Source organism: Neovison vison, chromosome 4 (assembly GCF_020171115.1).
Source record: "Neovison vison isolate M4711 chromosome 4, ASM_NN_V1, whole genome shotgun sequence".
Taxonomy (NCBI): Eukaryota; Metazoa; Chordata; class Mammalia; order Carnivora; family Mustelidae; genus Neogale; species Neogale vison.
Window position 1 is genome coordinate 177,603,871 of NC_058094.1, and position 142,680 is coordinate 177,746,550.

The following is a 142,680-nucleotide window of genomic DNA, read 5'->3' on the forward strand; positions in this document are numbered from 1 at the left end:
TGCTAGACAGAATTATCCAAAGATCCCCTCACTGTGCCATTAGAGAAGAGATTTTTTGTTTTGTTTTGTTTTGATGATCTCTTTGAAAACCATGATCTGGAACAGAGAGTGTGTGATAGGCACCTGGGACACATACCGCAGAAAGGACATTGGTACGTGAATAAATGTGGGTTTTCTCCAAGTGTCAACCTCCAGGCTGCGTTCTCAGCCAAGAACAGCAGGCAGGGGAAAATATGTCTCTAGATCTTAATTCAGAATTAAGTTAAGTAGTGAAAATTGTAAATGAGATCACTGTTTAGCCTCTTCTCAGCATGCCGAGCGAAGAGGTGGATAGCAAGTTCAAAGTTCTGCTTTTTCACATATAAGTACAATGGCTTTTGAGAGGAAAGAGGAGATAAGAACACTTCCTCATGAACTGACAAAGCCAGTAAAGCTCATATCTTTGATTTTAAGGGTTTGTCAAGTGGTGTATCTTTGCAACTTACTCTCAAATAGTTCAGCAATAATGTATACTTACTATTATAATAATAATTATTATTCATTAAAAACAGAGAAAGCAGATGTAAAATGTTAACAATTGGTAAATCAAGGAAGACTGAATGGATATTCATTGTAATTGGGAGGAGGGGCACCTGGGTGACTCAGTGGGTTAAGCCTCTGCCTTCAGCTCAGGTCATGATCTCTGGGTCCAGGATCGATCCCTGCATCAGGCTCTCTGCTCAGCAGGGGGTCTGCTTCCTCCTCTCCCTCTGCCTGCCTCTCTGCCTACTTGTGATCTCTCTGTCAAATAAATAAAATCTTAAAAAAAAAAAATCAGGAGGAAAGGGGCACCTGGGTGGCTCAGTGGATTAAGTATCATCCTTCAGCTCAAGTCACGATCCCAGAGTCCTGGAATCGAGCCCTGCATCGGGCTGCTTGCTCACTGGGGAGTGTGCTTCTCCCTCTCCCTCTGCTACTCCTCCTGCTTGTGCTCTCTCCTTATAAATAAAATCTTTAAAAAATATATATATTGGGAGGAAAAACTTATGAGCCCCAAATAATTGGTATCTGTGAAACATTCCTAGTCAAGGCTCTAAGGTGCTTTATTCTTTGATTAATCTTATTTCCATTAAGGGAAGATTGTACGTTAGAACAGGCTATTTTGGTGCATTTGGGGATATTCTAAATTGAAATATGCTGTAGATTGGGGCAGAAGCCTCTTTTACTACAGCCTGACTGTATTTTAAGAGTGGATGCAGATTTTAACAGAAAATTCCAATTGTGCTCTTGTCGATACAAAATTATAGATTATTTTTGCCCTTTTAACAGAAAACCAAAAGATTTCAAGTATAATGCACACAGTTAGACCAAATATGAGCAAGTCCAAAATAAATGCACATAACTTTATTGTATAAATAAAAGTCAACCAAATGTGCCTTCAATCACATACATTTATATATAGAATACCTTGGAAGATTAAAAAGAAGCTGGTGATGATGTTGCCTCTAGAGAAGGAAATTGGGTGGCTATAGGACTCTATTGTCTCATTGAGATCTTTGATGCTATTGTAGTATGTGAATTTTAGAAGTTACAAAAATAATTGAAAACACAGAAGAAAAAGCAGTTGATCACCACTGGGGCAGAAGCCCGTAAACCAAAGTATAGGCAGCTTTTATGAGGCTAGAGGTTTAAATAATTTGGGGAGAGGAGAAGTGTTCTTTAAGAAAAGGAATACAAATTTATGTTTGCGAAAATTTATTTAGAATGAAAAATTATAAAACATTACAAATGTTTTGTAATGCTAAGAAACAAAACAAGTATTTCTAAATCTAGAAATATTATATTTTAATTAAATGCTGGCCTTAGTCCACTGAGATTGCCCTGTAACAAAATAACACAGGCTGGGTAGCTTATTCGCAACAGCAATTTATTTCTCATGGTACTAGAAGCTGAGAAGTTCAAGATCAAGATGCCTGCATGCTCACGTCGTAGTGGGACTCTTGATGGTTCTTAGCCAGTACCTTCTGGCTGTGTCCTCACATGGTAGAAGGGACTGGGGAGCTCTGTGGGGTCTGTTTTAGAAGAACACTAATCCATTCATGTGGGCCCCACCTTCATAACCTAACCACTTCCCAAAGGCCCTTCTTCTCAATACCATCAATCAGACATTATGATTTCAACATAGGAATTTAAGGAGACACAGATATTCAGACCATATCAGTGCTGATACATCTCTTTTTTTTTTTTTCTTTCACTTTTCTGACCTGAATACTATTTGATAGTGTCTTTGTATAATGATAATTTGTATAATGCTATTATTAGGGAATATGATTCAGGATTTCCCCAATGTGATTGATCAATTTTAAAAATTACTGTTGACATTTAGATGCATAAAACACATGACCTTACTCACAGGCACAAATGCTATTTGGAATACTGCTACAGATGCGTGACTGACAAAATTCTAGTTTTTGTGATTTTGATCAGAAAGAGGGATAAAAGCTGCAATGACGTCTGCTGCGTTGTCGATTATACTTCTACTTTGACCAGGTAATTTTGAAAACCAAATGCTTCTCCATAGCCTAGCTTTTGTCTCCATTAATTTCAAGCTTTGTTTCTTTTCTCCTATCTACATGCTTCTGGGGCTAGTGCTGTTACAGGACATGCTCGTATCATCATTCTACCTCCCGCCCTGCACCTTTGTGTCAAGACTCCAGGTGAACTGCCTTAGTTGTATACATGTTCCTCATACTCTGAGGAGGCTAATTATTACTTACCTGTGGGGAAGGGATCATCAACCGCATAAATAACCCACTAAACACACACCCAACTTGTGTCCACCTTGACTTGCTTTTAGCTGATTCCCCAGAAGTGACCACAACTACTCCAAAAATACCCCACACAATGGGAATTGTGAGAGGAGGAAAGTCTGAATGGAAAGAGACAGCCATATTTACCAATTACAATTAAAATAGTTTCTCAAAATGTATATAATCGGATTGTTTTGAACACTTGTTTTTAATGCCAAGTTATTTCAGTGATTCATCCCAGAGACAAACCGATGGTGGAAGCAGAATGGAAATATGAGCTTAAGTTTTATAAGGAACAATGTAAAATTTCTAACTACTGAAGAAAATCTTTTTCATGTATTTTAAATGGATAATGATGATATTAAATCTATGTGGTATTTTAGTTGTCTTTTAAGCTTTTTTCTTAAAGATCATATTTTTTTTAAAGATTTTTTAAAAATATTATTTATTTATTTATTTGACAGACAGAGATCACAAGTAGTCAGAGAGGCAGGCAGAGAGAAGAGGAGAAGGAAGCAGGCTCCCTGCTAGGCAGAGAGCCCATGCAGGTCCTGGGATCATGACCTGAGCTGAAAGCAGAGGCTTTAACCCACTGAGCCACCCAGGCACCCCTTTTTAAAAGATTTTATTTATATATTTGTCAGAGAGAGAGAAAGAGCACAAGCAGGGGGAGCAGCAGGCAGAGAGAGAAGCAGACTCCCTGCTGGGCATGGAGCCAGCTGCAGGACTCAATCCCAGGACCTTGAGATCATGACCTGAGCATGAAGGCAGACGCTTAACCACCGGGGCACCCAGGTATCCCAGTCTTTTAAACTTTTAAAAATATGCTGTATAAGTTTGATTTTTAAATGCCATAGTTAAAGCATATGAAAAGTTTCATCATGGAAACTTTTAGATATTAATTTTAAAACGTTCAAGGAGACATGTGACTTTTTTTTTAAGATAATAGTAGCTTTTTTTTTTTTTTTAAGATTTTGTTTATTTATTTGACAGATAGAGATCACAAATAGGCAAAGAGAGGCAGGCAGAGAGAGAGAGGAAGAAGCAGGCTCCCCGCTGAGCAGAGAGCCCCATGCAGGGCTCGCTCCCAGGACCCTGAGCAGAAGGCAGAGACTTCAACCCACTGAGCCACCCAGGCGCCCCGACATGTGACTTTTTGAAATTATTTTAGGATGTATATGAACAAAAATGTCTAAAGATCAATGCCCTAAATTGTCTAAGCTCTTTGCCTGTACAAGGCAATTCATCCATAATCTGTCAGCATGGATGATGGTAATTCCCCATAGAAATTTCACAGAACCATGAGTTAACATTTTATGTTCTTCATTAGTGGTATTGAAATTTTAGAGGGATAAAATTATTCGTCACTTTAAAAAACTCCTGAATACCTTTTATTATGCCAATCAGGATCCCTATAGGATATATACTTCCTGAAGTACAAAGTAGGGAAGTTTGTTCGTCTTAATATACTGGTATGGAGAGTCTATAACACGTCACAATTTCACTCACAATTGACTGTCCCCAAAATGCAGTCAAGTTTAGCTGAATTTAAATAGTTTCCCTTAGGCTAGGTTCCCTAGCACCTAATTAATTATACCTTGGCCCCCTCATTTGTTACTTGCATTGGACCTACTTTACTTATCTTAATGATTTTATGGTTTTACTGTTTCTATGAGAGTGGATTGCTTTCTTTCTTTGACCTCTAACTCACCCACGTGTTAAATAATACACAAACTAGCTTGGATAAATTCAGTTGAATTTATCCATGAACATGAACATATCATGAACCTGACAGAAAGAATAAAAATATTCAAGTTAGATGATGGTATTATTGATTAGATACAATTATAAAAGCTCTAAATTAGCCACGTTTATTAAATAGTCAGAAAGTAAGGGGTGCCTGGGTGACTCAGTCAGTTAAGTGTCGACTCTTGAATTCAGCTGAGGATCTCATGGGTCCTGAGATTGAGCCCTCCACTGGGCTCCGCACTCTGCCCCTTTGCACGGGCGTGCTTGCTCTCTCTCAACCTTTCTCTAAGAAATAAATAAATGAATCTTTTAAAAATAAATAGAAACTTAAATAACAGAAATTATTACATTTTCTTTTTCTGACTGATAATCCAAAATTATTATTTTTTTTGACCAAAATTTAGGAATGAGAACTAGGGCTCACTGGAACATGCTAGATGTAATCAAAAAGGAAACAGTAGCCCTATTATGGATCTTTAAAAAATTGTAATAATAATGAGTATTATTATAAGCCAAAATTATAGTTAGCAGCCCAGTGTTAGTAAATGCAAAAAAGAAATCACCAGGAAGTTAAGTATATTTTAAAACACTACATGGGATTAAATTCTAAAATAATTTGCAGGCTACTTAAAATATTTAAATACAGTCAATTTTATAGTTATAAAACATTACAGAGACTTTCAGTTTAAGAAATGAATGTATTTGTGATAACCCTTCTATAAGGTAATATTATAATGTACCGATTCCCTTTATTTAAGTTGTTCATTTAAATATGTATTTGTAAGAGAAAAAGAATCCACTCATGGACTCTATTGGAAAGTTTGATAAAGGAAGGAGATCGGTTGAGGGGCTAGACCTGTGTCTCTCCAGTGATGATTCCACCTAGAAAGTACAGCCCTCACTTTTAGTTTACTTCATAAAGTCTTTCTGGTTCTTTAAAACCACAACAATAACAAAAATGACAACAAAACACCACTTTAGCCACTCTTGTGTACCATCAGTGTACACTCTTGTGTACCCTCGTTGAGTGTAGGTTGAAAATCTTAGATTTTCTTCTAGAAGATTCCATTTTATCTTACATAATTCTCCATACAGTATACAAGCTATTTTAGGTAGCTCAAGGCATTTGTGACCTGCTGTAGTGAATGTCTCTCGCCAGGAATCACACAATGCTCTTGAGGTGGTTCCTCTTCAAAGGTGTAGGTATTTTATTCGTTCCTTTGACCCTGACAAATAATCCATCATGAAAATTTTCATGCTATCCTTATTCCTTTGCAAAGATAATTTAAAATGTAAATTAAAAGTACCAGGTGCCTGGGTGCCTCAGTCATTAAGCATCAGCCTTCCTCAGGTTACCAGGATGAAGTCCCTTATCAGGCTTCCTGCTCAGCAGGGAGTCTGCTTCTTCCTCTGACCTTCTCCCCTCTTATGCTCTCTCTCCCTCTCTCTCTTTCAAATAAATAAAATCTTTTAAAAAATGTAAATTAAAAGGTGGTTCCCATGCCTTATTTTGGAGTTGTAATTCTTTTAAGTCTTTCTCCTATAATCTAAGCATATAATGCATGTCTCTGCTGTAGCAAAGATGTGCCTTACTTTACCCATATTTTGCTGGTGTAGTGTTTTTATACTAAAATTTTATACTCCAAAATTCCCTTCTTCTCTTTGTCCTTTCTCCACCCCCAAACTACTAGAACTCATTCAACAATTCAATAATGTGGCAGGATACAAAATCAATGCACAGAAATCAGTAGCTTTCTTATACACTAACAATGAAAATACAGAAAGGGACATTAGAGAATTGATTCCATTTACTATAACACCAAGAACCGTAAGATACCTGGGAATAAACCTAATCAAAGATGTAAAGGATCTGTACTCGAGGAACTACAGAACACTCGTGAAAGTAATTGAAGAAGACACAAAAAGATGGCAGACCATTCCATGCTCATGGATCAGAAGAATAAACATTGCTAAAATGTCTATACTGCCTAGAGCAATCTATACTTTCAGTGCCATTCCGATCAAAATTTCACTGGCGTTTTTCACAGAGCTGGAGCAAATAATCCTAAAATTTGTATGGAACCAGAAGAGACCCCGAATTGCTAAAGAAATGTCTTAGGTAGTTTAATGGAAGCTTATTTCAAAATATTCTGCCGCTCCTGATGAACTAGACCAGGACATAATTATAGATATTAGGGCTAAAGAGTGAACAAAACTTACTTGATGTTTTGTAGTTTTGCCCTTCCTGGTATAAATTCTTATTAATGATTGAGAAGTTTAAGGTGTTGGTCTGTTTCCTATTCTTACATTTTTGTGTTCTTAAACAAAAACTCGTTACTGGAAAAAAAAAAAAAAGGCCTGATAACATGTTAAAAGATAAATTGAGGTGTGTGAAATATCTAAGAGTTTAGTTGAGCAAAAACTAATTTGAATTGGGCAGGGCCAGATTGGAAGCTGCTAAGAGCACTCTACCAGCCAGGAGCCAGAGGAAAGAATTTTATAAAGAAAAGGCAGAAACAAAACATGGAAACTTTAGTTTAATTGGCTATAGCTTAAGAATTTGCCTTATTTAGAAAAACTTAGTTGGCTGTTTGTGATTGATTGTCCTTAGTTTTTTATTTCTTAATCTTGAGGCATTTGCTGGCTTAAGTTTTGATTTGACCATCTCAAATTACTTTAATGCAGGCATATGATTGAATTTTTAAGGTTCAAATAACCTTTCCTCAATTGAGTTAACCAGTTCCTCCTCCAGCAAGTAGCTGCCATCACTGCTGAGTTCAGCAGTCATACCTTCCACCCACTAGATCAAGGTAATTGAATAGCAGAAGCTCCATGGAGGCAGGAATCAGGGCAGAGTTTTTCTACAGACTGATGAGGACAGCTGGGTGGATGGCATGTGATAGAGTAATGGCAGCCTCACCACATGGGGAGCATGAGAAGTACTCTGCTCCGTCTGCGGCTGGCTGTGAGACCAAGTTCAGGTCAGGACAGGGTATCATGAGAGGACCTATAAATCAAAATGGAAAGTATTCATTCATACAACAAAACAGCTTAAGGCCTGGGCGCCTGGGTGGCTCAGTTGGTTGGGCAGCTGCCTTCGGCTCAGGTCATGATCCTGGTGTCCCGGGATTGAGTCCCACGTTGTCGAAGTCCCAGCTCCATGGGGAGTCTGCTTCTCCCTCTGACCTTCTCCCCTCTCATATTCTCTCACTCTCTCTCACTCTCAAATAAATAAATAAAATCTTAAAAAAAAAAAACAAAACAGCTTGAGGCCTAAATTTTCTAAAAACAGTTGCCTTGATTTTTTCTTTATGTACGCAAAATATAAAATTGGTAGTTCATGAAAGCAGTTGAAAAGCCAAATTCAAAGGAAGATGTCATCATCAGTTTTCAATGAACCATCCGTAGCTGCCATTTGGTTGTTGCAAGTATTTCAAGTAGCTTAACTCTGATTTCTTCAGAATAAAGTTGAGCATCTTACTATTAGGAAGATAAATAAAAATATTCTAATGACACTTCTTTGAGTAGTATGAATTTGTGTCAGTTAAAAAATGGTATGTAAATTTGGTAGCTTTGTAGAGATAAACAATGTTTTCAAATTATGAGAAATTCCGTATTACAAACACCATTTGGGATTATTAATTTTCAATGGTGTATTAGGCAAATCATACTAATATTTATCCTAACAGTTGTAACAATAAATTGGTGACCCTCTTGACATCTTTTGCTCCTTCTTCATGACTTTTGCCACTATTGTCAAAAAATTAAATTTCTCTTTTTTTTTTTAATAAAGACATTTTATTTATTTGAGAACAGAGAGAGAAAGAGCCTATGTGACCATGAAAGTGAGGTGAGGGGCAGAAGGAGAAGCAGGCTCCCCACTAAGCAGGGAGCCGGATATGGGGCTCAATCCCGGGACTCAGGACTCAGGATCATGACCTGAGCTGAAGGCAGATGCTTAAAAATGACTTGAGTCACCTAGGTGCCCCACAACTTAGATTTCTTTAAAAATTTTTAGTAATAGTAGAAACTAAGTAAGGCTCAAAATATGGTTGTCAGTAATTCATTTGAAGACTGTGAATGTAAACTGATTGTATTATACGTACGTAATTCAACCTTTTCTCATGAAAAACAATCTTTGATTAGTAGTTGTGATATTGTGATCTTTAATAAGAAATATATATTTGATCTACATTCCCCATTCCTGGCACCAACCTCCCAAAACCTTTAGGGTTTCTTCAGTGATGAGAGCAACAAGAGTATCCTTTGTTTTGGTCTTTCCTCTTCAAATAGCTCCAGTGATAAGGGTGAAGGTGTCTTTTGTTATTCATAACAAGACCCTTTCAACTACACCTGAGTTTATGTTAATGAGATGATTTTTGGAAATTCCCTAAAGATGAGATCTGGTTGCCCGGGGAACCAACTTGTGATTATAGGATTGCAACTTTCAGCCCCACCCTCTAACCTCTGGGTAGGAGGAAGGGATTGAAATTTGAATTAATCATCAATGAATTAATCGTCAAGATTTAATCAGTTAAGCCTCTGTAATGAAGCCTCCATAAGAATGCAAAAGAATGGGATTCAGAGAACTTCTGGATTGTTGATAACAGAGGTGCTCAGAGGGTAGGGTGCTTGGAGAGGCCATGAGAGTTCTCTGTCCTGAGCTGAGAATAGAAGTTAAGTGGTAGAGATAAATTTTATTAAAAAGAAAGAAAGAAAGAAATTAATTGCAATGGAGGAAGAGACATTCCTCAGAATAGAACTCAGCTCTATTCCAGATACAACCAGAACAAGTGGAGAATTATAACCAAGAAATTAGTTGAGGGGAGGAGCCTTGGTGGATGGAAATTACTAAGGGCAGACATCAATTCTGGGGCATTCTGACTGAACTGACCTAGTGGGATTCTTGCTGAAGGCAGGCCAGAGTGACCAGATAATGTGTGTGTGTGTGTGTGTGTGTGTGTGTTGACTGGGGGGTTCTAGGGGGATTCAGAATAGTGGGGGATATCAAGGGTGGGGAATTTTCACTAAAATGATTTAACAGGATTCTTGCTGAAACTGGATTCTACAAGGAACTACAGCAAGGGATGGGCTGGGAGAGTAGGTTCAGGGAAGCCTAAAATTTGGTCAAGAAAAGAATCTTTTTCATGCCCTTCGTCCATACTGTGCCCTACACATCTCTTCCATTGGGATATTTATTGGTATCCTTTCAAATATCCTTTAGGTTAAAAAATAAATTTTCAACTGAGTAAATTTGATGATTTAATTGATCATTCAATTATTCATAAATGATGCATCGTCCCATGTGGCAAGTGGAAAGTTGCTTCTAGGAACCATACAAAATGGGGGCAGAAACAGGGTGGGACAAGAAAGTTTTTAGTAAAAGAAAGGCAAGGATCAGTTCAGGCAAGGTCACCTTCCTTTGGAGGAAGAGCAGATGACCTCACTAGTGCTGATCAGGAAATTCCACATTGACTGGTTAAAGGTCACATTCATTCAATTAAGTCTTAGTTTACTGTCTTGGAGCAAGTGATGCCACTGGGGGCCTGATCTTTCTTTTTCTTTTCTTTTCTTGTATTTTCTTTTCTTTCTCTCTCTCTCTCTCTCTCTTTTTAGCATCTGTAGTAAATCATTAATAGTAAGTTACATGTTCCACTGAGTTCTGTGAGCCATTCTAGTAAATAAATTAACCCGAGGAGGGTGTCATGTTCATAGGTAGTTGATAGGTCAGAAGCCCAGATGACAATCTGGACTTGTGTTTGGCATCTGAAGGGAGGTAAGGAACAGTCTTGTGGGACTGAACTCATAATGTGTGGTATGTGATGCTAACTCAGGGTAGCATAGTGTAGTGTCAGAATTGAGTTAAATTGTAGGACACTGAGCTGGTGTTTGGAGAATCAGAGATTTGCTTGGTGTGGGGATATATCCCCACACATTTGGTGACTAGGAGGGTCAGAGTTATAAGTATTCTGTGAGTAGAGTGTAGTATCAAGACTAGAGGAGAGACACAGGAGTTTTTTCCCCCTCTACGGTAATTAATTTCAGGATCTATGTAGTCAGGAATTCTTAGCAATGACAGAAATCCAGCTTAAACTAGCTTACTTAAAATAGAAATATATTGGCTCAAATAATCCATAATGACAAGGGTATTTCTGTTCCCAGAACTGATTTCTGTTTCCAGGCATGACTTAATCCAGGTTCAAATAATATCATCAAGTTCTCTTGGGTCCGCTTTTCTTTGTATAATGGCCACCTCCATGGTACACAGATAATGGTTAATGAAGGCCCGAGAGTTATACCTTTCCACATTAGGAGTCCATAAGATAAACTTGCCCCACTAATTTTTGCTTGGGGTGGTTGTACTCCAACTCCAACCATGTCCAAGGAAATTGCCCAAGTATTCGTTATATACCGACCTCTGTGGGCAGAAAAAAACAGAACGCCTAGTGAAGAAGAGGAAAGGAATAAAAACTTGCTAGCCAAAAAATATAATATGAGTGGGATCAGGAAGCAAATTATAATTATCATAAAACTCAGTGAAATGGCTGTAAATTTAGGAATGTATATAACAGACCTGTCATATCACAAGGGGATAATTTCACAGGGGTAGGAAGCTAAAAGCCAGCTGTAGGATCTCCTCTGCAATGGAGAACAAGTCAAAACAAATTCAACTGGACCAAGCACATTATTAGTGAGGCTGAAGACTAACTCTATGGTCTGGACTCAGGAGTCAGCAGAGTTTCCAAGGGCCCGATGCTTTCTTAGAAATTTAAAATGTGCTATTCCTCAAATTTTAAAAATGTTCCTAACTTAATCTAGAAGTCCCAAAGAATTTATGAGATGTCTGGGGTTCCATGGATCCTCTTGGGAGCTCTAATAGATTGGTTGGTGTCAAGAAGACCCATGGAATTCTATGGATGCTGGCCAAATTAGAAAGGTAGTAGACCAGATACTACTAATGTGTGTCAACTATGTGCTAGGGTAGTGGTTTCCAAAGTCTGGGCTCTGATAAGCAGGGATCAGGAACATCTAGGACTTGTTAGAAATGCAGATTCTCAGACCCTTACCTGGGATTATTGAAGCAAAAACTCTGGGGAGGAGGCCTGGCATCTGTGCTTTAACAGAATTTCAATTATAAAAAAAAGATTTATTTACTCATTTTAGAGAGAGAGACCACAAGCAGGGGAGGGGCAAAGGAAGAAGGACAGAATCCTGAAGCGGACTCCACATTGAGTGGGGAGCCTGACTTGGGGCTCTATCCCAGGACCCTGAGATCCTGACCTGAACAGAAATCACGAGTTGGACACTTAACCAACTGAGCTGCACAGGTGCTCCTCATCCAGCTGATTCTAATGCAACTGAAGTTTGAGAACCACTGATCCAGACCAGACTGGAAATGAACTTTATTAGCTAGACTTTTTTTTTTTTTTAAAGATTTTATTTATTTATTTGTCAGGGATAGAGGGAGAGAGAGCGAGCGAGCACAGGCAGACAGAGAGGCAGGCAGAGGCAGAGGGAGAAGCAGGCTCCCCGCCGAGCAAGGAGCCCGATGTGGGACTCGATCCCAGGACGCCGGGATCATGACCTGAGCATAACTGCTTAACCAGCTGCTTAACCAACTGAGCCACCCAGGCGCCCCGACATTTTTTTTTTTTAAGATTTTTTTTTTCTTTTGATTCCAGAGAGAGAGAGAGAGAGCACACAAGACCGGGGATGGAGGGGAAGAGAGGTACAAGTAGACTCCACACTGAATGAAGAGTACAATGTGGGGATCCCAGGACCCTAACATCATGACCTGAGCCAAAAACAAGAGCTATACACTTAACTGACTGAGCCACCTAGGCACCTCCTTTATTTATTACTGGCTGGACTCTTAAAACACACTTTGTTATGGTTCACATTATTGATCTGTCAGAAGAAAATGGAGTTGTAACTCTGAATAACTCCCCACCAAGTTCATGAAGAATTATCATGTCTTCAGTGTAGATTATACCGTTAGCTGGTCATTTATTCCATAAATAAGTGTACTGTATAATTATGTGGAAACCAAATGTTTTGGTGGGTTTTTTCTTTTTCATTCTGTATAAATAGGCTGTTGTTATTATCCAAATTAATAGCTGTATTACATTCAGATTTATATAATACAATATAAAATTGCCATAATTACATTTCATGAAAAACACAGCTTGTATGGCAATGCTAAAATGATCAATATAATGTGACATCCTGCATAACACAAATACAGGAATGCACCCAAAAGTTAGATCTTGAAAAGTATTAATCATAGTTTTAGATAATAGAATGCACATTAAACAGTACGACTGTGATTATATATTTTTAGCAATAAATAACTTGAAAGTCGATTGCAGACTGGTTCCGATATGAAAGTGAAAGGAAAACAGAGATGTTTATGAGGCAGGTGAGCAAATACTGAGAAGCTACAGTTGGTGCTCATTAACGGCTAACACAGACTGAGCGCTTACATGCATCAGACACTGTGTTAGGAGCTCTAACAAATAGGGACTCAGTGGAGCCTGAAAACTTTCCCAGGAAGTACGTCGCTTGCTTTCATTCACTCTGCTTCAGAGAAGAGGTTTGAAACAAGCCCTAGAAAAGTTCAGTATGCTTTGCCTTAGGTGAGGGAGCTGATAAAGGGGGAGGCACAGCTCAAACCCAGTCTTTCCTTCCTTTGAAGTAGGTGCTCCTAACTACCAAAATATTAGAGTAAAACAGCACATCACAGAACAAAAGTGTAATCTTTAGGACCTTGAATTAGGTAATGATGTCTTAAATATGACACCAAAAGTACAAGCAACAAAAGAAATAAAATAAATGGGACTTCATAAAAATTAAGAACTTTTGGGCTTCAAGAAACATCAAGAAAGTGAAAAAAAAACAACCCAGTATTAAAAATGGCATCTGATGGGGGCACCTGGGTGGCTCAGTCAGTTAAGTATCTGACTCTTGATCTCAGCTCAGGTCTTGATCTCAGGGTCATGAGTTCAAGCCACATATTGGGGTCTGCAATGGGCATGGGGCCTACCTAAAAAAAGAAAAAAAAACCTTATCTGATAAGGGGCTGTATCTAGAAAATATAGAGAACTCTTATAATTTATTATAAGCTGAAAGTTTCTGACCCTGCAAAATTCCTGTATTGAAGGCCTAATGCCTGGTGTGGCTATATTTGGATATGGGACATTTAGGAATGTAAGTAAGGTTAAATGAGATCATAAGGGGTGGGGCCCTGGACCAATAGGATTAGCATCCTTGTAAGAAGAGACAGCAGAAAACGCCCTCACTCTCTCTTTTTCCTCAGAGAAAAGGCCATGTGACTAGAAAGTATTCATTTGCAAGGCTGGAAGGGAGCTCTTACCAGAACTCAAAACCTGTCAGAACTTGATCTTGTATTTTTCAGGCTCCATAACTGTGAGAAAAGACATTTATGTTGTTTAAGCCACACATCCTGTTGGTTCAATCTATGGTATTTTGTTATGACATCCCAAGCAGACTAATACACAACTCAATAATAATAATAATAAAAGATCCAATTAACAATGAGCAAAGGATCTGAATAAACGTTTCTCGGAGGAAGATATACAAATGGCCAATAAACATGAAAATTTGTTCAGTGTCTCTAGTGATGAGAGGTATCAGACCTATAATAAGACACCACTTCACATGTGGCTTTAATGGCTTTAAGAAAAAAATGGCTTAATGGCCATTTAATGGCTTTAAGAAAAGAAAAAAGTTGGCAAAGATACAGAGAAATTGGGACCTTCACAGCACTACACTGTTGGTGGGAATTTAAGATGGGCAAGTCACTTTGGAAAATAGTCTGGCAGTTGCTCAAATGATTAAACATAGAGTTACCATATAACCTAGCAGTTCCATTCTTAAGTATATACCCAGGAGAAATAAAATATGTGTCCACACAAAAATTTATACACAAATGTTTATAGCAGCATTATTCACAATAGCCAAAGGTAGAAACCCCCAAATACCTGTGGACTGATGAATGGATAAAGAAAATGTAGTATATTCACACATTGGAATCTTATTCAGGTGTATGTGCTCCTAAAAAGGACTCATGTTTTGATTTATGCTACAACATGGGTGAACCTTGAAAACATGCTAAGTGAAAGCATCCACTTACAAAAGGCCACATGATTCCATTTATATAAAATTTCCAGAACAGGCAAGTCTATGGAGACAGAAAATAGACTGACGGTTGCTTAGGGCTGGAGGGATGGAGGATAGGGTTTGTGAGGTGATTGCAAAAGGGTATGGGATTTCTTTTTGGAGTGAGAAAATGCTCTGATTCTGGTGATAGTCCACACAGCTTTGTGAGTGTACTTTTCAAAAGTTGGATCATACATTTTGAGTGCCTTCAGTGGTGATATCTCAACAAAGCTATTACTGAAAAAAAGAGCAAGAGTAGAGAATGATTAGTGTCCTTGGGAGAGTGAGGGTTTAAGATAGCTGTTGGCGTAAGTGTAGTTAAGAATTAGCCAAAGATCAACTATTTCTGTCCATTGGTGAGAAACCGATTAAAACTAGATTGTGTGCCTCTCCAGGAATACCAAGCATGCAAAGTCAGAATTCTTTAACCCAGAGACTGGAGGACAGGAAGAGAGAACAGACTGAGAGATTTTGTTCAAAGGGGCCAAAGGTCAGGGTGCAGACCTTGGTTAGCATATGTCCTTCCTGGGGTTCTTTCTTTTTTTCTGAGCCTGGTCTCCTTTCTCTTGCCATCCTTCAAATGTCTGTGTCCTTTGGGACACACACGGGCTGCCCTCCAGTCTTCTTGCTCTTTTGGTGAGCACAGACTCTCTCATGTTTCAACTGCTATGTATGTTTTGCTGGGTCCAAAGTATTATGTCCCTAGCTCAGACCCTCCCCGAGCATAACCCTTGTTATTCACCTGCCCACCAGATATTTCCACCTGATTGTCCCACCCATGTCCCAAAATCAAATGTCCCACATTGCTTCTTCTCCATCCAGCTTATCAGCCTCTACTCCATATCTTGAAAAATGGGAAACACTTTTTTAAAAAATTTTTTTATTTATTTGACAGAGAGAGGGAGGGAGAGCGTACAAGCAGGGGGAGCAGCAGGCAGAGGGAGGGAGAGGCAGTCTCCCACCGAGCAAGGACCCTGATGTGGGGCTCAATCCCAACACTCTGGGATTGTGACCTGGGCCGAAGGGAGTTACTTAAATGAATGAGCCACCCGGGAGCCCCCCAAAATGGGAAAGACTTTGAGAGTCAGCTCAGTTTTGCACACAGTAGAGTACTGGTTTCATAGGGCTCCCCAAAATGGGGTTTTTAGGTTTATAGACCCAAATAGAACAGGGAAATGAAAAAGAGATTCAATAAATTATCCCTTTGATCAAGTCACACCTTTGGAGGACAATTCTCAATTATTCTTTAATGTGAAGAGATGAAAACCCAAATTCTATATGTTGTTACTCATAATTCAAGTTTCTCTGTAAATTTAATTCAAAAGAGCATGTATTCACTATATGAGAAATTGTGATATAGGTAGAGACCTTGACTTCAACTAGTTTATGGTCTAGCAAGGGAAGCCCACAGGTAAATAAGAAATTTCCATACAATGTGATGAATATGAATAAAGACCTAAGTGTAAGATGCTATGGCAGCATATAGGGCATCATAGCCAGTAATTTGGGGTAGGAGGTAGAGGGTAGAAGGTGTCTGAAAAGGCTTTTCTGAGGCTGGAATAGTTTCTGAAACCAATATCAAGAGTAAAAGTGTAGTAGAAGGAAGAATATTCCAGGCATGAGTCTCACCTGCCCATGAGCCCCTTCAGTATGACTGAGCACAGAGAGCTGAGGCTTGGAGAGGGAATCGGGTTCAAGTAGAAGGAGAAGTTCCAGTGAATAATGTCAGTGTCAATGAGAACTGACAAGTGGACATGAAAGGGGATTTAGCATTTTTCCAATAAGCTTGGCTGTGAAAGGGAGAGAAAGATAAGGCAAGAGGCAAAAGAGGGTATGTGTTCAGGGGAGTGTTTGGGGTCATTTTGTGCATGTGTTTCTAAGATAAGAGAGATGTTAGCAAGTTCCAATGCCGAAGGGAAGAAGAGAGAGTCAGGAGAGGCTGGGGGGAGGAGCTCTGGGGCAAGATGTCTACTGTGAGAGAAACTGAGAAGATGAAGCCTTCAGACACATTCTGTGGGGTTTGAAGGAAGGGCAAAGAGGGATGTGGCCAACAGAACCACAGGGATTTGATGGATTTCATTTGTAAAGTCAGTGATGGGGGCAAATCAGGTAGATGGTTTGTGGAGTGTGGAGAATGTTTGAAGTAGTTGTAATGACTGTAGAAGGACTGAGTAGGAATGACTGAGTGAATAGCAAACAAACTGGTGTTTTCCATGAAGCTGGAGACCAGCTAACTTAGGAATAAATAAGCAAGAAAACTGCAAAGAGGAGAGATTGGCATTTGAGAGTGGAATGTGCTGTTTTATGCCTTCAGGAGCAGATCCAACCCAGGTGATGGGACTGAGTGGCTAATAGGGATAACCATGTGAAGGTAACTGGGATTAAGGAAGTCAATGAACCGAGAAGCCAGTGAGTCGAATGAAGCATCCAAGTGTGTGGTAAATTCCCCTGGTTGATGGTAAGTCTTAGAGAGAAGTAGACTGGGAAAGAAAGGCCAAAGCCTCAGGAATGATGGGAAGGAAGAAGAGTTATGAAGGTAATGCTCCAGTGAAGAGGATTCTACAGGTGGATCACATGACCCCTAAAGATGCAGAATTTCTACAAAAGGATGGAAGAATGATTCAGGAACTATCTTCCTGCTTTGGTCTATTCCTCACACAGCAATTGGGTTGAATTTTTTTGATGCACTGCTGATCATGTTGGTCTTCTACTCATGACTTCCCATCTCCCTCTGAGTAACTCCAGTATCTCCACCTTGGCCCTCACTAGCTGGCCTGTCTCTCTTTCCTGTCTGACTTCATCTCATACCACTTTTCTACTTGCCCATCCTGCTCCAGCCCCACCAGCTTCTTTGCTGTCTCCAAACATGACAAAACTTGTCCCTACCTCAGAGTCTTTGCACTTGCTCATGGTATTGCCTGGAAAGTTCTTCCCCAGAGGCCTGCTCATCCCCTCTCTGCTTGACTGTCATTTGCTCAGCAAGGCCTTCCAGCTCTCCTCCTGTGCCCACTCTGACAGGAAGGGCCCATTCTACACCTCTACTTCATTTTCCTACAGAGCACTCATCACTATCCGATGTGAAATACGTTTGCTTTTTTCCCCCCCCCTAGCAACACACTCCCAAGAATAGAAGCTACTTGAAGGCAGGATTTGGGATTGTTCTTTTCACTGCTATCTGCTGTAGGAGGTATAAATTAATATTTTTTTGAATGAAGGCAGTAGCAGAGGGTGGTGAGAAGAAAGTATGTGAGAGAATTGCAGGAAAAGGTGCAGAGGGAAGCATGTGAGCAATGTCAAGGGTAAGCGGTTGTTGCCATGCAATGGCTTTCCAGTGGGAACTCTGGAAAGTGTTGGGGGGTTGGTGTAGGCACAGGTCATTGAGAGGAAGCCTGGAGCTGTTTGGGAACACAAGGACAGCAAGGGTAGATGATTGGAGGAACGTGCCTTCTGGGAAGTCTCCAAAGACAATGACAGGAATGGGTGGTGTGGTGACATTTGCTGGCTTTAGAGTTCCTAAAAGACTTAGAACCAGCAGCCCTTGGATTGTACATCTGGATTGATTTGTACTTCTGAAGAAATCCGTGAGAAAGACAACAGCAGTCACTGGGGTGTGGGAGGGAGATTTGTTGGAAGAAGTTGCCCTTCCTGTTCACAGATGTGTTACCAAGGGCTCCCTGGCAGGCAGAGAGCAGGTGAATTGGTTAGTACCTGGCATTCTACCAAGAGTTCTCCACAGAAGCAGCCCTGAGGTGGGAGGGTTTGGCAGTGAAATCATGTCAAGTGCTGTCAGGCTCTGTGTTTCCGGTTCTTACCTCAGAGGTGCACCTCCAGCATTTGCTTGCCTCCACAATTATGGTCACACTGCCCTCTCTGTCTAGAATGTCCTTCTCCTCCCCTAGAACTACTCACATTTTTGGCATCCTTTAAGACCTAACTCAAACCCTATCTCCAGGACTGTTTTCCTTTACAATCCAAGCCTGGAAAATTGCTCCTTGCTTTGAACTCCTGTAGTGCTTATTGACAGACTTCATCGAACATTTAATTACCTACCGCCCTGTGACATCTCTTCAATGATTGCATTGAACTCTTATTTATACCTTCTGGGTTGCCTTTTCTTTTTCTTTTTATTTTTTTTTTTAATTTTTGTTTTTGGGGCACCTGGGTGGCTCACTAGGTTAAAGCCTCAGCCTTCAGCTCAGGTCATGATCTCAGCGTCTTCGGATCAAGCCTCGAATCCAGCTCTCTGCTCGGCAGGGAGCCCGCTTCCCTCTCTCTCTGCCTACCTCTCTGCCTACTTGTGATCTCTCTGTCAAATAAATAAAATCTTCTAATATAAATAAATAAATTTTTGTTTTTGTGTGCATGTGTGTGATAGTGCCTTGCTGTCTCTCTAGCTTCCTTGTAGGCTTCTTGAAGGCAGGGCAAGTTTTGTTGTCTTTGCAGCCCCACATTATCTGACATAGACCCTCACATGTAGAATATATTTAGATCATATAAATTGATGTATATTGATTTACTAATCATTAATATTCCATGTAGACACCCAAATGATAGTTCTGTTTACCTGCAAATGATTGTTTAATGTGACAGCACTGTAATATTATTATTATTATTATTATTTAACCATAAATGTGTTAGATACTCTTCCTTTTCCATTCACGGATGATTCCCGACAAATGCTGTTGGGAATCTCTGTGAACAATTTGGTCTTAATTTTTTTAGCAGAGGCCAGAAAGCTTGGTGGATAAGAATTTCTAAAATCGAATGTCCTGGTTTGATTATGAGCTCTGCCACTTGCTAGGAGGGTGAGCCTGAGCAAGGTATTTAACTTTAACACACCTCAGTTTGTTCTTCTGCAAAATGGGGATTATAATAATATGCTTCTCATTGATTTATTGTGACTTATTTATGACTAAGTGAATTATATACCATGTGACATTCTTAGATTGACATAGGGGCATGATAAAGCCCTCAGTACTTATTAGCTGTTTTTTTGGTGGGTGTCTAGAAATTTCCATATTTAAAGTATGAGGTTCTCATACCTCTTTCCATCCTATTTTTGCCACTAAGGAAGGACAGTAGGTTGAAGGTTCTGGTGTCTACCTCAGGAGCCCAGGCCGTGGTCTAAACTCTGCCATTTAGTTTGTGTGTTATTTTAAGCACTCAACCTCTTTGGGGTATCATAAAGATTGAGGAGTAAACATCTGTAAAAGCAGCTTGCTTTACCCAAAGCAAGGAACCGTAGTTGAGAACAGGAAACAAATTTAATTGGTTCTGTTTTGAAAATCTTACCCTTAGAAAATTTGCTTCAGGAAAAGAGTAACTCTTTGTCTCACTTTGATTGGATTATCCTGATTATCAGATGTGGCCTTCTTTTTTTTTTTTTTAACTACTAGTGCTGTGGAAGGTTTTTTGTGCAGGTGATACCCTTCCTTTTTCATTTTGCAAATCTGGTTGGAATACTGAACAAACAATTGCAGTCATACATATCTTTGTGGTTTAAAATCTGTTGGGGGACTTTGACAAAGGAGCTCTGTAGGGAATGGTAATGCGATTAGGACAGTAACTGGCTGGGGCAGTATGAACACCCAAACCAGGCAGCCCTCCCTCCAGGGTTTCTAAGAGATGTATGTCAGAGGCAGGTTAAGAGCAAGGTGTCTGGCTCATGTTGCCTGGATTTGAATCCCAGCTCTACTATTTTCTGAGTGACCTTGCAAATGGCTTAACCTCTGAGAACTTGATTTCACATCCATAAAATAGAAACTATAGTACATACCTTATAGGGTTACTGTGAGTAAATATATGTAAAATGCTTATATATAATACAAGTGAGTGCTAAATAAGTATCAACTATTTTTAAAGATTTTATTTGTTTATTTGAGAGAAAGCATGAGTGGGGAAGAAAAGAGGGGGAGGGAGAAAGAACCTAAAACAGACTCTGTATTGAGTGGAGCCTGGAGCCCCAAGTGGGACTCTATCCCATGGAGCTGGAGACCATTACTGGGAGACCATGACCTGAGCCGAAACCAGGAGTTGGGAACTTAACCCCCTGAGCCACCCATATGCCCCAGTATTTACTGGTAATACATGCGCACAGTCATTGCCAGCAAAGGCATGTCCTTTGGTACTAGATAAGCCTCCCCAGATAGCAGTATACCCGTGGGACAGATGGAAGACTCATTTTGTCTAGGCCAGAGGTTTATAAGTAATATAGGCCTAATTGGTTACTCCTCTCTTTCCCCTTTTCTCTAAGGCCATAGCCAAGGCTAAGAAAGGTAGACCCAGAACTCACCAACTTGATAAAGATACAGGCAGTGAGTCTGAGTGCTGCTTGGGTCTGCCACTTGGATCTTCCCAGGGCTGGTGGAGTCATTCCCAAAGAATTTGTTCCCTGGCTTATTTTGCCCAGCTGGTAGAGCAGAGGTGGGGAGTAGATGGTAGGAAGGAGAAGGATGAGAAGGGAGAGGGGGTGAAGTGGTTTAGAGACACTCTGGTATAGGAGCCAACCCCTTGTCCCATCCTTTCTGTTACACTTCTTAGAAAGAAATGCTGTAGCCAGAGAGAAATGGCTGGGCCTTCTGTCAAGAATAATTTACCATTTCAAGTTTGAACTATTTGGATCTCCTAATTTACCGGAAAGGAAGAGAATCCAAAGAATAAAAGATCAACGAGAAATAGGTGGAGTGGGCCGTCTCCCTAGGAGATGCTTCTCTCTCTCTGCTCCTTCTCACCTCTTTGACCTCAAAAGAGGAGATGCATTCGAGAGCCCAAAGGAGAGGGCCTCAACCTTATAGCACTGGGGAAAAGCCAATTGCATTGGAGTCTGGATGAGCACTTCTCTTTTTTTTTTTTTTTTTTTTAATTTATTTATTTGAGAGAGAGTAGAAAAAAATTTTTTTTTAAATTTATTTATTTGAGAGAGAGTGGATGAGCACTTCTCATATTTGCTGTGCATCAGATGACTTGGGGATCTTGGGTAGGCCTGAGATTCTTAATTTCTACAAAGCTCCCAGGTGATGCTATTGCTGCTGGTTGAGGACCTCTCTTTGAGTAGCAAGAGTCTTCTGGACAAATGGTGACTTAGAGTTGTGTGATGCATAGAAACTCCTGCTAAGTTACTATCCTCTAGATAATGTGGCCCATCTGTGTACACTTGAACTTGGCTAACCTGCTTCTTAGGGATGGAGTGACAAGAAATGTCCCAGTCCTTCACTTTGATCCCAAATTTTGAAAGAGTGAAGAGGAGGTAAGGAGGACAAAGATGTTTATCATGGCCTATCACTCCTGTGAGTTATTTTTCTAGTCTGTCCACTAAGTCTGTCTGAAATAAATCTGTCTATTCTGTCTGAAATAAGCCTAATGTGAACATTGCACATTGGTGGCAGTTCATGCCTTAAAGTAGAAGCTGTGGCACAGTGTCGTATTATCTTCAGGATGACAGATGACAACACCAGGTGTCATTAAAAAAAACTTTCCTAATGATTACCCAAGTCTTATTAGTTCTCCAATTTAGCTGTCATTAAATACACAATTTCTATATACCAGTGCTTTACATACAGAACTTTCTTTTTTTAAAGATTTTATTTATTTGACAGAGAGACACAGTGAGAGAGGGAACACAAGCAGGGGGAGTGGGAGAGGGAGAAGCAGGCTCCCCGCTGAGCAGAGAGCCCAATGAAGGGCTTGATCCCAGAACCCTGAGATCATGACCTGAGCCAAAGGCAGGTGCTTAATGACTGAGCCACCCAGGTGCCCCTACGTACAGAAATTTGTTTGATTTTTTCCAAACAATATTTCAAAATAGAGATCATCACTTCCATTTGACAGATGAAGGAATTGAGGCTCAGAGACGTTAAGTAATTAGCTCAAGTTTACCCAGCTGCGAAAACAGAGTTAGGCTAAGAATCTAGGTAAGTCTAATTTTGCTTCTTCTCTCTTTCTACTACCTCCATGATGTCCCATAGATAACAAAATATTTATTTCAAAATTAAGAACAATTGTCCTTTAAAGAATTTAAATCGTACATTTGTTATCAATGGACTCCGTTGATGTGAATTTATGCTAATTTAATTTATGCTAATTTAAGCTAATGAAGCTTAAGTTTCAAGGATTCCTGACCGGTAAAAGTACCTTCCAGGGTTCTCTACTTTTTTTTTTTAAACTGTTTGCTTTTTTTTTTCCTGTAAAGTAGACTCGATGGCCATTGTGAGTCTTGAATTCACCACTCTGAGATCAAGAGTCACTTGGTCTACCAACTGAACCAACTAGGTGTCCTATTCTTTGTTCTTAAACAGGTTTCCTAAACTTAAAAAAATTAGGGCCCCATAAAGTTGAATCTGCTTCTGTTGCTATCAGACACAAAAATCTCTTACAACATTCCAAATAAGTAGTAGTTCAACCTGTACTTGAATTTCTGCAATTGAGAGGAGTTCACCACTCCACAGGACGTTTGTTTCATTTCAGATAGTTCTCATTCTTTGGAAGTTCTTTTTATATCGTGCCAAAAACCTACCTCCTGACAGCATCCACTTATTGACCTCAGTTCAGCCTTCTGAAACTACATAAAGTGAATCTAATTCCTGTCCATCTAATAGGTCTGACAGTACCTAAAGGCTGTTCCAGTACCCTCTTGCAAGTCATCCTCAATGCTTACAATGGTTTCTCATCTCTTGCCATCTTGGCCCACTTTCTCTTCTAGTTGTTGATGTCCTTCTAAAGAGCATTCTAGGTTTATCTTGACTGAAAGAACAAAGCAACTTCCTTGGTACTCTTACTTGTTGAACACTTCGCATTTACCACTGTGGAAATTGATCTTTGCTGGTGTATTTGCCTCTTTGTTGTGGTTTGCCCAATCATGTTGTACCTTTGTTTTCTTTCTTTCCCCAGGCTTCATCTTCTTTTCATGCCCCGCAGGCTTTGTCTTCTCAAAAGATGCTTCCTACTTTTCTTGTGATGATACTATTCATATTACATGATCTTTCAGAAGTTGGATTTAGTAGGACTTAGCAAGAAGGCTCCCTGACACATTCCAGACAGTATGGGAAGACAGCACACCTACAGCTGTCCCTGTGTATAATACGACCATGTCTGTATGTCCAAGTTCACACTCTTAATCTAGGTATACTCAAGCCATTTGTCACATTTGAAAAAAATCTTCATAGGAAGGGCTCATTGAACAAGATAATTGTGATTTTTTTCCTCTTAGTTCCATTTGCCATTTATATTACTTTCTACATGAATTTCTCTCATCTTCCTGCATGTTCATTTATATTTTTTTAGGATTCCCTCTGACCTGTCCTGGTGATGTAGGGGTAGAGCAGCACCCCAATCCCATGTGTCTCCTACACTGAGTGAGCACATCACACTCCACTGATACACCCTTTTTGAGGGAAGCCAAACAGTATATTCCCTGCAGGGTTTCAGCTCTGGCACTCTTGTTGCCCTTTCCCCTGTTTTCTCCCACATTGTCTCGTATCTACCAAAGATTCCTTCCTATCTCTCTCATGCCTTTTATTTTTATCAAACTCCTCACTGTGTCTTTTAGGTAGAGAAGTTAGAAATTCAGAGGTCAGGGTCTTTTGGACACAAGTAGAGGTGTTTTTTTGCCTATTAAATTTTAATTAAATTGCTCTCTATAAGTTTTATAGCAGATTGCTTTAAAAAATGAAATAAGGGGCGCCTGGGTGGCTCTGTCGGTTAAGCGGGTAAGCAGTTAAGTATCCAATTCTTGATTTCAGCTCAGGTCATGATCTCAGGATTGGGAGATCTAGCCCAGCAGCATGGGGCTCTGTGCTCAGCAAGGAGGCTGCTTGAGATTCTCTTTCTCCCTCTTCCTTTGCCCCTCTCCCCTCACTTCTCTTTCTCCCTCTCTTTTTTGCTCCCTAGAATAAGTAATTCTTCTTAAAAAAATTAAATACATACAGATGCTGACACCTGAAAAGGCCACTGATGACCCTACAAGCTACTGTTTGCTCATGGAAAACACTTTTCACTCATTTAGATTGCTTACTATATGTTAGAACTAGAAGAATAGCAAAATAAAGAATTAATTTTTGTGGAAGATAATAAAAATACTGTGAACCAGAAAGGAACGAAATCTGAATTAATTATTAAGTGCCAGCCATGGAGATTACCTCATATAATTTAGTTAATAACCTGTATGGTAGGAATGATTATGAAGACTTTATATATAGATGAGGAAACCTAGAGCAGTTAAGTAACCAACCTGAGAGCCAAGATGGAAGCACTTCTCTCCAGGTTCCAAAGCAGGCAGTGCTTATCCTACCTGGCCTGCCTTACTCTGGAATGGCTATTAGCCAAGCTGCAGGAAGTCCATTATTAATGTTTTTAAGAAACCTGCATTTTCATAACTCCAAAAGAATCTGGGTAGTCAGGCAGAGTAGCAGCTTGACAAACTAGAAAACAATCTTGAGCAAATTTTTAAAAAGATTTATTTATTTATTTATTTATTTGGAGAGAGAAAGAGAGCGAGCATGTGTGCAAGCAGCAAGGGGAAGGAGAGAGAATCTTAAGCAGACACCCCACTGAATGAGGAGCCTGACCAGGGGCTTGATCTCACAACCGAGATCATGACCTGAGCTGAAATCAAGAGTCGGATGCTTCACTGACTTCACTGACTGAGCCACCCAGGGGCCCCAAACCTGAGCAATTTAAAACAAATGCAGGGTTTCACATTCCTCACCTCTTCCTTACACCGTACCTTTAAACTTTGAATTCACTCTTAGGTTACCTGGCTATTTGTTGCCCTGAGCCCTATTTGGCTAATATGCTTAGACAAAGGATTTGGTGTTACCACAAAACAAAGTAGCCTCAGTAAGTAACTGCTCCTGATATTGTAGAAAGAAGAACTAAAACTAAAATGTAAAAATTAAAATCTTTGGCATTGACACAATTTCTTAGATATCTGGTTTTGAGCTGATTCATTTAGTGATCTTAAAAGGTGTGAGTTTTTTTTTTTGAATGTCCAAGGGAGCTTTTTGGATAGTTTGGAACAATAAATTTATAGATTCTTGGGTTTCAAATTAACATTCAATTTATTAAAGTCACACTTTTTTCCTCAAGATTTCAAGTCCAATTTTCAGAACTTCTTGGTCAATTTTTAAATCTAGAAGTATTTGAATAAAATAAGAGTACTTTTACTTGATCTCTGATTAGTGCTCTATTAATTTTAAGCACATAAAATTTGTCTAAATAATCTCATATAGGAATTAAATTCATTAAATATTTCAAACCATATTCTTAAATTTACTATCATTAATTCTCACAAGGATTTTATTTTGTTTTAATTTATTTTTCAGATTTTACTTATTATTTTTTTGTTTGTTTGTTTTTAAAGGCTTTGGGCCCAGCAAGGAGCCCAACACAGGGCTTAAACTCAAGACTCTGAGATCAAGCCCTGAGCTGAGATCAAGAGTTGGATACTTAACCAACTGAACTGTGCAGATACCCCAAGATTTTATTTTTAACTTATCTCTACACACAACATGGGGCTTGAACTTAGAACCCCATGATCAAGAGTTATATGCTCTACCAACTGGGCAGCCACGCAACCCCTTCTAAGCATTTTAAATACTCGAAATTGGCAAATTCACAGCCCTAGCATGCAAGTGACATTTATAAAACAGCTGTCAATCTTTGGAGCTAAGGAGGGCTTCACTTTCTCTGAGAACCTGGCATTTTTCTCTTTTCTGATGAGAATTATACAACTAATCCTGTTTCTCTATATGCTTGAGCTGCCAGGAAGCTCAACATTAAAATTAAAGCTCTGATTAAGAGATACTTGTTGACACTGCTGGTTATTATATTTGTTTTCTCTTTTTTATTGACCCTGGTTTTTATTTCAACTTATATTTCACTATTTTATTACATATGACTCAGGTCTTTATGAAAAGAAAAATGTTACCAATGAAAATAAATAAGGAAATAGAGCTGAATATTATTATTACTAGCTTTTTGGGGGATAGTTGAGAGAATCCATAACCATCATTAAAAATCAATGCTTGGGGCGCCTGGGTGGCTCAGTGGGTTAAGCCGCTGCCTTTGGCTTGGGTCATGATCTCAGGGTCCTGGGATCGAGTCCCGCATCGGGCTCTCTGCTTGGCGGGGAGTCTGCTTCCTCCTCTCTCTCTCTCTCTCTCTGCCTGCCTCTCTGCCTACTTGTGATCTCTCTCTGTCAAATAAATAAATAAAATCTTTAAAAAAAAAAAGAATATTTTAATGAACTAGGAAAAGCAATGACTTAGGTTAGTTTTATCCTTTCTGAAATTGGTTATAAAATAGATTATACAGACTATATGGCAAAGAACCAAAGACAAATATTAGCAACATAAATGATAAACAAAGGCTTAAAATTATCATATATATTCAGTTCCTAAAAATTGATAACAGAAAAACAAACAATACCACAAGAAATTAAAGAGGCAAGGGTAGGAATAGAATATTTGCTGCAGTGGGAAATGCACATGGGCACTAAGCAAATGCAAAGAGGTTCAACCTCTCTAGCAGTCAGGTAAATTCACTCTTCACCCATTAGAGGTATAGTAATTTACAAGGCCGGGACAAATCAGTGCTGAAGGAATTATAGGGAAATGAGTACTCACACTTAACAGGGACATTTGTGAAATGAAATAACTTTCTGTACAATGATCTTACTGTATGTGTTTTAAATATGCATACACCTAGCGATAGCTTCCCACTCCTGGAAATCTTTCTGCTAAAATGAAAATACTAACCTAAAAGACAATCTTTGCAAGTACCAGTACAAGTAAGTTTATTGCATATTGTTTTATGGTGGGGTGAAAATAGGAAACAACTTGAGAAGTTATCAGTAGGGGTATTTTTATTGGATATAATATATTCCTATCATAGAGCAGTAAGATCTATGAAAATAGTGATTTTGATTTCTGTATTTTGAACTGAAGATATGATCATTATATATTAAGATTAAAAAAAGCAAGTTTGTATATGTATATGTATCTATGTCACATCCATACATGAAATTTTACATTAAAAAACACACATTATACATATGTATAATATATGTATGTAATATAGAAAACTCATGTAAGCCAGATAAAAGTGAGGAAGCGTTTGCCAATTTGTTATTACTGCTTAGTGTTTGGAATGGAGGTAAATGGAAAGAGGGTTTTACTCTGTGTTTGGCTTACTGCAAATAATATCTCTTAGGAATGATATTAATAATGATTATAAAAATACAGCAAACATTTAATGAGAGTTTAAGTTGTGGCAGAGACTGTCCTAAGAGCTTTTAATCTCTTAAGATGGTAATCTTCACCATTTTCTAGACAAAGGAATGAGGCTCTGAGGGGTTGGTCACCTGTCCAAGGCTGCGCTTTTAGGAACAGGCAGACCAGAATTTAATTCCAAGTCATTTTTTCCCAATGCTTATCTCCTTAAGCCAAAATCCAATGAAAGATTTTTTTATTAATAAAAAATACAAGAAGCACCTGGCTGGCTCAGTTGGTGGACCATGTGACTCTTGATCTTGGGGTTGTGAGTTCAAGCCCTATGTTGGATGTGGAACCTACTGAAAGTAAGTAAATAAATAACAATAAAAATATAAGTTGAATATATGAAATTGGCATGCTTTGGAAAGTTACACTTGCAAACACACTGGGCAACTGTGTTTCCATGATGTTTAATCACTAAGTTTATACACAGTCTGAGGAAAATTTATCTATGTCTTAACTACCACACTTACCAAATATCTTTCATTTTGTGGCAACAATGAGCCTCATTATACTCTTTTACACATACAAATTAATATAAAAATTAGATACATGTTTATATTATACCCATTAACTACTAATAGCTATAAGGGAATTATGTTATAGCTATAGGGGAATTATACTATACCCATTAACTACTAATAGCTATAGGGGAATTAATTATGTTCTCATATAAATTAACAATAATTATAACTGGGTTAAAATCACAAATATCACACATTTAAAAATCAAGTTAAATCTGAAGTTTTACCTGAGTAATCCATGAAACAGCTATAAGTGTATATGAGGAACAGCAATGCCATCAACTCTTGCTAGAGAAAACACAATCAGTCTGAATATCTATCTTTATTCACTATTTGACAATGTTAGTTACAAATACTGTTTATGGCTTTAAAAGGCCTGCATATGTATAGTCATCTCTTCAACCCATTCCCCTATAAATGTTCTATATCCAGGTCCCAGATACACTACAATTAAAATTTCTAAAACTTTCTCTGCTTCCTGAAAACAATTATTATTGGTACTTAAGATATTATTTTAAAGGTTTTTTGGTACACTACCAGGGTTTTATCATGGTCTCCTAGATGTACTAACGAAGCTACTTGTTCTCTACAAAATCTGCTCATTGCTTCTATGCCTGTTTCATAATTGGCTACCCTCTCAGTTAATACACTTTGAAGCAGAGGTACATGTTAAACTTTGACCTTTCTCTGATTTGGGGTCTCTTCAGACTTCTGCTTTCTGCTTCCCAAAGACAAAAATGAAGTTATTTAACAATTATTTCAGTAAGAAGCAGGACATTTGGAATTGGGCTCTTTCATTCAAGTCACCTCTTATGTCTGGCCCTTGGTTTCTTTTCTGGTAAGTATCCTCTGGAGCTGCTATCACAGCAGCTATCACATTCATCTATAAGTATATTTATTGAAATTTTACTAAATGTATCCTCTGCGTTGTAGGGGATTAAAGCCTTGGCCTTTGCCCTCAATGAGCTAAGGGCCACACTGGGGGCAGTGAGGGAGGGCGGCACCGAGGAGGGTGGTGTTTTCATTGTGATGGTGTGAGCATTCAAGGGTTATTGACTGAATGCTCAGTTGAGAAACCCCCAGTCCTAGAAAGCGAGGACCAGGAGATATTTTGTATCTTCTTTTTGTATCTTCTTTGTATATTCTTCCAAATGTAGACCAAGAGTTGATTTAGGAATGCAGAGCAATGCACAGGATAGTTACCTAGATTCTAGACTTGTTCTGCAGTATAATTGGAAATATGAACTTTCTGCTCCACAAAGGTGATAGGGAGGGGAAAAAGAAAGTCCATAGGACACTGTTCTTTCAAATTCTGAAATGTTACTAGAATTTTTTTTTAAGGGGCCAGAGTAGGAAGAACTAAGTATTTTTTTTTCCTGAAGCTGTTTCAGTTAATGTAATTAATTGATATTCAACTAATATATATTAATATGGCTCTAAAAGCTATTGCCCTGGGCAAATGAAAAGTGTCTAAGGTGTCTAAGTCACCTCCCCATGCCCAATCTTGTTTCTCCACTCTCTGGAGCACTCTACCCAGCAACTATAGGGGTAAGATCTGGCAGGGGGCCTTGAAGATACTGGTTAGATCATGGAGGCAGTGTTTTATCTCAGTAGTCAGTGCTCAGTGTTGTTAAACACTTTTAATAAAAATGTTCATTTTTCTCTGTGTATGTGTGTGTGTGTGTACACATTGGGTCATGATAAAAAAAAAAGTGTGAAAGCCTCTGTTCTCTAGGCAATATGAATGTAGGAAGGAACCTTTTTAAACCAACTACTTCCTCCAGTGAAAAGACTACTCTGACCAGCCTAAGGTGGAGAATTTTGTTGAATTTATATTTATCTTACCTACATAGAGAATGATACTGGCTTTCCATCTACCACGTTGATATCAACTTCTTTAATGATATCAACTTGTTTAATGACATTAAGACTAAAAGTAAAATGATTTAAAAGAAAATTTAAGTATATCATAGTATAGGTGTTTCATAGCTTAAAATAGAAAGGTGGTATAAGAATAAACTGTACATCTAGCTAAACCTTCAGTTAGATAAAATGATGGTACCTGAGAAGTAATTAATTTCACTCCCTGCCCTATGGCCTTATGGCTCAGCCATGGATGAGAAGCTTTGGGTTAACTATTGAAGGGTAGCAGAATATGACATATTGATTATTTTAAGCTGTATGCACTTGAAAAACAGCAAAAACAGAGAGAGGTTCTCTCAACTCACCTTATCTGCCTAAAGACAGATGTCCTGAAAGGAACTCAGTTATCATAAATCTCCCAGGGAGTTTCATCAACCATGGAAGACTGACGCATAGGAGAGGAGACTACGAGTTAAAGCATACCCAGAAAACTTTTTCACAAATTATCATGCCTTCCAACTAACTGGCTACTGGCCAGTTTGTCTGCCCTAAAAGTTACTTGCCTTCCCCCTAAAAGGCCTACATCCCCTTTCCCTAGTGAGATATTTAACACTGAAAAAAAAAAAAAAAGATTTAACCTTGAATTTTAAGCCATTTTGGGGAGTTAGTCATTTTTTCCTGGGTTTCTCCCATGCATACATGAGTTATACATGTTAATAAAATTCTGGTTTTGTTGTTGTTGTTGTTGTTGCTGTCAGTTGTTACTTAAGTCTCTACTAAGAAACCAGAGGGGTTTTCCTCCTCTATGGTGTGTTTCATGAATACCAGCAATACCACTAATCCATAGGGCACAGAATATTTAAAACACTTTGTAGATCTATACTAAATGGATAAGCATTCTTTTTTAAATCGGTGGTTCAGAGCCAGTGACACTGTCCCTCTGAAGGAGGTTTTGTAAGGTAAGAAAACTGCCAAGGAATGCCCCAATTCATAAGACTGCAAAATGTCTTCCTTCATTTATCATAGTGAATAGGAAAAAAAAAAAGATTCAAGAATAGACGGTTTATCTGTAAACGCAAGAAGCACTTTTGAGCTTCTATTTTGCACATAGTATGGGGGGCAGGTTATTTAAGGATCTTAGTCTCATTTTTTAAAGAAGCGGGTAGACAATACTATGTAATTCTTTATTTGAAATGCTTTGTCTTTCTGCACTGCTGGCTTTGTCATCAGCCAATGTTGCAATTACTTTAACAAGCAAAGGAAATGCCAGTCAAGTGCAGCACCTGGGACCTCCTCACCCTTGCAACATATTAAGCCTCACGCAGGAGACAGAAACCACTCAAGGCTGTGTGTGGAGGAGCCCAGGTGAAAAAGGGAGTGGGTGACTGTGAGCCTGGGTGTGTAAGAGCGCCTTGTCCCCAGGGCCAATGTTTATATTAGCAATTCACTTCCACCTTTGGTACACTTAATCAGGCGCTTATTGTATTCCATGGTGTTATCCTGACTTTAGGACTTTGAAGGACAGCTTTGAAGACTCCTCAAGTGCATTTGACATGAAAATGCTTTGTGCAGCCAGATGTCAATTCCACCTGTCCAGAAGCTTATGCTGAACTGTGACCGGGGCTGACGCAGACGGAGCTGGATTTTACTTCGCCCCCAGAACCTTGTGAGAACGGTAAGAGCCAGAGGTCCGCCAACCACAGGGGCTATTGGGCAAAACACGGTGAGCCTTAGAAGGTGGGTCATTGCTCTGTTCCAGCAGCGAGCCAGAGACAACAAATAAAATGGAAGATCCTTCTCTGTGGCAAAGCAGGCCTCTTATTTGAAACGGAAGGCCTGAAGGAGGGAGGCGAGCAAAGAAAGGAAAGGCAAAGGCACTACTCCTGGAAACCGGGTTCATTCAAACCCGGAGGACAGCAAACCCCGCCTCCCCACGCCGCCGCCCGCTCAATCGCCAAGCGCTCCGGGTGTGAGCTCGCCCCGCGGGGAGCGGCTTGGAGCCGAGGAGGCGGTGGCAGAGGTGGTTTGGGCAGCCCCGCGCGGCGGATAGGCCCAGACAAACAACACCCATTCCCCCTCCCCCTCGCTTAGTTCAACTCCCACTCGGCCCCGGCCACGCCCTGCCGCCACCGCCCCCTCGGGCAGCTTTCCGCTCCGCAGCCAGGCCTCGGTCGGGGGCGGGAGAGAAGGCGGTGCCTCGGAGGGGCCGCAGCGGCTGGCGGAAACTACAAGGGCCGAGAGGCTTTGCGGCAGCGAGCCGCCCCCTTTCTCCCACCACTCAGCGCGCGTCACCAGGGGCTCAGCCAATGGGGACCAAGCCAGGGAAAAAGGGCGCCCGGGTCCGGATGCGCCTCAGGAAAGCCATGCTCCCTGCGCAGGGGCAGCAGGCAGTTCACCCGGCACGGCGAGTCGTCGGTGGTCCGCACGCCCCCTCATCCGACCCACTCGCTTCCCTTGAGCGACATCCCTCCTTTTTTCTTTAGTGGCAATTCCGAGGGATGCTGGAGCCGGTTTTTGAGGGGAGGGCGCTGGGAAATGAGTAGGGGGCGGGATATCCTGAGACAACAAGTTTGGCTGTATGGAGGGCCTACCGGCAGCGAGCCGGAGCTAGAACGCCGAGAGAAGAAGCACCGGAGAATCCAAGTGAGGAAAAGAAAAGCGGCTGAAAGGATAACCCCGAGAAAGGGGGTGGAGAGGAGGCGGCCCCAGCGCCCCGGCCCCCGGCAGGTCGGCGGCCAATCCGCTGGGGGAAGGGGTGGAGAGTCGGCGGCTCCGGCGGAGAGAGGCCGAGGGGGGTGGGGAGTCGGCCGGGCTCGCACCGCCCTGGCCCCGCCCCCGGCCCGCGCCGCCGCCCGCGCCGCGCGCCGCCGCTGTCAATCAAGGGCGAGTCAGCCGGGCTCGGGCGGAGAGAGGAGCTGCTACGCCACAGCCCAGCGGCGGCCATTCGCGGAAAAAGAGGCAGAGCCTGTGCCAGCTACAGCCTCCTCCGAGCCACCGCGGGCGGGCGGGACCGGCCTCTCCTCCCGCCTCGCCCCCACCCCCACCCACCTCTATCCCTGTGTCTCCGTCTGAGGGTTTGTCCTGTTAATGCGGGATGAGCGGTACGTATTCTCCACCCCCCTCGGTCTCCTTCACCGCCTCCCTCCCTCCCTCCTTCCCCAGACCCTGCTCGGTTCTCCCCCCTCCCCCGGGGCCGCTGAGATGCTTTAAGGGGAGGAGGAGAGGAAGGGAGGGTATCAGGGGGTGGGAAGGAGGGTTGTGTTTTGTCTTAATGTCTGAGAGAGAACAACCTTCTGGGTGTTGCTCTGGAGCGGATGGGTCGGGTTTCAAACCACGTTTTGTGATATCCCCCTCCTCCCTTCCCTCCTTCTCCCCCACCCCCTGCCGGTGTGCGTGGATCGCGGGTTTATGGAGATTAATGTTCAGGGGGAGGGGGAGAGGAGTGGGGGGGGGAGACGAATAATAATAATCCTAATAACCTGTTGTCGTTGGCCGCGGGGGGGGGGTTTGTTGCAGATCAGAAGAAGGAGGAGGAGGAGGAGGCGGCGGCGGCAGCGGCAGCAGCAGCGGCGATGGCTACAGAAGGAGGGAAAACCTCTGAGCCAGAGAATAACAATAAAAAACCCAAAACCTCAGGCTCCCAGGTAAAAGCAAACATATAAAAAAAATTCATCACGAAACGTTAGGGGAGAGAGGGAGTTATGTCCTTTAATTGCCCAGAACTGAAGAAGAGAATACAAATGTTCATCCACTCAAAGCATCTTTCTGAGAGTGAGGAAGTTAAATTGTAAATTCATAAGATTTCACATGTTTGAGGGATAACGTTGATTAAAATTACACCAGGAACTCAGACTAGTAGAAAACGGTGTGTATTTTCCCAAGGGCATTTTGAATTTATGAGAATATACTTGAAGAAAGTTTGTTAGAAATTTCCTTTTATTTGAACTTTATATTACAGTATCTGCATCCTTATTCTTGTCTTACTGCTTTTGTTACTATTTCTTTTTGATTTCTGTCACTTCCTAAGTTCTGAAACATAGAGCTGTCAAAATAAATAAATAAATAAACCCCCTTCCAACTACCAGCTCCACTAAATCCGCCCACTTTTTTTTCCCCCCTCTCCTTTACCATCTCATTTTTGGGTAGGACTCTCAGCCCTCTCCTCTGGCTTTACTGGCAGCTACTTGCAGCAAAATAGGGACTCCTGGTGAAAATCAAGCAACTGGACAACAACAAATAATTATAGATCCAAGCCAAGGATTGGTGCAACTTCAAAATCAACCACAACAGCTAGAACTGGTAACAACACAACTTGCTGGAAACACTTGGCAACTTGTTGCCTCCACTCCTCCTGCTTCAAAAGAAAATAACGTTTCTCAACCAGCTTCTAGTTCATCTAGTTCTTCCAGCAGTAATAACGGGAGTGCATCTCCTACAAAAACTAAATCAGGTAATTCTTCCACCCCTGGTCAATTTCAAGTCATACAAGTACAAAATCCAAGCGGTAGTGTGCAGTACCAAGTGATTCCACAACTTCAGACTGTGGAAGGCCAGCAAATTCAAATCAATCCAACTAGTAGTTCATCTCTACAGGATTTGCAGGGTCAAATTCAGCTCATTTCTGCAGGTAATAATCAAGCTATACTCACAGCTGCTAACAGGACAGCTTCTGGGAATATTCTTGCTCAAAACCTGGCAAATCAGACCGTTCCAGTCCAGATTAGACCTGGTGTTTCAATACCACTGCAATTACAGACCCTTCCTGGTACTCAGGCTCAAGTTGTAACAACCCTACCAATTAACATTGGAGGCGTGACGTTGGCTTTGCCAGTGATAAACAACGTGACTGCTGGAGGAGGGACTGGACAGGTTGGCCAGCCTGCTACTACTACTGATAGTGGGACTTCCAATGGGAGTCAGTTAGTTTCCACACCCACCACCACCACTGCTTCTGCCAGTACTATGCCGGAATCTCCCTCCTCCTCCACTACCTGCACAACCACTGCTTCAACATCTCTGACGAGCAGTGACACGTTAGTGAGCTCAGCAGACACGGGCCAGTATGCAAGCACATCAGCCAGTAGTTCTGAACGCACTATTGAAGAATCTCAAACACCTGCTGCTACTGAGTCTGAAGCGCAGAGCTCCAGTCAGCTTCAGTCTAATGGAATACAGAATACACAGGATCAATCAAATTCTCTTCAGCAGGTGCAAATTGTAGGCCAGCCTATCTTACAGCAGATCCAGATCCAACAGCCTCAGCAGCAGATCATTCAGGCTATTCCACCGCAGTCATTTCAACTTCAGTCAGGGCAGACAATTCAGACCATCCAGCAGCAGCCTTTGCAGAATGTTCAACTTCAAGCAGTAAATCCGACTCAGGTGCTTATCAGGGCTCCAACTTTAACACCTTCAGGGCAAATCAGTTGGCAAACTGTACAGGTTCAGAATATTCAGAGTCTTTCAAATTTGCAAGTTCAGAATGCTGGGTTATCCCAACAATTAACCATCACCCCAGTGTCTTCAAGTGGTGGCACAACTCTTGCTCAGATTGCTCCTGTGGCTGTTGCTGGTGCCCCAATAACTTTGAATACTGCCCAGCTTGCATCAGTGCCTAACCTTCAGACAGTGAGTGTTGCCAACCTGGGTGCTGCAGGTGTTCAAGTGCAAGGAGTTCCAGTTACAATCACTAGTGTTGCAGGTAAGTTACTGCTGTCTTTTCTCTAGAACATTCTTTCATGCAGTTTTTAATAACAATTAGTTAAACTTTTTCTTTGCTAAGTCTTAGGTTTGATATAGACCTCTGAAGTAAACATTGTAAGAAATGTAAAATCACTGGAATATTAATTGCCATAACTTTTGCCATCAGTGTGACCCATTCACATCTGTACGTTTTAATACTAGGTTTTACGTGTGAAATTTGCTAGACACTTTTTTATAAATTTATTCTTCCATGGAGCAAAACTTCCTAATTAGAGTCATAATTATCTTGTGTAATTTAGAGATCGTATTTGAATACACTTGAACTCTTCAGAAAGAACTCTAATAAAAATGACGTTTACATCTTCTTTAAAGGAAAGTAGGTTTAAAGCTGAATTAGTATACAGTTGTAAATCTGTTGAAGTTTTAATTCTACTTGGTAAAAAGGCTAACTTTTTCTTAAATTGGAAGTTCTGCTTCATTATCTTGTTGCTCGTGCTTTTGGGTTTTATTATACAGTGTTCTTTAAAAGAAGATGTTGATGCAGTTTTGAGATACAATTGTTAAGTTAAAAATTGATTAATTTTTATGTCTGCTTTTCTGCTAAAACCAGGATTTTCTCAGGATTTTTGAATAATTATTCACATATAAAATTATACTTAAATCTTATGGTGGTTATATTATTTATCGGTATTTTTAGTGTGAAGCTGTTGAAAAGCAATTAAAAATGAAAATAGTAGAATGTGGCTAATTCGAATTAATTGTAGTAAGGTCATTTTAAAACCAATTATACAGGAGTTATTTGTTATGCATATGAAGTCATTTCTGAAGTATTTGGAAAAGTAGTCTTACTAAGTATTTTAAATTTTCTTGATTTGTCTTATTTTACCTAATAATACCTTTTGTTTTCAGTAATTAAACATTTTTTACTGATTTTTGGTTCGGTGAAAACCTAGTTGTGGTTTTAGCGCCTTTGATACTGTCAGATATGTTTAATCAAATATTTTTATTTTGATAATCTGAAATGAATAAACACATCACTTTTAATGACCTTTCTTGAAACAAGTTTCAGAAAAATTATGCAAGGGCTTTTGTTTTGTAGTTAATACCTAGAGTAGATGTATATATCTATAATTGGATGTTGCCAGATAGAGTTCTCTGATAATGAAGAACAGAGATTATGTGTTTTATTTAGATGCCCATTGCCTCTAAACTAGATCTATCCAGTAGACTTTTCTGTGATGTTGAAGTGTTGTAGATCTTATCCAGTGTGTTAGCCACTAGCCACGTGCAGCTACTGAGCATTTAAAATGTGGCTCCTGGAACTGAGGAACTGACTTTTAAATTTATTTAATTTTAATTTAAATAGCCGCATGTGACTAGTGGCTTCTGTATTGATAAAACAGTAACCTAATCAAAGTATTTTGTGTGTGGTACTTTTCCCCCTAAAGCTTTTGCAGCACAATTTTATAAGTATTTCTCTGGATTACAATCCATAGCTTGCTTTATTCATTCTCTTTTCCTAAAAATTGACAATATATTAAGTATTAATGAAAAATGTCTGTTTTTGTTTGGTTGTATGACAGTTTGCATTACCAAAAGTTATTTCACTTATATTTTTGATTTGCCCTTTAAGCATTTGTGAATTATTATTAAGAGAATTGAATAATTTGTAATTTAGGTTAGGAATAGTTAATTTTTCTGTACTGTAATTGGTATCAGTTACAACCCAGAGTTTCCCCGCTTAACCATTGTGAGGGTAAGTCATTGATAGGAATGTGGTTTTCTGACTACCTAACTCAGATTTACTTGAATGATGCATTGTTAGGAAGGCAGGATCCACTTTCTGGACCTGTAACTTTTGGGGGTATGGTCAAGGAATTTGCTTTTCACACAAACTTTCCAGGTCATTCTAAATCTCACTGAAATTTGAGAACCAAGGATCTGGACATCAGTAGTGAACCCTAAAGCAAAATATGGCAGCAGATGGGTGTTGGAGCTAGTTCATGTGTGCCTCATAGAATGGATTTTTGATGGCAAAGAGAACTTAAGAGTTATTATTTCACAAGCATATATTGACTAGCCACATGCTGCGCACTCCCAATAGGTATGTTTAGTCTTCATTTTCAGAGCTAATATTTTTTTATTTTTTTATTTAAGGAGTTTAAATTATTTGGGTGTTACTGAGTATATCAGGAGATTTAAACTTTACCTAGTTGATTTTTTTTTTTCTCCTGAAACCAAAGATTTTAAATTTCGTTGATGTTAAAGAGTTTATGTTCTAATAGGTATGCTCAGTCATTTTAAGAAGATAGCCATGTTATAAAGACCAGAATTGTACTAACTTCTACAAGTTAGTGCAATTAATCTGGTCCTAGTTGCTCATAGATTTTTACCTTACTGTTTAGTATAGTAGGTGTTTGACAAATGTTTGCTGAATAAGGTGTAGAAGGTGATGGAGAAGATAGCAGTTTGGAATTGGGAGCAGTGCCCTTGGAGTGGTTTTAATGAAGCTGATTAAATGGCTCTATTTTCATTAATTTCTTTTGGCTTTGAGTTTTTCAGACATTAAGAGTGGGATACCAGGTACTTTACTCTCTCTAGAAGAGAGAGAATGAGCAATAAATGTCCGTATATCTCTTTTATAAATGAGCCCTGGAAGTTCTGATCTTTTACTTTATGTCTCCACCTTTTGGTACTTTTTGATTATTTTATGTGTCTATTCCTTTCCCCTAAATGATATTATTTAATTTTGTTTAATGGAAGATTTTTGCTTTAAATAGTTATGACAGCCATTAACCAGACTTAAAAAAAAATTATTAATAGCTGACTTTGAGAGAATGTAATGACTAGCTCAATAACAGTGGGCTGTAAGTTATCATGCATCCTCATGTCACTCTTCAAGAGATACGGGAAGGGTCTGGATGATATGGACAGGAAAAAAAATTTTATATGATAATCAAATGAAACCAGTTCTTGAAGCTAAGGAGCTTCATACTTGATTTTATGAAATGAGAATGTTAGCGACAACCTAGGGGGAGTCTCTTTCCTTGAAAATGAATTCCACATAATGTGTTTCTGTGATTTGGTCTCCTCTCAGAATTCTGACTTCCAGGCTGAGTATCTAGCATTTAATTAGTTGGAATTGTAGTAGGAACTAAGTACATGTTCCCCCTACATACTTAGGGTTTATTCCTTACTGGGATTATGAGTTTGACTGTGACTGAAGGAAAAGCAGAATTCCCTTTTTAAGAACAAAGGTAACATCTTACTGCTGGTTTAAGAACATCCTTTGTTTTAATTGATGAAAGATTTTTGCTCTAAAAGAACTACCTGTTTGCACAGTGTACTCGGGTAGCTAACGAGCCCTAAATAAAATGAACTTAAGGAGTTATATCTCCTTAGTTAAAGAATTAGAACATGTAGGGACCATTGATACCTAAATCTGTAATTAACTTGCACTGACTGAGGATTTGATTTGGTTTTGGCTTTGTCATCTGTCGTGACAGATCATGTTTTCGGTTGATGGATGGATATTTCTTTCTTTTCTTTTTTTTTTTTTTTTTCCATTTCAGTGGCAGTTCACATTTTTAGGCTAATTCCTACGCAGAGGAAGTTCAAAGTCAAATATGTTGCTGGCCCTTCACAAACTTGACTCTCTAACCTTCATTTTGGGGGGATTTAAAGTATGAAACCTGGGGATGTAGCACAATCAGGAAAGGAAAGCCAATTCTTCATAATTAGGAAAAATGGGGGCCAAACAAAAGAAAATGGGGGCCAAAGAAAATAATTGACATTTGTATTTAATTTAGAAACCTAACAATTTAGTAGAATTAGCTTCTTACACCAGACTTTTACAGAGCTACTAAAAGTAGAAATTGGCTGGAATTTTAGTACTAATGTGATTTTTCTTAGCTATATATGTTAATTTGGGTTTTCTTAGTAGGCATCTTAAAATAACATACACGTGTTGTACCTATGTACAGGTACATAAATGTATACGTGTGTTTGTGTTTGTAACGATACAAATGCCTCCTGTGTTTGGTTGTTATTTCTGTTTTTAAAAAAAGTCAGGTGTGCTCTTATAATTTTGTTTCTTTAAAATCTTATAGTACTGTTTGTTACATATGGAATTTGTTATGGAGAACTTGTATCTTGTACCCTGTCTAAGTAATTTAGATTCTGAATTAACAAGTTGGTTTTACCCATTAGATGATGTATGGCACATAACATTTGTTGATGATGATGTAACAATATCATTACCAATTTTTAAATTTTTCACAGAAGATGAAAACATATCCATTGCAAAGCTACATTAATTTTTAGAAGGGCATCTTTGAGAAGGATTTCAGGATAGAGAGAGGTGCAGAGGAAAATTAGAGTTTTAATTACGTTTTTTGAATCTGAATCAGGGAACAATATAATAAGTAATACTTAAGGATATTGGAACGGACATAAAAGCAAGTTGAAGAGGAAAAAGAAGGAAGCTTGATTAAGAAGGAAGATGGGGGAAAAAAAAGAAGGAAGATGGGGGAAAGTGCTGTACATTCTTATGTGCATTCTTAAATAACGTAGATTTACAGGATGACAGAATTTTAGTTTGAAAGTATCGTTGAGGTTACTGCTTACCAGTTGTAGCCTTTTGGTATCGCTGCTAAAGTCTCTTTATAAAGGAATTTTGTATTTTATTTTTCTCTTATTAAGTAAGAGCAGAAATACGGATCAGAGGTTCTACAGCACTACATGAAGTGCTTGGGGATGACATAGTAATGATTGAGGGGGTATGGATGGGCTCTTCTGTACTCTTAGTTTTAAGATTGGCTGTTCATAAAGCTTGTCAGTTTGCTACCTAATGAATGAGCAGATTGTGGCAAAGGGAAACCTGTTGAACCACAGATTGCTTATGTATGTATGTGGTGAGATAAGAACTTAATGAAATTGTAGTTAACTAATATAATTTAAAGGTAATTGAGTGTCTCTTCCCCTCCCTCATTCCTTAGTGGTATTTTAGAAATGAAGAAACTGAAGCCCAGAAAAGTTCAATTTCTTGTACTTTTTGGCAGAGTGATGACTAGAATCTTGACTGCTGCTCCAGTTGTCTTTCTGCTATATTGCTGGCTTTGTTAACCAGTCTTTTGCTAGTAAACAAGTAAATGTAGTTGAAGTTTAGGGACCAGAGAGAATCTTGACTTTGTCTTTTCCAGGTGGACTGTGTCTGTTGTCACTGGATATTCAGCTTTAGTAATTTGGATATATTGTTGGTAAAGGCACAGTTCCCTAGATCTCCTTGTTACTGAGCTTAATGGTGAAGTCTTAGTGGTATTGTTTCGTCCTTTCTTGAAAGAGCAAATTCAGAACTAATGAGATTAGTAAATTCTATATGTAGGTAAGCACATCCTCAGGCTCTCCAGATACTGAATCTTGTCCCAAACTATATTTGGAAATGGCTTTTTTTTTTTTTTTTTTTAAACGAGACTTGTGGAGGAAGAAAGCAAACATTTATTATTTACCTTAGAGTGTGTTAGGTGCTAAGATAGGTATTTTATATTATCTCATTAAAACCCCAAATATCTTTGTAAGATGGTCTTACTGTGCCTATTTTACAGATAGCCTCATGAACTTTAATTTCTTTGAGAAAATTTGCCCTCCAGTAAGTGGTAGAACCATGATTTAAAGTCATCTGTGATCCTGAGGTTTTTGTTCAGGAGACATGAGGTAGAAGGATGAGTTCACAGGTAAAGGCTATTTTTTATCCTTTTGTGTCTGATATGTCCTTATATCCCATAAAGGTTGGAAACAGAAATGTTGACTATATGTAGTTAAAGTTTGGTCTAGTCCTAACATTCTGTGGCACTGACAGACAATTATGACTAAAAGTAGTTAAATGGTGAATAGAAACTGTTGTGGCTGCATGGAGAGCTCTGTGTTAAACTCACATTTTAAAATACTATATGTGGAAGGTAGAAGGAAGGACATAGGATTAAGAATGAAAACAAAGAGCAGCTTCACATTTTAAGAATAATGTCAGGAAAGGGGCACCTGGGTGGCTCAGTGGGTTAAAGCCTCTGCCTTCAGCTCAGGTCATGATCCCAGGGTCCTGGGTTCGAGCCCCACATCGGGCTCCCTGCTCAGCGGGGGGCCTGCTTCCTCCCCCCTCTCTCTCTCTCTCTCTCTTTCTCTCTCTCTGCCTGACTCTCTGCCTACTTGTGATCTCTGTCAAATAAATAAGTAAAATCTAAAAAAAAAAAAAAAAAAAAAAGAATAATGTCAGGAAAGCAGAAACTATAATAAAGTAGGCTTTTAAAATAAGTAAGGTTTCAGATCACAGCAAAAGACACTGCTTGAGCAAAATGGTGCAATATGAAGAAAAGACGGAGATGCTCCACTATGCTTCTGTTAACCAGTAAAGAAAATGCACTTCCAGCTGAAATGACTAGACTTGTAACTCACTGAGATTATTTGCCCAAGGTAAGTAAGGAGATAAGGGACATTTAGTTGCTTTTTGGATGTCAGGATGATCCAGATAGATGACATCCTTGGGTCAGAAGGAACTTTCAAATTCAGTTTCAGGCTGGTATACATAACATAAAAGTTACGCAACATGGAAAAAATGAGCATGAATTAAATACCTCACTTTTTGAAAACAATCTGTATTGCAGACAGATGAATTTGGTAACATCTTTAACAAAGTCCCTGAGTGGATTATCCAGTAGTTGGCTTCTGAGCATTTAAAAAAGATTTCAGGGATCATTGGGAACCCTTATGGGTTCACTAAGAAAGTATGTTTATGTATTCTTCCTCTAGGGTGTCCAGAGGTGTATAGAAAAGAAATAATGGCACCACAATGTATTTTGATTCCAGCGTTGATAGTCATGATTTCTTTAAAGGCTCATTCATACCTGGTTGCTCAGTTATGTGAAAAATGACTGTCTACTTTAGTAGAAGTCATTGGTATTGCATAAGGTTCTATCATTGATACAGTCCTGTTGAATATTTTTTACAAATACTATAGTGAAAATGGCCTATTTAATGAATTTAAAGATGAGGCAAAGCTGGGAGACTTTGCTAATAATTATGATGGGGATAGACTTGAGATTTGAAGTGATCCTAATACTCTGGAATGCTGGGTCAGAATTAGCAAGATAAATACAATAGATCCTGTGTTTAAAGGGGTAGGGAAAATCGTATACCCACAAGATGAAAAACCTAGGTTGGCAGCAGGACATGTGAAGGTGATTTAGGATTTATTGGCTTAATATGAACTAAGTAGAGTAAAGCTCCTCCTTTACTTTGTGTTTGTGAGACCATTTCTGCAAAATTGTGTTCATTGCTAGGTGTGGCACATTTTAAGTGAGACACTGACAAACTGGCAAGCATATCAGGGATTTCTGAAATGCAGAGTGTGGAAAACATTTCATTAGCAATAACTTAAGAGTGAGGGGTTTAATTGTTAAAACAAGAGAAAGTGTGACCACTGTCTGCCTTTTTTTTTTTTTTTTTTTAATCTGTTTTGCTTGGCCTGGGAAACCAATAGAATATGTATATTACACACAAGGACTGGTGCTGAAAATAATGAAAGGGTTTGTTTCAGAGAGTAGTGCTTTTCCTGTTTTAGATGCTAGATGTCCATCTATCAGAGACACTGCAGAATATAGAAGAATTTCTTGTATAGAAAGTTTGATTAGGTAAACTGTAAGTCTCCTAATCTAAAATTGAAGATTCCGTGAATATTTGATTATATGGTCCTATTCTGGGTATTTCCATCCAGCATATGGTGAGAGGTCTCTGTCTTAGTTAAACTTACATGACTGACCAAATATTTAGGGATTGGGGATGGTGTTAAGGGGCACATTTACAATTTTTCTTCCTATAGAGGGAGTATATTTAAGGTGAATTCTATTAAATAATAAGTATAATTTAATTCATAAGAGTAGATTTCTGTTCTTCACTGTTAGACTTAACTGCATTCTTAGATGCTATTTTTCTATGTTACTTTGCACTTTTATTTGGTCGTGCCAGAGTATTAGTATTTTTAAACATACATTTCATTGTCCAACATTGATTTGTAGTTAAGATATTTTATCTCAGTAGGTCTTAACCATGTTATGTTTCTGATACTGTCAGTTTAGTATGAATGATGTGATTACTTTTTCTTTAGTGAAATTGGAGAGAGTTTGGGAAATCTAGGATCCTTAACAGTGTTCAAACTCTGGAAGCACTCACAGCTTCGAATTTGTTAATTTACCCTATGAAGTGAACAGATCCAATATCTCTTACTTTTTGGCTCAGAATATCCAGGACGTAGGTGTTTCTTAAAAAATTATGCAGAAAATACTAAACCCATTAGGCAAGATCACTGTGTGTTGAAATATTTTCATATCAAAATAAAATCACAGCATTCTACAATCCATTGCTAAAATAAAAAGGAGAAAGGCTTAAAAACAGTCATTTGAGACTTGAGACCTGTTTAAATAGAAAACGGATTAACTGAGTATGAAGGTTCTCCTTTCCTTAGGTATGGTAATAAAGTTAGGAGTAGGGACTATCTGTTTTATCGGAGAGGTATGGTTCAAGTAGTAGGTTTATTCCTACTGCAGGCATCTGTACTGAGAGGCTGCCTAGAAGACAGGAATTTTGTGTTCTAGGTGATAGTTAGGTGTGGCTGAAAGAGGAAACAGGAGAGGCAGAGGAAAAAGAAAGTTTATTATACTCACATATGCTAGAGAGACTGTCACTGTACACTGAGAGGGGATCGCATCAGAGGGAGTGCCAAGGGAGCTGGCTCAGCTAAGCAGGTGGGGAGCAGAGAGGGAGGACCCATGGGCATATGCTTTTTTGGGCCGGGGGGAGGTCAGGATGAAGTACACAAGAAAAGGCATGAGGGGATTTCATTTAAATATTACTAGGTCACAGTCAGGGGAAGGTAAGAAGGGAAACCATGCGGCAGGAGGCCCCCTTCCCATGCTGGTGCATGTGATTGCCTGGGCTGGGTGCTTACAGCTTGCTTGAGAAGATGTAAATGCTGCAGTAAAACACTTTAAAATTTATAGTACAACAGGACTAGGACTTAGAACTCCTAAATTTTTGCTCAGGTGCTGCTCCCCGTAAGCTTATCCATCCTGGGCAAACATGTTAAAATTGGAGTTTTGTCCTTTTCTCATTTGTAAATTAGTCTTACTAATTCCCTTTTTACCTCATAGAGTTACAAAGATCATTTGACATAGTATGTACAAAAAAGGTTTGAATATTCTAAAGAAAATTGTACAGTTGACCCTTGAGCAGCGTGGAGATTAAGGGTGATGACCATCACATAGCTGAAAATTAGCATGTAACTTTTGACTCCCCCCAAACTTAACTACTAATAGCCTATTGTTGCCTGGAAGCCTTAGCTATAACATACAGAGTCACTTAACACTGTTTTTTATGTCATATGTATTATGTATACTATATTCTTAAAGTAAACAAAGAGAAGAGTAAACGAAAATTCTTAAAGTAAAAAAGAAAAAAATCATAAGGAAGAGAAAATACAGTGGGAGAATGAGTAGTTTTAGATGTGGATATTAGCTTGAGTTAAATATCAGATACAAAAGAGAAGGTTGTGTAAATGGACTATCAGAAACCTTTGAAGTTCAGCTAAGGATGGAGAGAAGTGTATCTACAGGTGAAAAAAAATGTGATTCATTGTAGAAGAGCTAAGTGTCTGCTGCATGCTCTGTGTTAGACTCTGAAAGTACTCACTTGTCTTAAAAAGGTGCTCATGGGGAGGTGAGGCTTACATGTGTGAAACAATTACAGAGCAGCTACAATTGCATGTGAAAGTTTGTACTTAAATACTGGGCTTTGAGATATGGAAAACAAGTTACAAGAATTTGGAGACAGCTGAGATCAGTGGATTGGAGTCAACAAGGAAGGTTTTCTATGGTGAAGACTTGAAACATGCCTTGAAAATTGTTGTGGAAAGTGGACATTTGAGACTGACGACTGAGAGGTGAAGAGAGGATGTCTTGAGCTAAGCACCTGAACTTGAAATAAAAAGCATGAAGTCCTCAGGTGGAAGCAGGGAACTAACCCAGCAAGTGGCGTTCTCTCATCTGTGCTCCTTAGTGTAGGTCTCAGAGAGTAGCTCAGAGTACCCCGAGTGAGCAGCCTGCCACCTCTGCTTCAGGGAAATTGTGTGTTTATTGGACTGCTTCCTAATGTTTTGTTTGAAGAAATAAAAATAAGTTTGAAAAACAGTCTAGTGGATGGAAGGGTTTTGAATGGAAAGATTGGCAAAGCAAATGATACTATTAAAGTGTTTCTCTATAGATAAAAGTGTGGAACAGTTAAAATCAGGAGGTCAGTAAAAAAAAAAAAACAACAACACGTTTTTGGAGTGATTTAATTGTTGAATTCACAGTGGCCTTTAGAAACACTGGCAATGAACTTGCTTAATACAGAAAACAGGTTGTCAGACTTCGCTTTAGTACCGAGAATGTTGACCTGAAAGAAGTGGTAAGGGATTAGGCAAAAACATCAGGTTTGCTGGTTCTTTTTTTCTACTCCATACCAAGTATAGTAACAGGCATTCAGGAATTGAAGATGAAGTGAGACATGTTTGCTGCTCTCACAGAATATATTATCTGTTGCAGAGACATACTGTATTTTATTTCTTTGCTTTTAAGATGTACTTTTTTTTTTTTTAACATTTTAACATCTTTGAAATTGAAATGCATCTTATAGTCAAAGACATGTCATAATTTTATTAGCAGAATTTTTTTGTCCTTACAGTCACTTGCATCTAGGACTCAATGGGATGTGATGAATATATAGTTAATTACAACATGGCATTTGGTTTATAAAGGCTATGAGTGAGGTGTTCTAGAAGACCACAGGAAAAAAAAAATGGTTCTGCTTCTAGGGTTCCAGAAATGTTTTCATGGAGAGGGTTATAACTGAGCAAGGCCTTAATGGGTTATTGAAGTTTTGCCAGGTCAGGATGAAGAAGGCCGTTTTACATGGTTATGTTGGATTTTACATGAAGTTTGGAGGTCCGTTTAAGAAGTTCTCTACAAATGTTACAAAATTCAGACTGGGATCAAGAAATATTAACACACATTAAAGGTGAATTGTAAACCGATGGCAGGGGCTGTGTCTTTTAACAGTATTTTTCAACTTGCACATTGATGAATATTGCTTGGTACCTTATAATCCTGATAATTGAACTAGGGGAAAGGACACAGGTAGAGAACTTTGATTTCCTATGAGAATGAGATCAATAGGTCCTTGGAATAGATTCACGATACATATTTAAAAAAGGAATGAGAGAGTTTATATTCGTAAAAGGAAAATTGATTAGTAAAATGAAATAGAAGGAACTTATATCTGACTGTTTCATATGTTGTGGTGGATAGTTACAGGTGAGAATCTTAGCAGTGAAGGGAGTTTTGAGGAGAATCCAAAGGTATTTAAAATTTACAGGTTGTTTCTGTCCCTCTGAATTTATTATGTAGGTGCCTCAAAATGTAGCCAGAGAGGTTTTAGAATAGTTCTGTAAATAATGAGTCAAGTCACCATAGCTTTTTGTTCACAGAAGCGGAGCTGCTTTTGCACAGAAGTATAGGAACCAGATAGTGATCTGTGCTGTGGTAAGTGGGTACCTGTCACTGGTGTGGGGGTGGGAGAGGGGGTTGGAACATCCTTGTTTGCTTGTAGTTGAGGGTGCCTAGGCCAGGGAGCTGAGAAAGAAGAGGGAAGAAGAAAAGAGTAGGTACATATGGTGACAAGTACTAACTGAATTTATATAGGAGAAATGATTATAATTAAAGTGGTTTGTAAGTCCTATACAGTTTCCCATACATTTAAATCTACATGTGAACCTATTTGAGATGTTAACATTTGACGGATATTTTTCAGAAGTGCCACAAATTATGATAATATGCTTGTTGAAGCAGTAATTTGATTATTTTAATTTTATCACAGTTGTGATTTTATTAATACAGTTTTATAAAATTAAAACACATTATATTTTTATTTCTAGAATTTCTCTCATCCTTTGTTCTCATTGGCAGGATATCAGTACCTAAATTGATTCTTATCGTAGGGCAGATATATGGTTTTTGTAATATCTTGATAAACTTTTATCCATTTCATGAACTATCAGCTAGGAGACTATATTCATAAATTTAGTAACTGGGTACTCAGCATCTGTATCGTGAGGCTTGATGTGTTCCTTATATGATCAAATAACATGGGGCTGAACTCCCTTTTCCATAATGTTCTAATGGGGAAAGAAATTAGTTCATTTTTCTTTTATGAATGAAACAAGTAAAAGGGTTCTTTAACTCTTACATTTGGCTCACATTTATTGCATATTTGTAGTGTGCCAGATACTGTATGCAGCACTTGATTTATTGACTCATTTACTCTTCAGAACATTGTATATAGTTAAGCATTGTGGTCATATCCAAAAACTAAGGCCTAGAATGGTAAATAACTAGGTCACATAATCTAAACACTTTTTTTCTCTTTATGCACAATGTACTTTGTCCATTACCGCTTAAATTATCTCTAACTATGTACTCCCCATGTTCTACAGTGTGTGTTTCCTGTGATCATTTGTGGAATTAATTCATTGTTTCTTATATGTCAAACACTGCGCTTAAACATTTTATGCATATTAACCCGTTTAATTTTTGCAATTCTATGAAGAAGGTAATGATGGTGACTTCAGTTTATATAACAGGAAACCAAGGCTATCAGAGGTTAATACCTTGGCCAAGGTTATGCACCCCGTATGTTAGATGGCTACTAAGTGAAAGTACTTTTGATAAGGCTGGTCTGGGTGAACAGCACCATCACCTACCTTTACAGCGAAGCAATATTGTTTTAAGTAATTTACTGTAATTCGTGTAGTATATTCAGTAAGGCATTGATTCCTGTATCTTTAGCTGAGCACTCTACTCTTTAGGGGCACAGGGCATAAATGCCACACAGAGGATTAGGGGGGAAAAAAGATTTTATTACTTTGTGTATCCTATATTGATTGGGAATTTGAGGTTAGCAAGAACATTTCCTTTATTAACTATATGTGTACCATAAACAATTTTGAATGAGTTTTTTTTTTAAAACATTCTAAGAATATAAACCATAGAGGAGTCTTATATTTCGTTTTCACTAATACTTATGATACAGTAATACTAATATTCACTGCAGTGTATTAATAATATTTAATATGTAACATCACTATTTATATTAAGCCTTACTAAATACAATTAATATAGAGTAATTATTTATATATAAATTTTATGTTATTATACTGATAGAAAATTTGATAAAATTATCAGGTATGTAAAAAAGTGTATGCTTTATGAGGCCTATATTTTCTGACTTGCTTCCTGATCAGCATGTGACATGTCAGTAGATAGGAATTTAATTTCTGAAGGTAATATTAAGAAATGACTTTAGGAGACCCAAAGACAATAAAAATTTTATGTGTTGAATTTGTGTTCTTCACATAATTCTTTTGTCATTTTTGTGCACCATTAGTTCAATTGACAGGTGCTTTAACTTTATTATTGTTGTCTAGTGGATAAATAATAATAAATAGTTGAATATCTGCTATTGTGTACCAGACATTGTTCTAGGTGCTGGGGAAGCAAAACAGACATGTTCTGTAATCATGGGTCCTGTTCTTTATTTTAGGTGAATTTTGTTTTATCTCAGTGTTAGATTATTGCTGTTTTTTAATAGATGAGGAAATCACAGCTCGGAAAGGTTAAATGATTTGCCTAGTGTTGGAGAATTAGTGCATGGGCATATTGGGAAAAGAACCCAGATTCCATCTGGCTTCAAAACTCTTACTCCAGTTTAATCCTAAATCTTTGCAGCTAGGAAAATTAGTTTTTAGGAAAAGTTAAAAAAAATTTTTTTCCCTCTTTTTTGAAGTAACTGCCTGGATGGCTTTGTTGGTTAAGCTTCTGCTTTCAGCTCAGGTCATGATCCCATGGTCCTGGGATCAAGCCCCACTCTGGGACCCCTGCCCAGTGGGGAGTCTTGCTTGTCCCTTTCCATCTGTTCCCCCCACCTCCCACTCATGCTGCTCTCTCTGTCTCTCTTGCAAATAAACGAAATCTTGTTTTAAAACTAAAATGAAGGTGCACCTGGGTGGCTCAGTTGTTAAGCGTCTGCCTTTAGCTCAAGTCATGATCCCAGGGTCCTGGGATTGAGCCCCGCATCGGGCTCCCTGCTTGGCGGGAAGGCTGCTTCTCCCTCTCCTACTCCCCCTGCTTGTGTTCCCTCTCTCGCTGTGTCGCTCTTAAATAAAGTCTTTAAAACAAAAAAACAAAAAAAACCTAAACTAAAAGTAACTGGCAATGAAAATTAAAGACTAGTTCACGTTTTACAAGAGCTGGATAGATTCGAGTGAACTTATAGTCAATGAGAATGGAGTAAATTTAGTTTAGTGTCTTGATTTTGAAAAGATATGATTGAGTTCATTTTGCCTATCTCTAAGTTTGTGTCTGTGTACACATTTACATATATACATTCACTCGTAAACATTGAGTAAAAACTTCAGGAGATTATATTCTATATTTGTGGGCCTATTCATCACCTTCCTTGTTCTCCCAACACTGTCTTTTAATTAAAGATACCAACTCATTTTGGGGTAGTTCTAAAAAATTAATGTGTACTTCCTCACACTCCCACCCCTACCCCAAATCACAAAGAAAACTTGATTGTTGAGATCAAATTATTCACAGCTTTCATGTGCTTTTAAAAAGATTCTCTGGTAGTTCTCTGAACAGGTAGTGTTAACTATGTATAATTTTCAAACTGGAAGACAAACGTGTTTCATTCCATAAGCAGTTTGATGAGCAGAGGTAACCATGATATATTTAAGAAAAGAGTTCTGTTGCTGGGTAGCAGATTAACTCTGCCACTAAATAGTTGTGTCACCTTTGAGAATGGAGGTCTTAGGTTTTTTTTGTTTTGTTACAATGAGATGTTTGTTTATCTATGTATTTTGTAAAATAAGATATTTGAGATATTTTTTAGTGTTAAAATTTAAAAATTTTAAGCACAAGCATGTGAAAACCAAATTGAACTTAGATTTTACTTTATTTCAGTGAGCCAAGAGGAAAACAGGAAAAATACCATTTTACTGTGTTTCTAGTTTTTAAGTCAAGTGATTAGTTTTGGGAGTAAAACTGTTAATGAGATATGTCTGTATTTCTAAATATGTAAGGTTTTGTTTTTGTTGTGGCAGATTTTTGAAGCCAAATGTAATATCGAGTCTAATGTTGTTGTCCTTTAAAAAAAGGTCAGTCATTTAAGTTTGAGTCATTATTAAGGATTTGCAGAATTTTTAGAAAATGGCAAGCTACCATCCTTTTAAACTAAGCACATGCCTAGCCTTCAGCAACAGCAAAAATGAGGGCCAGGGCTCTCTACCCTTGGGCATTCAGATTGCCATCTGGGAGCTCATCTGACTCCTCAAAATGCCCTTGCCAGTGGATGTAGACATTAAAGATGCCTGATCAGAGACCAGCTGCCCTTTAAGCCAGGGAGTATGCTTGCTTAGGACTGAGCTCTTCTGGCCAACAAGCAGCATAGATAGCCCTATGAGAATAAATGTTGTAGCCATAGTAAACTTCACAGAGAGCTCCCTTGCCCAGTATTACCTCCTAACTTTTCCCAAAGCTAGATCCTTATCTTCAGACCAGTGATTTACTGCAGTCCTTGTCAACTCATGACTTAGACTTTTAGTCAGCCTGCCCCAGGGATAATAGAATCCAATCTAGAAATATAGAAGTAGAATAGTTAGGTGGATCTTTATATCTTAGTTTCAAAGGAGAAAACTTTTTTTACTGCCTGTTCTGGAAGGTGGAGGATATGACAGCTGATTTCTAGTCCAAAGTTGTCTCATAAGAGCAGAAGTATCTTCATCTGCTGGAACATTAAAATTTTAAGTTTAAAAGTGTTAGAGCAAGAAGAACACCATTCTCAGCCCCATTTTCAGCGCAATTGGCATTTAATAACAGATTCCAGTTGTTACCTTGTGAAGAAAGTACTTTAAATGCTGGATCATGCTAATGTCAAAACGCATTTGTAGGATGTCTCCTGTGGAGGTTTTTTTTTTTTTTTTTTAAGGGTGGAGGGGCAGAGGCAGAAGGAGAGAGAATCTCAAGCAGACTCTCTGCTGAGCTCAGAGGCTGATGTGGGGCTAGATCTATCTCTTGACCCTGAGACCATGACCTGAACTGAAATCACAAGTCAGACCGTTAACTGAGTGAGCTACCCAGTGCTTTTTTTTTTTTTTTAATTACATAGTGACAAGATGGATTTTTCTTAAAAATTAGTTTCAAAGGTACTTATAATATTTGCTTGATTTCATTTGGTAAGTTCATTTAAATTTTATGGAAACACTCAAAAGTATTTAGTTACTCCTGATTACCAAGAAATAAAAGGTACTTTGGAAATTATGTCTTACGTTATGTGGGGTCGAGCACTCTACTATCGTACAGAAGTTTAAAACACACACACACACACACACACACACACAGTACTCTCAAATACTGTTAAAAGTACCCCAGTAAGTTATTTATGTTTTCTTTAGTTATTAAGAATCCTGCATGCTTTTCTGTGTGTTAGGGCCATCGAGCAGTCAGTTCTCAATGGTTAGGTTAGCATTTTTTTCTACATGATAATACAGTAGCTTTAACTTAAAATTAAGGAGATGTTGTGAGTACTGGTGAAAATAGCAATGGATAAGAATCAAGACCCGGCTCTGGTCCCCTGGTCTGCCAGTTACTGTCTGTGAGATGGTGATGTCCTTTAGCTCTCTTGAGCAATTAGTAAGCACCTGTAAAATGAAGACTGTGCCTATTGCACAGGGTTTTTCTGAGGATTAAATGGAATAATATGTGAAAATGTTTTTGTAAATACTAAAGCATGAAATAGATGTAAAGTATTATTATTATTATAAATTTACCGTTATTCTTTTCTTCTAAATTAATAGTGTGTGTATTTAGCATTTTGCAGTCTCATTTTCTATTACAAGGTCATTTTTATATCTGTAGCATATAGTACAGTGCTAGTATATACGAGTGTTCAATAAATACCCAGAAGAAGTGAGACTTCTCTGTTACCCAGCTTAATTGGATATGTTAACTGTGATTTTATTTTCTGTATTCTCATGTTTTGACATCTGGGGCCTTGCTGCCTCTGGAAAGGACTGCCCCTTCCAGGATTAATCATTTCATAGATAGTAAACAGCTGCCTCTTGTATGTGCTTTTTTTTTTTTTTTTTTTTTTTTTTTTAAAGATTTTTTATTTATTTATTTGAGAGAGAGAGACAGTGAGAGAGAGCATGAGCGAGGAGAAGGTCAGAGAGCGAAGCAGACTCCCCATGGAGCTGGGAGCCTGATGTGGGACTCGATCCCGGGACTCCAGGATCACGCCCTGAGCCGAAGGCAGTCGTCCAACCAACTGAGCCACCCAGGCGTCCCTTGTATGTGCTTTTCAAATACCAACCAACCAATCCCCGATTTATCCTTTTTCGGCTCTCAGATTTCAGGCTACCCTCTACCTGCCCAAACCACCAGGACAACCTCAGTGCCCCAGGGCCCTCTGAAATTATTCAAACTAGCCAATTCTAAACCTGTTTTCCCCTGTCTTATCTTGTCCTTCCTGTGGGAATCACAGTTAAGGCTCTTGTCCATTGGTCCCCCACTCCCTGCCTTGTAAATAATTCTAGTGTTTCCCTTGTGGCCCCCTGTGGCATGGCTTGCCCCCTCCTCTTGGGAATTGAACAACTGACTTTTCAAGGCCTTTTTCTCATCTACCAGCCTTACTATACCCACATTTTCTATTAACACATTATATTTTAAAACAGTGAGCTCCTGATTTCTTTTATAATGCTTATAGCAAAGAATCTTATTAAGAAAATAGAATTGGGGGAAATTGGAAGGGGAGGTGAACCATGAGAGACTATGGACTCTGAAAAACAATCTGAGGGTTTTGAAGGGGCGGGGGGTGGGAGGTTGGGGGAACCAGGTAGTGGGTATTAGGGCACGGATTGCATGGAGCACTGGGTGTGGTGCAAAAACAATGAATACTGTTACGCTGAAAAGAAATTAAAAAAAAAAAGAAAGAAAAAAAAAGAAAATAGTATTGGGGTTCCTGGATGGCTCAGTGGGTTGAGCGTCCGACTCTTAAGCTCAGGTCACAATCTCAGGATCATGAGATCTAGCCCTCTGTCAGACTTCTTGCTCAGTGTGGAGCCTGCTTAAGATTCCCTCTATCCCTCTCTCCCCTTCTCCCCGCTTAAAAGGAAAGAAAGAAAGAAATAGTATTAAAATGGAAGTTTTCTTTAGAAGTAACTTGAATATTCAGGATTATACTGAACTATATGTGCATGTAGGGAATGTGTGCCTATATATATATATATATATATATATATACACACACACACACACACACACAAATACGTATGTATGTGTATATACAACTATTTTTAACCTCATTGGATGATGACAAATTCTCATTTCCAAGCTACCTTTACAGATACATAGTTTACCCAAATCATACCTTTAGTGTTGGCAAACCCCAGGTAACTTAGATCTAACTCTTTAAGGCTTAAATAAACATACAAGTTTTTTTATTAGAAAGAAAATTACAGGCAAATTTTTCCTCCCTTTCTCAGAGGAATAACGCCTTAAAGTTAATTTTGTTTTTCTCTTGTCCCAAGTGGCAATGGTTTGGTTGCTAAGTAATTGTTCCTATTGATACAGTTTTTTTAATCTAGCAAAAGTAAAACTTAATATATTTATTTAAATTTTATTTCATAAACTATTTTAATAGATGTATTATGTCCAGATCCATACATTTTATGTCCAAAATTCACCGATTTTTGTATCTCTGCTCTTTTCTCTTTTCTCCCCCCCTTAATTTTACTTTTGGTATTAGAGTTACAAACTTAGAAATTGTAATGGCCTTTACACTAGTAACTACTTTCTTTCTTTCTTTTTTTTTTTTGAAGATTTTATTTATTTATTTGTCAGAGAGAGAGAGAGCGCATATGCGAGTGCACAAGCAGGCAGAGCAGCTGGCAGAGGCAGAGAGAGAAGCAGGCTTCCTGCCGAGCAAGGAGCCCGATTCTGCGGGACCATGATTCTAAGATCTTGCGATCATGACCTGAGCCGGACAGCGGCTTAACCAACTGAGCCACCCAGGCGTCCCTAGTAGCTACTTTTTTGTAAATATTTTCCCATTTTCCAGTATTTGTACTTTTATGATACATTTGATTGGGTCAAATGATCATACTATGAATGAGATAATATGGGGAAGAATTGTTGAGAGTGGTGACTTTAACAAAGAATGGGTTAGGGCTTTTCATGGGTTTTTCTCTTAGCAGGGTTTTTTTTGTGTTTTTTTTTGTTTGTTTGTTTCTTTTTTGCTTTTTGGTAAATATAATATTAAGAGGTAAGTCAACAAGATTTGGGATGAAATAGTTTTCTGCTGTGTTCGTTTTGCTGGATCTTTATATAAATACTGTATCAACTTTGGTTTTCCACATCAAAGAAACAGAAAGGAAGGAAAGCATGAGAGGTGGCTTTAAATTGGTTCTCCATACAGATACTAGTGATAGTTCTCCATATTCTTAGAAAACTGAACAAAACGTAATTATATTGGAAGGTGAAATTGAGGTTAAATTAAGGAAGTATATTAAGTAATTGAACAGGATATAACTTACTGAGGAAGATTGTTGAATCTGCCCATGGAAATCTCATATTCTTACTGCCTTCTAGCTTGTTCTAGAATTGGATGTCACCTGCTCCACAGGGATCTTCTAATTTTCTGAATAAGAGAAATTATACTTTTTATCCTAGAGTAAAGCACTTAGCAACTTTTTATAGTATGACCTTAAATCATGGAGGAGTGATCTAGAATAATCTGGTTCATTTGGATTTTCAAAAAAATGTTCCATTCCTTGTCAGATTTCCTGTCTACCCTTTTTTTTTGCCAATCCTTGTACCTGATCTAGAGGCCCTGAGATGCTCTTATTGCCAAAGCTTTCAGTTTTTGTAATGGCAAACAGTTTGGGATGGGAGGGTAACTAAGTTATGGTCCACCATGCTACTTCTGATAGCACTGTGATCATCTTGGCTTCCTCCAGTGTGCATGGATAATGCCTTGCATATAGTTGGTATTTGGAAAATATTTCTAATTCTTTTAAAAATTGCTTTAATGATTTGATTTCATTTTCCCTAAGTGTATGGGCATTCTTTAAAATTTTGTCAGTTATTTCAAGGACTGATACTTCTTTTTATTTCACTTGTGATGTACAGAAACTTTGAATTTCACCATTTGGAATGCTTTGCCTTTTTTCTTAGTTGAATAAAAGATAATTATTTGGGGGCGCCTGGGTGGCTTAGTTGTTAAATGTCTGCCTTCAGTTTGGGTCATGGTCCCAGGGGCCTGGGATCTAGCCCCGTATCAGGCTCCCTCCTCAGTGGGAAGCCTGCTTCTCCCTCTCCTACTCCCCCTGCTTGTGTTCCCTGTCTTGCTGTGTCTCTCTCTCTGTCAAATAAATAAATAAAATCTTTTTAAAAATAATTATTTTATTAATCCTTTGATAGTATTAAAAATATCAATATTCTGTTATTGTAAAATTCTCTGAATTTATGTAATATGTATCAGTTTTAAGTTGACCTTGTGTTTTGTTTTTTTTTTTCAAAGATTTTATTTATTTATTTGACAGAGAGAGATCACAAGTAGACAGAGAGGCAGGCAGAGAGAGAGAGAGAGGGAAGCAGGCTCCCTGCTGAGCAAAGAGCCCGATGCGGGACTCGATCTCCAGGACCCTGAGATCATGACCCGAGCTGAAGGCAGCGGCTTAACCCACTGAGCCACCCAGGCACCCGACCTTGTGTTTTATAACTGCTAATAGTTAATGTTAAATAAGTTTTTTCTTGTGTTCCTTTTTGTACTAAGGCATTAGATCCTCAGCTGGACAGCTATACTCCAGATATTGAAATCAGTCAAAATTTACATTTTCTTATTGAGGATTTTAAAATCATTCACAGTTTTTTGTATATTAATTGAAATAAAAAATTTTAATATGGTACAATTCTGGTAGCCTTCAAAAGAACCTAACTTAAGAACTTTTTAGGCTAAGAAATAATTAAATGCTTTTTTCCCCAAGCTGTTCTCTTAGTTTATATGGTGTTTACTAGGTCTAGAAATGAATGTGTTCCTTTCCTTTTCAGAATCATCAAGGATATTCTTTTTTTTTTTTTTAAGATTTTATTTATTTGATAGAGAGATAGCGAGAGAGGGAATACAAGCAGGGGGAGTGGGGGAGGGAGAAGCAGGCTTCCTGCAAAGCAGGGAGCCCGATGCAGGGCTCGATCCCAGGACCCGGCGATCATGACCTGAGCCAAAGGCAGATGATTATGACTTAGCCACCCAGGCACCCCATCAAGGGTATTCTTTGATAATGGCAGAGTATTCTTTGATAATGACTAGATTATTACTTGCCCAGGCTGTGATAGAGCACATTGAATTCTTCTGGGACAGCCAAATAGAAATATAAAATAATAAACTCCCTAATGTGATAAAGGGGAAAAGGATACAAATGTGATGCAATGTTTCTTCTTTTCAGTAGTTCTTTTACTTTATATAGTTTCTGTCTGTTGCCGTATAGCATGGTTAAGTAAGCATGTATGTGGATAGAATCTTGAGATCTAATAATCTTAAATATGAGCAATTACTGAAATAAACCACTCATTGAAAAAACAGTAGTAGAGGTATTATAAATTCATTGTCTTCTGAGCTTTATTTTAATGGAGAAACTGAAAGGACAAAGTAGTTAAACTGAAGAGTTCTAATAACTTTTAAAGATTTATTATTTATTATAAGAGTGACATTGTGAGGGGTGGGGTGAAGAGCAGAGGGGGAGGCACAAGCAGAGCCTATGTGAAGCTTAGTCTCAGGTTTCTGAGACCATGCCCTGAGCCAAAACCAAGAGTAACTGACTGAGCCACCCAGGCACCCCTGGGTGTATAAGAGTTCTTATACCTTTTGAAGAGAAAATATAAAGAATATTTGTTAAAAGTATTAGGCTTTGACTATAATTTTACGGTGAAGTGTATTTTTTCCTTGTCATACATTTTTATTTAAGTTAGTGTCTTCTACCAAATGCACAGTTGTCTTAACTTAAGGTTTATTTCTATAAATGAGGTTTCTTTTAAATCAGATTGTGAATTTATGTAAGTAAATAAAACTTTTTCTTTGTATTCTACCCTCTCCCAAATGTGCCAAAATTTATACCCAAGAAAGTTAGTGTAATTTTAAAAAATCTTTTCCCTACAAAGATGAACTTATAGTTTTCTCATCTACATGGAAAGTGAAAAGAGATGACTAGAACTGAATTCCCCACAACCTTAGATGGGTCTGGATTGCATGGCAGACTATGTATGGTTCTTATATGGTTGGAATGATCTGTCCACGTTTTTAAGAGATCTTTGGCTTGTTCATTTGCATTTGAAAGTAGAAAACTAATATTTCCTGGTTGCTCAGTTTGCTGTTTAGAGATGTAGCTTAAAATAGACGTCTGTGGGGTTAGACTGATCCATGACAGTCTAACAGTATTGGCCCAGTCTCTGTTGGCCCTGAATTGCATAACTATTTTAAGCTGTGACCTTAAGAGCTGACAGGGCATACTATACCCTCATAGCACTGAGTGCCAGTTCTGTATTTCCAGGGCTGGACAGATCAGCTATAAATTTTTATGCAATTAAGGCTATCATTCTAATATTTTGGGAATTCTCATACCCACATATATATATACACAAACTGCTAGCCTGCCTTGATTTATATGATTTCATTAAAATAAATAGCAGTGTAGGAAGAAAAAATAAAACACAAATCCAGTGTTTTACCTATTTATTTTGAGCATTGCTTGTTTGAGTGAACTGCCTATAAAACAGGAAAACCTGAGTCATTTGATGATGACCATTATAAGATTTTGCTATTTTTAGGTGGTTATTGCAACTGTTGCCTCATTCTCTGATTGTCTTTGCCCGTGTTCTCGGCTCTTGTGTTAGGTTACTTATTTTCCCTCTTATTTCCCATTTTAGCCATTTAGTAGTTAGTGTCCTTGGTTGCTCATTTTCTTTTTGTCTTATTACTTTACAACCTCTCAACATCATATCTGTTTTTTGTGATTATTCCTTAATTCCTACTAAGTGTAGGCACAAGGTTAAGTTCCTAGAACAGAAAGGTGGTATAAGACATAGTATTTGCTTCCTAAAAGCTTCTGTTCTAATTGAGGAGAGAATATTCATTAAAATTAAAGATAGTCGTGATTCACAGGCCTGTACTCCTGGGGATAAAAATACAATATATGTTTATAAAAAAATAATAAAAAATTTTAAAAAATCAAAGATAGTGCATAGAAGTAATATGCAGTGGTATATGCTAAAAGTAGACTGAATGGTAAAAGGTAGCAGTGTTGAAATTAGGAGCAGGGAAAACGAGAGCCAGGGCAGAAATGAAAGACTTCGAGACGCTTAGGAGGCATGAACTGATTCTTGAGGGAAAGGAAACCACCCCACCCCCCAGAAAAACATGAATAAAGGAGGAAGGTATTATAGGCTCAAGAAAAAACAGGTACAAAAGAGGAAGCTGGAATATGCTTTATGTATTTAAGAAAGAGTTGGTAAGCCATTTGAGTTAGTGGAGACTTTGAGGAAAATAATAGAAAATGAAGTTGGCAAGGTTGATAAAATCTGATTTTAGAATGACAGGTGACAAAGACAGGTGACAAAGCATTGAAGGTATGTGTGACTGTATTTGTGGAGGGTTAGGGGAAGGGAAGTTTCATGTTTAAAGAGGTGTTTTTGTTTTATCACTTAGCAGACATAGGAGATACAGGAAAGCCAGTTTTGGGGCCAAAGAGTTACTTCAGATATGAGAGATAGGAAATCTGAACTTCGCTGTAAAGCATGTGACTGAAGACTTTACGAAAACAGTCGACAAGATTTAATTTGTGAATATAGAGAGGAAAAACAACTTAAAGGTAATTCTTAAGAATTTGAGCCTACAGTGAGAGTGATTCCACCATTAAAAGAAATAACATTGAGAAAAAGAAGGTGATAAACCTGAATTTTTGTTTGTTAAGTTTGACATCCATTAGAGGTGTCCAGTTTGTTTAGAGTGTGAATCTGAGAAGAGGACCCAGACTCAGTATCTGGATTTGGAAGTCTTGTACATATGGGTGGTGTTAGAAATGATGGCAGTATATGAAATTGATGAGGGAGTTAGTTTTGGGTTTGAAGTGCAGAAGGGTGCGACCTAGCCTTAGGGTTACACTCAGTCATTTAGGGACAAAAGGAAAATGTTGAGTCAAGAAAAGTGAAAATAGAGATAGGAGGAGTACAGGATGGTATGTCAGCAGCTAACAGGAGTCTCCGAGAGTGTTGAATGCTGGAAAAATGACTTGGAGAGTGAGCATTGGGAAAAGTTCACAGATTTTGTTTGGATCATTTGATAAGACCCGAGAACAGTGCTGTTCATTATGAAAGCGATCAGCCACGTGTGACTAAGGTAAAATTAATAATAATTAAAAATTCATTTCCTCATTGGCATTGAGCATCTTTCTTTCTTTCTTTCAATTCTTTCAACACTTGGCTTAACTTTAAGTTAGTTAACATAGAGTGAGTATTCATTTCAGGGGTAAAATTTAAGTTTCATCGCTTGCATGTGACACCCAGTAGTCATTACAACAAGTGTCCTCATTAATGCCCATCACCCATTTACCCCATCACGCACCCCCGACCCCTGCAGCAACCTTTAGTTTGTTTCTTACAGTTAAGGGTCTCTTACGGTTTACCTCCCTCGCTGTTTTTTTTTTTTTATCTTACTTTATTTTTCCTTCCCTTCCCCTATATTCATCTGTTTTGTTTCTTAAATTCCACATATGAGGGATGCCTGAAGGGTTTGGTTGATTAGGAATCTGCCTTTGGCTCAGGTCCTGATCCCAGGATCCTGCGATTGAGTCCTGTATCAGGCTCCTTGCTCAGTAGGGAGCCTGCTTCTCCCTCTACCTGCTTCTCCCTTTCCTCCACTCATGCTCTCTTCTCTCTCTCTGCCTCTCTCAAATGATAAAATCTTTTAAAAAAAAAATTCCACGTATGAGTGAGATCATATGGTATTTGTCTTTCTCTGACTGACTTACGTATAACACATCTTGACACATTCTTCAGTTGGTGGACATTTGTCCTCTCTCCAGATTTTGGCTATAGTGGGTAATGCTGCTACAAACATTGGGGTGCATGTGCCCACTGTTTTTGTATCCTTTGGATAAATACCTAGTAGCATAATTACTGCTGGTTCATAGGGTAGTTCTGTATTTAACTTTTTGAGGAACCTTCATACTGTTTCCCAGAGTGGCTGCACTAGTTTGCATTTCCACCAAAAGTGTGAGAGGGTTTGCCAGCACCGACCACATTTCAATAGCTAATAGCCACATGTGGCTAGAGGCCACAATATTGGACAGTCCTGATTCAGAATATTTTCATTCTTGTAGAAAGTTTTATAGGATAGAACTACTTTATAAAATTTAGGGAATACTACAGCAAAACTGAAAGCATTTATGTGAATGAATGGTGAAAATACTGACCTGGCAAGTATAGGATACATTTGGAAAAGATTGATGAAAACAGGAAAAGGATAACTATCATCTTGGGAGCAAATAAAAGCTTTTTAAGAATATGATTTATGTTTATTCATATAATAAGTATTTATTGAGGGCCTATTATTTACCAAGTACTTTGCTAGGTATAGATATCACAAGCTTAAGTTACTAAGGAGTATATGCTCATATAATTGGAGCAGGAATTTGGGGGGTTAGAAATCAGATGAGTTATGATATACTGTGATAATGCTTTAAATGCAGGACCCATCTTCTGTGAAAATCAAGTGTTCTGTTTAATCAGATGAGGGAACTTGTGAGGAAGGTTTCCTCGAGGAGGTGATTGATACAGGATAGCTAAGGTAAGATGACTAGAAATTAGCCTGGTTGGCAGAGAAAGGATATTCCAGACAAAAGGTCAGAGTCACGTAATAGCAAGATGTGATCAGGGAAGGGAACACAGTTTTATGTGTTCAGACCAAGACTTCATGTGTGGTAGTCACGGTGGCAAGCACCACATGGTAGGAGATTCTTCCCTTGCCATGATGAGGAATTCAGATGGTATTCTGAAAGCAATGGGAAACCTTCCAAGGACCTTAAGAAGTAGAATATCATGGTCAGATCTACATTTTGGATTGCACAGTTTGGACATGGGTGAGAGGAGGCTTATCTAGTTTCAAGGAGGTTGATTAGTTCAGTAGGAACACAGAAGAGAGGGAAGGACTAGAGAGTGGAGACTCAGAGAACAACTGAGTATGTTTTCTGAGGCAGCAAGCGATAGGAGATGAAATTGTATTGTTTCCTAAGGCATTTCTGAGGAGAATTGCTACTTGATACGACAAAAGTTCAGAGAGGCAAGGGATTAGCAAAGGATGTCCAATGAAGTCAGGAGGGTTGCTGGATTGAGTGTGTGTCCAGTCAAGTGACAGTGGAACGAAGTGAGGATGAAGTTCAAGAGTATTGGAAGAGAAGATGGCAGAAGGTTAAATGATAGTGGTCAGAGAAGAGGCAGTGCTGAACTTGAGTTCTTGAAGGTGGAATCTAGCTGGTGACGAAGTTTGGTTGGGTTTCTGCTCGTTGGGAGACATTTTGAGCATAGAACTGATTTTCCTTCCCAACCTGCTTTTGCTCCTTAGTTCTTTTTCTCAGTGGAAGTGTTCATCCTCTTTCTTGTGATCCAGATCATAATTCTTACAGAGCGATTTGATCTTCTTAACAGTGATTTTAAATGAAATTTTTAGTTTTAGGTCTGAATCCTGCAGTTAGAGTTAGACCTTGATTCAAGTCTTGGTATTGCCACTTAAATCTTGATCAGGTGTTTTCTCTAGATATGAGTGTCATCTGTAAAATGGCAATAATCAGTATTGCTTCAGTGGGATAATGTATGTAAACACAGTGCTTAGAACAGAGAAAAGTTTTCACTGAGTGTTAGCTATTTTTAAACTATTATTATTATTATTATTTTATCTAGGTATTTCTCTTGTCAGTGTTCTTTTTCAGGGCCCTATTATCTAGAAGGTAGACTAGCTTCTTACTGGCTTCTCGGCCTCTAGCTTTTCTGTCACATACTTGGCATCCCAAAGTTTTCCTAAAACCCAGATATGATCGTGTACTCCTTTTCCCTTCCTCAGAATCTTCCTAGGTTTCCAGCTGTAGACTTTACAAGGTATTAAACTTTTATACATTTCATTTTCAAGAAGTGGAAGAGCTAATGTGGAATAGAGGTTGTGATAGAGGCTATTATATCCGTTCAGGATGATCTGTGGTAACTCAGTTTACCACTGAAGAACTGAAAAAAGCTTCAGATCTTTAGAAACTATGAAAGTTCCATGTAGAAGTAGGCAGATTTTCCTTTGATTTTTTTTTTCTTTCACTTTCTTAAGTGGGTATGGTTCAATAAAGAATGAATGGGATGCTAGGAAGTTGGTTTTTTTCCTTAATTTTGCAGTTTTAAAGGGGATCTTCAGATCCTTCTGGGTTAATTGTTTGCCTCTTGGGGAAGGGTTTCTGTAACTAAACTTTTCCCTGTGTAGACAAAGAGTTGAGAAGAGTTGACCTTTAATTTGGATTAAGACCAGAATAAATAGAAATAAGTAGGAGTTGAAGACAAGTGTATGTCTTTGTTTTGACTGAGCTTTTCTCTCCAACTCCTGTGTTACTCATCTGTGTATTCCTCATCTATGGGAGGCACTCAGTAAACACTTACTGTAGTAAATTGAACTGAATACATGGAGTGGAGCTGCTTTTTATGTTGGATTATTTGTGTGTCAAACTTCTAAATTATGAAGAGGGAAAATACAAATTGAGTCCTTTTGTTTGTGTGCCAGTTATTAATTTGTAGCCCCAAGAACTGCCTAATATTCTATAATCAAGTAGTGTTAGAGGAAACTGTTTTATTTGAAAATGTGAATTTTTATTACAAAGTAACATCAGATTTTTTTTTTAAGATAGAATTTTTTTTTAAGATTTTATCTATTTATTTGACAGAGATCACAAGTAGGGAGAGAGAGAGGGTGGGGGGTGGGGCGAGGGGGGGAGCAGGCTCCCTGCCAACCAGAGAGCCCAATGCAGGGCTTGATGCCAGGACCCTGGGATCATGACCTGAGCTGAAGGCAGAGGCTTTAACCCACTGAGCCACCCAGGTGCCCCACATCAGATATTTTTATTATTAAAAAATCATTATCGGTGGTAGATCATAGGAACAGTACTGCTACAAGTTAAATATAAGAAAATACATAAGGAACATGGGCTTTAGGAAATGAGTGGGACACACTTAAATTTATTTAAAAACCGGTGTCATATTTTTAAAATTAGGCACTTTGGGGGGTCTGTTAACTTTCTCATGACACTAGGGTATTGGTAGTTGCTGTGGTATTAATGAGGGGGTCCCTACCATTGTTTTCCCAGAGTTCTTATATAGGTGCATTGAATCCTTATGACTCAAAACGTATTTTGTATGTTTCTGTGTAATTTGAAAACTATTTATACTTGGTCATATAAACTTAAAGTTGTCAGCCTGCTTTTAAACTGATTTATTATTATTGCATCATTGAAGAGTGTATGTATGTGTGTGTGTGCATACGCATGTAATTGTTGGTAGTTAAGATGATTAGGTACTTTCCCTCTTTTAGAGTATGGTTTCCTAAAGTGTTCTGTGATAGAGTCAAAATAATCTATGGTTTAGTTTTTGCAGCTTTGAAATTTTAAGACTGGTTTTCAGGTTTAGATCCTAGAGAAATCATTTTATAAAATCAAGATTGACAAGAGGCTGACTTACAAAGTAGAATACTGTTTTTTCTTTCTAATATAAGCTAAGAGATAAATCTCTCCAATTACCGGAATGCTGTTAATCTAGTCCTGGTATCAAGGCACCTGAGAGACCAAGTAATAATCAGAATTAATTGGTGAGCATGGAATCAGAGCATTAGGGGGTAGATAGTTTTTTGGAGTAATAACCTGTCTCAGCAGGTTATGTGTGAAATAGTGGAAGTGCTTAACACAGTGCCTGATGTGGTTATGATTTTCCTTGGAATTGAGGCTGTATCCATCTTTCTACATCTAGTAACTAGGATACTGTTTCCTTCCAGTTAGTGTTTTTCCTTAATATGATTGTTAACAATAAATAGTGATAAGTTCTTCTTATTGGGTTTTCCCATATTCTAAACCAGACATTAAAAATGTCATTAGATTCCCTCAAGAAGAACATCTTAAAATTAAACTTTTTAGTAGGGGCGCCTGGGTGGCTCAGTGGGTTAAAGCCTCTGCCTTCGGCTCGGGTCATGATCTCAGGGTTCTGGGATTGAGCCCTACATCGGGCTCTGCTCAGCAGGGAGCCTGCTTCCCCCTCTCTCTCTGCCTGCTTCTCTGCCTACTTGTGATCTCTGTCAAATAAATAAAAATCTTAAAAAAAATTAAACTTCAGTTATAATGCTGCTTATGAAATTCTGTAGGAAAAATTATTTTCTCATTGACTATTTTAATGTTTCTTTTTGTCATAAGCAATTTTACATGCTGATTTTATTTTAGCAATGTCCTCAAATTTTGGTGTGACATCTCTGGGAAATATACAGACTCCTGTGATGACTGGGCTGCTTTTATTACTTAGGTATTTATTCAGGTGTAGTTGACACGTGTTATATTAGTTTCAGGTATGCAACAAGGTGATTCCTACAGCTCTTTAGTTAACTCTATACATTATGCTCTGCTCACCACAACTAAAGCTACCATCTGTCACCATATGACGCTATTACAGTGCCATTGACCATATTCCCTATCCTCTACCTTTCATCCCCGTGACTTATTCTATAACTGGAAGCCTGTACCTCCCACTCTCCTTCACCCACTTTGCCAGTGTCTTCATCCCCCTCCCTTCTGGCAGCCATCAGTTTGTTCTCCGTATTCATGGATACACTGTTTTTTTTTTTCCTTAGCATTTTAGATAGATCTCAAAATCAAATCATAACCATCTCAAACCATATCAGTACACTGGGTTCTGAGCAGCTTTAGTGTGAGATTTTAGCAGTTTCCCTGGGTGAACTTTTGCCAGTGTGTGTCTAGTTGGGTTTTATTTGTTTTTTAATACTTCTCTGTTTATATCTTATTCATGTTGTTTGGAAGGACATTGATCTCCAAAACAGGAAGAAGAAAGAAAATATTGGAGTTTATTTTTCTAATCAAATAACTGCAAATGTCTGCTTCTTGTGTTATAGTATAATGTTTACATAGATATGCACTTACTATATGCATGTAATTAATAAATAGATTGTAAAGTTAACATATTTTTACTGTTGGGGTTATATAGTAAAGAAAGTTTGGAGTCCACTGGTGTCTGTTTTCTTAAAATCGGCATTCTGGGGGGGACAAGATGGCGGGGTACTAGGAAGAGGCGTCTTTTCAGCTGGTACCCCAAAGTGAGCTGATTACCTACCAAAGAACTCTGATCACCCATGAAATCAGCCTGAGATCAGAATTATACACGTCTGGATCTCTACAGGGGCAGAAGACGCCAGTGAGCAGGTAAAGCGGAATGGGAACAGCGGACTGATATCGGAAGATAAACAAAAGGGGGAGGGAGCCACCAGAGGCAACCGGTGCAAAAGTAATACCCCGATACGAGCGAGAGTGCCCTGCGTCTGGGGACCAGCATTAACTCGGAGACTGGTTGAAAGCACTCCAAAAGAGCAAAGGATCGCGGGGGCAAACTGTGGGAATCGGGGCGGCTAGGGACAGGGGCTTGAGTCCCCGGTCCCAGACGGCCTCCCCGGCGCGGAGGCAGAGAGAGTGCGGCGGGGAAACCGGCTCCTGGTCCCTAAGCCGCCAGCGTGCCCCAGAGCGCGGGGTTCCGGCTCCTGTGAGGGGATGGGAGCTGCGCCGGTCTGCAGAACGCGCGCTAGCCCTACCACAAAGCTTGAGATGCGCGTGCACGTCGCTCCAGCTCTCCTGGGTTTCTAAGGCCCTGGGGCGCTTCTTGACCCGGGCCATTGTTTCAAAGTCTAAGCCTCGCGCCCGCGAAACTCTTCCCCGGACAGAGGCGCGCAAAAGCCCAGCCTGCGGCTTACGGACCAGCGCCCCGTTCTCAGTGCCCCAGACGCGCGCCCGACCCACAGCCGCCTCTGAAAAGAGGTGCGCGCAAGCCGGGCACTCCCAGCCCCGGCCAGCGGCAAAATCTCAGTGTGCGATCGCTGCTTGGAACCTCTCTGGCGGTCAGGAGCTCCCAGACAGCCGCCACTGCCTTGGCTTTGGGGACGAGCAAAAGATCCTGCGCCCCCAGGGTCTTTAACTTGGAACCTGCACTGCCAGCATCCAAGGGGGAATTTATTCAGCTTCTGCACCCAGACTGAGGCTTCTGAGACGGAGATCAGGAAGTGTTCCAGGGTGCACCTTGACTGCACCAGAGTTGATACATCCAGCTACATCTGTTCAGTCTTCTCCCACCAAAATGACTAGGAGGAGGAATGCCCAAGAGAAGAAAAATACAGAGGATGGACCTTCCGCAACAGAGCTAACGGCTATCAACATAGACAATATGTCGGAAAGAGAATTCAGGCTAACAATTATCCAGGCAATAGCTAGGTTGGAGAAAGCCATGGATGACCAAACAGAATTGATTAGAGCCGAACTGAAAGCGACCAGACAGGATGTTCACAATGTTAGGGCGGAGCTTAAAGCTACCAGGGAGGAGGTCCACAATGCTCTCAATGAGTTCCAATCCAATCTAAACTCTCTCAAAGCTAGGGTAACTGAGACAGAAGATAGAATTAGTGATCTGGAAGACAAACAGATAGAGAGAAAGGATCAGGAGGAAGCCTGGAACAAACAGCTTAGATCCCACGAAAGCAGAATTAGGGAAATAAGTGATGCCATGAAGCGTTCCAACGTCAGAATTATTGGAATTCCTGAAGGGGAGGAGAAAGAAAGAAGTCTAGAAGATGTCGTGGAACAAGTCCTTCATGAAAACTTTCCGAATCTCGCGAATGAAACCAGCGTTCATGTACTAGAGGCTGAACGGTCTCCACCCAAGATTATACACTCCAAAAAAACATCACGACACCTGATAGTCAAATTGAGAAATTATAATTGTAGGTATAATCTCTTGAAAGCTGCCAGGGCAAAGAGGCTCCTTACTTACAGAGGGAAGCCCATCAGAATAACGTCAGACCTGTCCACAGAGACCTGGCAAGCCAGAAGAGGCGGGCAAGATATATTCAGGGCACTAAATGAGAAGAACATGCAGCCAAGAATACTTTATCCAGCAAGACTGACATTCAAAATGGATGGAGAGATAAAGAGTTTCCAAGACCGGCAAGACTTAAAAGACTATGCAACCACCAAGCCGATACTGCAGGAAATATTAAGGGGGGTTCTATAAAAGAGGAAAAATCCCAAGAATAGCATTGAACAGAAATATAGAGACAGTCTACAGAAAGAAAGACTTCAAAGGTAACTCGATGTCAATAAAAACGTATCTATCAATAATCACTCTCAATGTGAATGGCCTCAATGCACCCATAAAACGGCACAGGGTTGCAGATTGGATAAAACGACAGGACCCATCCATATGCTGTCTACAAGAGACCCATTTTGAACCTAAAGATACACGCAGACTGAAAGTGAAGGGGTGGAGAAGCATCTTTCATGCCAATGGGACTCAAAAGAAGGCTGGGGTAGCGATTCTCATATCAGATAAATTAGACTTCAAACTAAAGACTGTAGTCAGAGATACAGAAGGACACTACATAATCCTTAAAGGGACTATCCACCAAGATGATCTAACAATTGTAAATATCTATGCTCCCAATATGGGAGCAGCCAATTACTTAAGAAAACTGTTAATCAAGATAAAGAGTCATATTGATATGAATACACTAATCGTAGGTGATCTTAACACGCCTCTTTCAGAATTAGACAGATCATCGAAGCAGAAAATCAATAAAGAAACAAGAGCATTGAACGACACATTGGACCAGATGGACCTCATAGATATATACAGAACATTCCACCCTAAAACAGCAGAATACTCATTCTTCTCAAGTGCACACGGAACCTTCTCCAGAATAGACCACATACTGGGTCACAAATCAGGACTCAGCCGATACCAAAAGACTGAGATTATTCCCTGCATATTCTCAGATCACAATGCTTTGAAACTGGAGCTCAATCACAAGGAAAAGTTCCGAAGGAACTCAAACACCTGGAAGCTAAAGACCACCTTGCTTAAGAATGCTTGGATCAACCAGGAGATCAAAGAAGAACTGAAACAATTCATGGAAACCAATGAGAATGAAGACACTTCGGTCCAAAACCTATGGGATACAGCAAAGGCGGTCCTAAGGGGAAAATATATAGCCATCCAAGCCTTGCTCAAAAAAAATTGAAAAATCCAGAACACACCAGCTGTCTCTACACCTTAAAGAACTGGAGGATCAACAACAAATCAAACCAACTCCACACATAAGAAGGGAAATCATCAAGATTAGACCTGAGATCAATGAGGGAGAAACCAGAGATACAGTAGAACGTATCAATGAAACTAGAAGCTGGTTTTTTGAAAGAATCAATAAGATCGATAAGCCACTGGCTACACTAACCCAAAAGAAAAGAGAGAAATCCCAAATTCATAAAATTATGAATGAAAGGGGAGAGATCACAACTAACACCAAGGAAGTAGAAACAATCATCAGAAGTTACTACGAACAGTTATATGCCAATAAGCTTAGCAACCTTGATGAAATGGATGCATTCCTGGAAAAATATAAACTACCAAAATTGAACCAGGAAGAAATCGACAACCTGAATAGACCGATATCTAATAACGAGATTGAAGCAGTGATCAAAAATCTCCCAAAAAACAAGAGCCCAGGACCTGACGGATTCCCTGGGGAATTCTACCAAACCTTCCAAGAAGAAATAACACCTATTCTCCTGAAGCTGTTTCAAAAAATTGAAGCAGAAGGAAAACTTCCAGACTCTTTCTATGAAGCCAGCATTACCCTGATCCCCAAACCAGGCAAGGACCATACCAAAAAGGAGAATTTCAGACCAATATCACTGATGAATATGGATGCTAAGATTCTCAACAAGATCCTAGCCAACAGGATCCAACAACACATTAAAAAGATTATCCACCATGATCAGGTGGGATTCATCCCTGGGCTACAAGGATGGTTCAACATTCGTAAATCAATCAATGTGATACAACAAATTAATAGGAGAAGAGAGAAGAACCACATGGTCCTCTCAATTGATGCAGAAAAAGCATTTGACAAAATCCAACATCCGTTCCTGATTAAAACGCTTCAAAGTATAGGGATAGAGGGAACATTCCTGAACCTCATCAAATCTATCTATGAAAGACCCACAGCAAATATCATCCTCAATGGGAAAAAGCTTGCGGCCTTCCCGTTGAGATCAGGAACAAGACAAGGATGCCCACTTTCACCACTCTTGTTCAACATAGTATTAGAAGTCCTAGCAACAGCAATCAGACAACAGAGAGAAATAAAAGGTATCCAAATTGGTAATGAAGAAGTCAAACTCTCTCTCTTCGCAGATGACATGATTCTTTATATGGAAAACCCAAAAGACTCCACCCCCAAACTACTAGAACTCATACAGCAATTCAGCAGCGTGGCAGGATACAAAGTCAATGTGCAGAAATCAGTGGCTTTCTTATACACTAACAAGGAAAATACAGAAAGGGAAATTAGAGAATCGATTCCATTTACTATAGCACCAAGAACCATAAGATACCTGGGAATAAACCTAACTAAAGAGGTAAAGGATCTATACTTGAGGAACTATAGAACACTCATGAAAGAAATTGAAGAAGACACAAAAAGATGGAAGACCATTCCATGCTCTTGGATCGGAAGAATAAACATCGTTAAAATGTCTATACTGCCTAGAGCAATCTATACTTTTAATGCCATTCCGATCAAAATTCCACCGGCATTCTTCAAAGAGCTGGAGCAAATAATCCAAAAATTTGTATGGAATCAGAAGAGACCCCGAATCGCTAAGGAAACGTTGAAAAACAAAAATAAAGCTGGCGGCATCACCTTACCTGATTTCAAGCTTTATTACAAAGCTGTGATCACCAAGACAGCATGGTACTGGCATAAAATCAGACACATAGACCAGTGGAACAGAGTAGAGAGCCCTGAAATGGACCCTCAACTCTATGGTCAATTAATCTTCGACAAAACAGGAAAAAATATACAGTGGAAAAAAGACAGTCTCTTCAATAAATGGTGCTGGGAAAACTGGACAGCTATATGTAGAAGAATGAAACTCGACCATTCTCTTACACCGTACACAAAGATCAACTCAAAATGGATAAAAGACCTCAACGTGAGACAGGAATCTATCAGAATCTTAGAGGAGAACATAGGCAGTAATCTCTTCGATATCAGCCACAGCAACTTCTTTCAAGATACGTCTCCAAAGGCAAAGGAAACAAAAGCGAAAATAGACTTCTGGGACTTCATCAAAATCAAAAGCTTCTGCACAGCAAAGGAAACAGTCAAAAAAACAAAGAGGCAACGCACGGAATGGGAGAAGATATTTGCAAATGACAGTACAGACAAAAGGTTGATATCCAGGATCTATAATGAACTCCTCAAACTCAACCCACACGAAACAGACAAACACATCAAAAAATGGGCAGAAGATATGAACAGACACTTCTCCAATCAAGAAATACAAATGGCTATCAGACACATGAAAAAATGCTCATCATCATTAGCCCTCAGGGAGATTCAAATTAAAACCACATTGAGATATCACCTTACACCAGTTAGAATGGCCAAAATTAACAAAACAGGAAACAACATGTGTTGGAGAGGATGTGGAGAAAGGGGAACCCTCTTACACTGTTGGTGGGAATGCAAGTTGGTGCAGCCTCTTTGGAGAACAGTGTGGAGATTCCTCAAGAAATTAAAAATAGAGCTTCCCTACGACCCTGCAATTGCACTCCTGGGTATTTACCCCAAAGATACAGATGTCGTGAAAAGAAGGGCCATCTGTACCCCAATGTTTATAGCAGCAATGGCCACAGTCGCCAAACTATGGAAAGAACCAAGATGCCCTTCAACGGATGAATGGATAAGGAAGATGTGGTCCATATACACTATGGAGTATTATGCCTCCATCAGAAAGGACGAATATCCAACTTTTGTAGCAACATGGACGGGATTGGAAGAGATTATGCTGAGTGAAATCAGTCAAGCAGAGAGAGTCAATTATCATATGGTTTCACTCATTTGTGGAGCATAACCAATAGCATGGAGGACAAGGGGCGTTAGAGAGGTGTAGGGAATTTGGGTAAATTGGAAGGGGAGGTGAACCATGAGAGACTATGGACTCTGAAAAACAGTCTGAGGGGTTTGAAGTGGCGGGGGGGGTGGGAGGTTGGGGTACCACGTGGTGGGTATTATAGAGGGCACAGCTTGCATGGAGCACTGGGTGTGGTGAAAAAATAATGAATACTGTTTTTCTGAAAATAAATAAATTGGGAAAAAAAAATCGGCATTCTGTGTGCTTGCTTCTTAAGTCTGCTTAGATATCCCTCGTAAGTGTATCCATTCTGTTAGGAATATGTTAGTTCTTCTTTAAAGTTTCTTGAATTTGATAGGTATCAAAGCACTCATGAAGTTTAGGCTACATTTTCAAAAATGTCCACATCTGCTCTTCATGGACCACATCTGCTCTTCATAAATAATGGCAACTTCTCTGTGACTTGAAATGGGAAAAAAAAAGCTTAAGTACCACCTACCACCCCTCATCAGGAGCAGATTCTAAGTGACTGGAATTGCCTTTCCTTCCTGGTTTGAGGCTCAACAGAGCAGTATCTAAATGAGTCAGAATTGATAAGCAGGTTTTGCCCATGTATACCTCTGAGATATTTGCTCTAGAAATGCAGCCTACTGTGTATTAGGCAAGGTTGAATTTCTGATCCCTAATTTTAAGAGGTGTTTGGCCTGTAAGTCAAGCTTGACCTAGTCACTTTTTAAATAAAAGAAAAACCCCACATCTTGAATTTATGCATATTTTTGGTCACAGCAACTTTCTTATCTAATCTAAGATCATATAAGCACACTGATTTAATCATGTCTATAATGTAATGTAGAGGATACAGTAGATCTTCTACAGGTCTTACTTAAAAATGATGAATAGAACTTCATATTCTGTTCCATTCAGAGCAGTTGGCAGTGTTGTATCTACAATGTGGATTTGAATCCATTAATTTCCTACTTAAAACCATTTATAACCCAGTTGCCTCCAAAGCCCAAATAATATCTGTGGTTCCTAGGGAGAATGGTATAGCCTATAGATGAGTAGAGGGCTTGGCTTTGCTACGTGACAGTGAAGTTTATATAATTTCTCAAAGCTTTAGGATAGAGCACTAGATAACAAAGTTAAGTGTTAAAGTTAAGTTAGTACAGTTCTGGCTGAATTTACTTAGTAAATTCAGTAAACACAAGTGATTATTATATGGCAGGTATTGTCTGAATAGTCTGAAGTGGGAGGGATGGGCATGATACCTTAATAAGAACCCACTCCTCAACTTCCCCCAAAAGTCACTGCTTTAAGAAATTGAATAAGATCCTTCTTGATCTGCCTCCAATTCTGTCTTTAGCTCCTCACTTCTTTGAACTTTAACTCTGCGGGCATGTTGTCTCAAAGTTAGGCCTCTTTTTTTTTTTTTTTTTTTTTTTAATTTTTATTTATTATTTATTTACTTAAAATTTATTTGTCAGAGAGAGAGGGGGAGAACACAAACAGGCAGAGCAGCAGGCAGAGGCAGAGAGAGAGAAGCAGACCCCCTGCTGTGCAAAGAGCCTGATGCAGGACTCGATACCAGGACCCCGGGATCATGACCTGAGCCAAAGGCAGCGGCTAACCAACTGAGCCACCCAGGCGTCCCAGAGTTAGGCCTTTAAATATACTCTTCCTGTGGCCTTCCTACTTGCTTTTACTCTCCATAAGTTAGTGGTTTCTTCTCTTCCATGAAGCCTTCATGTTTCTTCTTGACAGTGAATTGCTTTCTTCTGTACTACTTAAGCATCTTGTGCTTTTTGTTGTTGTTGTACATATTACAATTATTTGCTTGTCTCCCTTACAGGTGAGAGTTTCAGGTCACATCTTATTTAACCAGTGGTGTTAAGTACACAGCAGGTACTCAGGAAATGTTTGTTGAATGAATCAATCTTACTTGTACCCTAAGTTCTCCTTCAAAGATCTAAGACTTATAAAAATCTGAATGGCTCTTATAGTTATTTGTACTTAATAAATTATGTAATTTCAAATGTACTGGAGTTAACATTTCTCTTGAGTGTTCATCTTACTGCAGGCATCGCGCTAAGTGTGTTACATACATTATCTCAGTTAATTCCCACTACTCTGAGGTCCTCAAAAAAAGGAACTGTAGAGAGAATTAGAACTCAAAGATAGGCCTGCCTGACTCCAAATCTTTGTTAAATTTATATGCTTTGCTAAACTGTCTGTTGTGCCTACTCAGAAACTTGATATTAGTTTAAAATGTTTATTTTGATATTGGTTTACATGTTCCATGATGTGTAAATAGTCTCGGAAGTCATTGGGTGATATGGTTCATCTTCATTTAAAGAATGCAGACAGCACTAAGTTATTTCTTAATATTCTCAAGTTATGGTTTTTCTATAGGAAACACTTGTTACAGCTTTTTGAATAAAGAAGTATTTTGTGGGACGCCTGGGTGGCTCAGTTGGTTAAGCAGCTGCCTTCAGCTCAGGTCATGATCCCAGCGTCCTGGGATCGAGTCCCACATCAGGCTCCCCGGGAGCCTGCTTCTCCCTCTGACTCTGTCTGCCACTCTGCCTGTGCTCGCTCTGGCTCTCTCTCTCTGACAAATAAATAAATAAAATCTTTAAAAAAAAAAAAAGTATTTTGTAACTAATGAGCACAATTTCCAAACTTAGGATATTATTTTTTGTGTTTAATATGCAATCTATCCAAGTCATTTGTCAAAGCTGTCAAAGCCCATTCCCAAATTTATATTACTCTCTTTGTAAAGGCTTGAATTGAGTCATGTAGTTTCTGTTTTTTTTTAGTGGACATTCATATGGTTTTTTATAGTTTTTATGGGTATCGTACAAATGTGCCATATTTTAATTTTTTGTCATTTCAATTTTGGTTATAGTTGTTTATAAAGATATTAATATATGAGAGCCACAAACGTTAGCTCTTTGGGAGCTTAGTTTAATTAGAGTTTTTAAATCTCAGCACTATTGACATTTTAGGCCAGATATTCTTTGATTTGGGGGTTAGTCCTGTATATGGTAAATAAAATGTTTAGCAGCATCCCTGGCCTCTACTCACTAAATACCAGTAATGATCCACCAAGTTGCAACAACCAAACATGTCTCCAGACATTCCCAAATATCCCCTAAAAGACAAAATTATCTCCCATTGAAAACCATTATTTTGAAAAGATTTAGAACCAGAAAAAGTACTTTTTTTTTTCTAGTTACCCCTGTTTAGAACATATTTCTTGAGGTATGATTCTTATAGAGGACAGCCAGTTAAAAATTACATTCACTGGTTTTTAGTGTATTTACAGAGTTGTGCAACCATCCCCACAGTCTAATTTTAGGACATTTTCCTAGCCTCATAAAGAAACCCCAGTCATATTAGCAGTCACTTCCCACTTCTCCCGCCTGTCTTCTACCCCAGACATACCTGGTTTTCTTTTTATGTTTAGGAATATACACTCTCCTTGTCTTATAAAGCAAACCAGCTGCTTCTTCTTCTTCTTTTTTTTTTTTTAAAGATTTTATTTATTTATTTGACAGATAGAGACCAGAAGTGGGCAGAGAGGCAGGCAGGGAGAGAGAGGGGGAAGCAGGCTCCCTGCGTGCGAGCAGAGAGCCCAATGGCGGGGCTCGATCCCAGGACTCTGAGATCATGACCCGAGCCGAAGGCTGAGGATTTAACCCACTGAGCCACCCAGGTGCCCCTACACAGAGACTTCTGTTTTTTCCTGTGTATAATTTTAAAGGCCCTTAGATTTGTTTAGGTAGACACCAAATTAATCTCTAGAGGAAATAAACCTAAATAGGTTGAGTTGAGAATCATTTTAGTATTATTCAGAAAAGTAAGACGTCTAGGGCACCTGGGTGGCTCAGTGGGTTAAGCCTCTGCCTTTGGCTTGGGTCATGGTCTCAGGGTCCTGGGATTGAGCCCCACATTGGGCTCTCTGCTTGCACGCAGGAAGCCTGCTTCCCACTCTCTCTCTGCCTGCCTCTCCGCCTACTTGTGATCTCTGTCTGTCAAATTTAAAAAAAAGAAAGAAAGAAAAAAGTAAGAAGTCTCCCTGGCCCTCTGTGGCAAGTTTTATGTTATAGAAATAAACAGTTTTGTTTTTTTCTGATTAGTTCTAGTAGACGAACATGATTTCTAGTCTATGTATAAAAAACACAACTATGAAACACATATACCTAAAGTAGCATCATGAACCTGTTGCTTCATTATTATTAAGTAGATTATTTTCAGAATAATTTAGAATTATTAGTTGAATTGGTAGTTGGCTTAATTTTTTTTAAAAAGATAGATCTTTCTGTTTTTCAAATTTGTGGGTCTATTTTACCTACACAGAAATGTTACCTGGTGCTCACTCTGAGAAAAAAATATGTAAAATGTTTTTTTTTTTTCTTATAAGAAGTAAGGGCCAGTTGGATTATTTTGAGTCTGTTTCTTATCAATAATGTGGAAATATTAATAACTGCCCTGTTTACCTCAAAGGGTTGGTAGGAAATGCTAAAAGAATTAAATCAGTAATAGTTGAAGGAAGTGGATGGTAAGATTGTACCTTCATTTTGTTATTTCTACTTGCCCCTCATGTTTCTCTTACTTTTAAAAGTTATTATGGAGTCATAATTTCATTAAATGTCATTTAAATTATAGCCGAAATTATAGCCGACTTCATAGGGGTTGACCAAGCCCTGTTTCCTTTGGTTTTCATGTCTGTGGTTACAAACTATGTAAAATATTTTCAACAAATAAGACAAAGTTTCCTTAATAAGTAGAGCTATTCAAAAGGAGAATCCAAGTAGACAAATGGCAAAGGACATGAACACTTAATTCAGAAAGAGTATTCAAATAGCAAGTAAACATTTCAGCTCCATTAGGAATTTTTAAAAATGCAGATAAAAGCAATAATGAAATGCCATATTGGGTTTATGAATTACCAACTTTTTTTTTTCTTTTAAGATAAATCTTTAATTATGTTACTAATACATGGAAACATTGTCTTTATTTTTTAAAAATGTACCTAGGGTAAGTAAAGCTAAAAAAGCTCCTGCTGATTAATTCCATTCTTCAGATCCCCTTTTGGAAGTAAGCACTCTTAATCAGTTTGTCACATGTCCTTTCAGAACTTTTCCCTTTTATTTATTATGTGTGAATATCATTGTAGGATATCTGTAATGCTTGTAATGTAATCATCAGGAGCTTTTTGATTGTTTAACTCAGTCATATATTTTAGAGATCTCTCTTAGGTTTGTATGTAAAGATTTTTCGCATTCTTTTTAACTACTACACAACATTGTTGTAGTGCTAACTATTTTACAGTTGCTCAAGTATTCCCCAATTTATAACTATTTAGGTAGTTTCTGATTTTTTTACTGTCCTAAACACTGATACAATGTATTCATATTTTCATAGTCTTTGGAAAAAGAAAAGCTAAGCAGAACAGGATTGCTGGAGAGGGAGGGCCATAACTGTTATAAATAGAGCATTCTGGGTATAGAACACATGGAGAAGGTGACACTAGAATAAGGACTTGAAAGAAGTAAGAAGGTTGAACATACATGTGCTGAGGCAAAACTGTTCTAGGCCGAAAGAACAGAGTTCAAGGGCCATAAATTGGGATTATGCCTAGTGTGTTCAAGGAATGGTAAGGAGGAGCCAGAGCATGAGATTGAAGAGGTGATGGGTGGCCAGTTTATGTATAGGACTTCGTAGGTGATTATAAGGCCTTTGGCATTTGCTCTGAATACAGTAGGATGCACTGTAGGATTTCAGGTAGAGAAGCAACACTGTCTTTCTGGGAACTATGTTAAGAGTGAATTTATGGAGTAGGACAGTGGTGGCAGTTAACAATTAGAGTAGTCAAGCAGGAGAAAAGCTTGGATTAACTAGCTTAGAATAAGGTGCAAGTAGTGGAGTGGGGTGGAGAAGGGGTCGGATCCTGGATTTGTTTTGAAGGAGCACTCAACAGGGTAGGGAATAAAGTATGAGAGAACGACAGGAATCAAGAATAAGAATTATTCAACAGGTTTTGATCTAAGCAAAGGTGAAGATACATAGGTAAAGTTGTATCTTTGTCTTAAAAATTACAGAATTCTGATAATGATCAAGTTTATCAATATTTTCCTTTGTTTTAGAATCTTGCTTAAGAAAACCCTGTAGTTTGGGGCACCTGGATGGCTCAGTTGGTTAAGTGACTGCCTTTGGCTCAGGTCATGATCCCGGAGTCCTGGAATTGAGTCCCACATCAGGCTCCCTGCTGGACAGAGAGTCTGCTTCTCCCTCTAACCCTCCCCCTTCCCATGTGCGTGCGCTCTCTCTCATTCTTTCTCTCTCTTACTCTCAAATAAATAAATAAAATCTTTATTTTATTTTTTTTAAGATTTTTATTTATTTATTTGACAGACAGATCACAAGGAGCAGAGAGGCAGGCAGAGAGAGAGGAGGAAGCAGACTCCCTGCTGAGCAGAGAGCCCGATGCGGGACTTGATCCCAGGACCCCGGGATCATGACCCAAGCCGAAGGCAGAGGCTTTAACCCTCTGAGCCACCCAGGTGCCCCTAAAATCTTTTTTTAAAAAAAAGAAAGAAAGTAAACCCTGTAGTTCTTCTGTATTTTCTTTTAATATTTTTTGTTTGTAGTTTTATTTTGCTTCTACTTTCAGTTTTTTTTTTTTTTTAAATACCTGTTTGCAGTTTACTTTTGTGAATGGTGTCAGATTGAGATCTGAACTTTCTCACCCCACTCCCATCCGCACAGCACACCAGATAGCCAGTAGTCCCAAGCCAAAATAAATAATTTTCTTCTTTTCCCTCTGATTTAAGACGTCATTTTTATCATAAATTGAAATCTCATATGGACATGAATATATTCTAGAACCTGTATTCTAATTGCTAATTCTCTTTCTAAGCCATTATTACTTTGTTTTTAATTACTATAGCTTTGTAATACGTTTTTATTCTACTATTTTACTTTTTGAGAATTGTCTTGCCTGATCTTTCACATGTTAAATCAGTTAGTAGTGTTTCTTGGAAAATTTATTATTTTAATTTATTATTGTGTTCGTATGAGTTGATTTTAGGAAAATTAACACATTTATAATAAGGAATCTTCCCTGTAAGAACATACATTTCTTTTATTCAGGGCTTACTTTATGTTTTTTATGTCTTCTTCCCCAAGACTTGCACATCTCTTTTTTTTTAAATTTATTTAAATTCAGTTAATTAACATAAGGTATATTATTAATTTCAGAGACAGAGTTCAATGATTCATCAGTTACATATAACACCCAGTGCTCATTACATCCCATGCCCTCCTGTAATGTCCATAACCCAGTTACCTCATCCCGCTAAACCCTCCCCTTCAGCAACCCTCATTTTCTTTCGTATGGCTAAGAGTCTCTTACGGTTTGCCTCCATTACTTTCATCTTATTTTATTTTTCCTTCCTTTCCCCTATGTTCATTTGTTTTGTTTCTTAAATTCCACCTGTGAGTGAAATCATATCGTATTTGTCTTTCTCTGATTTACTTCACTTAGCATAATACCCTTTAGTTCCATCCTGGTCATTGCAGATGACAAGATTCACTCTTTTTAATGGCTGAGTAATATTCCATCACACACACACACACACACACACACACACACACACACACATTCTTTATCCATTCATCTGTCAATGAACATCTGGACTCTATATAAATAGTTCGGCTGTTGTGGACATTGCTGCTATAAACATTGGGGTGCAGGTGCCCCTTTGGATTGCTACATTTTTATCTTTGGGGTAAATACTCAGTAGTACAGTTGCTGGGTAGTACAATTGTTGGGTCATAGGGTAGCTCATTTTTAGCTTTTTGAGGAACCTCCATTCTGTTTTCGAGAGTGGCTGCATTGGCTTGCATTCCCACCAACAGTGTAAGAATGTTCCCCTTTCTCTGCATGAGACTTGCACATTTCTAATTACATTGATTCTTGGGTATTCATGGTTATTGTTGCTATTACAAATGGATTTTTTTTCTTTTTTTTTAATTGAAAATTGCTGTTATAGAGGAAAGCTGTTGATTTTTTATGTTTATCTTGTATTTGGCAGTCTTGCTGAAATGTCTTATTTGTTCTAATAATTTGTCAATTTTCTAGAGTTCCCTTCCTCATTTATTTATTTTATCTTACTGGATTGACTTGCACCTTCATGGTATATAGAATATTAAAGGCAGGAATTGGAATCACCTCTGTTAAAAACCATAGTGAGATATCAATTTTTTGTCTATTAAAGGTTTTTTTTTGTTTTCATCTTACTGAATTTCTCTTGTGCATGAGATGCAGAAGTACTCTTGTATGCTTCTAGTGGAAATTCAAATGAATGCAGCTCTTTATATATGCTCCTGTGGTTTTTTAATGGGTATGTAAAGTCTTTTAAGAGTGTTTCCATATCCTTTGACCTAGTAATCTCACTTCCAGGCCTTCATCTCTTGGAAGTAATAAGAAAGAGTATTTTTGTTCAAGTTGTTTATTATTTATATAGCTCTGGGTTACTTGTGTGTTTCAAAATAACCTTAATGTTTAATACCAGGGTAATGGTTTTGTAAGTTCTGGTATATGTGTATGATGGACTGTTATACAATCATTATACTATTTTAAAAGGATTTGTAATAACTTGGAAGCATTTACATTATTAAATAAGTAAAAAAGAACAGAATACAACAGATTGTTTATGTAGTAGTGTTGCATCATTATCAAAATGCAGAATAGATTAGACGCAGATACACCAAAATGGTAATAGTAATAATCTCTGGGTAATAAATATATGCATGATTTTATTTTCTCTTTAATATTTTTCTCTGGTAAGTATGCATTGTTAAAATCAGAAGAAAAAACTTAAAGTGTATGTATCTGTAATACTAAACTGTATTTACCCTCTTCGAAATATGTGGAAAGGAAGAAATCTTGGCCCATTTCATTAAATGTCAAGGTTGGTTATAATTATTTTTTAAAGTATATTCTATTATACAGCAGGTTTTGCTGAATGTCCTAACACCTGTCACAGGCTAAAGAATAAATGTGAGAGAAAAAAAACACAGTAGTTTCAGTGGCAGGTTCTGACTTACACTTTGGGATGTACACTTAAATGATCTGAGTTCCATATCGATGAAGTAGGAGATAATTGTGGTATATGTCCACCTAACTCTTTTTTCTTACTGTCTTGCCACCCATGTTAACGGGTCTTTTGCAAGCTAGATATCATCTAGTAGCTTTGTGACCTGCTGCTGGCCTACTTTAATAAGAAAGCTTGTTGTGTTTATATGGATTTTAGATTGCCATTCACTTTATTTAAGAAACATTCATTAAGTACTTCCAGTGTGCCACTAAGTTTGCTAGCCAAAGGACATAAAACCACACAGAGGCCCTCTGTCCTGAGCAGCTTTGGTTAGAAATAACTTGTGATTAATATTTTGATGGCATGAGAGGCTATCTAATATGAGAAACCAGGAATACTCAGATTCTAATTCAATCCCTAAGATCTCTTACGGAGCTAAATATACTGAAACTCAAGTCAGAGTAATACATTTATGGCTTAGGAGTAGGCCCCCTGTCTCAAAATTCAGAGAACTAGGTTACAGTTTATGGAACATGCTGTTTTTCTTTACTAGTTAGATCTACATTCCTTTCTTACTTTAAGCTTAAATTCAAGTCTCTTAGTACTGTTTTGAGGCAAAAGACCACTCTTGCTGTTGCTCAAGGAAAATGTGCAAGAAACAGTTTCTTCTAAATACCCATTCTAGATGTTCCTGAGTATCTAGTGACCTAATATCATGTCACCTACCAAACAACTGGTGCCCGTTACCCTTGGCCCACATTTGTACTTGGGGAAAAAAAAAGGAGCAGAACAAATAAGGAAAGGAATAGGAAAGATGGCCTGGTTGTTCCAAGCAGCCTTGGAAGGTTTTGTTTGTTTGTTTGTTTTTACCTCTGATAGCATGTAAGGAAAAGAAAAGAAGGGTCACTCTCCATTCCATCATGATGCATAGTTTGCATAGTTACAGCACCAAGAAATCTCGAGTTATATGTAAGATTATGTGGTAACAGAAATTTTACAGACTAGAGTTTCAAAAGGGCATTAATTTTTCTTCAGACATTTTAGTAACTATGTCAGTTTGTTTCTGTAATTACTTGTCTTTCCCATTTTCATCAGCACTATCATTGGCACAGCTTCTTTTATTTTTTAAATCTTTATTATTATTAATTTTTCCTTGACAAATTGAACGCAAAGTCATTGCAACAAACCAACTGCTTTTCCTATGTAACAGCTTTTTTGTGTGCTTAATTTTTTTTATAGTCCTAACTTTACAGATTGCATTATAAGTAAAATAGTGGTCTTATTGATACAGATTTCATTGTCTAATTTATAAGTCATCCCGTACCCAGCTTACTCGATTAAAAAAGTGACACTTGAGGAGAAATTTCTGTACTCATAATTTCAACTCAAAACAGTGACAACATCCACTACCACATGGACCAGTCATTTGTTCTTAAATCTTAGCATTCTCAGGCAATCCATTTTTAGGAATGGAAAAAACGGGAGGTGTATTTTGCTCCTCAGAGACAAGAGTATATGATCTCTTGGGAAGACAAAACAAATAAACATTTACAGTATATGTTCACCATGTAGTTTGCCCATTGATATAATGAAATTTATGTACAGGATGTTATGGAAAAAGAAAGAAAAGGTTTCTGACCTAGATTCAGAAGGACACCTGTCAGGAAGACTTCCCAAAGGGAATGACACATGAACTGAGTTCTGTAAGATGAATTGAGCTTTTCTGAGACCAACAGAGATGGAGATTTGGAATGGGAAAATATGTTGGATACTGGCTACATAAGTCAAAGGCCCAGAGACAATTAAGCATGGAACATTAGAAGAAGTAGGAGTTCAGTGTAGCTGGTGTTGAGAGTGGGGATGGTGGAGGATTCCTGAGATGAAGCTATAAAAGTAAGCAAAAGCTAGATTATAAAGAGCTTTTTTACATCCTGTGCCAAGAAATGTTGACTTTACTGTGAATGTATTGAAGACTCATTGGGGAACTAGATTTGCATCTGCATTATGAAATTGGAAAGGGCAGAACTGGTATAATGGTGATAAGAACCTGTTCTAATGTATAGGCAATAAGGATGGAGAAAATGGACAAATCTGAGATAACTTGAAGAGGTATACTCAACAAGGACTGCTGATATTATAAGTAATGCATGCAGGGGAAAGAATAGCTTCTGGAGTTCTCTAGACCTGGATTCAAATCCCAGCTCTGTCACTTACCTGTTTTGTGACCTTGGGTGTTTTATGTACCTCTCAGAATTTGAGTTTTCCTTTTTCTTTTCTTTTTTGAAATTTTGTTTATTTGAGAGAGAGTAAGTGAGAGAGAAAGTACAAGTAGGGGAAGAGGGAAAGGGAGAAGCAGGCTCCCCCACTAAGCAGGGAGCCTGATGTTGAGCTTGATCCCAGGACTTCGGGATCATGACCTGAGCCGAAGGCAGACACCCAACCAACTAAGCCACCCAGGTGCCCTCAGAACTTTAGTTTTCTTAACTTAAAATAGGGACAGCAGTACTCAATCTACAGGGATGTGAGGAGTAGGTAAAATAACAGATGTCAGACATCTAGTAACTAATTATAAAATGATAGCTCCTATTGTGGGGGTAGAAGGAGATGGAGGAGAGTTAAGAATGGCTTCAAGTTTTCAGTTTGGGCAGTGAGAAGGAACTAGTTTATGAGAGTAGGATAATTGGTCTGATTCCTAGACACATTGCATGTGAGAAATCTGTTGGACACATTCCCTGCCAGATGACAGTAAGAGTATGACACTTGAGAGTGATTTAAGCAGAAGATACAGATTTGAGAGCCATCAGCTCACACATAGTAGTAAAATTTATGAAAGTACATGAGATAACCCAAGGAGAGAGTGAGAATGAGAAGAAGATTCAGAAAACTGGAAAAATGGCCTAGGAAAGACATCAGTGTGGGGATGGTTAGAGAAATAGGAGGAACACCAGTGGTGAGTAGTTACCAGTGAAGGACAAGGAGAGCATTTCGAGGAGAGTGTAGCATAAACAGCTTCACATGCTCCAGAGAGCTGAAACAAGATCAAAGAGTATCTTTGGGTTTACAAATTATGAATTGTTAATTCTGATTGTCATGATTTTAGTAGAGTGATGGGTTGGCCATACAGTTTTAGTAGTTTGAGGAGAGAATGGGAAATGAGGAGTAAAGGCAACAAGTGTGGATAAATCTTTTAAATATATGACACAGGTACCTGGCAAGCTCAGTCAGTGGAGCTTGTGACTCTTGATCTGTAGGTTGTGAATTTGAGTTCCATGTTGGGTATAGAGATTACTTTAAAATCTTTTAAAAAATTAAAAATGTCATAAAAGCTTAGATTTAAAGGCTTATAATGCCTAACAGAGAGAAAGGGGTTTCTCAGAATGTAAGGAGCTAATAGCTCATTCAGTCAAATTTTAAGGAGAACAGAATGGTTGATTGTGTCAAATGCAGCAGTGAGAAAATATACATTGGATTTGACTGTTAAGGAGGAAGTCTGCGAGCCAGGAGTTAGGTCTTTGTGGTGGAGTCCTTTGAATGCCAGACTTTGTCTGATGGGGAATGACTAAAAGTTAGTGAGCATGGAAGTGATACGATCAGAACGGCATTATAAGATTTTCTGGGAACAGTTTGAAGGATGAGGTAGGAGGTGTGAGTCCCATGTAGGCTAGTAGAGGCGTAAAGTAATACCAACCTCGACCAGGGTGATGGTTCTGGGAGCAGAAAGATAAGATGAATGTAAGAGCTATTATTATGCTTTTATGTGCCTCTTAACTTGGCTATCATATGGATGTAATTAATGGGTAAAGGAGAACTTTAGTTAAAAGTTGATGTTTTAATGTTTCAAGTGTAGGTAATAAGGAGAGTGGTAGTTAACATTTACCAAAACAGAATTATTAGTAGAAGCAAGTTTTTGAAGATGAATTAATTTTTAAACATTCCTTTAGTAAGCTTATGTTATTGAGTGGGTACTGTGTGTTGAGTAGTGTTCCATATGCTGGAGACAGCAGTGAACATGACAGGCAAGATCTGTGTTCTCATGGAACTTAACATTCAGAAGTGAGGTGAAGACAAAAAAGTTTAAACAAGGACAAGATAATCTAATCCAAGTAAGATGAAACTTGGTGATGATACAGAAATGGTAGTCCATTTTAGATGATGTGATCAGGAGCTTAGAATATTACTAAGGAGTCAGTGGTGCGAAGATTTGGGTGCCTAGGCATTCCCACCCAGACTGGAGAGGATGTGCAGAGGCCCCAAGAAGGGAATGAGCTTGATTTGTTTGAGGGCTAGAAAAAAAAGGCCAGTTTGTCAGGAGCAGAGTGAACAGGAGAGAGACTGATAATATGTGATGGGGTTTGAGGGTGTGTAGCATTAAACTTGAGTAACCTGGAAGCTTTGGTAAAGAATTTGGTGATTAGGGTCACCTAGGTGGCTCAGTCGGTTAAGTGGCTACCTTTGGCTCAGGTCATGATCTCGGGATTCTGGGATTGAGCCCCATGTTGGGCTTCCTGCTCAGCCGAGGGCCTGCTTCTCCCTCTCTCTGCCACTCTCTCTACTTGTGCTGTATCCCTCTGTCAAATAAATAAATTCTTAAAAATAATAAAATGAAAGAATTTGGTGATTTATACTTGACTGGTAGCAGTGGAAATGAAAGAAACTAACACTGAGCAATGTTGAACTGTCTAGGACAGCTAGGTGAAGAAGTCCAGAGAGTTGTCAGGCTTAAATATATAAATTCAAATATGACTGGCTTAGTACTATTCATTGGAATAACTTGCCAGGTTGTTTAGGCATTGAACAAATAAATGCTCATAATATGAAGGGTTGAGAAATCTATCACGGAAATGGTCTAAGAGATCTAAAGATCTAAGGAAGGATCTAAGAATGACCAGGCAGTGATCGGGGATTCCTAGCACTTCTTTGATGTAGTGAAGGACATTTTAAATACCACTGCAGCCTGAAAGGAATGACCTAGTGTTGTATGAACAGCAGGAAAAATTAAGTATTCAGAAGATACATAGAGATATAAAAATTAAACTTTACATTTGTGTATTGTTTTAAAGTTTACAAAGTCTTTACCCTTTAGGAAATCAACTTGATCTTCATAAAGAACTCTCTGAAGTAGATGGGAGACAGAAATTTTAGAGAGGTCAGCATTATTAAGAAGTGAGGAAGCTTAAAAAAAAAAAAAGAAGTGAGGAAGCTTGAGGATATTCGAGTGCATGATCTTTGAATGGTGCATGAATTTACGACATCTGACTTTACTTGCGTTGCTTTACCTATCACAGTATGTTAATTCAAAAGTGATCAGAAATTTAAATTCAGTAGAAAAACAAAAAATGTATCCTTACTAAAACAGTACAAAAGACATATATTTTTTATTTGTATTATAGTTATTGGTGCTATCCAAAGGTTTCAGAGTGTTTCGAATACACAGGAGAATGAAACTGACTTTGGCTGAGACAATGAGAGGTTTAATCTTGTTTAGAAAGTGTGTACTCTTTCCTCATGTACTAATTTTCTTTTCCTGGTTGCTCTGTGTGTTTCAAGTATTACATATGCAGCTTTGAAATAAGCCCTTTTATTTTACACTCAATTCTCACGTGTTTATTTCTGCTACCATATTTTATTCTTGTGTTGCCACCCAATTCAGTGGTAACTCAGCAGTAATGCTTAACAAATGAACAGTTCTGTGCCAGGCACTGTGGTAAGGGGTTTGTAAAAATTAACTTGTTCAATTCTTACATCAACTCTCAGAGGTGGGAGCATTAGTTTATAAATTGGGTGTTTTCTGCTATTCCAAACCTAATACAGAGAAAGAACCATGATGAAAAGAAAGGATCATTATAAGGCATACTCACTTGCGCTTCAGGGTCAATTTAAACCATAAAGTAGATGGGGCTTTTTGGTTATATTATATATTATTTATCATAGTTTGTTTTAAGTGAAAAAGCCAAGTTGGTATATGTACTAACCTGAGAAATAAAGTTAAGTCCTAAGCTACATGAGTGAATAAAGTAGTAATACCCAAAATGTCTGTTTTATGATTATAGCAATAGTATGTAATAATCATGGATGGTTTTACATTTTAAAAAACTACTTAACTCACTGTGCATAATTAAAAAAAGATTCCTAAATAAAGAGATGTTTGCTTAATTTTAAATTATGGAGGAATGAGAAATATCTATAAAACTTAATCATTTGTTTAGTTAACTTCTCATTCCTATATTTTCTTGGAGTGAATGGGTCTGTTGCTTACTGTGGAAATGGCTACAGCATCTTTCATCTGAGGATCTCAGAGTGCTTTTCAAATAATAGCTCATGAATTCCCAGAGCACTTTGGTGAGGTAGGTAGGTGGCAAATATTATTATCTTCATTTTACAGATGGAGAAAGTAAAGCCATCAGGGGGTTAAGTGATTTATGTATAGTCCCACCAACCTGATACAGAGGCAGCCTGAGCTACTTAAATGAGAATATTATAATTTAGGAGGATTGGCGTAGTAAAAATCAACCCCTTTGCTGTTGTATTTTACACAGATTAACTATTAGAACAAATATGTTAGCTTAAAAATGTCCACATGGATTTTTTTTTAATCCTTTCTTTAGAAATAGAAAACATTATAATACTCTTTCCCCCTCCCCCCAATTTTTAGGTCAGCAGCAAGGACAAGATGGAGTAAAGGTCCAACAAGCCACCATAGCTCCTGTAACTGTAGCAGTTGGAGGAATTGCTAACGCAACGATAGGTGCTGTTAGTCCTGACCAACTCACACAAGTGCATTTGCAGCAAGGCCAGCAAGCTTCTGATCAAGAGGTGCAGCCTGGCAAGAGGCTTCGAAGAGTTGCCTGTTCCTGTCCTAATTGTAGGGAAGGAGAAGGAAGGTAAATGCTCTATTACCAACTTTATCTCTCTGGAAGGCATAAAATAGTTAAAACCAAGCCATTGGCTGGGTACTTTGATCACTAGAATATCACTAATTTTGTACTATGAAGTTGAGATACAGTGTTGTTATGACAGGGATTAAATTGAGCTAGTCTAGGAGTGGAGTACCTGCCATGTACCTTGTACTTTTTTAAATGGTCTTCTTGTTTCATTTATTATGTAAAAATTTTAATTTTATTGATACAAAATTCACATACCATACAATTCCCTCAGTCTACATTTCATTAGTTTTTAGTATGTTCACATAGCTGTGCATCCATCATCACAATTTTAGAACATTTTCATTACCTCAAAAAGAAACCCCTGTATTCCTAAGACCTCACCCCCTCATCCTCCAATCCTCCAAGCTCTAGGCAACCATTGAACAAATTTCTGTCATTTCTGTCATTTTTGCCATTTTGGACATGCATACAAATGGAATCACATAGTATGTGATTTTTTCGTGACTGGTTTCATTTACATAACGTAATATTTTTTAAGGTTTATCCATATTATAGCATGTATTAGATATTGGTACTTCATTCTTTTAAATGAACAAATATCAAATACTGTGTATGGATACACAGTATTTTACTTATCTATTTATCAGTTGGTAGACACTTGGAATTCTTCCATCTTTTGGCTGCTGTGCTGCTGTAAACACTACAAATTTTGGTGTGGACATAGGCTTTCATTTCTCTTGGGTGTATACCTACGAATGAAATTAATGATCCATATAGTAACTCTTAAGTCTAACCATTTGAGGAATTGCCAGGTTGTTTTCCAAAGTAGCTATACTGTTTTTACATTCCCACCAGCAGTGTATGAGAGTTCCAGTTGTTGCCAACACTTGTTCTAATTTGGCTTTTTGATTACAGCTTTCCTAGCGTGTGTGAAATGGTATCTCAGTGTGGTTTTAGTTTGCATTTTTTTGATGACGTCGTTTAGTCAAGTATGTTTTCATGTGCTTTGCTTATTGGCCATTTGCATATCTTTGGAGAAATGTCTCTTAAGATCTTTTGCCCATTTTAAGAAAAAAAAAGTGTGCGCCTGCATGGCTCAGTTGGTTGAGTGTCCAACTCTTGTTTCAGCTCAGATCATGATTTCAGGGTCCTAGGATTGAGCCCAGTGTGGAGCTCCACGCTCAGTGGGGAGTTTGCCTGAGGATTTCTCTCCCTCTCCCCCTCCCCCTGCTTGGGTGCTCTTTTTCACTAAAATGAATGAATGAATCTTTATTAGGTTTTTAAAATTAAATTGTAATAGCTCTTTATATATTTTAGATACAAGTCCCTTATCAGTTACATGATTTGCTGATAGTTTCTCCCGTTCTGAGAGTTGTCTTTTTACTTTCTTGATAGCGACAGAGACAGTTGTAATTTCCCTGTGAATTTTAGAATCAGCTTGTTAGTTTCTACCAAGAAGGCAGATGGAATTCTGACAGGGGGTGGTATGGAAGCTTTAGATCAACTTGAGGAATATTGCCAGATCAGCAGTATTGTCCTCTGATACTTTCCATGGTATGTTTTTCTGTTTATTTAGATCTCTGATTTCCTTTGACACCGTTTTGTAGTTTAGTGTATAAGTTCTGTACTTGTTTTGTTAAATTCATTCCTAAGTATTTTATTCTTTTTGAGGCTATTGTAAATGGAACTTTTTTCTTTATTGTTCATTGCAAGTTTATAGAAATACAGTTAATTTTTGTTTACTGATTTGTATCTTACGACCTTACTGAACTCTTTTTATTAATTCAAATAGTTTTTTAGTGGACTCATTAGGGGTTTTCTGTATGTAAGATCATGTCATCTGCAAATAGAGATAGTTTTACCTTATCCTCTCCACTTTGGATGATATTTATTTCTTTTTCTTACCTAATTGTTTTGTCCAGGCCTATTGTATAATGTTGAAAAGAAGTGGTGAAAATGGACATCTTTGTTTTGTTCCTAATCTTAGGGGGAAAGGGTCCAGTCTTTCACCATTAAGTATGACGTTAGCTCTGAGCTTTACATATATGCCTTTAATTAAGAAAGTTCCCTTCTATTCTTACTTCATTGTGTTTTTGTCATGAAAGGTTGTTGGATTTTGCCAGATGCTTTTCTGCATCAGTTGAGATGATCGTGTAGTTTCTGTGTTTTATTCTGTCAGTATGGTGTGTTATATTGGTTGTCAGATGTTAAAGTACTTTTGCATTTGTGAAATAAATCCAACTTAGTCGTGGTATATAATTTATATATTGCTATTTTCAGTGTGCTAGTATTTTGTTAAGGATTTTTGTGTTCATGTGTTCATGAGGGGTAATTGGTTTGTTGTTTTCTTAAAATGTCTTTGTTTGCTTTTGGTAAGGGTAATACGGGCTTCATAGAATGAGTTGGGAAGTGTTCCCTCCATTTTTTATTTTATATTTTTTAATTTTGGGAAGAACTGGTAATAATTCTTTAAATATTTTGCAGAATTCACCAGTGAAACTGTCTAGGTTCTGGGCTTTTTTTATGGGTATTTATTTGACTACTAATTCAGTCTCTTCACTCTTAAGGTTTTTTTTCTGATTGATTGATTTTTCTTAAGTCAGTCTTGGTACTTAGTGTCTTTTTGGGAATTTAATCTATCTCATCTAAGTTATTTAAGTAATTGCTATACGGTTATTGGTTATTCTTGGTATTCTTTTATAACTCTTTTTATTTCTGTGAGATTGATGATGAGTTTTAGATTCTGATTGTGTCTTCTCTTTTTTTCTTGGCCAGTCTACCTAAAGGGTTGTTCAGTTTTGACCTTTTCAAAAAGTCACATCGGCTTTTGGTTTCATTGATTTTTCTCTGTTGTTTCTGCATTCTCAATTTCATTAGTTCCTGCTCTATTCTTTATTATTTCTTTCCTTCCGTTTGCTTTATTTAGATTTAATTTGCTTTCTCCATTGTCTGAAGATGGAAGGTTAGTGATTTAAGATCTTTTTTAATGTAGGCATCTGTTTACAGCTAAAAATTTCTCTCTAGGTATTCTTTACATGTATCCCTTGAATTTTGGTATGATGTATCTTCATTCATCTCAAAGTATTTCCTGCTTTCACTGTGGATTTCTTTTTTGACCATTGGTTATTTAGGAGTATATTGTTTAATTTCTAGATATCTGGGAATTTTCCAGTTTCCCCCAATAGTTGATTTCTACTCTCTTGGCAAAGTGGTCATACTTTGCATTATTTCTGTCTTTTATTGAGATTTCATAGCCTAGTGTATGATTTATCTTGGGAGAACATTTTATGTGCACTTGAAAAGAATGTGTATTTTGCTGCTGTTTGGTGGAGTGCTTTGTGCATGTCTGTTAGGTCAAATTTATCAAGTCTTCTGTTTCCTTACTGCTTTTCTGCCTAATTGATTTACTTTAATCTACCTGTATCTTTCTGTCTTTAAGTGTGAACTATGTCACATGTAGACAGCATGTAGTTGGATCTTGGTTTTTTTTGTTTTGTTTTGTTTTAAGATTGATTTATTAGAGAGCGAGAGCAAGTGAGAGTGAGGGAAGGGGTAGAGGGAGAGACTCTTCAAGCAGACTCCTGGCTGAGTGTGGAGCTGGATGTAGGCTAAATCCAGTGGCCCATGAGACCATGACCTGAGCCAAAACCAGGAATCTGATGGGCTCTTACATGACTGAGCCACTCAGATGCCCCTGTTGATTTTTTGGGTTTTTTTTGTTAATCCAATCTGACCAAATGTGTTTTTTGATTAGATTGTATAATCCATTAGATGTTGTTGATATGGTTGAATTTATGTCTTTCATTTTGCTTTTTGTTTTTTTTTTTTGTCTCATGTCTTTTTCTCTCTTCCTCCTTTACTGCTCTCTTTTGCATTAAGTGAATATAATATAGCACTTTAATTTGTAAAGTAGTATTTTAATTTTGTTAATAATTTTTTCACTGTATTATTTTAGTTATTTCCACAGTAGTTGCTCTTGACCTCACCATGTATGTCTTGTCATAATCAACTTAAGGTTAATAGTAATTTACTTCCAGTGAATTATAGAAGTTATTTCTTTTAGGTCTATTCCCTTTTGTTTCTTCTTGTGATGTTATTTTTATATATTATGTACTATTATGTATATTGTTACAGTATATATTATGTCTATAAGTGTTACCAATTCAATAATAACATTGTTATAAATTGTTACTTTATATAATGTTATGTCTTTAAAAGAAGTTGAGAGACCAGAGGGTTATCAGGATCACCAAGAATAATTTGGAGGTTGCTAAGGACTTTTTTCCAAGTGTTTTCACATTTGACCAAGAACTCTGACATTTGGGTTGGGGGGCAAGAAGTTGAGAGAAGATTAGCAAGTATATATAACTTTTCCTATGTTAATTTTATCACTAAAATTTTATCACTTTTTCTTTTTTCCTGATGCTTGAGTTCCTTTCTGGCATCATTTTCTTAGCCCTCTGCAGTTTTGCTCCCACCTTCCTGCCTTGTGCTGTTACTGGAAAAATATTTAATATATACATTTCTATAATGTTATGTGTTTGACAATACATTTTACACATATTATTTTATAAAATTACTTTTTAAATCTGCTAAAACAAGAAATAATGCACTTATGCTGTCCTCTGTAATTACATAATTACCCTTGCTGGTGCTCTTTTGTTTCTTTGTGTACATTTGAATTACTCTCTGGGTTCAGTTGCTACAACCTGAAGAACTTTAATTTCTTGCATAGCAGGTCTGCTCAAACTCTCTGTTTATCTGGGAATATCTTTATTTCACCTTCATTTTTTAAAGGTAGTTTTTGCTGGATAGAGTCTTCTTGTTTCAGTTTTTTTTTTTTTTTTTTTTTCTCTCTTGAGTACTTTGCACATGTTTTTACCCTGCTTTTTGACCTCCATTGTTCTGCTGAGAAGTCAGTTCTTTCTTTTACTCCGGTTCCCTTGTAAGTGAGGAGTTATTTTTCCTTTGCTGCTTTCAAGATTTTATCTTTGGGTTTCAGGATTTTTAGCATATACAGTATCTCTTTGTGGAGATACTGTGCATTTACACTACTTGGAGTTTGTTGAGCTTCCTGCATGTGTACATCCATGTTTTTCAGTAAGTTTAATAAGTTTTCAGCCATTATTTCTTTGAATATTTTTTTTTGCTGCATTCTCTCTTCCCTTCTCTCCCGCCTCTCGCCGCTCCCTCCTCTCTTCTCTGCTTCCCTCACCTCTTCTTTGCTTCCCTCACTCATTACTTGGTGTCCCACATTTCTTAGGTACCCTGTTCATTTTCCTTTGTTCTTTTTCTCGTCTGTTTTTGGATTGCATAATCTCTATTGATCTATGTTGATTTTTGTTATTTTTTCTTTTGAGTTCCTCTAGTAAATTTTTCATTTCACTTGTACTTCTCATCTCCACAGTTTCCCATTTTTTTTTAATCATTTGTAACTCTTCATTGATATTCCCCATTTGATGTGACATTGTTATTCTTTGCTTCTTTAATCATGGTGTCTTTTAGTTCATTATAGCAACTTAGTACTGCCTCCCCTGCCTTTCCTCATCTCTGGCTTATTGTTATTGTTCACTTGCTTATTTAGTGACTGGCTGGGTTATTTTGGTGAAGACCCCTTCGCCCCCCCATGAAGCATGTTGCTCCTCAGTGGATGCAGAATCAGGTTTGCTTAGTGACCCTTGATGACAGTGGTTTGGGCAAGAATCTTTGACAGTCCTGTCCCTGACCACACCCAGCTATTAAACTCTGCTAATTGTCAACTGATTGCATTACTGTTTTCAACAGTGCCCTGTAACATATATTACTCTACAGACTGATCTGTTCAGATTCTTTTTTTTTAATTTATTAACATAATTACATATAATATATTATTTGGTCTGGGGTACAGGTCTGTGAATCATCAGTCTCACACAATTCACAGCACTCACCATAGCACATACCCTTCCCAGTGTCCATAACACAGTTACCCCCTCTCTCCTTCCTTCCCCACCCCCCAGGAACCCTCAGTTTGTTTCCTGAGATTAAGAGTCTCTTGTGGTTTCACTCCCACGATTAAGTCTCTTATGGTTTGTCTCCCTCCGTGGTCCCATCTTGTTTCATTTGTTCCCTCCCTGCCCGCCATGACCTCCTGCCCTGCCTCTCAAATTCCTCCTATCAGAGAGATCATAGTAATTGTCTTTCTCGGATTGATATATTTCGCTTAGCATAATACCTCTAGTTCCCATCTACTTCATTGCAAATGGCAAGATTTCATTTTTGATGGCTGCCTAGTATTCCTGTGTGTGTGTGTGTGTGTGTGTGTGTGTATGTATGTACACCACATCATCTTTATCCATTCATCTGTTGATGGACATCTAGGTTCTTTGCATGGTTTGGCTATTGTGAGCATTGCTGCTTGTAAACATTCAGGTATATGTGCCCCTTTGGATTCCTACATTTGCATCTTTAGGGTAAATACCCAGTAGTATGATTGTTGGGCCATAGGGTAGCTCTGTTTTCAACTTTTTGAGGAACCTCCATACTGATCAGCAGGTCTGTGTTTGAGATTTATTCTGACTCTAGAGGACTACTCCCAGCTGCCTCTTTTCTCCTTTCTGACAACCTAACCAGCCTGTATAGTTCTGCCTGTTTCTCCAGTGTGTCTATTAGTTTCCTCCCATTTGTGTTTTGCAACAGTCTCCACTATTTTTAAGAGTGCCCTTAGGTTCAAACTTTTTCACACTTTGTTTGCAAATTAATTCAATTCCTTGGGAAGAAATTTGGAGTTCTGTTTTATGCTGTGTTCTCTCTCTGGCTAGGATCTCTTTGTTAAGGCTCCTGAACTTGGGGTTGGGATAGTGGCACATTTTTATCTTGAGAGTCCCTGCTCTAGGAGCTGAGTGTTTGGTGGCAAGGGAGAAGCAGTAGCTTCAGGTTTTCTTGGCTTGCTTCTGTTGATTTTACAGTTCTAATGTATACACTAAAAGTGACCTTGGTCAAGGATGGTCTGTACTGCACTACTCTCATTGTGCCCTATCTAAGGCAGAGCCAAGGTCTCAGGACTTGGGTTTGGGCGGGAGAGGAGAGTTCCCTGTTCCCTACCTGTCAGCCATACTTGCCCAGAACTTAGCCTCAGCTGTTGCTGGGCTAAGGTAACTGGGAGTAGAATGAGAAATTCTGATGTCTTGCCCCTTACTGGGGAGATAACCCTCCAATTGGGAGGTGAGAAGAGGAAACCCTGCTCTTGGTTGTACCAGTCTAGAGTGTTTTATGTCAAAGGAGGTGACAGGGCAAAGGGAGAGAGGGTTGGGTTTTGGTTCAACTACTATAGACCATCACTGTTCTTACTCTTTTTTTCTTGAATATTTATTTGTTTATGTGCTGTATGCTCATGGAACCATTTCCAGAGACTACATGGTATTTGTTGTGTTTTTTATAATTTTCACTGGGGAGTAAGTCCATGGAGCTCTTCGTGCTTTCTTGCAGGAAGTGAAACTCTGAACCTTACTTTTTAAAATGGGGATTACCATTCTTTTTGGTATTTAGACAAGAATTTTTAAGTGTCTTAAAAAGCTTACAGATTTCCCCCCCGCAAGGGAAGAGCCTATTAGGGAAGGAACATGAATTCCATGGTGAACATGAACTCTGTGGGATAAACATGTTTTCACAGCAGTTTTGGGTTTAGTACATAACTCTTTTTTTAATTAAAAATTTTCTGATTTTTAACTACAGTTGCAGCATCTTGATTTGAAAAACACATTCAGATATGCATCATTTAAAAACCTTGATTCCCTTTTATTTTTCCATAATTACAAGGTTGGTGTTCGGGAGTGTAATTAATGTTTGGTTTTTGTTTTTGTTAGAGGCAGTAATGAACCAGGAAAAAAGAAACAGCATATCTGTCACATTGAAGGATGTGGAAAAGTTTATGGCAAAACATCTCACCTACGAGCACATCTTCGCTGGCATACTGGAGAAAGACCTTTTGTATGCAATTGGATGTTTTGTGGCAAAAGATTCACAAGGAGCGATGAGCTTCAGAGACATAGAAGAACCCATACAGGTTAGTTGGTTTATTTTAGGGCATGTGCATTTTACTTATTTTTTAGTGTTTAGATGAAAATTGTAGGATAGTTTAGCTGTCAGTTTGGAAATACACAAATTAAAGAATTCACTTTAGTGATTTTATGGAAGATGTCTAAAATCAAGTTTTTTACCTCATTTCTGAGATCTATTTTATTCTGCTTTTTTAGGTTTATCAACATAATGATAAAACATGAAGTATATTTATTTCCATTTGCTTATCTTGTTGTATTAGCATATATTATTTTTTATGAGTATTTAAATAACTGAAGAGAATTAAATTATGATGTTATTGGTGACCTTTATTAGTTTTGGATTTTTTTGTGTTTTTTTTTTTTTTTACAATTTAGAAAAATAAAGTGTCAAGGATAATATAACAACAAATATATACCTCTCACTTAGAACTGATAGCTGTTAATATATTATTTTTTAATAAGACAAATTATACAAAGTTGACATTATCTTTGTCCCCTCAAAGGCAATAGCTACTATGAATTTATAAGTTTTTAGTACAGTTTTAATACTCTTACATATATTATTGATGGATTTATATGTAAAACATTATTTTATGTGTTAAGGAAGTTTACATAAGTGTTACAGTATCATAATTTTATTTATCATTATGTTTTAAGATCTGAGTTCATATATGTGTACATATAAATGTATGTATACGTTTATAGTACTTTCTAACTGCTATATAGTATGCTGTTACGTAACTGTACCATACCGTGTTAATTCATTCCCTCTACTGCTTAAATTGTCATTAGGCTTTTTGCTACCACTTTATTATGTGAACATACAGTGAACATGTATGTGAAGTAGAATTATTGGATCACGGGGAATTTATGTGTTTTGCTACGTAACTGCTAAAGAATCTCTGAAATGGCTGTTAACACCTCTGCCTCACTAGCAGTGACTGAGAGTTTCCCCTTTGCCATGTGTTCATCAGTACTCAGTAGTGTTAGCCTTTGAAAATTGATAGTCTGGGGCGCCTGGCTGGCTCACTTGGTAGAGTATGCAACTCTTGGAGTAGTGAGTTCAAGCCTCACGTTGGGTGTGGAACCTTTAAAAAATAAATAAAGCATGCTTACTGCTTAAAAAGAGGAGAAGAAGAAAAGAAAGTTTTTGTGTATCTAAAATGATTTCTCATTTTTTTAAGTAGCAGCTTTCTTGGTTATCTTAGAGATTAAGTATCTTTTCATGTTTATTGGTCAGTTACATATATGTTTTTGTTGATTATTTCTTGCTCATTTGGGGGGGGTGTTTTATTTTTCTTTCTGATTTATATGTTGTCATTATATTGCTAGTCTTTTATCTTTTTGCTATTTTTTGTTACATGAAAGCTTTACATTTTTGTTTAGTCAAATATATGTTTTCTTTTGTCCTTTGCTTTCCTTATTTTTAGTGAAATCTTCTCTTATCCCAAGATCATAAAGTTTTTTTTTAAGTATTTTATTTATGTATTTGAGAGAGAGGGAGCGTTCAAATGCATGCAAGATGCAAAATTTGTCTCTTTTTCTAAGTCTTACATAGAACAACTACCCTCTCTACTTAGAATGGGTTTGATAGACATTCGAATTTCAGTATTTAATTGTTGAATAAATTAATGCTTTGGATAAATTTTCTAATTAGACCTTAACCTTTAACTAATACCAGGGTACATGTGGGAAAGAAGAGGAAACAGATTTGTTATGTATTGATCAGCTCCTTTGATTCTAACAGTAACACTGAGATAGATAATAGCTCCATTTTACAGATTAGAAAATGGTCTCAGAGAAAAAAAAATAGTTGTTAAATTTAGTAAAAGTTTAGTTTGATATGTACATATATTAGTAGGCAGATGAGTCTTAGTATACTGGCTGAATCCCTGAGTTTGTATAATACTAAAACTAAGAATTTTAGTTTAAAAAAAAAAGTTTTAATAGGTTTCTTATGGCATTGCATTAATAATGCCACCTCACCATTGATATTGGCAGCCATTGATACTGGTGTGATTAATCCCATAACAGTGTTGATGTCTGTTTTTTAAAAAAAATACTCTGCTGTTTGTGTCGGTATGATAGGATGCAGTATTTCCACTCTGGATTAGCAGTGGGTCAAGTTAGGGAAGACAAGAAAAATTACCACTTTCTTTGATTTAGAACCTCACATTGTGATTTCATCTTTTTTTTGAGAAATAAGTGTCTCTAAAGTCTCTATTATTGCCTATGCACACTCAAAGAGATACACAAAACAAACTTATCCAAGGATTTATATACACATATACTTAAAAACCAAATTATTAATGGTTTGAAGGCATATTTTCCTTTTTTAATGATTCACACCATTATAATCTTCTGCAAGCCTAAACAATTCAGAATTAAATGTATTTTAAGCTTACTTTCAGTGTTTCAAACATCTTAAATATATTATACACAAAACTGTGTAAGTAAACATGTTACATTGAAAACAGTTAAGCTTAATATCACTATGCTTAAATTATTTTTAGTGACTAGAATACAGTAACTTCTAAGTATTAAAGTTTTTGAAGAGAATATGAAACAGTATCTTTTGAAACAAATAAGTATCGATTAAGCATATAGTACTTTAGTTGAAAGACTTGGTCATTCATTGCAAGAACGGTGTTTTATTTAAAGGCCAACCACTACACTAAGTAGAAACTCAGTACATACTCTGAATGAATATATGAGTTATTTTTATTCACTGCTGAAAATAATGCCAATATTTTTGCTTTTTAGAAATAAGTGTTTTAATTTCCAAATGATACATGTATATGGTACTTAAAATTCAAATCATAGGGACACCTGGCTGGCTCACTTAGTAGACCACATGACTCTTAATCTCAGGATCGTGAATTCAAGCCCTACATTAAGCTTACTTCAAAAAAAAAAGAAAAGTACAAAAAAAATTAAATCATAAAGAGGTTATAGTATTAAGGGTCTTTTTAAAATTAATTTTTATTTGAAGTATAGTGGACATTATATGTTAGTTTCGGGTGTACAACACAGTGATTTGACATTTGTATACATTATGAAATGCTCACCACAATAAGTAGTTATTGTCTGTCACTGTACAAGGTTATGACTATATTCTTTGTGCGGTACTTTACATCCCTGTGACTTACTTACTTTATAACTGTAAGTTTGTGCCTTTTAATCCCCTTCACCTATTTTCCCCGTTTCTACCCTACTTCCATGTTGCAAATACCAGTATGTTCTCTGGATTTATGAGTCTGTTTCTGTTTTGTTTTGTTCTTTGTTTTTTTTTTTTTTTTTTTTTAACATTTTTATTTATTTATTTGCGAGAGAGAGAGAGATCACAAGTAGGCAGGGCAGCAGGCAGAGAGAGGGGGGAAGCAGGCTCCTGTCCCTGCTGAACAGAGAGCCTGATGCACGTTTGATCCCAGGACCCTGAGATCATGACCTGAGTCAAAGGCAGAGGCTTAAACCACTAAGCCACCCAGGTGCCCCTTTTTTGTTTGTTCTTTTGTTTTGTTCTTCAGACTGCACCTACTGGTGAAATCCTATGGTATTCATCTTCTGTCTAACTTAGGACATTTCTCTTCCGATAGTGTTCTCTGGTTTCGTCCATCTTTTGCAGAAGGCAAGATTTCATTCTTTTTTGGGTTGAGTAATATTCCATTGTCAACCTATACCACATTTTCTTTATTCATTTATCTGTCAGTGAACACTTGGGTTGCTTCCAGATCTTGGCTATTGTAAATAATGCTGTAGTAAATGTAAGGGAGCATATGTCTTTTCAAGTTAGTGTTTCTTTTCTTCCCAGAAGAGGAATTACTAAATTGTATGGTATTTCTATTTTTGTTTGTTAAGGAACCTCCATATTATATTCCACTATGGCTATGACAATTTACATTTCTGCCAGCAGTGCACAAGGATTCCTTTTTTTCTACATCCTCACCAACAATTATTATTATTATTATTATTTGATACCAGTCATTCTGACATTTGTGAGGTGATAGCTAATTGGAGTTTTGATTTGCATTTCCTTGATGATGGGTGTTATTGAGCATTTTTTCATATATCTGTTGGCCATTTGTATGTTGTCTTTGGAAAAATGTCTATTCTTGTCCTCTGCCCATTTTTTAATCAGATTTTTTTTTTTGTATTAAATTGTATGAATTCTTTATATATTTTGAATATGTCATTGACAAATATTTAAGGGGATGCTTTGCCCCATCCCTTGTTTAATCCACAGGAGAACCATACTTAATTTTGTAACTGTTTTTGCATTTGTGTTCTTCCTGTGATAATTGTTATATATCTAAATATGCTTATATTGTTACTGATCTATCAATAGTAGACACTAGCTCTTGACTTCTTGCATTGAGAGTTAAGAATTTACCTCACTTTAAAGACAATTATCTTATGATCTCTCTGATATGAAGAGGCAGGGTGGGGGTGTTTGGGAGGTAGGGAAGGAAAAAGTGAAACAAGATGGGATTGGGAGGGAGACAAACCATAAGAGATTCTTAATCTCACAAAACAAACTAAGGGTTGCTGGGGGTAGTGGGGTGGGGAGAGGATGGTTGGGTTATGGACGTTGGGGACGGTATGTGATATGGTGAGTGCTGTGAAAGGCGTAAGCCTGATGATTCACAGACATTACCTCTGGGGCAAATAATACATTTTATATTAATAAAAATAATTAATTTTTTAAAAAAAGAATGTACCTCACTTTACACCATCTGATGATATTCGGATTTTTTACCTGACTGCAGCCTAACACTGTCTCTTGACTCAGCACTCTGTGGTACAGATATGTGGTACAGATATTAGCATATATGTCCTTCATTCCTCATTGTTTCACCTCTTAACTTCTCTTACATAGATTTTATTATCTCTCTTCTCTTTCTCTTGATGTTAAAACATTTACTTTCTCTCCAATAAGCACTGTTCCTTTTTTTAGTTGTTTTGTTTTTTTAAGACTATTTGAGAGAGAGAGCATGAGCGGGGTTGGGAGGTGGGGTAGGAGGAGAGGAGGGGCAGAGGGAGAGAGAGAAGCAGATTCACTTGCTGAGCAGGGAGCCTTGCCTTGCTTCCAGGGGCGGGGTGGGGGGGGCTTGGTCCCAGATCCCCCCAGAGATTTGACCTGAGCCAAAGGCAGACCCTTAACCGACTTGCCACCCAGGCACCCCAGTGGCTTAGTTCTTTTTTTTTTTAAAGTTTTTTTTTTCCAATTTATTTATTTTCAGAAAAATAGTATTCATTATTTTTTCACCACACCCAGTGCTCCATGCAAGCCATGCCCTCTATAATACCCACCACCTGGTACCCCAACTTCCCACCTGCCCTGCCACTTCAAACCCCTCAGATTGTTTTTCAGAGTCCATAGTCTAAACCAATAAACAATAGTTACGTTATGACTCTGATGTGATGAGTGTGAATACATATCCTTTGGTCGTTTTTCTTGAACTTGCTAATTGCCTGTTCCCCCCTTGCATTGGCTAATTTTATTACTCCCTTTTGCTGTTTTCAAGAATAATATCAGCTCCATCCAATTTTTCCTTTTCTTTGGAATTTCCAGCTTTTTAATCAGCCTGATTCTTCTCTAAGGCTGCTACATAGGTATAATCTTGAGACTTCTGTTCCTGCTCTACTGGTTTTGATCCAGTGTTCTCAAGATTGGCCTTCATTTTTCTTGGTTTATTTGGTTCCTGGAAAACATTCTGAAATGCTTCCTACAATAAAGTTCTAGGAAATAAATTGATCTGAAAGTGTCTTTATATTGCTTTCCAACTTAACTTAATAGATGGCTAATACAGAATTTTAGGTTGAAAATGATGCTCAGAATATTAGTGGCAGTGTGCTATCATTTTCTTGCATCTGTTTTACTAACATGAAGTACAGTTCTTCCTTTTTTGTAGGTGACTTAATTTTTCCTCGTCAACTTTTAAGAGCTTATTTACTTACTTGTATTTTTACTTTGAAATAATTTTGTATTTACAGAAATTGTGAAGGTAGGGAGTTCCCTTCATGCAGTTTCCTCTAATACTACATCTCTTGCATAATCCACATAATTTATGAAAATGAGGAAGCTAACTTAGGTATAATACTAGTAATTAAATTATTGACTTTTCCACAAATAATACTTTTTCTGTTCAAGGATTCAGTCCAAAATACCACATTGCATTTATTTATCATGGCTGTTTAGTCTCCTGTAAATCTGAAATTTCCTTACTCTTTTTTTACTTATTCTTTTTGTTGTTGTTATTGTTTTTGTTTTTTCTTACCCTTGGCTGTTTTGAAAGTTAGGTATTTTGTAGAATATCCCCCAGTTTAGGTTTATTTTCTTATAATTAGACTGAGATTATGAATTATGAATTGTTGGTCGGAAGAATATCACAGATATCATTGCCCTTCTTACTTTCATCATATCAGCAAGTATGTCAGGTGTCTTATTGCTGGTGAATTGGTTAAGATAGTGTGTACCACGTGTCTCTACTGTGAAGTTGTTTTTTTCTTTCCATACACTGTTTTGTAGAAGCAAGTCACTAAGGTCCAGTCTACACTAATGGGGCGGTGAAGTAAGCTCCACTCCTGGAGGAGGAGTCGCAGAGAATTTATGGATGTACTGTAAAACAACAGCTGTAATTAGTAAATGTGTGGGGCGGGGTGGGGAGGGCAAATTCTTTGAGTCTATGCAAATATCCTGTTTCTCTGAAAAGAAAATTCTAACGTTTTCCTTTTAGCATTCCACATTGTTTCTTGCTTATAGCAATTACTTTGTTGTTTTAAAGGTCATCTTCTGTTTCCCTCTTTGCTTGTACAGTTTTAGTTTTGATTCTTGTACAAGGAAGATTTATACCTTCTTCCCCAGTTATTTGTTTATGTAATCATTTATTTATAATCTAGTAAAGACCCATGAATATTTTATTTGGGGGGTTATAATTCAATATTGTCATTATTTTCTTGCTCAAATTGTTCTGTCTTTGGCCATTTGGAAGTTGTTTTATTTTATTTATTTTTTATTTTTTTAAAAGATTTTATTTATTTATTAGAGAGTGCACAAGCAGGGGGAGTGTCAGGCAGAGGGAGAAACAGGCTACCCATCAAGCAAGGAGCCTGATGTGAGACTCCATCCCAGGACCCGGGAATCATGACCAGAGCCGAAGGCACACTCTTAACCTGCTGAGCCCCCCAGGGGCCCCGGTTGTTTTAGATTGCCTCCTCTGTCCTTATGACATAGTCCTTTCCTGGGTTTTTTTGTTTGTTTGTTTTAAGTGAAGAGCTTCTATTAATCTTTATGTTCTGTTAGTTTCATAGCTATATATGTTGCATAGTTTTTCACTTTTTTGTGCAAACTGGTTGGACTCTTCAACTCTGGGTTCTCCCCCCTATTATGTCTACCCACTCCCATTTTCCCCTTTTTATTCTCTATTCTTTTTTGCAGTCTTACTTTGTGTAAGTTGAACTCCCTATATTGATCTTTTATATTTTATTTTCTGTGAGATTTCTTAACTTTACATAGTCTTATATTTCTTTTGAATTTTCTCTTGATTTCCAAGAGTGCTTTCTATTGTTTTCTTTTTTATAGCATACTCTTTTTTCATTGTAGAGATCCAGGAGCTCTCTGAAAAATCTCTGAGTTTTCCAATTAGATTTTTTTTTTTAATGTTTGTTTTTCCTCCAAGGTAATTTTTTCTCTGTACCTTGCTTTTTTCCCAATGTTGTAGGCTTTCCTGAATTATCCAGTGGTCCTTGGCTTTTATTCAAGTTGATGATGATGATTGATAACTATGTTTAAGTAAAGGATAAAGCTTCATGAACTGGTGACTTTCATTTAAGGCAACTGGCAGGAATACTGTGAGTTATACTGCAAGATACCTAATTACCAAAATACAGTAATAAACTGTGGGACCACATTTCTCTGGATACAAATCATCAAATATTCTGACAAATTTTTTATAGTAGGATAGATAATCCATGCACAGACTTTAATTTACTATTACATGTTGTACATCTCCCCCTCACCATTTTGAGTCAGACTTCTGCATAATTCTACAGAAGACAGATCAGCTCTCTTCTAGATATATCCTCTTTCTTAATAATCTCTAGTCTGCAGAAATTTGATACAGTTAAAACTTGTAAAACATTGCATAACATGAGTGAGTTTCACTGGATTTTTTCCTCCTTTGTCTCCCAGCATTGACCCTGTGGGCCCTGAATAGTAGTGTAAACACCATATTTATCCAGCCAGAGGACTGAAAAAGAGGCTCCTGTGCTCTAAGGCCAGCTGTCTTTGTATGTTCCACTGTAGTAGTGGCATCAGGGACACCTAAAAACCCAAAAAAATACCCATATCTCTGACCAAAAGAATCCAGAACCTTCTTTTCCACTGAATGTGAGGGAATCACTATTACTTTTCTCTTGCCATTTTACTCTGAAGGTTATGGCAATCATATGTATATGTGTAGAATGGCATAAGAAGCCTCAAGAATTCTTTATGGCCATAGGAACCAAAAAGAAGGGACACTTTGGGGTTGAGAAAGCATGAGGGAGATTTTGCAGAGATCTGTAAAAGGTGATCCCAAATTTCATTAATGGAACAAAAATTCTTCAAGGCTCACCCCCATGCTGCGTGTAATAGAACAGACCAAACAACAGTAGCAAAGGCTTCAAGAACTCAACTCTCTTATAAACCATCACCTAATTGCTAGCATGTGCTGAGCAAAACAAAGCATAACAGAGTCCTTGAAAATGAATTAATATTGGAACTCATGCCCAAAGAAGACAAGATAGAACTAATCTGAAACTGAATGGGTCAATTACCTGCTAAAACAAAAACTTAACATTTCCCAGAGGATTCTTTAACAGGACCAGAGTTCCCGCAACATAATATCCAGAATGTCTAGGATACAGCCCAAAATTATTCAACATAATATGAACCCAAGTAAATCTGACAGTGTCAAGATGATCCACGTGTTGAAATTATCAGACAGTGACTATAAAGCAACTGTTAAAACCACCAGCCATGGAGTAAAGGTAAATATATTTGAAATAAAAAGAAAGACAAATTTTCAGAAGCAAAATTGAAACTCTAAAAATGAACTAAATGATAGTTTTGGAAATGAAAAAAATGCATTATACAAAGTTAAAAATTCCTTATATGTGTTCAAGAGCAAATAGAGGTAATAGAAGGGTCACTGAAGTTGGAGACAGATCACTAGAAGTTATACAGTCTGAAGACCAAAGAAGAAAAAGATCAGGGGAAAAACGTTAATTGGGCCTCAGGCAACTGTGGAACTTACAAAATTAGTGACATTTGAGTCCCAGAAGAAAAGGAGGAAAAGATTGATGTAGAAAAATATTTGACAAAATAATGGCTTAGACGTCCTCTATTAGGTGTAAATTACGGATTTAGGAAGCTTACTGAATCCCAAACAGGAATTGACAGGAAGTCATGCCCAGATACATGAAATCAGTCTGCTGAAAATTAAAGAAGAAGAAAAAATCTGGGAAGTAGCCTAAGGATAATGACACATTATGTATAGAGGAATACAAATTTGAATGATGAATCATTTCTCCTCAGAAACTGTGGAGGACAGAAAAGGAAAAGAATTGCCAGCTCAGCATTTTATATCTAGTGCAAGTGTCCTCAGTAAGAAAGGCAAAACAAAGGGTTTTCAGATGAAGAGAAACAGAATTTCTTGTCATCAGATCTACTCCAAAAGAAATGCTGAAAAAGGGGGCACCTGGATGGTTTAGGCGGTTAGATGGCTACCTTCAGCTCAGGTCATGATCCCAGCATCCTGGGATCAAGCCCTGCATCCTCTCCCTCTGCCTGCTGCTCTGCCTACTTGGAATCTCTCTCTCTCTGTCAAATAAATAAATAACATCTTAAAAAAAAAAAAAGAAAAAGAAATGCTAAAAAAAGTTTTTTAGGCTGAAGGGAAATGATACCAGAGGGAAATTGGGAATTTAATATGGAAGAACAAAATAAATGGCAACTACTGTGTAAATACAGCAGGCTATTATTGCTGTGCTTAAATTTTTATTTTTATTATTTTTATTTTTTTAAAGATTTTATTTATTTATTTGAGAGAGAGACAGTGAGAGAGAGCATGAGCGAGGAGAAGGTCAGAGGGAGAAGTAGACTTCCCATGGAGCTGGGAGCCCGATGCAGGACTCGATCCTGGGACTCCAGGATCATGACCTGAGCTGAAGGCAGTCGTCCAACCAACTGAGCCACCCAAGCGCTCCTGTGCTTAAATTTTTAAAAAATATATTTAAAGTAGCGGTAGATTTTCAGTGTTATGCAAATATAATATATTTGGTAAATATAGAGTAAAGGAGGAAGAGTAATGAAACCTGTATGGTTGAAAAGCTTCTTTATTTTAGTGTAAAAATACAGAACACAGCGTATATGTACTGTGAAAATATATATTACATATATTAAAATATAATTATAGTATAATGTAATATAATTAAAGTATAATTACAATATATATATTGTAATTATATATTATATATATTACAATATATATATTGTAATTCCTTTATCAAGTACCCAAAATACAGAGATTCAGGGGGGAAGGGGGAATAAATTAAAACAGAATGCTAAACAATATTCGGATAATCCAAAAGAAAGGAGAGAAGGAAAAAACAAAAATGAAAAACAGGACAGGAATAGAAAACAAAATAATAGACTTAAATCTAATCAAATCAGTAATTATATATAATGTTAGTGGTCTAAACCTAACAATTAGAAGATAGAGGTTGTTGGATTGCATTTAAAAAGAACAAATTATATATTGTGTACCTAAAAAACCACTTTAAATATTATCATATGGATAAATTTAAAAGGGTAGAAAAAAATACATGACATACAAAGGCTAATTGAAAGAAAACTGAAGTTACTATGTTACTATAACAGGCAAAATAGACTTCATAAGAACAGTGAAAAGTACTAGCTATGACAAGTCATTCTATAATGGAATGGCTCACTTTACATGAAGCTATAACAATTCTAATTATAATAGGTACCTAACCACAGAGCCCTAAAATATATAAAGCAAGAATTGACAGAACTAAAAGGTAAAATAAAACAATCCACAGGTATTCTTGCAGAGTTTGATACTCTTTTCTTAGTAATTGATATGACACGTAGACAGAAAAGTAGAAAGGGTATAGAACATTATCAGTTTGCCCCATTTGACATTCATAGAGTACTCAAGCCAACTGCAACATAGTACTCCACTTTTTCTTTTTATAAGTACATGGAACATTCTCAAAGATAAACCATGTTTATGCTATATGTTACATCTTAACAAAAGAAATCATACAAAGTATATTCTCAGATCATAATAGAATTAAACTAGAAGTCAGTGACAAAAATAACTGAGAGTTCCAAATTTTGGAAATTAACCACCACATTTCTGATTTACCCTGTGGGTCAGAAGAGAATATCTTAAGGGAAATTAGAAAATATTTTCAACTAAATGAAGATATGTGTCAAAATTTGTGGGCTATAGGTATAAGAGTGCTTGGAGGGAGTTTGTGGCAGTGTTTTTATTAGTAACAAAGGTTTTAGTCAATATTTTTTTATAAGATTTTATTTATTTATTTGCCAGGGATGGGGAGAGAGAGAGTGTACAAGCAGAGGGAGAAGCAGGCTCCCCACTGAGCATGGAGCCCGGTGCAAGACTCGGGATCATGACCTGAGCCTAAGGCAGACACTTAACCAGCTGAGCCACCCAGGCATCCCTTAGTCAGCAGAAACTTATTCTTAAGTAGAATAAGTTTCTATCTTAAATACGAGAAAACAAACTAAATGCCAAACAGGAAGTTAGGCAGCAATAAATAAGAGAAATAAATGAAATTGAAAATAGAAAAATCTAATAGAGAAAATCAAATCAAAATCTATTTTTTTTAGAAAAGATAGAATTAGTCTTTAACTAGACTGTCAAGAAAATTTATCAATCACTGCCAGGAATGGAAGAGGGGAATATCACTAGGGTCTTTAGACAATATAATAATACAAGAATGCTATGAATAACTCTACACTCTGAATTAGGGAACTTAGGTGAAATGGACCAACTCTTTCAAAGACCAAATTAGCCAATAGTACTATATCTATTAAAGAAACTGACTTTCAGTGAAAAACTTTGGATAAAGAAAACCATAGGCTCAGAATGGTTTTATTGAAAAATTCTTTATTAAGTAATAATGATACCCATTTGCACAATCTTTTTTAGAGAATAAATGAAGGGATACCTGTTAACTATTTTATGAGGCCTCTTTACCATGATACCAAAGCCAGACAAAGACATTACTAGGGAAAAAGAAAAAAATAGATCAGTATTCTCATAAATACAAATGTCAAAATCCTCAACAAAATAGCAAACCAGGGGGCGCCTGGGTGGCTCAGTGGGTTAGACCACTGCCTTCAGCTCGGGTCATGATCTCAGGATCCTGGGATCGAGTCCCGCATCGGGCTCTCTGCTCATCAGGGAGCCTGCTTCCCTTCCTCTCTCTCTCTGCCTGCCTCTCCGTCTACTTGTGATTTCTCTCTGTCAAATAAATAAATAAAATCTTTAAAAAAAAAAAAAATAGCAAACCAGGTCCAGTAGTAACAGTAAAAAGTAAATAGTAAAAAAAAAAAAAGTAAAAACAGAATAGTAAAAGTAAAATAATAGTAAAAAAAAGTAATAATAGTTAAAGAATAATGTATCATGACTCAGTTATGTTTATTCCAATAATGAAAGGTTGATTGAAGATTCTAAAATCAATCAGTTGAGGTAATTTATCATATGAACAAGAGAAGGAAAGAAATCACATGATTACTTAAATATATATATATACAAAAAGTATTTGGGAAAATCTGCATTTAGTTTGATAAAAATTCTCACATACTAAGAATCAAAGATAATAACCTTATAACCAAGTAAAGGGTATTTGTTAAAATACTACAGTTAGCATACTTACTGATGAAGGATCTAATACTTATCCATAGGATCAGGAATAAGGCAAAGATGTCTGATTTTTTTTTTTTTTAATTTGGCATGGAGCCCAATACAGGGCTTGAACTCACAACCATGAGATCAAGACCTGAATTGAGATCAAGAGTTGGACACTTAACTGGCTGAACCACCCAGGTGCCCCAAGATGACGGAGTTTTATCACTCTCTTCACCCTGGTCCTGGAAGTCCTACCTAATATAATAAAGCAGAAAAAGACACAGCCCAGATTATAATGAAAGAAATAAGTGTCTTTATTTGCAGACACCTTGGTTGTCTATTTAAAAACACCCTGGCATCTACAAGAAAGCTGTTCATACTAATCCGTGTTTGCAATATTGCAAGAATGCAAACTACAAGGTTATTGTACACAATGAATTGTTTTACTCTATTCTAGCAATGAGCAACTGGATACGAGTAGCTTAATATAGTGTCATTTTTAATAGGATGAAAAGAATAAAACACTTTGCTGGGACTCTAATAAGATATATGTAAAATGTATACTGAAAACCAAATATTGGTGAGAGAATTAAGGATGACTTACATTCATGTAGACATATGCCATGTTAGTGGATTACCAGTATTGTTTTGGTATCCCTTCTCCCAGATATATATATACAGATCCAGTATAGTAGTCCTTCTCACAATTATAGCAGTATTTTGTAGAATTAGCAAGCTGATAATAAAATTTGTATGAAAGGCAAAACAGGATGTCAAAGGAGTTTTGAAGAAATAAAAAAGTTAGCCGATTGACCCTCAGTGATTTTAAGATTTCCTATAAAGCTACAGTATTAGAATGCTGTGAGGTTTGGGTGAAAAAAAGGACACATAGATAAGACCAAATAGAGAATTCAGAAATTGACTCACATACATATCATGCAAAAGTAATTCTATGGAGAAACAGTAGTCTTTTCAATAAATGGCTTGGAAGAATTGCCACATGCAGGAAAAGAACTTTGAGCTACATACCTTGTATCTTTTACAAAGGCTGACTCAAAATTACTCAGACTAAAACCTGAAAGTATAAAACTTTTTGAATAAAATATAAAAATCTTTGTGACCTTGGGTATGCTAGAATTTTTAATACAACGCCAAAAATGCAGTCCAGAAAAGAAAAACTGATAAATTAGACTCGATAAAAACTACAAATACTTGAACTGTTAAAGATCTGTTAAGAAAATGAAAAAATAAGACACAGACTGAGAATGAAAAAATATATCTTGACAGTGTACTTTCATCCAGAATATATAAAGAACTCTCAAACTCAGCAATTTGTAAACAACCCAATTTTTAAAAATTGGCAGAGGATATGGACATTTCACTGAAGAGGACAGAAGAGGACATATATCTGACTAGCATGTGAAAAGGTACTTTGTATCACCTTATTTGAGGAATGCAAATTAAAATTGCAATAAAATATCAGTACACATCTATTAAAATGGCCAAAATTAAAAACGACACCAAAATCCGGACAATTAGAAGTACTGGCAAGGGGCACCTGGGTGGTTCAGTGGGTTAAGCCTCTGCCTTTGGTCAGGTCATGATCTCAGGGTCCTAGAATCAAGCCCCACATCGGGCTCTCTGCTCAGCAGGGAGCCTGTTTTCCCTCTCTCTGTCTGCTTGTGATCTCTTTCTCTCCTCTGTCAAATAAAATCTTTAAGGGGGGAAAAAAAAGTAGTAGTACTGGCAAGAATGCCAAGCTGGTGGGAATGCAAAGTAGCACAGCATTTTTGGAAAACTTTTTGGAATTTTCTTTAAAAAGTTGAACATATACTCAGTTTATGACCTAGCAATCCACTCCTGAGTATTCACCCCAAAGAAACAAAAACTATATTCACACAAAAAGCAATGAATATATATAGCAGATTTTACTTATAATCACCCCAAATTGGAAACAACCCAAATATTCTTTAACTGGTTGAATGATTAAGAACTGTGGTATATTGCTGAAAGAGGTAATCCAGCAGACCTGGATGTTGGTTGACCTGCAAGTTGGATCTGGATAATCCGAGGCTTCTCACCTCTTCCTCTGTCCCTGGAATATACTTTCTGCTCACTTTTCCCATAATGGGAGCTGTTAGGATGACACCTTGAGAGAGGAAGATGTTGAAACCATCTAGACAGTGTGACTGAACCCAGTTAAGACCTCTGTGTAAACTTTTAGATTTGGCAGGTAGATGTAGAAATAATATTCATCTGGTGGGTATTCAAAACAAGCCTCTTAAGTAAGTAAGTTTCCTTTCTCGTAAGTTAAAATTCCCTTTCTTACAAGTTAAAATTTCCACCTACCAAAAGAGACATGGTCTGCCTCTTTTGTTTTCTCCTTTCCCTTTGTGTACAGGGCCAGTTGGTGAACCATCATATATCTATACAACAGAGTACTGCTCTCCAACTTAGAGGAATTAATTATTAGTATATACAACCACAATGATGAAATTCAGATGTGTTGGTGAACAATCCCAGCATCAAAAGGTTACCTATTGTATGATTCCATTCATGTATGACAGTTTATGGAAAAATAAAAACCATGGGGCACCTGGGTGGCTCAGTGGGTTAAAGCCTCTGCCTTCGGCTCAGGTCATGATCCCAGGGTTCTGGGATCGAGCCCCGCATCGGGCTCTCTGCTCCTCAGGGAGCCTGCTTCCTCCTCTTTCTCTGCCTGCCTCTCTGTCTACTTGTGATCTCTGTCTGTCAAATAAATAAAATCTTTAAAAAATAAAAAATAAAAACCATAGAGACAGAGAATAATTATTGTTGTCTAAGGCATAAGGGAAAAAGAATTCAGCCATGAAGAGATACCATGAAGGAATTTTTGGAAGTGATAGCAACTTTCATATTTTTATTTTGGTGATGACTAAATGATTTAATACATTTGTTAAAATTCATAGAGCCATGTCCCAAAAAGAATAATTTTGCTTTGTATAAGTTGTCATTTTAAGTGTTAAAACCTGTTTTAAAGTGAGAGACAAACTCATTTTTGAGACATTCTGATGTGAAAAGGAAGAAAGGGGATTGTTTTGTTTTTTTGAGAATCCAAAACCAGTTTCTTTCCAACCTTCTGCATATGCCTCAGTATCATACAGCACTTCTCTTAACTCTTCCAAGGGTAATAGTATTTAGAGCCAGAGGAATTCCTAAAAATGATTTTGTGCAACACTATCATTTTATAAATAAAGCCTACACTGAAGTCTTAGGAGGCTGATTGATTTTTTTACTAAGGCCCAGACTTAGTTCCTTGAGACAAGTTGAGTTATTAGTGATGAGTAAGAATGAGCCATAATAATATTTTCTTACTAGTAGCCTGCTTTGGGGATTACAGTTCACATCTTAAAATAATCTAGGTGCAAATCTGCTAGCAGAAAATTCTTTCCATTTTTATTAATCTGGGAATGTCTGAATTTCTCATCTTTTTTCATATCTTGAAAGAAGTTGCTATGGCTGATATCGAAGAGATTACTGCCTATGTTCTCCTCTAGGATTCTGATGGATTCCTGTCTCACATTGAGGTCTTTTATCCATTTTGAGTTTATCTTTGTGTATGGTGTAAGAGAATGGTCGAGTTTCATTCTTCTACATATAGCTGCCCAGTTTTCCCAGCACCATTTATTGAAGAGACTATCTTTTTTTTTTTTTTAAGAGACTATCTTTTTTCCACTGTATATTTTTTCCTGTTTTGTCGAAGATTAATTGACCATAGAGTTGAGGGTCCATATCTGGGCTCTCTACTCTGTTCCACTGGTCTATGTGTCTGATTTTATGCCAGTACCATGCTGTCTTGGTGATCACAGCTTTGTAGTAAAGCTTGAAATCAGGTAACATGATGCCGCCAGTTTTATTTTTGTTTTTCAACATTTCCTTAGGGATTCGGGGTCTCTTCTGATTCCATACAAATTTTAGGATTATTTGCTCCAGCTCTTTGAAGAATACCGGTGGAATTTTGATCGGAATAGCATTAAAAGTATAGATTGCTCTAGGCAGTATAGACATTTTAACAATGTTTATTCTTCCAATCCAAGAGCATGAAATGGTCTTCCATCTTTTTGTGTCTTCTTCAATTTCTTTCATGAGTGTTCTGTAGTTCCTCGAGTACAGATCCTTTACCTCTTTGGTTAGGTTTATTCCCAGCTATCTTGTGGTTCTTGGTGCTATAGTAAATGGAATCGATTCTCTAATTTCCCTTTCTGTATTTTCATTGTTAGTGTATAAGAAAGCCACTGATTTCTGTACATTGACTTTGTATCCTGCCACGTTGCTGAATTGCTGTATGAGTTCTAGTAGTTTGGGGGTGGAGTTCTTTGGGGTTTTCCATATAAAGAATCATGTCATCTGCAAAGAGAGAGAGTTTGACTTCTTCATTACCAATTTGGATACCTTTTATTTCCCTTTGTTGTCTGATTGCTGTTGCTAGGACTTCTAATACTATGTTGAACAAGAAAGGTGAAAGTGGGCATCCTTGTCGTGTTCCTGATCTCAATGGGAAGGACGCAAGCTTTTTCCCATTGAGGATGATATTTGCTGTGGGTCTTTCGTAGATAGATTTGATGAAGTTCAGGAATGTTCCCTCTATCCCTATACTTTGAAGCGTTTTATCTTGTTGGGACACCTGGCTAGCTCTGTTGGTGGAATATGTGACTCTTGATCTTGGGGTTGTAAGTTTGAGCCTTGTTTTGGGTGGAGATTACTTAAAAATATTCAACTCTTAATTCCATTGCCCTTCCCACTAAGCCTCCCTTTACTCCCAGTTCTTCCACTTCAAGAAAATTTAAGCCGTGTGACTTCTTGGAAATTATCATTGCTCCCCCTTTTAATTTACTTTTATCCACAGGTAAAGATAGAATTGCGGGTACTCATGAAAAGATTCATTTAGATATTCTAAGCTGTGTATGTTAAAACAGGTGTCCAGGATGGACTAGTAAGTTGAAAATGTTGGAGGAGAGGGTTTGAGGCACCCAGTAAGTCTCCCAGTTTGAATGACTAGACTTCTCAGAACAAATCAAAAAATTACTCCTTTAATGTGGGTTATGAAAGTTGTTATTATTACTAAAAATTTGTAAATAGTTGACCCTTGAACGGTACAGGTTTGAAAGTGCAGGTCCATTAATACATGGATTTTTTCTTTTTAAATACTTAAAGTTCTGCACATGGATTTTCTCTTCCCTTTTTTCTTAGTTATGTTTTCTTTTCTCTAATTTACTTTATTGTCAGAATACTATATATAATATATATAACACAAATATTTGTTAGTTGACTGTGCTGTTGGTAAGGATTCCACTCAACAATAGGCTATTAGTAGCTAAGTTTGGGGGCAGTGAAAAGTTACACACAAATTTTCAACTGTGCAGATACGAGGGTTCATGCTTCCAACACCTTGTTGTTCCAAGGTCTGCTGTATATGCTACACATGGATATATGGTAAAAGTTATTCATAAGCCAAGGGGTATGTTTTTTACTTAGCTATATCAAATGCTAGACATTTAACAGTGTCCCTGTAGTGAGTTAAATTGTCTCTCTTAGAAAGAGATGTTCAAATGCTAATCACTGGCAAATATGACTTTATTTGGAAATAGGTTTTTTTTTTTTAATTTTATTTATTTATTTGAGAGAGAGAGACAGTGAGAGAGAGCATGAGCGAGGAGATGGTCAGAGACCGAAGCAGACTCCCCATGGAGCTGGGAGCCCGATGTGGGACTCGATCCCGGGACTCCAGGATCACGCCCTGAGCCGAAGGCAGTCGTCCAACCAACTGAGCCACCCAGGCGTCCCTGGAAATAGGTTTTTTGAAGATTAAATTAAAGATGATGTCATACCATGCCTACTGCTTAAGATTTAGAACCCACTTAAGATTTAGGACCTACTGGGTTCTAAATCCAATGACTGGTATCTTTGTGAGAAGGGAAGAATACACAGAAACATAGGGTGAAAGGCCATATGAAGACACAGGCAGAGATTGGGGAGATCCAGCTGCAAGCCACTGAATGCCAAGGATTGCCAAAAGTCACCAAAACTAGGACGGGGCATGGAAAGACTGGAAGGGAGCATCGTCCTACTGACACCTTCCTTTTGGACATCTAGCATCCAGAACTGTGAGAGAATAAATATCTATTGTTCGAAGCCACCCAGTTTGTGTTACTTTCATACAAAAGCCCAGGAAAACTAACATAGTCACTTAGTCTGCTCCTGAAATCAATTTTAAGTTGTGAGTTTTGATTTATAAATATGTTATCATGACAGAAATAACATTAATTCATAAAGTATGTTCTATGCATTTTATTAGCTTGATTTGAGGGCAACATGTTGAAAACAGATTGTGACAGCAAGATAGTTGGCTCTTGATGGTACTTCAAAAAAATAAAGCTTAAAAGATCTGATTTATTGCATTTATTCAGATCTAAGATTCCATTGAAAATCTCAGCAGCTTTTTCTGAGAGAAATTACTCTTCTAGGAAATAATTGAATATAATTTCTAAATATGAATCTTCTACTTAGGTCCTTTTAAAAGACCACTATATTTTAACAGTCATGTAATATAACAAGGCATTCTCTTAATAACCTAGGTCAAAGTAGCAATTCTTTTTTCTTTCTTTTTTTAAAAGATAGATTTATTTGTTTGTTTGTTTCTTTATTATTTTAGAGAGAGAGAGAGAGAGAGTGTGCGCACGCATGAGTGGGAAGGGTGGAGGGAGAGGGAGAGAGAATCTCAAGCGGACTCCACGCTGAGCATGGAGCCTGACTTGGGACTCAGTCCCACAACCCTGAGATCATGACTTGAGCTGAAACCAAGAGTCAGATGTTTAACCGACTATGCTACCTAGGCACCCCAAGGAGTTCCTATACTCATTTTGTTAAACCAGAGTTTGGGTTATGTTCTGGATATTTTCTAATAGAAGTAAAATTTGGTATTTTGCTTTGGATACTTGTAATGAAGATACTTCATAGATTTTGGATCATGTAATAAAATCAGTTATCACTTACTATCTTATTAGGCCTTAATTTTTTCAGGATTATAGCTTATATAACATTTAGTTTTTTATTGCTGCCAAAACGAACTATCTCAGATTTAACAGCCTAAAAGAGCACACATTTATTATATCACAGTTTCTTTAAGTCAGAAGTCTGAGTAGGCTAGCCCTGGGTCCTCCACTTAGCATCTCACAAAGTCAAAATCAAGGTGTCAACTGGCTATTCCTTATCAAAGGCTTTAGGGGAGAATCTGCTTCCAAACCCATCGACTCTGTCAACCAAATTGTTTTTGCTGTTGTAGGACACAGGTCCCTATTTCTGTTCTGGCTTTCTTCTGGGGGCTACTGTTTGTTCCTGGAAACTGTCCATATTTTTTGTCATATTCTCCATGGGACACCTTCCCAGCAATAGCAGTTAAAGTCCCTTCTGATTCTAATCTCTCTGATTTTTCCTGCTGCAACTCTGATTGACTACAGCTGAAGAAAACCCAGCTGTTGGGAGCTCCTCTGATTAGATTGGGCCCACTCAGATAAATCAGAGTAATCTCTCTGTGTTAACATCTGTAATCTTCGTTACATCCCTTTTGCCATGTAATAAAACATATTCATAAATTCCAAGGATTAGGGCATAAACATCTTTGGGGGCCATTCCTGTTTATCATAAGTAACTAATACCAAGTTTCAATAATTAGTTATACTAATTACAGAAGTATTAACCTCCTGAGAATAATTATGAAATAATTAAGATAATTATACAAGGAAGATACTGTAGTCTATTAGCATAAGAATTCTGACCAGTTTGCTAACAGTAAGAAATTTAGAAATTGTCCGACACTACAGAAAACAATACTTCAATGTGGAAAAGGGCAGCAAACTGAAATGTCATTTCCCTAATGTTAGTTTAATTGTGCAATATAATTTACTTAAGATTCTAGCCAACTTTTATTGCTTAAAATTAACTGACACCCATAGCAGTTAGGAGTAGGCAGACTAAAAGGTCCACATACAAACCATGTCACAATGATATCCCATACAGTTTGTCATTAGATTGGCTGGGACTTGAATTTTTTTTTAATTTAATTTAATTTAATTTTGTGTGTGTGTGTTCCAGAATTCGTTGTTTATGCACCACACCCAGTGCTCCATGCAATATGTGCCCTCCTTAATACCCACCACCAGGCTCACCCACCCCCCCAGCCCCTCCCCCAAAACCCTCAATTTGTTTCTTAGAGTCCATAGTCTCTCATGGACTTGAATTTTTTAATTGGTACTGGTAGCTCCACATGGTTGCAAATGACTATCTCAAGATAATAGAATCTTCTTAAAGTGTCATACTCTCACTTGTTCATTTTTGTATCACTAGTGACTGGTACATTGTAGATGTTGCAGAAGTATTTGTTCAAAATGATTGAACTCGTGAACATTACAGCTAACGAAGACTTACTTCTATGCTGCTATGTACAGGTTGATCACCCAGTTGATTCAGTGCTTACTAAATGATCTGGTGTCTTCCAGCCATCGCCCTCTGAGTTTTTTCTGATTATTCTTGGCTATTGCTGTTACAAAAGAAAAGAGGTCTCTAATTGCACTTTGATGATTAGCATAAAAAGCCTAAACCAAAAGTACAGTGCCTTGAATCCTGCTGTGACATTAATAAGTTGTATGATTCCCAAGAAGATTAATTGATTTCTAAGCTTCAGCTTACTCATTTATAAAATGAAAAATGTAAAATAAGATCTTAAGATTTCTTTTAGCTTTAAAATTTGTAAGCTGTGAATTTTTCTTTGGAAATAAAATGGGAGACTTGAAAGGTCAGAGGACTTCAAGATCAGTCTTAACCTTAAACCAACATTTAATCGTTTTTTACCCTTGTCTAAGTATCAGCATTCAGAAAATGCAAACATTTTTGAGAATTTTGCCTAAACCATGTATTTATCCTTCCATTTAATTTTTCAAGACTGAAAGAGAGAAGTTTAATCAAATATTGTCAGCGTAATTTTTTTTAAATAAAAGCAAACAAAGAAGATGGTGGGTTATCTGATATGGATAGAGTTGAGCCTACAGATTTTCTGCTGATAAGTCGAAAGCGGGGTGAAGTAAAGAAAAGAAGTCAGCCAAACTGAATTTTCTTATGTTTGGAATTTTAGTGTCAGACTTGGAAAACATTTCTTTCCCTTAAATAAGTTTTAGAGGGAAGGACTAAAGAACATAGTTGATCAGTTGTGCACATGATGGTATACCACTTAACCAAATTTTTGTGCACTCGACCCGTTAAACACAGAAGTAAAATGCATTTTTTTCTTTATAGTTAACATTTAGTTAACATTCTTTATAGTTAACATATAGTTAACATTTTATTCCAGAATAGTGAAGTTCCAGTGGAACTATCTTACATCTTAAGGAGAGCATATTTAAGGATCACTTTGTATACAAGAACCTAACAGCCTTGTTCTGTGAGACCTCAAAACTCTATTAAATCTGAAATAGAATATTTGCCTTCTCAAGAAACTCAGTACACTATTAAATTATTAACTGATTTTATTTTAAGTAGTTCTAAGGTAGTTTATGTCTCTAGGCATTATAATTAAAATGGAGACAGTAGTTTTTAAGGAAAAGTGGACTTAAACCTTGAACATTATATATTGTTACACCAGGGATCGTCTATTAGAAATCCTCATATTTCATAGATGGGGAAACTGAGTGGTTACTTAACTTTCTCCAGCTTTTACTTGTAGGCCTTAGCAGAATCAGGACTTTAACTCAGGTCATTTATTCCCAATCACATGCTCGTTCTCCTGTACCACACTGCTTGTTCGATAATAAACTGCTTGTTTATTTTTTTGAAGACTTATTTATTAGAGAGCGAACAGGGAGCAGAGTGAGGAGAGGGAGAGAGAAACTTAAACAGACTCTACGCTGAGCTCAGGACCAGATCAGGTGCTTGATCTCACAACCTGAGCCAAAACCAAGAGTGGATGCTTAACTGACTGTGCCACCCAAGCGCCCTTTGTTTGATGCCATTTTAAAATAAAAACAGAAAGAAGGTATTTTGCAGTAGTCAAAAGTTAAAAGTATAGTATGCTCTGAAGAGATATTATTTAAAATTTTTTCATTTAAGTAAAATGTGTATGACTTCATTTACTATTTTTTTGTTGTTGTTTAGGTGAAAAGAGATTTGAATGCCCAGAATGTTCCAAAAGGTTTATGCGGAGTGATCATCTCTCCAAACATGTCAAAACGCACCAGAATAAGAAAGGTGGTGGGACAGCTCTTGCCATTGTTACCTCGGGAGAACTGGACTCATCTGTTACAGAGGTGCTTGGCTCCCCAAGAATTGTCACAGTTGCAGCCATTTCTCAAGATTCAAATCCAGCAACTCCCAATGTTTCAACCAACATGGAAGAATTCTAAAAAGTTATTTATAACAGAGACCTCTAGTGCTGCACTTAAGTTTACACACCTTTGAAAATCTGGAAATGGGCTGGTCAAGTGGATTACAGAGTAGGAAATCATGTTTTCATTCTTGGCTTCTTTAAGTATTCCAAGATTCTGGGTCAACATGTGAAGTGTTGAATTTTTAAAAATACAAAAAGCAAACTGATGTACTGGAAACAGATAGAAAAGTATTTCCTCCATACTATAAGTTGTAGTTATTTGGAAATAGATCACATAATCCTTAAACTGAATCTTCCCCCTCTTTTAACATCATGTGTTAATATGTTTAAAAAAGACAGACCTCATTAGTTTGCAGGCTGGACCTTAATTGGACTTGTTTCCTTTGGAAGTACTTTGTTACAAATTTGGTCAGTAATAATCTTATGTATTTTTTTTTCCCTATAGCACAGAAAACAGATAGCTAACTGATGATAGGGATAATACTTTATTTCCTTAGCTTGTTTTTGGAAAATTAACTGAAAATAGTTTTGGCCGTCTTTTCTAAATGTTAGAAATTCTTCAACAGTTGAATTAGGTAAGTTCCAAAAAAGTAATCTGAGATGCAGCTCAGATCTTTATTACCACTACATTATAGTAGTGGGTATGCAGACAATCAGTGAAGTCCAATTACTTTCTCCTTTTGGAGACCCAAGAAGAACATAGAGCTAAACTTTAGGTTAAATTTTAGATTGAAACCTTAGGAAAATACTGGGGTGGGGAGGGTGGTTAAAACAAAACTCATAATAGCTTCAGAAAAATAAAACGAGGCAACTTAACATGTAAGGTTTTGAAGTTAGGATTGATTATATTCCTAACCCTAGGTTGAACCACAAAATTCATTTTAAATGTTTATATTGGAAATATTTGCATAGAGTATAAATCATTCTGTAGTTTCATATTCTGTAAATATGAGTTATGTTGACAATGTGCAGAATTCTTTATGCTTTGACTTGGTAGCCAAAGAAGGAATTATCACACCTTTTTTTAAGGCCAGCAGAAAATTATCTTTTAACTACATTACAATTTCCGTTTTCCTCTCTACTAAAATTTAGCCAACCTCATTTATTTCTAGAACTGTGTTAGAAGGCTGGTTACTAATTTATAACATAGAAATGTATTTATGTTATGCCGATAACTGAGTTCTCCCTAAAAAGACAGCCTAACAAACACATAACATTGTGATATTATGAAGCAAGTTATTTTTTAAAAATCAGAATAATGTTCCAATAAGTGACTAAAGGAAAAAAATGTATTGTTTATGCAAGGGTCTTATAGGAAAGATGGCCAAAAGTCTTGTGAAAAAAATTTGGATTATACCAACAGCTTAAGTATTAGTAAAATATCTCTGACTTTGAAAATGTATTTACGTGGAAGCATAATGGAATTGGAATTGACCATTTGAAAACTAAAATTTTTAACTGCCTGGTTTATTAACATTATTAGTTTGGGGACCGTTTGAATAAAGGTACGTGTTTTCTTGTGCATTCTCTATTATTTCAGGAAAAGTACTACTCATGTGAATTCTCTTCCAAAATTGTGATGTTTCTTGTATTTTTGATGAAGGAGAAATACTGTAATGATCACTGTTTACACTATGTACACTTTAGGCCAGCCCTTTGTAGCGTTATATAAAACTGAAGGTCTTTTGTGCTTTCAGTTTGTATAAAAAGCTTTGAGATTAAAGGAAAAAAATTTTTACACTGTGGTTATAAATTTCAAGTTTCTTAAAGCTTTTGTAGACTTGTAACAAAGTCTTTAAATTTTAGTTGGATTTTGTAAATTGTTTTGTATATTTTATTTAATGTACTCTTAACAACTGATGTATCTGGCTTTAAAACATCAGAATCAGTTTGTTGTTTTGTTTGGTACAGAGGAGCATTTGGTAGTGTTAATTTTAATTTTATTATATAGGAGCTGAAACATCAAATATATATTTTATCTATCATTATGCTACACAATCAGTGCTATAAGTTTTTTTATGCAAAGAAACTTTCCTAATGTTAGAATCATGTTTCCTCAAAGTGACACTTTCTGTTGTTGTTAATACCAAGTATGAGCTCTCTGCACCATTATTCCAGGAACCAGTTTTAATGCATACCTGTGTATGCTCATCAAAAATGGAAGTTATTTTTTAATCAACAATGAGGCCTATTATAAATTTAACAAACTGAATCTGGATAGCTTTATAGCATATAAAATGTATTAATTTGTGTTAGCAGGTGCACATTTCACCACTGAAATTAGAAATATTTTGACAGTCTGTTCTGCATACCATTCTGAATCCACTTTTCTGTCTTATAAGAATCGTAAATTTCAGTGTCCTTTATTTGACTCAGTGGGATATAGCTGTTATAAGTAATAGGGCACAGATGTGCAGTAGAGTCATATTTAATGGCATTTCACTGTTCATTCCCTTTGCCACCATTATAAAACTTTTCTTTATTGTAATTATCAGTGCAAAGCTATGTATTTATCATGGTAGAACTCCAGTGTTAGAATAGTTTTTTCTTACAGTATACTTTCTTTGGTTAGGTTTGTGTATGTGTTGCTGATTACATTAGAACTTGATGTTAAGTCATTATTTATCACACTCTCATGAGAGCAGTAATAAAAGTGTGTAATCTAGGAGAAAAAGTTAATTTGTCAAACTTAGATAAGCATGATGTTTAGGTCCTATTTTTCAATTTTATAACTGTTTTATTGCAACAATATTTGTATTTAAGTCTTCATTTTAATGCCTTGTGGTGTTTTTTTATGCATGTCACTAAGTTGTCATCCCACATAAATTGATGTGCAGCATAGGGTATTAAATCTACATAATGATTTTAAAACAGAAATAGTTGATGGTAAAATGTAAATGTTTTACAAAAATTCCTTATAAAAAGTTTTGTAGTAACATTTCACTTGTAAATTTTTTTTGTAAAAAAAAAAAGAAAAGAAAAAAAAAAGAAAAAGATGAATCCAGAAAAAACCTGTTTCCCATATCCTAGAATTTAGACAATTATTCTGCCAGCAAAGCCTCTGGGGCTGTAATTGACATTTTTACAGTGCTGATTTGTATAAAATTTGTTTTTTGTGGATTTGGAAATAAAATCATGTACAAGTTGTTGCCTGCAATAACAATTGCAAGTAACTATTAAAAATTCCCTTGAGTTTAACATGTTTCTTCATTTAATTATGTATACTATAAAGCAGCAATAAATTATTTGAAGTATCAATCTTCTTATCACGATGAACAGTAGGAAGTAAATGCTTCTCACTAGAAAACGTATTGGCAACTCTTCATAATTCCTGGTATTAAGATCTGGTCACCATTTCTCTGAACATACTGCCAAAGAACACCAATGCAGATTTCATGTTAATTTGTAGCCATTGCTCTAGACATTTATGGAAATTAAAATTTGATTTAGGGACATTTTTTACTTAAATATTTTTAAGCAATAAATGTTAGGAAATTGTAGGAAGAGCTAAAAATGAAAAGATAATTAAAATATTATTTAGGCTCACAGAAACACTAAGAAGCAGAGTGTACCACATAAATGCCACAAAAATCTGTAAGCAAAAGCTGTTGTCTTTTCCTCAGGGGAGAGCCCAGCAAATCTCATGAAGAACCTTGCTAACATAGTGAATACATTACTGTAACAAGTTCATTTATCAGATTTCCAAGCCCAGGCCAGATTAGATGATACAGCCACACGAGGGGCTGGGGATGTTAGGCAGCAGGGGAAGTACCCCAACTCAGAAGACCCCACAAATAATCTTTTTACATTTCTAGTAATTGAGAGCTAAATAGTGTATGGGGAGATTGCCTTGTACAGGAAAGCCCTAAGGTAATGGTATGTTTATGTCACAACTTCGTGTAGTGTAGTATGTACTCATAACAATGACTGAATCAACTTAAATGTATGCTGTTCTTCCAAACAATACCAGTAAGAAATTTTTCAAAAAATTTGTATCAAAATGAAAGGTGATCGAATTACCAGAAAAGTTCACATTTGAAAGCTAGGATAGTACTACATAAGAGAGGTGATAATGGAGAGAGAAAATTTTACTGTTTTTTTTTTAAATTATTAATATATTACTGGTTTGATTCTTGGGCCTTCTAGGAACTTCAACCATATAACTATGAACAAGACTGAACAGAAAAGACCACGAAGTAATGCTTTTTACTTTCTTAGATTGTGGACATGAAACCATTGGTATAATAAGCTGGGAAAGTGGAAGCAGTGCTAAGAACAAGACTGTACTATAATATGGTATGGTTCACAGTGCTGTTGGTGAGGATAACCTCAAGGCAGGGAAAAGATAGTATCATTTGCTTAGTAATTATTTAAAAGTTCAGATGCTTAAGGCGTGCAGGACTTAAGGTGTGTGCAAGAAACACAAAGGAGTTTATTCCTTAATACATGAATCGTGGTAACTGTCTTAATTGCCCAAGCAATAATATCTGTTTAATATACACACAACCAACTTGAAGTTGTGTAGCAGGGTTTTTAAGGTATGTATTAACATTCTTTTCAGATTTGCTAACTAACATCTTTGGCCATGTTCTCCTAGTAGCAAGGGGCAATGAAGTAATTATTTCTGGATACCTGCAAGTAATCTCAAGTACAAATAAAAGGAGAGGGGAAGAGAGGAAAGAAGATAGATCTTGTAAACCTCTATTTTTGTCTAAGGTAATAGTTTGGATAAGGCTTGGATAATTTTTCCTGAAAGAAAAAGTATTCCAATTAATCAGGTTACTAGATTTCAGAATTTTAATAATACTTCCAAGTTTTCATATATTTAAAAAATATGTGTATATGCTGCTTGTAATATTCTGGCCCAGAAAAGCAGTTTGTGTATGCATGCACGCACATATAGTCAACTATTTACAATAAGGTTTTGAATTAGCAGTACATATATTAGACCATACGGGCATAAAAATCTGTTCTCTTTAAACAGAAAAGCTGCCCACAATCAAGTGCAGATACTGAAACCTTAAGTACATTGTACATTGCCTAGCGAAGTCAACCAGGAAAATTGGGTAACTGTCAACAAAATTTTCACGTAACCTTATATATGATATAGTCTTAAAAAATATAGTAAAAAATTTTATTCAGGGAAACAATAGCTGCATTACCTGCAATTAACAATACTCCCTTTGTATAGCTGGCATTGTTTAAAATTTCTGTTCAATCAATGTAAACATAATTCATAGGGTTTTTTGTTCCCTATATCTATTTTAAGAGATTATTTATTTGCGAGTTGGGGCAGAGGGAGAGGGAGAGAAAAACTTAAGCAGACTCCACACTGAACATGGAGCCCAACCTGGGGTTTAGTCCCACAACCCTGAGGGAATGACCTGAGCCAACTGCTCCACGCAGGTGCCCCGATGTTCCCTATATTTTAATAAAAAATACATTTATATAGATATATACCATAACATTTGGATCAGATTAAGAAGTTAAAACTTAAGGAATGTCTGTGTGGCTTAGTCTGTTACATATCTGCCTTCAGCTCAAGTCATGAGCCCAAGGTCCTGGGATGGAGTCTGGCATCGGGCTCCCTGCTTAGCAGCAAGCCTGCTTCTCCCTCTGCCTGCTGCTCCCCCTGCTCTGCATATATGCTCACTCACTCTCTGACAAATAAATAAAATCTTTGAGGAAAAAAAGTGTTAAAACTTCAAAATACAACTTTTGTTTTTAAAGATGCTTTAGGAAAAACCATAAGAGATTATAGTAGGCTTAAATGTATACACATTTAATGCTATATGAAGATTTGTACCAATAGTTTCCATGAAACTTCCTTTTTTATTTCTGAACATTAATTTGCTGTAGGACTTAACAATAGCAAAGGCTAATAGGTTGAGTTTTGAGTCTCCACTCATCGAACACCTATTACCTACTTTGTGCCAGCCACTACTGCCAGTGGCAGAGAGAGACCAAGAAAGACCAGAAGCCCTATCGCTGACCTCCTAGAGATCATACATATTCCAGAGTGGTAAGGGCGAGGGAGGACAAGAGGAATAAAGGTGAGGAGAGCTAAGGCTGCAGTTGTAATTAGGGTAGTCAGGAAAGCCTTCCTGAAGTCATGTCGGAGCAAAACGGAGTGAGGAAGTGAGCCTTGCGCAGGAGCATCTGAGAAGTTGGAGGAAGAGGACTCCAGCAGGAGGGATGAGCCCTAAGATTGGACTGTGGCTAAAGCTTGATATCCAGAGGAGCCAGAAGGCAGCAGGAGATAAGACACAACAGTACAGCAGTGTCCTACACACAGGAGTGTGAAGAGCTGTTGACAATCAAGTGAGTTGATCTCCCTGGTCCTAGCAAAGCCCTGTGACCCAGAGATCACAAACTAGGAGCCAGAGGAGTGTGGGCTTTGTTCCTGGTTTGGCCGCTTACTAGCCACACCACCTTGGGCAAATTAACCTTTCTACATCCCCTCTTCCTCTTTTGCACAATGGGGATAATACCTCACAGATCTGTTAAATGATCAAATAAGATAACTACCGAGCTCCTAAGACCATAGTGTTCAGTAGAAGTTATCATTAATTATAAATTAATCCAAAAGGTAAGGGAAGGGACATGGAATATTTCTCAGTTGGGCCAATGCTGAAAAGCTTTGGAAATGGATGATAATACATTGAAAAGTTAATTCTCAGTAACCCGTAAAGGAAAGAGAGGGAAAAAACTCATTGGGAATTTGATTCAATCGTATATTTTTCTCAAACTATCTGCTTATGAGCTAGTTTGGGATGCTCTATCTCAAAATTAGAGGATAGTCATGTATAGTCAGTGTAAACAAAATTGAAGTTTCAAGTCATTTTTTTCCTGTAATTTTAAGATTTATTTATTTATTTGAGATCAAAGGAGCCGGGGGGGGGGGTGGGAGGGGCAGAGAGAGAGAGACGCAGACTCCAAGTTGAGCACAGAGCCTGATATGAGGCTCCATCCCGTGACCCTGAGACTGTGACCTAAGCCGAATAAGAGTTAGACACCCCTATTTTTTTTCCTAACTTTAAAATGTTAATTCTAACTACAATTTGCCTACCCCCAATGTAATAGCAGACAACCAAACAAGTGAACAGAAGCAGACCAATTAGTGAAAAACAGAAACAGCTGCCCATGTATTCAATAACCTTTTTTTTGGACATGTTTGGAAAATGTTCTATATTTGAAATCATTCCCTATATTTATTAAATAGATGAAATGAATCCGAACTTACAGGGCAAAAGTACTCCTGTGTTTTCAGCTGCCTACCAAATTCCAGCCACAAAAAGAAAATGTGCAATTTTGTGTCCAAAGGTTTTCTTACACTAGACAACTACTTTTCAGACTTTATTCAGAAAAATAATAATAGGATGCTTTACATTTATGAGGTCCAAGCTACTTTCACCTAGCTGTCCAAATTATTTGTGGAATAAGATAGGATATAAATAAATAAATTGTCCAAACTGGCTTAGTGTCCTGCCAGGCTCAAGGGCACCTCGGGCTAGTTCCTGCTCTACCACTTCCCCTGCCTTGTCCTTTTACTCTCTTACCTTGACTTCAGATCCTGTTCTTAATTCTGACTTGCCCCTTCCATTCTCAAGCTGATTTTTGGAGATGCTTTTTCCCATCAGTCAATACTTCATTGAGTAACTCTTGTATGCCAGGTTCAGGCACAAGGCGTGCTATTCCTCTTTTCTGCACTAACCCTGATTCCTTGGATCTGTACCTCAGCTAGATTTCTAGAGCACCTCAAGATCTTCTTGCCACAATCCTAGGGACCTGCTGGCCAGCAGTTGCAGAGATGGGAGTATATTAAAATAGTCTGTGTCTGCAGAGAGGAGCCAAGGCTTAGATCATGTTAGGCTAAGTTAAGATGAACAGGTTTCATGTCAGAGTCAGCCAGGAAACCAGACCCTGGAAGCAAAGATCAGAAAAACAGCAAATTACAGGGAAGAGGAGGAAATTAAATGTAAGCAGTTGTCTCGATCACCCACTCGTCTTTAAATCATGCATTTCTGGATGGTTGGCTTGGCTCAAATTGTGTTATTTATTATCTTGCTATGAAATGTGATGTAATAAATATTTTATTGATAGTAGTAGTATTTTTGAGATGTGGGAGCCATAATAAAGGTTATATCTTCTGGTAAAATCATTTCTAGCTTGAATTTTATGCTAGAATTAAATTTTATGCTAGAATTAAGTACATCAGTAATTCATTGTGCTATGGAGAGGGTATCATGGCTTCCAAGAGTTTGGTCACCCTAACAAGTTTGGGAAACACTGTTGAGAAAAGTAATTTAAAGGCAAACAATAAGTTAACTGGAAAAAAGATTCCAGCTCAGTTCGGGAGTATTGTGAATGGTTACAACTTTAACTTAACTATTTGACATCTTTGAAGTTCTCTGTATGTCAGCTGCTTCTTTGTCAAATATAGATATGTATATATGAAATGTGTGTGTGTGCATGTTTCATGAAGCATCATGTCTCTTTCCAAATACAGTCAGAAGTCAAAAGTAAATTTACTAGTTATTTTGATTTTGTATTATAGTTGCTTCTTTTCACTTTCTATAATTACGTGGACAACAAGATTGTGAGAAAAATAAGCCCTATTCTGATGATAATATCTAACCTTATTTTAATCCTCATTTTTGTGGACTAGATTATGACTAGAAAGGGGTTTGGGGACCTATGGAAAGAACCTCAGTTCTTGATACGTTTTTTTGTTTGTTTTGTTTTTCAGAACACCTGGGATGCCAGTTTGCATTAAAAGTCTTCGTAAGTATATCCACTAAGTCCTTTCATTTTACTTTTTATTCTTGCATCAAATTGTAAAAGTGAACTTTGACATAAAAGAAAGAAGGGAGCATCTGGCCAACTCATTCAATGGAGTGTGCAACTCTTAATCTTACCATTGTGGGTTCAAGCCCCACATTGGATATAGAGATTACTTAGGGATAAAATCCATTTAAAAGGCAGGGGAAGGCAAACCTACCTAAAGATTTTTTATTAAATTGGTCATTTTGCAGATATAAAATATATTTTCTGTATTTTTAGGGGAAATGTTACCTTATTTATAAAATGTTTAGAAAATATTTATTTTCCTGGTGCCTGGGTGGCTCAGTGGTTTAAGCCGCTGCCTTCGGCTCGGGTCGTGATCTCGGGGTCCTGGGGTTGAGTCCCACATCGGGCTCTCTGCTCGGCAGGGAGCCTGCTCCCTCCTCTCTCTCTGCCTACTTGTGATCTCTCTCTCTGTCAAATAAATAAATAAAATCTTTAAAAAAATATTTATTTTCCTTTAAGTATTATCATTATTTAATAAAATCCATGATCTTGAAAAATTCTTGAAGGAATTACTGCTATGAGAAAAGAGCAGAGAATCATCAAAGAATATATTTAAAGAAATTATTTGTCTTCAGTTTATGCTTCACATTCTAAGAGAAACACTGGTCAGATTTATGATTTAAGTACTTAAGTCTCTTACTTAGAAAAATATGTTTTTTAACTCTGGCTTTGTTCAGAATACTTCCAAAACAATTATCATCTGTAAAAACATCAAGTAACCCTCCTGCTTTAATTTTTTGTAGCTGAGCTATAACGACCTAAAAGACATCCAGCTCATGAATCCTGAGGACAGTGCTTTGTTTTCAGGAATCTACAACATCCAATCAAAATTCAGACATATTTAGATGTCAGACTAAGAGTTACTTTTTACCATGTTCCAAGTTCAGTACATTCCTCTTAGGCAAAAATATAAAAGTAATTATTGGTTCTCGTTGCCGTAGATACAGGTTTGATAGTCAAAGTATTAATAACAGTCATGGCACAGCATGCCTCAGTCAGAAAAGATACTAGCCATAGTAATGGAGGAAGGTCCCAGAGTCCCTCCTATCCCTCCATCCCCACACACCCCTACCCAACCCCTTGTGCCAGGCAGTACTCTTCAGTTCTGGATCCTAGGGAGGTCATGGGATGGTAAGAGAGGGATTAGGAACCACAGTGCCCATATACTTCTTGGTATGCAATCATCTCAGTATCTTAATAGCCATTATTCTATACTGCTGAATATGAGCCAGGACAGTGCATTGATACTCTGACCTATAAATATATGGATAGAAAACCCCGTCCCAAAGTTATCCTTTTAATTGCTGAATTCAAGAAAAAGCTCAGGCAGTTACATAAGCATTTTACTAAGACACACAAAAATCAAAAGAAAAATGCAAGTGGAAAAGCCATTTCACTTAAAGATGAGACTGATTTAAAAACTTGCCAGAATATTTTTGTAAGTCCAGTTTCAGGGGGTTATGATAAGTTAAATAATTTAAAAAGCAAGTCAGAGAAAGGGCTTATTACAGCAACAAAGGTGATTGCTTCCTAAACTTTATTTTCACTGGTTTTTAAAAGCCTGTTAACTATATTTATTGAATCTGAGACACAATTGGTTATTTTACGTATATTAATTTACATATTATAAAAAATGTCTACCAATAACACTATAATACAATGCTTTAATGTTCCTTAGAAGTTTTATTTTACACTTATGAAAGAGCTCTAATAGACTATTTAGATAGATATTTTCTCTTGTATCACTCCTGTGCATACTTTAAGAATCCCAGTGAGGGGCTCCTGGCTGGCTCTGTCTGTGGAGCATGTGACTCTTGTTCTTGGGGTTTTGAGTTTGAGTCTCACGTTGGGCATAGAAATTACTTTTAAAAAGAAGATCTTTAAAAAAAAAATAAAGTATCTAACAAGAAGTTTCTTCATATGCAGTGACACACTTTTCAATCATGTTTGTGCCCGAGAGTAGTAGTTTTAAAACTATAAATTCTTTTATATTCCCTGCAATAAGTGAAGCCTAATTCCCTCCCTTGAGTGTGGGCTTGACTTTGTGACTTGCTTCTAATGAACAGAATAGAGTGGATGTCATGGTGTGGGACTCAAGCCTGGCATACAGAAAGTCACTGTGGCTTCCTTCTTAGTTCTTCTCTTGGATTATTCTATTCTCTTCAGAGGAAACCAGCTGCCATGTTGTAAGCAGTCCTAGGGAGGGGCCCACACGGTAAGGAACTGAGACCTCCGACAGCCGCCACATACATGAGCTTGAAGTGGATCTTCCAGCCCAGTCAAGCATTCGGATGACTACAGCCCCCAACGTCACCGTGACTGCAACCTCATGAGGGACTCTGAGCCACAGCACCCAGCTAAATGCCTTTCAGATTCTTGGCCAACAGGAACTGTGTGAGCTAACAAAATGTCTGGTTTTTTAGGCTGCTACATTTGGGGAGTTGTTTTGCAGCAAGAGATAACTAAAACACCAGGAGTCATGAATTTTCAACCAATATCACTTTCTGTGACATTAACAGCATTAACGATGCAGCATTTATAAAAGAATGCTTCACTTTTATTCTCCAGGAATTTCTCTGCAAGCTTTGCTGTAGATGTGTGGTGGGGACACTGATAACAGACACAGTTCTGTCAGTCCTCAAATGTAAGACATACCTCAATCTCAGAGTCGTGAAAATATGTGCACCACACAATTGATGAAATATACTTTCAACTATGTTTGTGATTTCCCTTCTGCTCTCATCCACCCTCTTTCTTCTCAAAGCCCTTGTTTTGATCTTGCCAGTGGCAGTTTTATTGACCATTTCAGGAGAAAAGTACTGAGCTTCACGGTGGGGGGATTGCTGTATTTGCACTGTTGTTTACATGGGAAATGAGAGGCTTGGGTGGCTGAGAAAGGGGCTGCTGGTGTGAACTGAAAGAATGCTTTATGAACTCTATCCTGTCCCAGCCCAAGCAACCCTTGGAGAGTCACAGAGGATGTGACTGCTCTTTTTGTAGGAGGCAGGAATGGCTGGGAAAGTGGTAGGGGCTTTTTGGTGCTGGCAAAGTTTGGGCATAAAAAGAGAGCATGACCATTCTTGGAGATTCAGGAATATTCTAGTTTTATGAGGATTTCTATCTCCTGGAACAATTCACTACCAACCTATTAGGAATGTAAATGTATATTTAGGAAGAAAAGCAAATAATTGCTTACTGGTTTAGAAAAATAACCTTAGCAACGTTATAGGGGGCACATCAGCAGTGTCAATTTGAAAGGAAAAAGGAGATTTATCTGACCTAAGCACATTGCTCTCCTCCTTAAATCTCTCTGCACTAATTAGGATATCATATAAGAGAGGGCTTTGTAAACTGTTGAGTGCTAAACTTGAGCATAGGCTTAATTACATACGTGTCTGCTGCCTCCACGCTGGGAGGGATCACTAATCTTCATTTAATTCCCACCTGCACCCTGAGCTGAGCACTTTCTCTAGGCTTTCTCCTTATTTCTGATCTCAAGGAAAGGTTTAACAAACAGGAATAGAAATAATAATGTTTAAGGTGATTCAGAAGATATTCTGAAATAATTATGTTTATACCCCCTACAACTTGACTACCTTTCATATTCTTTTGATGAATTTATGTAATCTCTAAATCTTCCTCCTCTGGAACTTGTGCTCCTAACTTAAAGCTGCTTTCTTGTTCTGATCACCTGTAATTTAATTAATCTCTTTTTACAGGTTTATTTTTTTCTTCTTCAAAGACTCTGACTTTTTTCTGGCTAAAATTTCTTAGAAAACAGAAGTGCTTCCTTTGCTGACATTTTTTTGAAGGGCCTGTTTCAAGTCAACAAATATTTGAACAATAGTAATGCTAGGTCTATCCTAGATGCTGTAGGGGATAAATAAATTAATAAATGGCCCCGTCCCTGATAGTTCCTGTCCTCAAAGGGCTTAGCTGCCAGTAAGAAAAAAATAAGAAATCTCCCCCAGTAACTGTAATGTCGAGCGGAGTGCATGACCACTGGAACAGGAAGAGATTATACCAAGTACAGGGTGAGGATTTCCTCTTCTGAGTCTTATGGTTGTTTGCTTCCTCACTTGCTTTTGTCAGTCATTTCCAGTACAACTCAGTATTTTCTAAGTATTATGAAATTATTCTTTCTGTAAATCCTTTTGTTTTCTACTGTATTTACACCATTAGCTCTTACATTCAGGCTCATATTCTGGAAAGCTGGCTTAAGTTGCTATTGTTGTTTTAAATCAAACCCAACAGTGGTTAAGAAAACGGAACTAAACGATTGCTTTAGATCTGCTTTGAATGATTTGACCTTAGGGGTTTCCATTCCTCTCTGATTTGCATGTCTCTTTGCTGGCGTTTCCACCCTTCTCTACTGCTATGTTACATATATTAGGGCTGAGACAGCAGCTCCCTGTTACAGTTGTCTTTCTTCAGCTTGTTTTAATGTCATGATGTCTCTGAAAATCCAGGTAATAAATTTCCTCAAATTGCATGGTTTTCTCAGTTTTACCCTGTTTTTCTTTTCTTCCAAAATCTTAAGATGGCCTCAGTCAAGGGATTCTCTAAGAATAAACTTCCCTAAATGTGTAGCTACACTTAAAGAAAGAATAAGGTGACAACGTCTTTGTGATTCATGGGAAACTGTGTTAGTGTAGGGTGGTATTTTCGATGATGTTTTAGGTTATCAGTGGCTTCTGAGGAAAAAACACCTTCAATATGTCTCTTGGCTAACTACCAAATGGACACTTACTTTTCCCATTTTCCTCACCAGCAGAACCCAGATTTTGCTCAGGCTCCTCCTAGTGGTCATGTCTTTTTTTTTTTTTTTTTTTTAAGATTTTATTTATTTATTCAGGCTCCCTGCTGAGCAGAGAGCCCGATGCGGGACTCAATCCCAGGACCCTGAGATCATGACCTGAGCCGAAGGCAGCGGCTCAACCCACTGAGCCACCCAGGCGCCCCAGTGGTCATGTCTTTAAGAGGAGGCTGGAGGTGGATCTTAATGAGCTAAACAGAGGAGTTCTCGTGTCCTTTGACAAGTACAGTGTTTAGACGTGGGCATGAGATGTAATTCGAGATGATTTGATGTAAGGGGAACTAAAGTTTTCTCCACTCAGAAATAAGGATATTCCCAGGCACCTGGGGTAGCTCAGTGGGTTAAGCCTCTGCCTTCCGCTCAGGTCATGATCTCAGGGTTTTGGGATTGAGCCTGACATCCTGCTCTCTGCTCAGTGGGGAGCCTGCTTCCCCCTCTCTCTCTGCCTACCTCTCTGCCTACTTGTGATCTCTGTCAAATAAATAAATAAGATCTTTAAAAAAAAAAAAGTGAGAAATGAGGATGTTCTCTTTTCTTCCCTTTGGACATTGTCACCTACATGCAGCACTTAAAAGCACAGTTTCCACTGAGCAGCCATGATACAAAGAATCACTGACCTATTGGAGACCACAGAAAAGAGAGGTGCACAGTCTCATCCCGGAGTCACTGAACTAACGAACCAATGACTTCACTACAGTGAGACTTCTGTGAGGTTATAAATGTCCTCATTCGATGCCACTATCAGTTGGGGTTTTGGTGAGCTGCAGTTAGAAGTGAAGCATCCTTCTGATGTCCCTTGTGGTGGGATCGTTAAGTTATTTTTCATTTTCACTGTTGTTCTCCTCCACTCTTCTCCTCAAGGCACTCCTTCCTCCTTCATTTGTTGGGTATCCTCCTGCTGTTTTAAATACTCTATTCATTACACTTGAAAGGCAGCTATGCTCACCACTATACCACCAACGCTGACTCTATTCATTACACTTGAAAAAAGTTGTGAAATTGGATCACTTACCCTCACAGAATAATTGTGATTGGAGCAAAGGGGTTGAAGGGATTTCGGGCATTTGCAAACAGTAGAGGAGACCTTTTTAGGACACTGAAAATAGTCATATACTATTACTTATGAGGCTGGTACTGAAGGCTAAGTTTGAATTCATCCTTGGTGGTATTTAGCAGAAATCCCACTTTCCCAGAGGAGAAATTGAGTATTTACACACTCTAGGCAAGTTACCCACCCTTCTCCCCGTCAGAATCCATTGGTTCTATTATGTTTTTACTGCCCCTTCACCCCTCATTTCTCTCCTTACTCGGCTTAGGTACCACAGTAAAGTATTTTTTCCAGCTTTGTTGACAGGTAACATTGTGTAGTTTGAAGACGTACAATGTCATGATATGATACATGTATAGATTGTGAAATGATTACCACAACAAGGTTAGTTAACACCTCCATCATCTCACATAAGTACCTTTTTTGTTGTTGTTTTAGGTGTGGTGAGAACATGTAAGATCTCTCTTAGCCACTTCCAGGATTACAATACAGTTTTGTTAACCACGCTCCTTCCGCCACTCTTCAGAACTCATTCATCCTGTAAGAGTGGGAATTTACACCCTTTGACCACATCTCGTCATTTCTCCCAACCCCCAGCCCTGGTAATCACTATTCTCCTCTTTGTTTCTATGGGTTCAGCATTTTTGGATTCTACATTCAAATGGTATTATACCGCATGTATCTTTCTCTGACTAACTTTCACTCAGCATAATGCCCTCAAGGTCTATTCATGTCTCAGAAGTCAGGATTTCCTTCCCCATATGTGTGTGTATATAAATATACACATAAATCTCAGACTTTTTTCTATCCACAGATGGACACTGAGATTGTCTCCATGTCTTGGCTACTGTGAATAATGCCTCACTGCTCATGGGGGTGCAGATGTCTCTTCAAGATAGTGAGACGGTGCTTGCATTTCCTTCAGATACATACCCAGAAGTAGGATTTCAGGATCATATGCTGGTTCTATTTTTAATTTTCTGGGGAACTTCCATACTTTTTCCATAGTGGCTACATCAATTTACATTCCCACCAGCAGTGCCCAAGGATTCTCTTTCTTGCACCTTCTCCCCAATACTTGTTATCTTCTTCCTTTTTTTTTCTTTACAATAAACTTTTTTAACAGGTGTAAGGTGATATTGCATTTGTAGTAAAATAGTAATGGCTAATTTCTGTATACCCTCAACTCCCCTGCCCCAATCTCCCTTCATCAAACTATCCTGGCAAAAAGCAACCGATTAAGATTAAATCCTGCCAATTTAGCTTCAAAAACCATGTAGCTGAAAATGGCTGAAGAACAACACCCAAATTCATACCAGGTAAACTCAAGTAGGCCTTTAGTGCTGCTCTCCAAACCTACTATTTCTTCTATAGTTTATTCACTTTCCCAATCTCCCAAGCCACTCTTTCACACATTCATTGGTCTCAAACCTTGAACCCCTCCTCCCTATTTGGCATTCTCCAATGATAACTTTGCTCCTACTTCTTCAGAAGATAGGCACAATCAATGTCCATCTATAAATTTCCATCCCTATATGTATTAATCTTCTTCTGCCTTTTCTTCTGCTGTTGATGAAATCTCTGTGTTCCTACTTAAGGCAAGCCCCTATTTAAAGCTAGATTCCTTCCTCTTCCTACCTGCACAAAGATGGCAATCCCTTCCCTTTCTCTCCAGTGTCAGCAACTTTTCCCTTTCTATTAAACTATTCCTATCAGGAAAAAAAAATGCATTGATATATTTAGAAAATAAGAAAATATCTAGAAAAAGAAAACTCTTCCCACACCTACTTCCTACTCCATTTCTCTGCTCCTCCTAAACAGAGTTTTCCATACCCTCTGTCCAAATGTTCTTCTTCCATTCTCTTTTAAACTCATTCCAACCAGGTTTTGGACTTCACCACTCTTTGACAAGCCTCTTTTCGATGTCGTTAATGACCTTTTGTGTGACTAAGTCCTACAGCTGATTTTCAGTCTTCACTTCCACCTCTCAGAAGCATTTTGTACAGTTGGCTACACTCCTTTTCTGGAAACATATTCTTTTCTGTCTTGGCTCCTAGAACTCTGCTTCCCCTTGATTTTCCTCCTGCATAATTAGATTCTCCTTATTCTCCTTTGCTGATTCCTCCTCAGTCCCAGGGTTTGGTCCTCAGATAACCCCAGGTGAGCTCCTCTAGTTTCATAACTTTATTTCTTTTTCAATGAATTATTTATTTATTTTAGAGAGAAAGAGAGCAGGAGAGTGAATGGGGAGAGACAGAGGAAGAGAATCTGAAGAAGATTCCCTGCTGAGCTTGGAGCCCTACCTTGGGGCTCAATTCCATGACCCTAAGATCATGACATAAGCCGTAACCAAGAGTTGGACACTAAACTGACTGAGCCACCCAGGTTCCTCTAGTCTCATAACTTTAAATATTACCTCTATGCTGATGATTCTAAAGTTTATTTCTTTAGCTTCACCTCTCCCCTGAACCTAGACTGTATCTCCAACTGACATTTCAGTATCTCAAGCTGGACATTTATTAGATATCTCACATTTAACATGTCTAAAACCAGTCTCTTGGTTTCCTGCCTCAAATATTTTTATCTCCATGCTCCTTTATTTCAGCACATCTCAAATCCACCTCTCATCTTATCAGGAAGAAAGAAAATTCTATTAATCCATAATTATTTTTTACCATTATTTTTTATAATTTTTTAATAATTATTTTTTTCATATTTTCCACATCCAAACTTTCAACAAATCCTGTTGGCTTTACCTTGAAAAAATATTCAAAATCTAACCATTTCTCAGAACTTCTTACCACTTCCACTACTAAATATCACCATCAATATACTTCATCTGGATTATTGCTATAATCCTTGATTTTTTTAAAAGAGTTTATTTATTTATTTGAGAGAGAGAGAGCTTGAGAAGGGGGAGGGTCTGAGGTAGAAGCAGACTCCCTGCTGAGCAGGGAACCTGATGTGGGACTCGATGCGGGGACTCCAAGATCATGACCTGAGCTGAAGGCAGTCCCTTAACCAACTGAGCCACCCAGTTGCCCCTATAATCTTTGATTCTTTTAAATATCCCTCATCTGGATTATTGCTATAAGCCTTGATTTCTTATTGTATGGTCACAGCAAACAGCTAGAATCATCCTTTTATTTTTTTTAAGATTTTATTTATTCATCAGAGACAGAGAGAGGGAGGCAGAGGCAGAGGGAGAAGCAGACTCCCCACTGAGAAAGGAGCCTGATGCAGGACTCAATCCCAGAATCCCGGCATCATGACCTGAGACCAAGGGAGACGCTTAACTGATTGAGCCACCCAGGCACCCTAAGATCATCCTTTTATAACTTTAGAGAATGTTATTCTTTTGCTTAAAGAGCCCTGATTCTCATCTGCACAAATTAGAATATAGGCTAAAATGTTTTAACAGAGACCCAAAATACAGTTAAAAAAAAAAAAAAAAAAAGACTGCCCTTCCTTTTTTACGTAGAAGTTCAAAATCATGAAGGAAGTCCAGAAGGATGTGCAGTGCTACTCTATCAGTTGGTCCTGAAAGCCACGTTTTGTGTGTCTTATTCTGCCACCTTCCTGTAGTACAAGTCTGCTGACAATGAGTTCTCTTGGTTTTTATCAGAGAAAGTTTTTTTTATTTCTTCTTCATTTTAGTAAGATATTGTTACCAGCTATAGAATTCTGATTTAACTCTTTTTTCTCCCTTGTCCTTTAAAGCTGTCACTCCACTATCTTATGGCCTGAAAATAAATCTGTTGTTCTTTCCTTCACACCACTTTCGTTTTTTCCCTTTCTGGTTGCCTCTAAGATTTCTCTTTTTATCTTTTGTTTAAAAGAGTTTGAATAGAATATGTCTAGATGTATATGTGGGATTTTGTTTGTTTCATTTTGCTTGCTTGGTATCTATCCTGCTTGGTGTTCTCTGAGTTCCCTACCACTATGGCTGGTGGTATTCATTAGTTTTGAAAAATGAGTCTCAGCCACAATTTAAAATGTATTTCTTTGACCTCATTCTCTCTCTCTGAGATTCCAACCACATGTTTGAGACTGTTTGGTAATGGCCCACAGCTTTTGGATGATCTATCCTGTTTTTGTAGGAGTTAAGATTTATTTATTTGAGATAGAGACAGCGTGCACATGCATGAGAGTAAGAGGGGAAGAGAGAGAGAATCCTTAAGCCGACTCCAGCTGAGTGTAAGGTGTAACGTAGGGCTCAATCGCAGGATCCTGAGATCATAACCTGCACTGAAATCAAGAGCTGGGCACTTAATTGGCTAAGCCACCCAGGGGCCCAGTGCTCCTTTCTACACTCTTTTCTCTTCGTATCTCATTTTGGGTAATTTATATTAACCTGGTTCACTTCAGGTTCACTGATTCAGGTTCACCGATGCTTTGCTCGGATGTGTTGAGTCTTCTGATGCACTTACAAGCCTTCTTCATCTCTGTTATGGTATGTGTGATTGACCTAGTTTGAGATTTATTGTTGCTATGGTTATGCTTAGGGCACCCCAAGTTTCAAATTCTTATAACATTAGTTTGTGTTTAGAGTGGAGCTGATTTGCCAGAAAGTATTTTTTAGTGTCTTGGTCACCTTTAGGTCTTTCTACCACATTCTGTTCAATAGAAGAGTCACTAAATCTAGTCTAACCTTCAAGAAGGGGGGAATTAGGCTACATCTTTTGGACAGAAAGGATGTTAATTGATCAGTTAATTAGTTAATTAATTGTGGGGTCCACAGAGAGCACTTATTTATTTACTTATTTATTCCATTTATAAAAATCAAAATGTAATTCATGTATAACACTGGGTAAGTGTATGATGATTTATATATTTATATATAATTATGTATTTGTATATTATAATATGATTTTCTTTTGGGGGAGGAGTCTGGTGGAAACTACCATAGAAGAGACAGAAGAGAAGGGTTCAGGTGGGTCTTACTCCCATTCCCCAGGCCTGATCTGTAAAGGAACTTCTCTCAGGGCTCTCACCAAATTTCTTTAGTAAGAATTCTGCTATGTCCATGGAAGAAAGCCAATGAGTAGGTGGGTACACGTTCTCCTTGTATTTGTGGCCCCAGCTGTCTCTATATTCTCTAAAAAGACCACACACATTATTAATAGTAATTTGTGAAATGAACTGTTTCTCTTTTTTTAAAGATTTATTTATTTTAGAGAAGAGAGAGTGCATACACATGTGTGTGACTGGAGTGGGGGCAGAGGGAGAGAATCTCAAGAAGACTCCTTGCTGAGCATGGAGCCCAATGTGGGGCTCTATCTCGTGACCCATGAGATCATGATCTGAGCCAAAATTACATGTTGGATGGTCATCTGACTGAGCCATCAGGCCTCTCAGCTAAGTGTTTTCTTACCAATGTCTAGAGATATCACCTCTAAGTAATCGAGGGCTCAAGACCCATCTCTTCAAAGTCTTCAGAGTCCTTCATTGCTTTGCAATCTGCAATCTCAGATCTCTGATGAATGCAAGTGAAGTTGTGATTTTGCAGATTTCTCAACATATTTTGTTATTGTAATAATAGGGGGAGCAAAGCTCTTCTCAAATTTCTGTATCAATAGCAAAAGCTGAAAACATACTTCCATCACACATTCATAGACTGCCATATGCTTGAAGTATTTCAAGCTATTGTAGCTTTTATTTTTATTAGGGCTCAAATTTAAGGTGGTGGAAGCCTCTTTAAGGTGGCTCCTAAATGTTTTTTTCACGGTCTCATAAGTATTTGATAGCTTTTCTGATTTTTGCATGTTCCAAGACCACCCTGTACTTTTTCTGCCTCACAGCTGCAATCAGCCATTTCTCAAAGTTTCTCTGTTTGTACGAGAAGAAAATGGTGTTTAGAAACCAACATCTGGGACGCCTGGGTGGCGCAGTTGGTTGGACGACTGCCTCCGGCTCAGGGCGTGATCCTGGAGTCCCGGGATCGAGTCCCACATCAGGCTCCCAGCTCCATGGGGAGTCTGCTTCGCTCTCTGACCTTCTCCTCGCTCATGCTCTCTCTCACTGTCTCTCTCTCTCAAATAAATAAAATCTTAAAAAAAAAAAAAAAAGAAACCAACATCTAAGCACTAGGGGTGCTCATTGCAAAGGGTTACTTCTTGTTTCAGACTCTTAAGCGAGCAAATATTTATTAAAGACAAGAGAGATCATTACTATAATTGAAACTTTAATTTCAAAATCAGATGTAAAGGATTTTTACTTAATCTCATCTATCTTATATCTGTTTCTCTTTTTCACTGGTTTCCAAGTACACCAGCACAATCATCCATTTGCTTAAAGTGCATGCTGCCTAGATCTTTCTCCTCAAGAATAAGGAAACCATTGCCCCCTCTGCTGGAAATATTTCCTATTAAGGCATCATGCTGAGACTTTCCCCAGGAATTGTCCTCAGCCAGAGGATGATGACTTGGCCAAAATTATATCTCCTCTACCAGTGCAATATGGAGCTACAATGGTGTAGTACTCTTGCCTCAATTTGGAACATATTTAAAGGCCCATCACAGTTTAAGAGTCCCCCAAGGTGGTGGGCCCTGGGTGGCTCTGTTGGTTAAGTGTCTGCCTTCAGCTTAAGTCATGATCTCGGGGTCCTGGGATCGAGCCCTGTGTTGGGCTCCCTGCTCAGTGGGGAGTCTGAATCTCCCTCTGCCACTCCCTGCCACCATTCATGTGCTCTCTCACACACACAAAAATAAATAAAATCTCTTAAAAAAAAAAAAAGTCTCCCTATAGGAGGTAACTGGGTGGCTCAGTTGTTTAAGTGTCCAACTCAGTTTTGGCTTAGGTCATGATCTTAGACTCATGGGATTGAGCTGCACATTGTGTTCTGCATTCATCAGGGAGTTTGCTTCACTCCCTCTCTCTAATCCCCCACTCCCTGCTCTCTCTCTCTTTTAAATAAATAAATAAATCTTTAAAAAACTAAAAAAAAAAAAGCTCCCCATGGGATCAACTGAAGCTTCTCTTGCAACTGTCTGACAGTTCAACTTCTCCTTCTGCCCAGTCCTTCACAGGTATTTTTTTTTTCCTGAGCACACTTCCTAATAAATGACCTGCATGCAAATTCTAGAGTCTTAGAATCTTTTTACCTAAGAATCAAATCTGTGATAGCTTTGTACTCACAATGCATAGTCTTTTTTTTTTTTTAAGATTTTATTTATTTATATGACAGATAGAGATCACAAGTAGGCAGAGAAGCAGGCAGAGAGAGGGAGGAAGGGAAACAGGCTCCCTGCTGAGCAGAGAGCCTGATGCGGGGCTCAATCCCAGGACTCTGGGATCATGACCTGAGCTGAAGGCAGAGGCTTTAACCCACTGAGCCACCCAGGCGCCCCTGCATAGTCATTTTTACAATAATATTACCCACAATATTATTAGCAACAATACTTACAGAAAAAAACTTAAAATTATTTGTTTATATCATTTTTATTTTGTGTACTTCTTTTGTTCTTAGATTTTATCTTTTCAGGAATTCACTAATTACCTTTTTGAAATCACTTGAAATAGTTCTTTTCTGTGTGGTTATACCAATAACTCAATATACAGGTGAGTTTTTTTGGTTCATTATGTTTTTTACTTTTAGAGGTTTAAATTTATACCTATATTTTAATTATGTAAAATAGTTCCTATCAACTATAGAAAATGATGTATATTTTCAGGAATCAAACTTCTCTCCTTTTTTCCCCACACTTTCTCATGTGTAAATATTTTAAAAGCTTTTGGCTTATTCTTCCATTGTGATAATTATATTTCACATAAATGGATACTGTGGGGAGGGCATGGGTACACCATCTTCACTTCATAGATGAATGGTAGCAAAATATACACATTTTTCTTTCTCTTTCATTTTTCACTTGAAAATGAATCTTGGAGGGGCACCTTGGTAGTATAGCTGGTAAAGCCTCTCACTCTTGATTTTAGCTCATGTTATGATCTCAGGATTGTGAGACCAAGCCCTGTATTGGGCTCCATGTAGAGCGGAGAGTCTGCCTGAGATTCTCTCTCTCCCTATCCCTTTGTCCTTCCCACTCATGTTCTTTCTCTCTC

At 37.7% G+C, this 142,680-nt stretch overlaps 1 protein-coding gene across 2 annotated transcripts; it reads left to right on the plus strand.

Moving 5' to 3' along the window:
* Positions 1-33,296: 33,296 nt before the first annotated feature.
* SP4 (Sp4 transcription factor) lies at positions 33,297-121,425 on the plus strand. Of its 2 annotated transcripts, none has more exons than XM_044246188.1 (6): positions 33,297-33,473; positions 33,889-34,016; positions 34,519-36,073; positions 88,280-88,508; positions 96,353-96,552; positions 119,674-121,425. In XM_044246188.1, exons 1-6 carry the CDS (start codon positions 33,467-33,469, stop codon positions 119,919-119,921), a joined length of 2,367 nt encoding a protein of 788 aa, XP_044102123.1. In that variant the 5' UTR covers positions 33,297-33,466; the 3' UTR covers positions 119,922-121,425. The 2 variants fall into 2 exon arrangements, with proteins under 2 accessions (XP_044102123.1, XP_044102124.1); XM_044246189.1 differs by having other exon boundaries at positions 34,528-36,073.
* Positions 121,426-142,680: the final 21,255 nt, after the last annotated feature.

Coding starts and splice junctions, on each gene's coding strand:
- SP4 (XM_044246188.1), top strand. Junction 34,017..34,518: donor CCAAAACCTCAGGCTCCCAG/GTAAAAGCAAAC, acceptor ATTTTTGGGTAG/GACTCTCAGCCCTCTCCTCT. Junction 88,509..96,352: donor TGTAGGGAAGGAGAAGGAAG/GTAAATGCTCTA, acceptor TGTTTTTGTTAG/AGGCAGTAATGAACCAGGAA.